We start from the raw sequence: 144,179 nt of genomic DNA on the forward strand, positions 1-144,179 counted from the left end.
GCTGTCAGGTTTTGACTAAATTAATGTGAAATAACTTGAACTTTGCTATAAAGTTCAACTTGACAAAATTGTGCGCAAACTTGGTTACAGTTCAGCAGAAGAAAACTGCACTACTAATTGGGACTTGTGCAGTGAGAGAAACAAAATGCATAAAATGGAGTTTTATGAACAAAATTTGTGAATTTAACTTGCTACAGTTTCAGAATGATACAATTCTGAGTTGCTAAATAATCATTTAGCATTTAGTGCTATTAATCCTTGCATAGTTTTAAACATTAGTGTCTTTGTAAACATTAGTGTCTTTGTAAACAATGGTCTCCAAGGTTGGTGGAAGGAGCAGGAGTGCTGTTCCAAAGGCTTGTTTGTTACCCAATCATTGGGAGGTGCTCATATTCAACCAATTCAGTAAAGACCATAGGATTATACACACATTTTACACTATAATCAATTGGATCAGTTGAGACTAAATACAGCAAAATTTTTAAGTGTTTATTTTCTAAACCATCATAACATGATTTGCGAAACGGTACCAAGAACATTGTTTCATCTGTGTCACCGTCTGCATGGAGTTTGCACATTCTCTGTGGCTGCACGGGTTTCCCCTAGATGCTCCAGTTTCCTCCCACAGTCCAATATTAGGTTAGGTTGATTGGCCATGCTAAATTAACCCTTAGTGTCAGGGAGATTAGCAGGGTAATTGTGTGGGGTTACAGGATTAGGGTCTGTGTGGGATTCTGGTTGGCAAAGACTAAATGGGCCAAAAGGCCTTCTTCTGTACTGTAGGGATTCTATTCTATGACAGAAGCTGTACACCATTCAGGATAGAACAGCCCATTTGATCAATACCTCATCCACCACCTTAAATGTTTACTCCTTCCACCAATGCACAGGGGCAACGATGTGCATCATTGACAAAATGCATTGCAGCAACTAGCCAAAGCTCCTTTGAGTTTCCTCCAAATCTGTGACCGCTACCATCTAAAAAGACAAAAATAGCAGGTGCGTGGAACACCACCAAGCCTTTTTAAGTCACCCACTATTTAGACTTAGAAATCTAATTGCTGATCCTTAACAATTTTTGGTTCAAAATCATGGAGCTACTTTTGGAACAACACTGCTTCCTTCAGGGAATGGAGAGGAACCCTGAAGGAGAAAACAGCTAACTCAGGAGTGGATAAATAGAAGGCAAGACTTGGGATCCTAATTTCCCTTGCCTTCAGGGAGTGGAGAGGAACGCAGACTTCCTTGGGAGCAGCTAAAATTTAAAGCCTTCAGGAGCTGTTTTTGAAAAAATGTCATCACAGGAAAACCACAAGTTGATGGCTGCGTAACAGCAATATTAGAAAATCGTTTTAAAAAAAGAGATAATCCTTATAGTTTGAGACACAAGCAGAAGCGGGAGGAGGAGGAACTGGAATTGAAAGCTATTTGATCTACATCCCAGAGTGTTGAAAGAAGTGGCTGCATAGGCAGTAGATGCATTGGTGATTATCTTGCAAAATTGGAGACGCCCTGAAACAATTTTGATATTCCAGCTGAGGCCTAACTAGCGTCAGGCCTAAATAGTGCAACATAATGTCCTTGCTTTGTACTCTATATCCCAGAACGCTATATGCTTTAACTGCTCTCTCCACCTGCCCTATCACCTTCAATAATCTATGCACATATGTGATTATGATCAAGACAGGTTAAGGGGTTTACAGATACTCAAGACATCAAAGGTTACGAGGATAGTGTAAGGAAAATGGCATTGAGGCAGATAATCAGCTATGATCCAATTGAAGAGCATGCTCAATGGGCTGAATGGCCTACTCCTGCTCCTATGTTTCTAGAACATTTTAAATAGTGGTACAAGATGTGTTAATGACTTGTGTGCATAGTTCTTTAAACATCTATTCATGATTCAAGTATTCATTATCCATGGGGGTCAGTTTAGCTCAATTGGTTGGAAAGCTGGTTAGTGATACCGAGCAATGCCAACAGCGTGGGTTCAATTCCTGTACTGGCTGAGGTTATTCATGAAGGCCCTGCCACCTCAACCTTGTCCCTTGCCTGAGGAGAGGTGATCCTCAGGTTAAAACACCAGCAGTCAGCTCTCACACCTCAAAGGGAAGAACATCTGCGACTATAACAACTTTTTTACATTTATTCATTATTCAATTAAAGTATTTCATCAAAACATTCTGCTTTGTCTTGCCATTTTACCAACAAACACAATAAAATGGAAAGACACAAACACATTGTGTGCCTATGAGTATTGAGATCACATGCCCAAGGGAATCTATACTAATTGTTTAATCAAATGGAAGGAATTAAAATTGTGGTCCCTGACAAATACATTGGATAACACTGCTTGGGAGGAACCAGAGAAAATGTCCTTCTCTCAGAATACACAAAGTCTCAGGCTGTGAAAAGCATACAGCTATGCTTTTTCTGAAAAAAACACCCACACAAACAGCAGTAAAAGCATCTCTGCAAGATTTTCACAGGCCTGTCATTAGGAACACTTGTTCCAGATCTGACCGAATTAGAAAATCAGCCACCATCTGTTTGCTAGTGATAATTAGATATGACTGAAAAGACAGATCGTCAGATGTTAACCTAGCTCATTAGAGCTCCCTTAAATATGGCCAGGGTCCCCAAGTACTTTTACCTATATTTCCAGAACTGCCATTCAACACCAACTAATTAATATCCTCAGACCAACAATAGTAAAAGCAAATGTAATTTTAGCATTGGCTCAACAGATTCAATAGGTTTGTGGGATTAGCAGTTTTAAAATGTTTACTCCAGTCATGTCTGTGCTGAACGACCCAGAATTGAACGTTAGTTGCACGTTGATCGGACTTCTTTTAACGAACATTCTCGATGTCAAAGCAACTGCAGAAGCAGACCCAAGAGCTGGATTCCCCATATTTCAGAATGATTAATGGGTATGGATTAGGATAAAAAGTGACATGTTATGAACAAATAAAGAACAGAAACATTTAAAATAAGCCTTTTAACCTTTAAGTAACCTTGTTTACAGTCATTTGTGGGACATGGGTGTTGCTGGTTGGTCAGCATATATTGCCCATCCCTAGGTGCCCTTGTTCAGAGGGTAGTTGAGAGTCAACCACATTGTCATGGCTCTGAAGTCACATGTAGGCCAGACTAGGTAAGGATGGCAGATTTCCTTCCCTAAAGGACACTAGTGAACCAGATGGGTTTTTCCAACAATCGACAACAGTTTCATGGTCATCAGTAGATTCTTAATTCCAGATATTATTTTACTGAATTCAAATTCCACTATTTGCCATGATGGGATTCGAACCCAGGCCCCCAGAACATTAGCTGAGTTTTCTGGATTAATAGTCGAATGACAATACCACTAAGCCACTGCTTCCCCATTGTCTAAGTTACCTTCTAAATTTAAATCAAATATGAATTTGAAGAAACAATTTACATACACTATGGGCTATGCAAGTACTTGTTTTTCCAATTCACATAGGAAAAACAGATGCTCAGCAACAACAAGTATGGAGTGTTTAACCAATGACAAATAGATAAGTTTTAAGGCATCTTTTAAAGTTGGAAGAAGGATAGTCATGTAGAAAGCAGGCACTCGATAGAATAGAAAGCTCATGGTTTAAGTATCAATGGTGAAAATAAATGCATAGAATGAAGTACTTTACAGCACTAGGGGAGATCACAGAGATCAGGTTAAGTCAAAATCATGGTGGTACTTACATCAAGTCTTAGATTTACACCATGCAATTATTTAAAATTAGAGACATTATAAAATTAACAATTTATAAAATTATAAATTGCTCCTCAGTGGCACAAAAGGCATAGCATATACACAGGATAAGAAGAAAACAGAGTTGAGTTATTGAAAGTAAAATCAAAACCATTTTCATCGCTTTGAGAACATGATATTGTTGTCACCCAGAATAAAAAATAAACCAAAAAACCAAAAAATAAACCAAAAAGACAGATGAATAAGCATCACTCCATAACCTTGAAAACTTCCAGGTAAGATCCGATGGCAATGGGAAATCCAAACATTTCAAATGCTTCATGCCATGTACTCTAGGCTTGCACAAAAAAAAAGCAATTAATACCAAAATCTCTGTGTGAAGCCAGTGAGGCCAAGGAACTTTTATCATAAAAGACAGACAAAAAAGTTTCTTTTCAAAGCAAATATACAACAGATAATGATTTATTCCAAAAGACAGTAATCTAAATAATCACCCATTATGAAAATCAATTGGAATCCAAAATTACCTTGATTCAAAACTAATTTCCTTACAATTAATTTATACATTTTCAATTCTAAATTGAAGTTTTTTTTTGGCAGAGTACTTTTCCCAGTAACAGATGTCTTTAACTCCACGTCCTTGACATATGATGATATTCACACAAAGGGATCAGATGATCGTCAATACTATTTCAGAGATCAGGCAATCATTTAGCACAATTTTCCCTTTTTTTAATGTTGGGTTTCCATTTTCCTAAATTTTACATAATATTCAAAGTTACCTGTCTCCTTACTGTTTTTTCAGTACTTAAGCAGAGTGACAATGCTCCGCAATGCATCAGTTCTGCTTTAATGTGAGTGATAACATCATTCTGTTAGTGCAATTCAACTAACAGATGTGCCAATTAGGGGGGAAAAGAGCTGTTCTTCAGAGACTAACTAAAAGTGGCACAATTTAAATCAAAGTAAGTTTACTTTTTTAAACATTCCAATATTTAACCAAAAGAAAGTGCAGTCCAACAGTGAAATACAACAGCGCTCTTAATCACGTTAGCAGAGATCAGAAGCCATGACCCATCATTAACGTAAAAATAAAATGTTTTAATATTTCAAAATGGATAAAATTTGCAGATTGAAAGAATCAAAGAGCTTAGCAAATTTATATGAACAAAGTACTGCATCACATATAATTAATGTATTTTATTCAATTTACTACACAACTTCTCAATACCGTGTAAAGGTGTAAATAAAAATACAGCATAATACAGACAGAAGTCACCCACGCATCAAAGACCAATAAAATCCCAAGCATATACTCAGTCAACACAACCGCATTAAAATAGACAAATAGAAAGGAGAAAGACTTGATGGCTGGAGATTAAATGTACCCTGAGAATGAGTTTGTAAAGCCACTTCTAAATAAATTTATATTTGCAGAATGTCTTTGGTAAACAGGGAATGAGACTCAGGTCAAACAATGAAGTAAAAGACTTTCTGCCCCATTGCTCTTCACAATTATAGATGGAACAAAAACAAACCATTTCTTTTAAGGCCACCTAATAAGCTTGCATCATTGCTAACACTGTTCATAGGTTGTATTCTATAACTTTCAAATACTGGGGAAGCAAGCAAAACAAAATGTAAAGATACTGTGTCAGTAATGCATTGGAAGCACCAAATACTGTACTCTCCATTTCAATCTTTCGAAGAGCCACATCGCTAACATGCAAAGCAGACTAAGGTAGGAGACTATAAGCATTTTAACATTGCAAAAAAATAAACACTGCTTAATATGAACAGAGCAAAAACTCAACATGCTTAATCATGTGGTCAGTTTTACAGTATTAACATGTTTCTTTAGGTTTTACAAACTAAATCAGTGCATAGAGCATTATTGTGGAGTCAACAACTTCATCTTTACACATTTGTGGTAAGAAAAGACATTAACATCAGCAAAAAATGAAAAAGCATTTTCAACAGATAGATAGGTCCCTCATGATTTGCAGTCCTATAATGGTTCATTATGAACTGCGAACATACACTTCTTAATGGATTTGCATGCAGTTTATCTGCCCTTCCATTTATGTACAGTGGCCAGACTGGACTAAAAAAGGCAAAATTATACACAATGATACACATTTTTGATACATATATGTTGCACTTTCACCATGCTTATAATAATCCACCTAATAGTGGTCCAGATTAGTCATTTCTTCACAACAGTTCTTTACTATCTCACCACAAGACATGATACACAAAGTTTAGATGGGCCTATACAATCATCATGGCAAAATGCTCCACATCCTTTGCACATGATCATGGCCTTTAATCTGCAAGAACATTTAAAAGTCATTTCATTGACACCACTGCTTTCAGCAAATGTCTGAGCAGGAACTGCAGAATTATGATTCCCAAAGTTTGCCTTCTGACTCAGTGACATCACACTTCCAGCAAGAGATGCTGGAAAGCTACCCATAGAGAGTTCGGAAACTGATGTGTTAGTGATATGACTGAATCCTGTAGTACTGAAGGAAAGTTTAGGAAGTTTGCCATATAACTGCTGCTGAATACTGAGCTGGGAATTGATGAGAGAATGTTCCGAAGAATGCTGAAATTGTAGACCAGTCTCTTTCATAACCTTTCCAATATTGCAGTCCATCTTAATTGGTCCAACATATAATTTGTCTTTGGAATCAAATGGAATGTATGCACCATCATTTATACCAATAATGTCTTGATTTTGGTTATTTCCCCGACATGCAGGGATATTTTCAGTTTTGATGACTTTAAAGCTTTCATGCAGTTTAGGAAGCCAATCCCTTCTTACATTTGGCATACCCTCCATTCCAATTAAATTCCTCTCTGGTGAAGTCTGAGAAATGGCTGGCACATGCTCAATAACAGAACCCTTTGACTGAATCTTAATTACTTCTGTTGCTCTACAGCTTCCATCATTTTGCACAACTACAGTGTTATGCAAATAACCATGGCTAACCTTTTGCCTCACTGGCATCCCACTGCAAGCCTTCGCTATTACTGAACCAAATATAGTGTTCTGAGTTTCCAGATTTTTACAAAAGGTTGGTGTGTTCGGAATGTAATAGCCAGACACAGTAGAGCTACTAATTTGCTTTAACGTTTCAGGCATGCTTCTCATTACAGGATTTTTCAAATTGGGATTCTGTGTGTTTCCAGAGGAAACATTCATTAGTTCTTTGCTACCATCTTCAAAACTGCAAGCAGCTGGTGTTATTTTGTGTGTTGCTGTCCCAGACTCTTCAACAGGCCTAGAAAGAATTGGCATTCTATTTAGCTGCTCTTGTAATACTGAATCTTCCCCTAGACTTTTACAATCTCTGTCCAAGACCATCTGCGATTGCACATAATGCTTACTGGATTGCAATACAGTTGATTTCATCTGCTCCAGACGTTTTTGAGACAGATCTCTGAAATCTCCTGACAATATTTTATGCAAATGATAATCGGCTAACTTGATTCCACTGTGTACACCACTGATTATACTTTTGAGATCCGTTGTTTGTGCAACATGATCAATAGTCGACTGACTGAAATTTCTTTCCTGCTTAGCTTGCGGGCTCTCGGAAGGAATTGGAGGTGGAACAAGCAACTTGGTTATTTCCAATTTTGTACCAGAATGAGACTGTGGCAAAACCTTCTCTAAAGGAAGGCTGCCCTGTAGTAACTGTGAGACCAAGGGGTTGTTGACTTCAACCGATGACAGTGGTCTATTAAAATTACCAATCCTTTTCGGCTCCTCAACACTTGGCCGTAGTGAAGAGTCAGTCTGATTTAAATTATACAAAGTTTCAGGCTTGTCGTTCTGACACTCATTTGGTCTTTCATCTTTTTGCAGCTGATTCTCCTCCGGCAACTGTAACTGTTTGTGTGGATCACCATTATCAGTCCCTTTGCAGGCATCAGGAATTTCCACAATTACACCACTTTTAGAACAAACAGGGGCTCTGTCATCTTTAAATATTCTTTCATTTGTGGGTCGTATACAACTTTCATTGGACAGCTGGCTACTTATTTCAACGTTACAATACAATCCATTCTTGTTCATGTCACTTCCACAGTTTTGTTTCCCTTTGCTGGTTAGCTGGTCAAAGGCATCCTCTAATACTGCAACATCAGATTCTGTCGACTGGCGTCCACCATCTGCCGCTGCCTGCTCTGGTTTGTTAAGATGTTCTTTCACACATTCTTCTGCGTCAACAGAAGCAGAACAGTCATGCTCCTTTTCAAGTCTCCCAGACTCCAGAGAAACTTTTTGTGCTAATGAATAGCTGGGATCTTTATTGGAACATGTTGATACTATTACAGATGTCAGTTGTTTCTCTGCAACATGTGGCTCATGTGACATATCCGGCAATATGCTAGTGTCTAGCTTATTATTTACTTTTACTTCAACACAATCACTCTCCTTTTCTTCATGTGACGGCAAAGTTAGAGAGCAAGTGACTTGATGGATAAACGGAGATCCGATTTCCTTAATGGTGCATCGATTTACCTCTTGCTCACATGGGTCAATTTCTGGAAATTCAATTGATAGCTGGGTTGACAAAACATCTGTAGTGCTTGCTTTAGTTTCAATGTCATTACTTGGTAATGAATCAGATGCTGCATTTTTCACCCCCACAACATGGACATCCGTAGTGTTGAAAACTACAGTATTCTTTGTTTCTGCAATGACGGTTCCAGCAAAACAATAGTTTTGAAGAGGTTCCTCATTGCAAGCTGTTTTATCTTGTGGACTAGGCGTCCGAGTTTGATCACAGGGTGAATTCACAGGATTGTCAGTCTCAGAAAGTGAAAGGATCACAGTTTCACATTTAAGATTTTTGCTAGATTCTGTACAGATATCATCATTGTCTGCTGGCAATTCCAGTGTTTCAGGGACTGCATCATCCTGAAAAATAGTTTCATCACTGTCAGTCTGCCCATCAGAAACCACGATGTCACTAAGTTGGGAAACAGTAACTTGGTTAGATTCTTGCACATCCAGCACCAACTCTGGTGATTTACTGCTAATTACAGTATAACTGGCATCACCACCCAATTCAGTTTGCTGGATGTCATCTGCTGTCATCAATTTATTTTGTGTTGTGTCAATTAGATTGCTTTCTACACATTCTTCGATTATAACACCTTGCTTAACACTAATTTCTCCATCGCTGGGTTTTTCTGGTTCATCTGTTGCGCAGGTTTGGAATAGCTGTGCTCTATACTGATGTTTTGCTGTAGTTTGTTCAACAACTTTTGTTTTTCCGTCGGCTGGTCCGGGGGAATCAGTGCCCCGTGGTCCACTACCACTACTACCCCTTCCCCCTCCTTCCACTGTAACATTGGCAGCTGCAGCTGCTGCAGCCTCCCTTTGTGCCCTGGCTTGCTGAGCACGGGCTTTGATATCTGCAAGTGTTCTGGCACCTGTCCTTTCTCGACTGACTGTCCCAACTGTAGTGACGATCCTGGGGCATATCTGGTAGGTTGGCTGCCCTTTGACAGCCCAAGGAGGTTTGATTCTTGAGAGTTGAATCTGGAAGCAAAATAATGCAAATTTATTTAGAATGCTTTTGCAAAACTGGTTCTACACAAAGAAAGCAACTAGTTATACCCTGCGCAACATTTTGGTAGAGACATAGATCCTTCTACAATTGCTAATAATTTCAAAACACTAATCTGATGAAACAAAAGGGAAAATTACACATTTAAATCTGAAACAAAAACAGAAAGGACTAAGACTACAGAACACATTGTTCAATCTGTAAAGAGAAAAGGCAGGTTATCAGTGTCTGACTTTCAGAACAGGAAGTCATTAACATGCAAACAAAATATATTTTATCACCAAACCTGAAATATTCCATACTTTTCCCTCATCTATTCGCACCATGCTGTTATGGTTTACCAATTGAATGTACATTCATAGAAAAATCAGGAATAAAAAGGAAAGCTTCTTGTTCTAAATAAATAAATCAACAGTACATTCTGGTTCCTGCAAAAAAGAGCTGAGGCGAGTGGTGTGCTTATGCAGTATCTCATCACATCCTTTGGATTTCCAAAGCACAACATTAAACTCCAATTAAGTCATCATGTTGGAAAACAAGAATTTCAATCCAAAGTTTCATTTCTTTTTAAAAGATAATACCATATGATGAGGAAGAAACGTTGGTCAAGACACCATGAGAAAACTTTCTGCAACATCGTGGAATCTTTTAGGTCTACTTGAATGTCAAAAATAACTGTTCAACATTGCTTGAAAAGAAAGCACTACGCTAGATCAGCCCAGAAGGTGGACTGAAGTCCACAATGGGACTTGAACCCATAACACCTGATTCAGACACAGGTATGCATCAATTGAGCAAAGCTGCTGTAATAGTCTCAGAGAAGACACGTAAATTTTAAGATCTTCAATTTACAAAGCAGAATATATTCCTCATAAAACCCTGTGTAATTATTAAAACCTATTATCAAAATATCTTTCCTTGCAAAAATGGGTTTTCAACCTGGAATCAGCAATTTGCCTGGAACCAAGCACTTTCAGCACAAGATCTCAAGAGTTCAGTAATGTTCAATATGAGCAAACTTACCAATATGTTAGTTCTATTGTAGAAAATATTTTCATTGGTATCCACGAATGCCAGTAATGTTTTCCATTGGATTGCTGACAGGATTTGGGATAAGACCCCAGGAGGGCATTAATAATTTCGGGGAACCCCCCGACATAAAGGGCTGAATTTGACCAACCCCAAGCTAGCATGTTTCCCACAATGGGGAAATAGGTGAGTACCTGTGCCTGAATCAGGTGTTATGGGTTCAAGTCCCATTGTGGACTTCAGTACACCTTCTGGGCTGATCTAGCATAGTGCTTTCTTTTCAAGCAATGTTGAACAGTTATTTTTGATATTCAAGTAGACCCAAAAGATTCCATGATGTGGGTGGGTGCTGCACACACCCAATCTCAACCTTACAATTCAGAGGGCAGGCAGATGCTGGAATTGGCAGCCCACTATCATATTATGGGTCAATTCAGCTCGTTATCAAGCTAAATGACCCTGATAATTCAGTGCCCACACCATAAATTTGTGGACGGAAGGGTGCGTGCTGGAAGTCTGTTTTTTTAAACTGAAATAGTCAAGGGAAGATGTTTGCTCTTCAATCATAGGGCGACCCCTCCACCCCCCAAAATCTCAAGACTGAATACCTACCTTCCTATCCACTCCCTCACTTAACTTCCTCCTCCTCCTTCATTGATTCAGTCTACACTTTCCACTGCCTTGCAAAAGCAGCCAGCATAATCAAGGACCCCCACGCACTTCAGACATACCTCTCCTTTCCCTCTGCCCTATGTAATCCATGAACATTACGTTTCTTCTGTATATCACCCAAGAAGCAATACTTTTCATGTACACCAATACACGTGACAACAATAAATAAAAATCAAACTACCCTCCCACCCAAATTCCTGTAGCCCTCTGAGCCAAGAACCTGAAATTGCTTGTTACATGGATCCTAGGCCTTGGGCTCCACTTCTAACTGACAATCCCAGTCTCCTTGAAGCTGCCAGCTAAGTGGATAGGCTGACAGCTCTACGGGGCAAGATATCAAGTCCCACTCGGCCCTCATTAATGAGCCCCACAGCACTTTTATTGCTCCGGTGTGACATGGAGCCAGTTGGTTCATGCTGTCCTGGCTTCTTGGTAGCTGGTGGGTTGGCTGGGGAGGGACATTGGATTACTTCCATCAAAAGAAAAATCAGAAAACACTTCCATGAGATTTAACTCATGTGCACTATGGCATATACATGATCAACTACATACCTTATAAATGCACATTTGTCAACCTACAGAGCCAATGACCGCCAATATCCAATCAATGGGCACAAATCCAACAATAATTCAAGACAAAAATTTACTTTATTTTAGGCAACAGAACCAGACTTTTTTGTTTTATAATGCATCTTTTCCATTTACACTTCCTGTATGGGGTCTGGATCAAGCAGTATTGCAAAGAAGAAACCTTTCAACTTAAGAGAATTGTCTGTTTTAAAATGAAAGCCGCCATAGGAATTTTTTGGCACAGAAAGAGGCCACCTGGCTCATCGTGCTTGTGCCAACCAGCCTCCTCCCACTTTCCAGATTTTGATCTGTAATCCTACAGGTTATGGTCCTTCAGGTGCAAATCCAGACACCTTTTAAATTCAAAGTGGTTTTCTGTCTCTACCACCCTTTCAGGCAATGAGTTTCAGAACCTTACCTCCTTCTGGCTACAACAAAAGCCTCATGGCCACTTTAATCCATGTACCAATCACTTCAAATATATGCCCCCTAGTTTGACGGAATGGAGACCCATTCACAGTATCTAAGTTCCTCACAGTTTTGAGCATCTCAATTAGATCTCCCCTCAGCCTTCTCCATTCTAAGCAAAACAGTCCAGCCTGTCCAAACTTTCCTTAAAAGCTGCAATTTTCCAGTTCTGGCAACATCCTCAAATCCTCTAGTGAAATTATATTGTTACTGCAATGAACTGCACATGGAGTACTCATGTTGTGCCCTGACAAATCTTTTACAGCTCCAGCATAACCTCCCTGCTTTTTTTATTCATTCTTTTGGCTAATAAATCAAAGGATTTCATATATTTTAACCACAGATTTGACCTGTCCTGCTATTTAACACCAATATCTTCTGCCTCCACATGATTACCTTTTTGGTCTTTTATGGGCTGTAATCTTTCCTTAGCTTCTTACTCAAAGTATTGAGGAAACATTTCTGAGTTCACCTTGATTTTGCTTGCCAATATTCTTTTCATGTCCTTTCTCTGCTTTCTCAATTTCCTTTCTGATTTCACCTCATAGTCCCCTCAGCTTTCTATAGCAAGGTGGAATTGAGCTTTTATTTGGCATGAAGTAGAAAGTGGGGAAAATATTTTTCTCAAGCCAGGTTTGGCTTGAATGGACCACCACATTTCCTTGACTAAACTTTAACTCCAGAAAAACAAAGCAACGCTGTAACTGTCCCAAATTACTTTGCATCTCATCTAAGAAAAGTAAAATTGAAACTAAAATGATTTTTGCAAGTAATGATTCAACGTTTTTAAAAACACACATACCCTAATAGGTGGCACCTTTGGCTCTTCTTTTGTAGGATGTTCTTTTTCTGTCCGAAAGCTATCAATTGCGGTCCGAAAGGACTGATGATCATCAAGACGTGGCTTCTTCTCAGGGCCAGAGGTGGAGGCACTATGTTCAGAGGACTTTCTCTTTTGGTCTTTGGACTCTCCGGAATTGTGCTCCAACTCACTTTTCAAAGCAGCGCTCCTTAGAGTTAAACAGGTGATCTGATCCTTAGAAATTCCAGCAGGTTGCACATCAGTCAATTCTAAACGTCCATCAGATGTGATATGTTCTTGAGATTGTACACCAACTGGTCTTTCTGCAAGCAGTATAGGTTTGGAGTTTAAGGCAGATTTATTTGGAAGAATTTCTTCTAGCTGTCCAGGTCTAGCTTCATTTTTAATTAAACTCAGCTGATCTTCATCTGCACAGCTAACAGCATGAAACACCTTGGCTTCATGATTTTGCTGTTTCTGGCTCCTCGTATCTTGAGAAGAGACTGTACATGAAACTGTTTTTTCACTTGGTTCAGGAAGTTCAATCTGTGTTTCTTTAATAAGACTCCGCTTCACTCTGCATTTGAGGTCCACCTTTGAACTTCTAGTACATTTCCTTACTCTTTCATCCTGCTTTTTAACCGGACTTTGCTGTTTGGATGGCCCTGCTAATACAGGTGAACTGGCTTCATTTTCTATTTCCACTTGTACGGATGTCTGATGTTCTGATTCTTCTTTTGACAAGCCCAGTCTGTCAACATAACCAAAATAAAGGTATTCAGATATATTGGATTGCATTGGAAAGCAATTTCTTACAGTGCTAAAAGTTCAGTTTTCCTTATTTAGATTTTATGTTGAGGTTGGATTCTACTAATCTGATTGAATTCCATCTGCAATCACTATCCTGAAGAAAGAATTTCTGCAGTTTAAGCCAATGTGTTAGCAAATATCCTGAGACATGTGGCAAAGATCCAATAGAAAAAGACATTTTAACAAAAATCATTTTAATCCATATTTGAAAGGCATGACTGCACTGAAAATTAGAAAGAAACAAATTTCAAATCAATAGGCTTTCGAAGAAGAATGCAGTTCACCACTGAACAAAATGGGTAGACAATGCACTTTTAATGCACAAATTGTCTTTGCAGAAATACTTATATTACTGGCAGAAGATTATACCATGGGTTTAGTACTAAATTTACTTAAGTAATGTGAGGCTGCATTAACATAGGCTTAATTCATAATTGGGATGACTAGTAACTGTTCTGACTCTGGATTGCGTAGGACAAACATAACAAAAGCCAGAGCCACCCACAGATACCAACCACCATGCTGAATATGGAGTGAAATGGTTTTATGTACTCACATCCCTGGCATCCCTTCCTAGGTGAGTGAACTTGTTTTGTTAGATAGATTTGTGTGAAATACAACACACATTCGGGGCAAGAAACAAATGTCGGTTTGGAACATGTTACAAATTTTGCAAAGCTACTGTCACAATATAAAAGGGAATTTGAATCAGGGGTTAGGATATCACAACTTACAAATTGAAGGGAACTGAAATACTTCGTGCTAAAAAGTACCAAGATTGAAAGTGTGATAAAATTCACTCATAATTGATGTTTAAAGAACAATGAAGAATGGTTCACAGGAAACCTTGCTTGACAAGATGGAAGATTATGTGTAGAAATTGGCAAATTTGCTGTGCAAAATTGACACATGAAATACGTAAAACAAGTAATTTTTCACAACTTAGCCAAATAATATACAATGATCCTTAATATGAATCTATTTTGCACAGCAAACCATAGCAAAATTTGACACACTAAACTTCAAAGTGAGATTCCATTCTGGGAGTGCAGCTAATGCAACAGCACCCAATTGTGCCCAATTAAGTGATTAGTTAGATTCTATGAAATCCTCATCACACGAAAGATAATATTACAGAAATATCTATGAAGGTACTGAAGAAAACATTACAAATCAGAATGTGACACTAGAATTATGCCACTTGGAAGATCATTTTTTTCAAGTAAATGGCTAGTCACTTCTAGGAGGGATAATCTACCTTTCTTCTTGGGTTGTCACTCTACATACCATCTATAATTCAGCCGCAACATTAATTCACAGAGAGGTGGGATGACTGGCATACCTGAAATCAAGGGAAGGTCAAGTTGTGTTCATCGTTCTTAATAGATAGATAGATCTAAGCAATAATGTCTCAATAATGGACTATAGATTGTTCTATGGCAGCTGCTCTGTTAAGTCCTGTTAAGCAGTTGTCATCTTACGATTTATGTAGCTGTTTAAAAAATAATGTTTTGGATAATTTGTGGGAATACTGATTAAACGCTGCAAGTACCCACAAGTAATAAAACACTTTTGTTAGCATTTTCAGACCCAAGAAAACATTGGAGCTTTAAAATGTCAACAAATCGCAGGTTGCATTCACAGGAGCTGATATTGCAACAAAATCGTGCATTTATACAGTATCTTCAAGGGCTTGTAAAATATTCCAAGGCACCTAACAAGAGTGATACAAACAAGTTGAAGGAAATATGCAAACAAATTTGTCAAATAAGCAAATAAACTTCAGGACGCTTAGAAGAACTTCATCGGAAAATGTTCCCATCATCTTTAAAATTGGTTCCTTGATAAACTCAAGAAGTTGTGGCCAACATTAAGTGGTGGCTATATGTCTACAGCCATCAGGATCAGACATCCAGAAAGTTTAGGTACAAGGTTCGTACTTTATATGGACAATCCTTGCCTATCATTTCATGTTTAAAATCACAAACTTCCTGTATAGACATTATATAGGTACAAAAATATTTATCTTGAATATCAATAGATATTTAGATGATCAAGTTTTTTGAACAGTATTCTAAACTTCACCCTCATTTCAGAGCATTTGAGAGAAACATACTCTTAGGCAACTAGAAACAAAATCTATTGGTTGGTTGAGGACTAAATGTAACAAAATTAAAACATGCTCATTTGCAATGGAACAGAATGGTTTTCAATATAGTTGCAAGTTTATTTCATTCTTTGATGGAATTTAGGCGCCCCGGGCAAGACCTGCAGTTGTTGGCTATTCAAATCATCTTTGAACTGAGTGGCCTGCTGTGCCATTTTGGAAGGCAGTTGACAATCAACCACATTGCTGTGGATCTGGAGTCACATGTAGGTCAGACCAGGTGAGGACAGCAGATTTTCTTCCCTCAAAGGCCTTAACGAATCAGATAGGTCATTTTTAAGACATTTGTCATTACTGAGACGAGCTTTCAATTCCAGGTTTCATTAATTGACAGCTGCTATGATGGAATCTGAACCTACGTTCCCCAAGCATTAATCTGGGTTTCTGGATTACTAGTCAAGTAACATTACCACTACGGCACCATCTCACTGCAAAGTATCTTGATGTGTATGGGGTGAAAAGATGGCACCAGAGAATCACTAGACGTAGAACTTAATTCTAGGTTTTCTCCAACAGTAACCAAAATAGCGAAGAATTGCTAATGCTCTAGTTATACTCCTTTTTGATTACCACTTAATTAATTTTCCTCTGTGGAGGATGTTTGATGTGAACTCAACCAAAATACAAAGCCAAGCAGAAGAACAACCATGTGAGCTTCAAGAAGAGCTTGCATTGATATAAAGCCTTTCACAATCTCAGGATGCCAAGCATCTTACAGGAAATGAAATACCTTTGAAGTGTTTCACAACCCAGCAATCAATGCACAGAAAGCACAAATTTCAATGAGATACTGACCTAATCATCAGTAGCGAATAGGCATGAGGGATACATTTTGGCCAGGATACCGCGAGAACTCACCTGCTCATTGCTACAAAGTGTCACAGGATCTTTTATGTTCACCTGAGGGGGAAACGTAGCCTCATTTTAAGGTCACAAATTGGCATTTTAGACATTGCAAGGGTCCTTTCTTTTTGCTGTGCATGGGATAGAACTATCAATTTCTAAAATTGATTGTTAGTAAATGGATTTCAGGAACTTAATTTTTCCTCTTCATGTACCTCAGCAAACTAACTAGATATGTTTAATCAGAAAGTTGCTTACTTCTGCCCATAATAATCTTCAAAAAAATTCTCTTTCCACAGCTCTACTTTCTTTTCTTTCTCCATTTCTTGACGTAGGCGAAGTTGCATTTCAGGTGTGAATTCACCTACATAACGTTAAAGGCACACAGACATTAAATAAATCAAATGCAAAACATTTCACATCTAAGACAGAAGTTGTAGCTGGGCAAAAAAAACTATCGATGGACGCTTATAGAAAACCTAACCATAAGCCATATATTTGCATCTGTTATTGTTAGATAATGGTTTGGGCAGGCAGGCAGGGGTTACAGAGAGAGAGAGAGAGAGAGAGAGAGAGAGAGAGGAAAAAAAAGGAGAGAGATGGAGTTATACAGTGTCACTGTGGTGATCTGAATTTGCTCTCCAGCTATCCCATCAGCCAGAGATAGGATAGAGCAAGATAAGTACAACTCTTAAAGCAGCACATCCCTGCATAATGCCTCTGAAATGAATGCTGGCCCATATTTAGACAAGAGACATGAGCGAGATTTGAACTGAAATTGTCTGTGCATTTCACTTGGAAACGTCAGTGAGCAAAAATGTAAAAGTTCAATCCTGCCTATAGTCTGAAGTTCAGTTCTGGACTTATTAAAAGTGGCCATGTTGTAAAAAGTTGTTTCAGAAAATAGCTTGCAAAAATGACAAAAACAAAAACAGAAAATGCTGGAAAATCTCAGCAGGTCTGACAGCATCTGCAGAGAAAGAATACAGCCAACATTTTGGGTCTGGATAATACTTCGGCAGGTCTAATAAAATACTAACATACTTCAGGTTTTGCCAAATGCTGTCAATAATACTTACCAACAATAGAGAGATTATAAAATTATAAACATTTAGATAATTTATTCAGTCACTCATGGTCAAAATCTCAATTTGAGTGCACGCCTTGTAAATGAGATAGCACAGTAATTTCTGGTCTCTTACATTACCTCTTCCTCCTGCCAATTTCCAATGTGTTCAACATTTGTGACATGAACAGCTATGAAAGACAACATAATTGAAGGCCAAGAATATGAGCAATACAATCGCAGATGCTTACATGACAGCAAAAGATGTAAGAAACACGATCTGACATGCACATGGAAGTAACGAAGTGAATGAATCTGTGCTGCAACTGACAGGAATATATGGTTCACATTTTGAAAAGGAAAATACTGTTATCATTTGGAATTGAGGGGCAGAACACTTATTATTTCAGAGAGTATTCTTCCACTCTGTTGGACAGAGATTTTGAGAAACTGAATTAATCCAATGTTGCTAAAAGGAAGGAAGGAAATTAGGATAAAACAGGCAAAAATGAAAAAAAGCCATTTCTTTGTCTTCAAAGATTTATCAAACTTACAGCACATATATGTAGAGCATTCAGCACGTCATACTACCAGTGTCAACTCAACAACTTGATCTTCTGGAAGAGCAGCTAAAACAAAGTTCCACCTTTGACAAAATTTGCCTAGAGTCGTGTAGTTAACCACATCTCAATGTGACCGTCAGAATTTGAATGTGTGAGAATATGGCTACTAGGCAGAATAATATGGCAGATGTGTTGGTTACATCCTGCAGTATTGGATATTGGCCAGAAGTGGGAGCACCCAAGCAGTACCATTTAACAATGAGATTGTCTACTCCTTATGTTGGATGAAAAGGAGCTTGCTTCAATATACTATTTATGTTATGCATTCCAAAGAAATGGTATATAATACATCAGAGAACAGCTTTTTAAAGGTCAGAACTCAGGTTGGCTGAAGGAACAACATCTGCAAAGGCCAAGTTTGATCATCTTGGGTCTGTGGGAAACCAGGTTGTATGAACCTATTGTGTAACTGTAATTATTATACTATTGGTGTCTAGAGCAATAAAACTTGCATTTGGGCAACAAGCATGAGGCTGAATCATGAGGCATTATTAACCGGGTTTAAAAGATTGACAAAACTTTAAAATGAGGTTATGGAGTCTGCTAAACAATCAAGGTGCAGCTTTTACCTTCTGCTAATCGCTCCTTCCACCCCTGAGCAGCAGAGGTGAAGAACTCATTATTTAGGGCTGAACTGCTGAGACGCATTATACCATCAGTACCAACCTAGAAGGGTAAAAGGAAACAAATTCCATTAAAATATAGTGCAAAAACTGGGGTACTTCCTCCAGGTACTTAAAATCTCACACTGAAATACAAGCTTTCAAAATCGACAAAAAAGGCTGCTCACTCTGGTTGTATATTTATTACTAGCTAACAGCCGCACAAAGAAGATGGATATTGCAAATTTCTTTAACAGTGATACATGTGCATTAAAGATCGAAACAGTCACAATCAATTGAAAGCCATCAAAATCAGTCCAAGCTTTTGGTCAACCATAACAAACTTGAATAAATGCATGTTTGTTGGTGCAAGAAAATTTCTTCCTCCCTTTCCATAGAAATGGTGCATAAAATTTAGATGTAGCTTTGAATTTTCAAACCACAACTTTCAGCTTCTTCCCCAAAAGTTCATGAACAAGTATGCATGGAACCTTCCAACACTGCTGGTTAATAAAATTTAGAAAATTTAATCAGTGATTAGTTAAGCTTAAATAAAAATCAACAAGGTTCCAGGTTTAAGTCCTGTTGGTGTAAACTACCTGAACTTAGCAAGGCTGGTGATAGGGTGTTAGTTTCTCCTTAGCAGTTTTGAAGAGCTGGGATTCTTACTTGTAATTAATATCCATCTACCCTCCAAAGTGTACGCACATGGGCGTCAAGTATGAACAGATCAGTTGTGAAAGCATTTTGAACTTGGGGGTAGTGGTGTGAGAGAAGCAGAGCACTTTACATGTACAAATCAGCACCTTACGTGAATAGATTTATTTAAAGTACAGAGGACGGAGCTCAAAAAAAAATGTAGAAATAAGCTCACAAATCTATCCATTGTGGAGCCCGCAACTAAGCTTGATCACAAGAGAAATAAACAGTGGTGAAAATTTGGGTAATTAAAATTAATCTATAGTTACGTTACCGTTCAACACGTGCCAATCTGACCAGGTAAGTAAATAGTTAAGTCTTCTACTAAAGCATCTGTGACACAGTGTAAACATCTGTTCAAGTAAACTGGGTAGTGTGCAGGGCTTCTCACAATTGCCCACTCCTTTCCATTGGCAGATTTTTTTTTGTCATTTGAAGGCTGCAGCTTAGCTACATCTCCCTATGTCTGTGTGTCATTCTTACAAATTTAAACAAATGACTGGGCATTCATGAGGAATAACTGGGCTTTCATTATGAGGAATATCCTAGTATTGTTAACACACAATGGTGTAGATTTAGAAAGCACTTCAACGAGTACTGTACGGTGCCAAAGGATCTAGAAAATGTGAAAGTAAATAATTGGTCTCCAAGAAAAGGGAGAATATTTATTCAAGTAACTAGCAGAACAGAAACCCCTTATGGAGGAGGGGAATAAAAACCTCTTTCACTTCAGATTTCACAATTAATACATCACATGAATTCTAAACTTAGGTTTTGCCACAGATCACAGTGCCACCCACTGGTCTGCGTATCATACACCACTTCATTCACCAACCATGTTATTCCGATTCATAGATAGAACTAGCCATCACCCACCATTTGAGACAAAAATTGACACTGGAATCGTGCATCGCTCAAATAAATTTACATTGAATATTACCCAATTAAATTTTCACAAATTCTATTAAGGGATTCTTGTTCAAGTTCAGGACTTTAAAAACTCTGAATATGCTCACCCAACATAAAGTACGAGTGTCAAGTTTACTCCTGCTGCATTCAATTAATTGTCAGCAGTGTCTTGTGGATACAAGATGAAAACAAAACATCCCCATATGTACGCTTAAGTTCCTCATTTTAAAATCAAGTGCAATGGTTGACTTTGTAATTACATAATGTGACCAATGTAACATAGCTGAACATAAAAAATTCTTATTCTGCTTCTTGCTATCAGATCTCCCTCCCCTCTTCTTAATGTGCTCAAAGTATTCATTAATTCTCTGGCAAAGAGCATGTAACTTGTTTCCAAACCTATTCCTAAGCAGTTCCAGCCAACTCCTAAAGACATACACAAAGCAATCCATAGTGACTTCCTCTAATGTTACTTCCTTTTTTTTCCCCTATAGAGAAATCCAACCTCACATGGCACAACTAAGATTGGCAATTCATCTGCTGAGAAATATCAAAGGCAGGAATCTGGCTTTTCCACTCCTAGGGACATCAAGACGTACAGCTGAACTGGATTAAATTTCTATTGTGCTCAATACCAAAACCACAAAAAGCAGATTATAAAACAGAACTTTTCAGAAGCAAAAATGAGAATCCTACGAAAAAAAAAATCACAATTGAGAAAATATTAGGCAGCCAGCTAAAAGACTCACATATAACATTAACATAGATTAAGGTTTCTGAAGAATGCTGAGCAGTCCACATCTGAAACAGCTCACATCTTTTATAACATGTTCCCACTTGACACCATCTGTCTACCATTCACTAAAAGAAACTGAAGATCTCATCAGAACACCACTTTTGCATTAGCCCTGCAGCACTTGCATTTTCATGATTCTCAAAATTAAACTGAAATATCAAAGCAAAATTATCATTAAACTTGAATGCAATGGCTTTTCAAACTCAGAATATGCCTCCAAAACACATTAAAATTGGGATAGGTTATACAAACTAAGCAGGTTTAAACTATCTGGCATGTTACTTTTTATTTGGTTACATCTACGCACAAGCGGAATTCTTCTGTTCAATCTCATTAAACACAAATGGACTATGAAGCTTACACCTTCGTTGAATTAGAGCACATAGCAGGCTATTCAATCATTCCTGCCTGTACCAAGCTTTCAAAGAACTATCCAGCTCGTGGTATTTCTCTATTCTTGCCCAATTGAGCAGCAGATTTCTTACTTTACTTGAACACAAATTATTTTTTCTGAAGAAAGAAAACACCTTGCAATGCACTGATCTGTACAGGATCCACCAGCTGGCAAGCTAGTTAACTTTATCTGGTATACCAACATATAACAAAGTCAGAATGAACAAAGACTAGTCACATTTTCAACCTGACCTCTACATGGAGAGCTACCCAATCAGAAACAGCTTTTTATATATTGAGGCACTTCCCAATGAGTAGATCTCTGGCAGCATGCAACAATTACAAGTAAAACTTGTCCCAGTAGCAAAGATCAACAGCCTGATCTTTCACATTCGTAACAAATCTGGCAAAAACATGGCTTGTGCTACATAAAAGTGGTAAAATTCCTGTGTAACTGTTCTAGAAGCAAGCATAACAATTTTATATTTGGTCCCATACTTCCATATTCAACCCCGTCTGGCTGCCATACAGAAAAACACGAACACATATTTCAAAGAATCAAATCCACACACAATGGTCAGAAATCAGTCTGCAGAGTGTTAACATAGTTTCAAACTTCCAATATCAAACAGGTGTAGTACAGCCATCTTGGCCACAGAAAGACCTCACACCTCTCCCGTTTGTTATTAAACGACAAATAAATGCAGTTAAATTCCTCACTGGACATGCAGCAAATACCAACATACAAATTAAAGGGCCTGCTCCACCATTCAATAGTATGGCTAATCTGATTATGACTTCAACTCCACATTTCTGTTTACCCCTGATAATTTGTGACTCCCTTAGGAGTTAAGAATGTCTCTTGCTGTGTCTTAAGAAGTTCAATGGCTCAGCCTCCACTGCTTGCTGAGGTCATGGATACTCAAAATATTTCACCTTGTCTCAATCTTAAATGAGACACACCTTAAAGCGAATCTTCAAATTCTCGTCTCTCCCACAAAAGAAACAACCTTTCATCATCCACTTTGTCAAGTCTGCTAAGGATCTTATATGTTTCAATAAAATCACCTCACTCTTCTAAATGCCAAAGGATTCAGGCTTAGTATGTCAATATTTCCACATAACTCTTAACTCATTAATATATTAGGTGCTCCTCAAGAAGGTATGATAAACAGAATAACAATATTTTGACTGCACTGTCCTGATTATTCAAATGGATATACATTTGATCAAAATACGATTGTTTCATTCTCCTGCTCAGTAATGAAAGACAGTGAGTACTGAATATATAGCCTCCAAATAAGTACAAGAACAACTTGTATTTAGATTGCACCTTTAATACGATAAAACATCCTAAGGCACTTCACAGGAGTGTAGGAAAGCAAAACTGGGCACCAAACCACAGTGCCATATTGGGCAGCATTCCAAAGCATGCTCAAAGAAATAGGTTTCGAGGGAGTGAAGAGCTGGAGAGGCAGAGGGGAGTTAATTCCAGAGTCTTGAGCTAGGCAGCTGATAGCACGGCCATCAATGGTGGATCAATTAAAATCAGGGATGCTCAAGAATTTGGATGAGCACAGGTATCCCAGAGGGTTGTAGGGCTGAACGAGATTTATAGTGACTCATGGTATCCTGTAAGGGTCAGTATCAAGAGTCCCAACCATGCATGGTATTACTAACAATTTAGATGCTGGGCTAGAAACTCATAGCTAAATTTGCTGTTAGCACAATTAGATGGAAGCCTGACATTGCAAAGACATATAGATTAACTGGGCAAAATTTTAACAAACTGATTTCAAGAGATTCAAATGTGAGGTCACACACTACAAACCCAAGGAGGATAGAAAAGGGTAGCTCATAAATGGTAAAACACCATCCTTTGTAAATGGAGGGCTAGAATATAAAAGGGGAGAAAGTTTTGCTGAAGTTGCACTAAGCCCTGGTTAGATTACAGCCGGCATACTCTGTACAGTTCTGGGCACAGAACATGACACAGGACATATGGGCCTTGGAAGGACTGCAGCATACGTTTACCGGAATGTTATCGCAGTTTCAAGGGTTAGATCATGAGAAAATGTTATATAAATTGAGAATAAGACAGTAAATACTATAACTATTCATAGCATTTCTGGAGAGAGAAACAGTTACCACTTCAAGTTAATGATCTTTCACCAGAATCATAAATTCAGGTGGTATTTCTAGCACATGGGAGGTCAAAAGAGGATTTGACTGAGGTTCAGATATGGAAAGAAAGTGAAAATATTGATAGGGTAGATGAAGATAATCTTTATCGGCTGAATGGGGAAGCAAGGACAAAGGAACAAACAGCAAAGCCAAACCATTCAGGAGAGAAGTTAGGAAATACTTAAGATCGTAAGAACATAAGAAATAGGGGCAGGAGTAGGCCGTCTAGCCCCTCGAGCCTGCCCCGCCATTCAATAAGATCATGGCTTATCTGAAGTGGCTCAGTTCCACTTTCCCGCTTTCTCCCCATAACCCTTAATCCCCTTGCCTACCAAAAACCTATCTACCTGCATCTTAAATATATTTAGCGAGGCAGCCTCCACCACTTCAACGGGCAGAGAATTCCAGAGATTCACCACCCTTTGAGTGAAGAAGTTCCTCCTCAACTCTGTTCTAAACTGTCCCCCCCCTTATCTTGAGGCTATGCCCTCTAGTCCTACTGTCCTGAGCGGGCAGAACCCCTCCACCTCTACCCTATCCATCCCCTTCATCATCTTATACGTCTCAATAAGATCCCCCCTCATCCTTCTAAACTCCAACGAGTACAAGCCCAGTCTATTCAGCCTCTCTTCATAATTCAACCCCCTCAACTCAACTTCAAAATGTGGCAGGAGCATGGATCTCATTCCCACAAAAAGATATAGATGCTACCTCAATTAATTTTAAATTGGAAATCAATTTTGCTTGCAAGAACATAAGGAATATGGAGCTACAGTGGATGAATAGAGTTAAGAAATAGATTAGCCATGGTATAATTCAATGGCTGAGCAGCTCTGAGGGGCTAAATGTCCTGCTCTAACTTCCAAGAACACCACAGGTTTCAGAGTTTCCACATTCACTACATGGTGGACATAAGCCTTCATGCAGTGGAAGTACTTGCACATAGGAGCTTGCTAAACAACAGCACCTCAAATTCAGAGTTATGTAACCAGGTTCTCTCATCACCAGTTGCTAATTAAAGTACTTATGTGGGTCTGTGGCAACAGTAGCACAGTGGTTAGCACTGCTGCTTCACAGCACCAGGGATCAGAGTTCAATTCCTGGCTTGGACCACCATGCAGAGTCTGCATATTCTCTCTGTCTGCATGGGTTTCCTCCAGTTTCCTCCCACAGTCCGAAAGACGTGTTGGTTAGGTGCCTTGGCCATGCTAAATTCTCCGTCAGTGTACCCGAACAGGTGGAGTGCGTTGACTAGGGCATTTTCACAGTAATTTCATTGCAATATTAATACAAGCCTACTTGTGACACTAATAAATAAAAATAAATACAGTGTCAATCAAATACCAACAAATGTGTTAGATTTCTTCCCTGCAAGTTTCCTCTTTTCCACTCGATCAACACTGGGAGAGATTTTTATTCCCAGCCATTGTGTGCTTTGTGTACTGAACCACAAGATAGAACTGTTTGAACATATATTCTATAGGTTTAACTTGTACTGAGTCTTTGTGATCAATGAAAAGCAAAACAAACCAAAATGCCTTCCACTTCTCAATGTCTCAAGGACAGTTTGTGGGGTGAAATGGTACCCATTAGGGAATTATGAAAATAGAACATGTAAATAGATGCCATGTGTACATTCTAATCAATATATTCAACAGCTCATCACATGCCATAATATTGCAGCAAGTATAATCTACGAGATTTGCAAGTAATTTTGCAAACACAGCGTTTTCAAAATAGTGTTACAGCATTGCTCAGATGTTTCAGATTAGAAAAAAAAGAGTTATTTCAATCAACTGGGTCAGATTTAGCAATACAGTTAAAAAGAACATCCAGAACAACAGTAAGTCTTAAACACTTGTGGCGAAATACTAACATCCCAATCAAATCTCAGTAAGTGGTGGGATACATGGCTATTGTTGCTCTGAACCTTTTGACATTAAGGTATTCGAGGAGTGCTGAAATTAAGTGTCAAAATCATGTATTTTAAACATCTAACCTCAAAATCATCAGAACGTAAGAACATAAGAACATTAGTAGGAGCAGGAGTAGGCCATCTAGCCCTTCGAGCCTGCCCCGCCATTCAATAAGATCATGGCTGATCTGAAGTAGCTCAGTTCCACTTTCCCGCTTTCTTCCCATAACCCTTAATCCCCTTGCCTACCAAAAACCTATCTACCCGCGTCTTAAATATATTTAGCGAGGTAGCCTCCACCACTTCAACGGGCAGAGAATTCCAGAGATTCACCACCCTGAGTGAAGAAGTTCCTCCTCAACTCCGTTCTAAACTGCTCCCCCCTTATCTTGAGGCTGTGCCCTCTAGTCCTGTCCTTTCTGAGCCGGAAGAATCTCTCTACCTCTACCCTATCCATCCCCTTCATTATCTTATATGTCTCTATAAGATCCCCCCTCATCCTTCTAAACTCCAACGAGTACAGACCCAGTCTATTCAGCCTCTCTTCATAGTCCAACCCCCTCATCTCCAATATCAGCCTAGTGAACCTCCTCTGCACTCCCTCCAAGGCCAAGATATCCTTGCGCAAGTGCGGCGACCAACGTAGAGAAAATGTAATAGAATTAGCAGTATTTTGTACACCAGTCAAAGCTAATGTACTCCTAAGCTAATTTCCATTAAAAAACATTAATAAATAAGCTCAGCGTGAGTAAATCTGTTTGGGCTCACAAATGTTGGTTCTTGCAGATAAAACATTTTAAAAAGAGCAAAAAATCCACAAAAAACCAAAAATGCTGAAAATGTTTCCATCAGCCAAACAGGTGCTGTCAAGGGAAAAAAGATAGTTTTCAGGTCAATCATTTGATGAAAGCCTTTGACCTGAAACATCAATTCTGTTTCTCCATCCCACATACAAAATAAAATTAAAGGTTACACCATGAGCAGCAGCAAGCGAGTCAGAATCAATACATTGGTTAGAGGCACTGAAGATGTCTCCAAATTAGCTATCATCCAGAATGAGGAAGAGTCAAACATTTCTAATTTATCTGCTTTTGTCTTTCCACTCATCGCAATTTGCCTTTAAATAAAAGCGTATTAAATAGCCATGTTAAACATGCATAGATAAATCCCTACCTGCCTGTCCACCTCTGGCAGGAGAAACAACAGCTGCTGCTGAAAATGCAGTGGCAAAGAAGTGAAAGTCCGTGAGTTGATCAAAGCACGTAGATTTGTATTGACGAGAATTGATCCAGGAGTTTCAACATCTATCTCTTCCCCTCTGTTTCGCTTCATCTGTCCTGCTTTCAGAATACAAAATCATGAAACTTCTCATTATAATCGATGAGGCAAAAAATCTTACTAAGACACAAACTGGCTGTGAGATTTTTAAAGTTTAGCTCCTGACAAAATTTGATTTGAACCCATTTCCTTTCATGACACCAACCCGCAGCAGGCAGTTTTCCTGGACAAAATGGACTGATGATCAGTTTCAGACATCCACCAATCTGATATGCAGCTCCAAGTGCCTTAGAATTAAAATAAAGCAAACTATGCAACCTACTTCCGTTCCATGGATTGATGCATCAATCCCCTATCAGGCTGCAGCACTGCGTCAAATCAGTAAGCTCTTAAAATTTTATCTAAATTGGTGAGTGGTGGACATCAGCATGTAGAAATAGAAAAGAATTAGATGTATAAGGAGTGAGTGTGTTTGATAATACAGTAAGTCCCTGTTATAAGTGGTTCAATGTTTTACGTCATCCCACTCGAATGTCAGTTAATGAGGCCTGCCTCACCAACAGCTAAGATTCAGGGAGGGAGGGGTAGCAAGGCGTGTGGTGGAGCCAGAGGGTCAGTGAGCAGGATTGGTGGTCACAGCAATGGTCGAAGAGTAGAAGCAGCAGCAAACAGGAGGATAAGTAGAAAGAGTCAGCATTTCTCTTTAATCTAATTTATTTTGTTTTGAATGTTACTTCATGTACAGATACAGGAAGTTAGCAAAGTATTTCAACTTAATTATTGTGAATATCTAGTCCATGATTCATGTGTTCTGGAATATAAACTTTAGTTAGGAATTTAAAAGTATTAATTGTAGATAACTGGGGAACCTGATTGAGAAACTGCTAAGCATATGCAATTCAAACAAGCTTGGAATGTTAAAAGTTAACCGATGTTGATCTTACACAGTCATGGATTGAGGTGCAAAAGCAATGAACAATGGGTGGTCTTCTACGGAAAAGGCAATCAAGAAAGTTCTTTAACAGATCCAGCAATTCTGAGAGTGGGTTGTAAAACACTATTAGCAATATATATTACTCATAGGGGTTACAGAATCAGAGCAGCGCAGATGATGATTCATTTACATTTTCGTTTGAGAGCATCGAAAAGCCATGGAGATGCAATAATGGGGTGACAGGTTCTTGCGTTCAGGTTGTCTGTGTTCATTGACGGAAGCAGAGAGCTCAGTTGAGGTTTCACAGAAAAAGCAGTGGGAAGATTTGTTATAGTTTGCAACTAGTTGAAGAACGTACAGTGGTTCTCACAAAGTCTTGTGGCAGAAAGAAATCAGCTAAAACAGTTGAGTTAAAGAGTTATACAGAAAACGTGGGAACAGACTCAGAGAAACAAAAACAGTCAATGGATATCCAAAACCAGGATAAGGAGTCGAAGGGTCCAAGTCATGAGGTCTTCAAAGGAAACTGAAGGATTTTTGAGCCAAAAGCTCATAGAATGATCCCCGTGTAATTGGTACTTGGGAGAATAGCTGGAATACTAAGGAGAATTAAGCAAATTCCAGAGGGCTGTGGCTTACCTTTGGCTTGGCTCCAGGGCAAGTGAATGAACCTTCAAGACTTTGTAACATGAGGGAGCTCTTGGCAATAGGGTGGGGGTAGGGATTTAAGTCGATCTGCATTTATCGCATAAGTCTTATAATAGTACTTATTTAAGAGAAATTAAACTATGTAATAAAGTTTGTGTCTAAAAAAGTGAAATGTTGTGGCATAATTCTGTCAATTAACTGGTAGTCCAGATTTCTTTAAATGTTAGCGCTCCCCAATAGGATTGGAAGAGTGTATAATTGTTTTCCCTAAAGAGAAAACTCTTAACTATAGCTTTTACATTGAATTGAGTGGGAAAATCAGATTGCTTACAGTTGTTGTGCTTAAAGTTGCACAGTCAAGGAATGTAACTACAACTTTAAGTGAGGGCTTATACTAGTCAGTTGCAGCAGAACAGTTAGGAACAAAATAAATGCCAATTCTCAAAAACATAGTTCAAAGAGGATATCCTTAAGAAGCAAGGACAGAATCCATTTGATTGGAATTGAGAAGCAAGAGAAAAGTATGGTCACACTACTGGCAGTATTCTCTAAGCCTCGAAGTAGTAAGAGATGGAGAAACAAAGCAGGGAAATCATGGATGTATAAAAATAGAGTGGTGAAATCGGGGATTTGAAATCTGGAAGAATTATCCAAAACATGGATTGGGATTGACCACATCTCGTCGTATACTTCCTGTGAAAATTCTCTAGTGCAAGACCATAAAGGTAGACCTTAGCAAGGGATAACAAAAAGGAAAAGGGAGGAATTTCTGAAATGCGTTCAACAGAAGTTCCTTAAATCAGTTTGTTCTTAGTCTAACTGAACTATATTGCTGGATCTGGTGGGAAGTGAGATGGGACAAGTGTCTGTGGGGGACAGTGATCATTACATTTAAAACTAGTAATGAAAAGCAAGGAAAAGTTGAAAGAAAAATGACTAAATTGGAAGAGGGTTAATTTTGGTGGGATGAGGGGGGGGACCGAACCATGGTAAAATACAAACGGAGACTTACAGGAAAAACTGTAAAATAACAATGATCTATAAAGGAAGACATTCTTCAAGCACAAGGCAGATACATAATGTAACAGAAAAGAAAGGAAGGGGAGGTCAAGGTGCATGCCAAGATTCGAGTGAGTATTTTAATCAGTGTTTATAGAGGAACAGCTGTTGATAAATCGTGATGTTATAGATAAATGGATTGGATGATGAAAATTGATAGGTGCAAAATATTAGAAAGGCTGGTTATGCTTTGAGTGGATAAATAGATCAGCCTGGATGGTTTGCATTCAAGTTGTTCATGGGAGTGGGGAATGGGGAGTGGAAAGGCTTACCATGATTTTACAAATTTTTTGAAATATGGGGGAGGTGCCAGAAGAGTGAAATGAGGCAAAAGTGACACTCAAGAAAACGTGCAAGGACATACCAGTAATTACAGGCTGATCAGTTTAAGATCAGTGATGGATAAGGTTTTAGAAACTAGGTGATTCAAGTTAACAGAAAGTCAAAAGGATTTGTAAAAGGCAGACCCTGCTTGACTAATCTAATTGATTTTTTGATGAAGCAACAGAGAAGGTTGATGATGGGAATGTGATGGATGTTATCTGTATGGATTTTAAGAAAGATTTTGACGAAGTACCGCATTAAAAGGCTGGCAAACAAATCTGAAGCTCATGAAACAACATGGCTAGTGTCAACTTCAATAAATATTTGGCTTATGGACAGAAGACAGGAAGCCACAGTAAATGATTGCTTTTCAGGCTGGAGAATGGTAGACACTGATGTTCACATGGGTCAGTGTGAGTACCATAGCTTTTTTGTTGTATCTAAATTACTTGGATGCTGAAGCGGAATTCAGAGTCAAATTTCAAACTGCGTCTACACTGCAAATCATGGAGTGGCAGCAAAATGATACCAATCAACTCAAACAGCACATAGGATACTCACATACAATGGGCAGATGAGGGTAGATAGACTTTACTGCACTTTGGCAGAAGGAACAGGGTGAGGCAAAATAAGCTTAATAGCACTATCTGAAGAGTGTGGAAGGGCGGAGGAACTAGGGTTCATGTGCATATCCCTTTGCATTGTGCACAGCTTGAACTCCCTGGCTGACTAAAGATAAAGATTAAAAATGTTACGCAAAACAAGCTCAGGAACCTGATGTTTATCACATTGCAGAGAACTAATCTGTGTATAAAAAGTACAGGGCAGAACTGAAATTAGAAAGAACAACAAGGGTTAGTTTAAGAATAAACTAGCAGATGTCATCAAAGAACATACAACACTTCTATGAGACATCCATATAGTAGTGCGTGCAGATTTGGTCCCCTTACCTCCAAGTGGATGTTATTGCTTTACAGGAGTGCAACGAAGATTCACCAGACTTGTTCTGGGGATGACAGGACTAACTTGAGAAGAGATGAGAATCAAGTGAAAAAAGAAATAAGGAAATCAAAGAGAGGACATGAAAAAATACTGGTAGGCAAGATTAAAGAAAACCCAAAGATGTTTTACCAGTGGATAAAGAGCAAAAGGATAGTTGAGGAAAAAGTGGGGCTATCAGAGATGAAGGGAAATTGTGTGAAGATGCAGAGGATATGGGAAGATGCTTAAATGATTACTTTAGTCTCTGTATTCACTAAGTAAAGGGATAATGCAGACATAGCAATCCAAGAGGAGCAGTGTGAAATGGAGGAGTTGGAATACTTAGAAGCAGATAAGTTGCCAGGACCAGATGGAATTGTTCCCCTAGGATGTTGAAAGAGTTCAGGGAGGAAATAGCAGATGCTGTGTCTAGTGAAGATTGGAAAATAATGTTCATAGGGAAGGTGCTATAGGCCTGGAGGAATGCAAATGTGGTTCCATTATTTAAGAAGAGTATGACAAAAATGCCAAATAATTATAGACTGGTTAATCTTACATCAGTAGTGGGCAAATTGTTAGAATAATCTAAAGAGATCAGATAAACAGTCACTTACAATGGCAAGGACGAGTCAGGGATAGTCAGCATAGTTTTAAGGGAAGGTCGTGCCGTACAAATTTAATTGAACTCTGAGGCAGTGACAAGAAGGATTGAGGAAGACAGTATAATGATTATTTGTCTTCATGGATTTTAGTAAAGCATTTGACAAGGTCTCATGTGGCAGACACGTCAAAAAAGTAAAAGCTGATAGGATGCAGGATAATAAGGCAAGTTGGATCCAAAATGACTTAGTAACAGGAAACAAACGGCAATGGTCGACGGCTGCCTTTACTTATCAAAAGTTGCTTCAAGTGGTGTTCCGCAGGGCTCAGTGTTGGAACCCCTGCTGTTTGTTTTATATATCAGTGATTTGGACTTGAATGTGGGGGGCATGATTGGGAAATTTACAGATGACAAAAATTGGCTGTGTAGTGGATAGTGTAGAGGATAGCTCTAAGCTCCAAAATGATGTAGATGTGTTGATGGAGTGGGCAGGAAAGTGGCAGATGGAGTTCAGCTGTGATAAGTGTGAGGTAATGCACTTAGGGAGGTCAAACAATACAAGGGAATATGCTCAGAGGGTAGATGAAGTGGGAGATGTTGGTGTGCAAGTGTGCAGATTCTGACAGGTAGCAGTACAGGTAGATAACATTGTAAAGGTGGCATATGGAATACTCTCCTTCATTGGCAAAGTGTAGAATACAGAAGTAGGGATGTAATGGTGGAACTGTATAAGATACTGTTGCAGGCACAACTGGAGAGTTGCATGCAGTTCTGATCACCACATTATATGAAGGATGCAATTATTCTGGAAAGACAGCAGAGAAGATAAACTAGAATACTGCCAGGGTAAGAGAACTGAAGCTGTGAGAAGAGATTGACGAGGTTGGGGTTGTTTTCCTTCAAACAGAGAACGCTGAGGGGTGATATCATGGATTTCAGAGTAGTTTTGATAAGGCTGATTGACAGGGACAAAGTCATGTGCTTAATGGGAGGAGCTAAGCTTGCAGGCAGGAAATAGTTTGTTTCATTTTTAAAAATAGAGCAGTTAGAACATAGAACAGTACAGCACAGGATAAGCCCTTCGGCCCTCGATGTTGTGCCAAGCTATGCCCGAACCCAAGATCAAGCTATCCCACTTCCCATCATTCTGGTGTACTCCATATGCCTATCCAATAACCGCTTGCAAGTTCCTAAAGTGTCCAACTCCACGATCACAGCAGGCAGTTCCACACCCCAACCACTCTGAGTAAAGAATCTACCTCAGACATCCCTCCTACATCTCCCACCATGAACCTTATAGTTACATCCCCTAGCAACAGCTACATCTACCCGAGGAAATAGTCTCTGAACATCCACCTATCTATCCCTCTCATCATCTTATAAACCTCTCAAGTCATTTCTCATCCTCCTCCACTCTAAAGAGAAAAGCCCTAGCTCCCTCAACCTTTCCTCGTAAGACCTACCCTCCAAACAAGGCAACATTCTGGTAAATCTCCTCTGCACTCTCTCCAATGCTTCACAACCTTCTTATAGGGAGGTGACCAGAAATGCACACAATATCCCAAATGTGATCTCATCAAGGTTCTGTATGGTTGTAGCATAACCCCACGACTCAAACTCAAACCTCCTGTTAATAAACGCTAACACACTATAAGCCTTCTTCATGGCTCCATCTACTTGACAGGCAACCTTCAGAGATCTGTGGGTATGAACCCCAAGATCTCTGTTCCTCCACATTCCTCAGGACCCTGCCTTTGACCCTGTAATCCACATTCAACTTTGTCCTACCAAAGTGAATCACTTCATACTTATCAGGGTTAAACACCATCTGCATCCTATCAATGTCTCTTTGCAGCCGACAACAGCCCTTCACCTCGCCCACTACTCCACCAATCTTGGTGTCATCAGCAAATTTACTGACCCACCCTTCAGCCCCCTCCTCCAAGTCATTAATAAAAATCACAAATAGCTGAGGACCCAGCACTGACCCCTGTGGTACACCACTGGTTACTTGTCTCCACTCTGAAAATTTTCCATCCACCACCACCCTCTGTCTTTATGAGATAGCCAGTTACTTATCCAATCAGCCAAATTTCCTTCTATCCCACACCTCCTTACTTCATGAGCCGACCATGGGGAATCTTATCAAGTGCCATACTAAAATCCATGTATACGACATCAACTGCTCTACCTTTGTAGACACACTTGGTTACCTCCTCAAAGAATTCAATTAAAATTTGTGAGGCAGGACTTGCCCCTCACAAAACCATGCTGGCTATCCCAGAAGATTAAGCTGTATCTTTCCAAATGGTCATAAATCATATCCCTAAAGACCTTTTCCATTAACTTACCACTGTAATAAGGCTAACTGGCCTATAATTACCAGGGTCATTCCTATTTCCTTTCTTGAAGAGAGGAACAACATTTGCCACTCTCCAGTCCTCTCGCACTATCCCCGTGGACACTGAGGGCCCAAAGATCAAAGCTAAAGGCTCCGTAATCTCAGCCCTTGCCTCCCAAAGTATCCTAGGATGTATCCCATCTGGCCCAGGGGACTTAGCAACCGTCAGGTTTTTGCTGACTAGGTTGCCAGAAGAAATAGATGCCTCTGCCTCTCTCTCTCTCTCCAGAGATATTCTGAAAGATCTAGGAGTGTTAACTTAAGGCAAGCAAGCATGCCTGTGTTTTGCTAACTAATTTTGAAGAGCTTCAGGGATTGTTGCAAATTCTGAATTAATTCTTTAATTCCATTTATTCATTCCATAGGAGGACTGATGCCTGAATTGGGACTCAAGATACGTTAACAACTAAGAATTTTATCTTGTCACGTTTCTGTATTATTCAAGGTTAACCTAATTCATTTGTTAGAATTAAGCTGTTATTCATGAAGTTTTTGATAAAAGCTTTCCAGTGTGTCAGCAGAACTGCATCTGGAGTGAAACATCTCATCCATGCTAATACCAAAACAGAATATTGTCGACTTCTTTTAAGGATCTAGTCTGGCTTCATGATATATCTTGGGATTTCTAATCTGATCTCTTAGTATCAGTCAAGAGAAGATTCTCCTGGCATCTTATCCAATCAAGTACCTAAAGAATTTTTTTTAATGTTTTAATGCAATTCCTTCTCAAAGTTCTTAGAAGAGGTCCAGCCTATTCAATCACTCCTCAAAGTTAAGCCAGGCATCAGTTAAGTGAACCGTCACTCTACTGTCTAAGACAAAGGCTATCCTTCTTCTGACCAAAACATTACCCAGTACTTTAGATGTAGTGTCAATAAAGCCCCATGCAATTGCAGGAAGACTCGCTTACTATTACAAACCCTTTGCAATAAAAGGAAACCATACAATCTTTCCGAAGTGCTTGCTGAGTATTCATTAACTTTGCAATTCATGCACTCGACATTCAAATCCCTCCAAACACCAACACTTATCAGTCTATCATTTAAAAACTCGATCTATTTTTTCTTTTGAAGTAGATACCTTCACATGTCAGTGCATTATATTTCATCTGCCAAATTTTTGCCCACACAGGTTGTCTGCAGCCTCTCTGCATCCTCCTCACAGCTCTCTTTCCCACCTTTAATACTTCAGCAAACTTGTTCATACATCAGTCTGCTGGATCCATGACATTGATATAGCTTGCAAATAGCTGAGACCCAAGCATAGAATCCCTGCAGTAACCAATTAGTAAACCCCATTTATCAAACCACTTGCAAAATTGGGGTAATCTCCAGTACAACACCTCCAAATGCTTTTTGTAAATTCAAATACATTACATACACTGGTTCCCATTTTCCACACGATTAATCACAATCTCAAACTGGAACAAACTTGTCAGACACTATTTACCTTTCACAATGTGACTGACAGAGCTAACACCAGACCATGATTTAAACATCTGCCTAATGGCAGATTCCAGCATTTTCCACATTACTGATGCCAGGCTCACTGACCTATGGTTCCCTCTTTATTCCCCATTATAATTTCTCCTGTCTCTGCCTCAAAGGAACCTAGTAGTGAATCTCGAAAAATGTATAAACATTTGCAATGTTTTATGTCTTTAGTTTACTCTCAGATCCTATTTTCTCTTGAACAAAAATTTGCTAATCCTCACTGAAGTTGAAGTCTTCAATTCTAAGGTTTACTCCCCTTTTTGGCACCACAATTCTCCTCTTTTAATGTAATACTGTGTTCAAATCACCTAGTTAGCTAATAGTTCACGGAAACAGAATCCAGGAGGCCATTCAGCCCATCGAGTCTGCACCAATTGTCTCGCCCAGGCCCACCACCCTGCCCTATCCCCGTAACCCCACAAATTTAGCATGGCTAATCCAACTAACCTATACATCTTTGGACTGTGGGAGGAAACAGAGCACCTGGAGGAAACCCACGCAGGCACAGGGAAGACGTACAAACTCCACACAGTGACCCAAGGCTGGAATTGAACTTGGGTCCCTGGCACTGTGAGGCAGCAGTGCTAACTAGAATGCCACCATGTCACCCCTAGTCTTCAGTTAGACCACTTCATCCTTTGTTTCCTTTCAGGGATTGTTGCAAATTCTGAATTAATTCTTTAAATTTTTGCCAAACCTATCACAGCTTTCAGTCTAGTTTTCCTGTCCATCATAGCCATTTTGCCCCTAGCGCCTTTGTCATTTCACTTGTTCAGTTTTAAGACCCAAGTTTGTCCTTGGCTAAATCACTCAAACTCATAATAAACTACGTTATAATCACCATTATCCACAGCCTCCTTTACTACATTAATTAATCTTGTTCAATTGCATAATATTAGATCTAAAGTGGACCACTTCCGAGTAAACTAACTTGAACATATTCTCATAAACTCATCCACTGCGTTATTACTGCAAAGCTGTCTTTGCAGACTTTAAGGAGTTGCTGTGTTGTCCTTGTTACATGCACTTCTGATTTCTTGACTTATACTCTGCCCACCACGATGGCCCATCTGGCAGTCTACAAACTACTTCCACCATTGTTTGCTGCCCTCAAATTCACTGGCTAACTCTAATTAATTCTACATCTTAATTTTCTGAAAATCCTTTATTTCTACTGTCTTTAGAATATATCTTACTGGGGCAACCTCTCCTCCATTTTGTCCATCTCTTATAGAATTGAAAATAGGTTATTTATTTTCCTAACCTTGGCCACTCCAACTGTGTCTCTGTAATGGTTATTAAATCAAAGTAGTTCATTTCTAACATTAAAACAAAATATTGTGAATGCTAGAAATTAGAAATGTAAACAGAAAATACTGGCAATGCACAGCATCCATGGCCTATGACCTTGTGTCATTAGTCTGAAATACTAAATTCTTTTCAAGTGACAGATGACTCCCGATCTGTTGAATGTTTTCAGCATCTTTTTAAGATTTGTTTTGCAACATCTGCATTGTTTTGTATTTGCACAGACCTCAGAACGTGTTAATTCATGAGCACCAAGAATCCAGGAAACTATAATTTACCTGACTAATACACGGATTAATCACTGCATGGAGTAAACAATTAAACATCTTTAAAATTAATTTTACAGTGCAGCTTAGTCTATAGACTCTCGATACATACAGAAATAATAAACAATCCTAATTTTTTGTACTTAAAATTTATCTCATACATTGCTGCATACTCTCATAGGCTAATTTCATATTTAACTGATTAGTTGCACATTTAATGGAACTTAGCATTTTAAATTCTTCAGACATTTATCGCTAATCAAAAACTAAAATAGGTACATCACCCCAAAAATACAATAAAACTACTTTTGTTTTTACCAGCGTTTGACCTTCTCAGGGTTCTGAAATGCTGTCCAGGTTTCCGGCTCAGGTTAGGCCTGCATTGGAGTTTATTCATTTCTGTTCTGTTATATTGTGCGCTGCCTGAAGTCACTGTGCAGGAACTACCACTAGATGCACTGCTTGATTCACCATCTGTGTGCTTGGCTGTAAATGCTAAAAAAAATTTTTTTACTTAATGGCTTTGTCGATGAAAAACCGTTATAAAGATTATACAAAAGGAAACCATGATCTTAATCCTATGTAGTTTTTTGATTTTAGATCTGAACAAGATTGAAGAAAATAATTATCAGGTGTGAACTTTCGCAAATGTTCTATCCTGTAATCTACATGCCATTAAACCCCTCCCAAAGCAAATCCTTGATTAAATATGAGCAAATATAGCAACCTGATTATTAATGTGCTGAACATTTCCTGATAAGCATTGCACTCCTTAAATATAACTTTCAAATGATTTGAATATATCACCAAAAAAAAAGCTGTAAATGAAGCACTTATTTTTAAAAAGCTCAACATCTAAATTTGGATGTATGTACACAAAAGCTGACAGTCAAATTATAAAGGCACCATTTACATCAAACTTCAAGGGACATCAAGTAATTCTCGAAAGGAAAGTACACCCCTTGAATAAAGAAATAATGCAATTATATAGTATATCCATTAGTTTTTGCAAGAAGGCACTTTGTGTACTTTGCCAAATCAGCAAATGGTCAATTTGTTTATGGAACCTGGAATTACAAAAGAAAAATGTAAGAAATGTACTGAACCAAAGACAATTGTGGCTCCTCAGTTTAAAAAAACTATTCTCTAACCCTCAACAGTAACCAGTACTGTAATGGGAAAGAAGAAACCAAGTTTAACTGTGTTAACAGTATCTCAATTTTAGTAGAGGAGGAAAGCCAGTCAGCTCCTCCATTCCCTGACCAAATCACAGTAACCTACAATTTATCATATGATTCCAGAGTCTTTTTCTTTCATTATCCCAAATTGAAAGTTTCTTACTTTGAGTGAAGAACTTTTTTTCCTATTCTTTCAGATGTGAGCTTTGTTGGCAAGGCCAAGATTTGTTGTTCATCCGAAATTACCCTCAAGAAGGAGATTAGCACCTCAATGCCATAAGGCAGTTCCAGGATTTTGATCCAGCAATAGTGAAGGAAAGGCTGGATAGATCTAAGTCAGGATGATGAGAGGCTTGGATGAGAACTTGCAAGTGGTGGTGCTCCTATGCACCTGCTTTCCTTGTCCTTCAATGTGGTGGAGTTTGCAGGCTGGAAAGTGCTTTTGAAGCAACCCTGGGCAGTTGCTGCAGTGCAAATTTAGATGTGCTGATGGTCAGTGGAGTGAATGTTTGAAGGTGGATGGAGCACCGGTCAAACAGGCTTCTTCCAGGATAGCGTTAAGCTTCTTGAGCTGCACTCTTCCAGACAAGTGGAAAGTATTCCATCACATTCCTAACTTAAGGCTTGTAGGAGCTGTACAGACTCTGAATTAAGAGATAAGTTACTTGCCATAGAACAGACATGAGAATATAACCTTTAGTTTCAGCAAAAAGATAATGGAAGTATCTGGTTTGAGATTCTGGTAAATGTACTTAGTGACTGCATTTCAATGGGTGGCCTGTGTATAAAGGTCAGAGTTCAAAGTAGGGAAACAAACAATGAGTGGCCTCTTTATGGAGAGATGTCTCCATAAAGGGATTTAAATTATTCATGTAAATTTTCCCAGATGTGGAAGGTGGGTAAGCAGGTCTTAAAGTATCAATTTCATTTTAAGATCAAAGGACATGTCGGGGAATGGAAGATAATTATTTGAATCTCTATCTGGGGCTGATGTGCACATAGCCTTGAGGATACATTGCAGGAAAATCTTTTTTGGTCAGGTTTTATCTACATGCTTTTTCTTGAAACAAATAGTCATTTGGAGTCTAGAAGTAGCTTTGAGCAGCAGATAGAGAAATCTGCCAGGAGTTTTGGACCAGAAGCAGAGAGCTATCACACACGAGTGTTATCTGGTGAGAGTCACTAAGCAAGATTTCAATGAGGCCCCTTCTTAGTTAGAACATTCTCAATCGTCAGGTGCTTAAGCACAGTTAGAGAGGCATTTAGCCAGATAGCAGCAAAAGGATCCCAAGAAATCTTTGTCCTCAAAAGCAAAGGAGGACCCTGTGGAGATTGTTGGAATTGTGGCACACCTTGGTTTTATCCCAGGAGAAACAAAGGAACTCTAAAGATCCTGTAAAAGTCTATGGGACTCAGGTAGAAATAAAACTGGAACAGGAAGTGTCCCATTGAGATTTTCAGGCTTAAAAAAAAGTGTTAATGAAATACTGTTACGTTTGTAGCAGTTGCTTTGTTTAATTGTACAGTGAAGTATTTTAGTGGAAAATTAGAAACCTTGTGTTGTAATTCCTTCAGTTAACTGGGAGACTGAATTCCTTTCTAAATGTTGCTGGTCTCCGCAGGGATCATAATACAATTCACTGGTGAACGGTGTCCCCACATTAGATTTTACCTCAATGGCATTTTAGATTTTTCACTTCCTCTAAGTTCCCCTCCATCAAAGTTAAACAAGTTATTTTCCTTTTCCTCAATAACTCAGTGCTTGGACATGAGCCTTATTTCTCCTCTCCTGTGACTGGGTCAGCCCTATATTTCAATGACCAAGACTTCACACACAGTTGGGGGTGGGGGAATTGTTCCATAGGGAGTCAGGGAAGATCAGTACAATTGTTACCCAGAAGCTGGAAGTGGCTTTAATTCTTCTAATCTTTCCAGGTAACTATTGTAGTAAGATGTTCAGAACTATCCCAAATAATTTCCAGTGCAGGGCAACTGCCCAAAGGAAGTCTGAACATCCTGGGCAATTGCTTGTGCAATCCTTCCCTAGCAGCTTCCAGGTAAGCATTTGCCAGCACATCTTTGAGATACCCCCAAGATACAAGTTATGGTCCTGAGTCTGGCCAGAGAACTGCTTAGCTACGTGATTCTGCTACACCATTAACATAGCCAACACAAAGATGGGTATTGAATCTACTTACACAAAAGAAATAGGGATAGAAGAAACAGTATATAAAAACCATTTCAAATACTTTGTTTAATTTCACATATATAAACAAAATTTTTAGAGCAATGGAAAGAAAAATCATCCACCCAAATGATCAGTATAGGGTTCACATAGGAAAGTATGTTTTAAGAAACAAAGATTATGCCAAAAGCAAACAAATATCCAACATTAAATGCAGGATACTTAGATTAGAACATGTGTTCTTAATAGACAGTGGCATTCTAATTGCATGTTGAATGCCCCTAGTTTTCACTGCTAAACACAATCATATATGCATTAGGTTGACTCAGCATAGTAATGATAGGGCAGAGGTAGGTTATGGCTCACACAAATCTGAGTTTGAGAGAAATGAAACAAGGTATAACCAAAGCTGTTCTGGAAAGGTGCGATACATCTTTTAATAACTGACATCAGTGGATGGATGCGGGCAAATCAGGCAGACAGGGTTAGCTCCCACAATCTGACAATGATGTGTCAAGTCAAAAAATGGCAAGACTCAATTACTTAGAAGTCCTTCCAGAAGTTTGAATATTGGCCAGTCTAGAACCCGCTATTCAACAGGGACAGAATTTACAGTGCAAATGATTTGCTGCGACATGAGGCCTTTGGTCACTGTTCGTCCATTGTAAAATAGACCTTGAGACTTTCATTCCTGGCTACACCAGATAAGTAAATGGACTTTGGACAAATAATTCAGAGAACTTGCTCAAATTGCGTCATGGCAGTTTGAAAATCTAAAATACAGTTTAAAAAAAATGTGTGATCAGTAGAAGTGACTGTGCAGTGTCCAATTATCACTAATGCCCTTTAGGGAAGGGAATCTGTTATTCTTATCTGGTCTAACCAAAAGATATCTCTAGTCCAATATCAAGATGGTGACTCAAATGCAGCTTGAAGCTCCTTAGCAAACAATTCGGCTGTATTAATCCATTATGCAGTGGTTCAAGACAAGCAGGCAACCATCCCTGAGGCAGTTTGGGACAGACAATAAAATGCAACAATGCCCAATCTTGAGAAGCTTTAAAGACAGACACTGGCTTCATTGGAGACAGTTCATATTAATTAGCACATGACAATTATTTCCTGTTGAAGATAAATATGTAATAGCATTTCAGTTAAGAGGAATAAAAATAAGATAAATGTTCATGTTATACACAATCATTAAACATACTGAACAATTCCAGGCCTGATAAAATATTGGCATTTGTGCCCTCAGTTACCTATGCCCCAAAGCTTCGGAATACTCTACTAAATAAAGATATTAAATTTCAGTTCAATCTCAAAATCTGGCAGAATTCAAGACCAATGATCACTTAGCATGCAATCCCTGATTATGATCATAACTGCATCAATATGCAAATCTAATTTAGCAAAACAGCACTCCTGAGGAGTCTGAGTTTCCAGTTTCTTGGCTCTGACCATTTCCTTATCACCACAAATGGCCTGAGGCAAAACGTTTCTTCCTTGGAGGTTCAACCAGTCTTAATCCCAACAGCATCCTCTTTCGTATGGCTAAACTTCCTCTCCCCTTGAAAATTTCTGCCTCATCAAAATAACACTGCAGATGGAAAACTAAGGATCCTGAGAACACCGGACTGTTTGTGGGTTGTGTGCATCATGGCATGGCCAGGATTTATTATCCATCTTCAATCACTCTTTTGAGCCTCTAAAGGTGACTGGCTGTCAAAATCATCCTTCTTTGTGCTAGGTTGACACCAGCCAATGGAGTCCTCCCTACCCAACACTGCCACCCTCTTACCCTGACTGACTTGAATTTAATAAGACTCACTGATGCTACATCCATCAAAAACTGCAATGATGTTAGGGTCAGTTACTCTCACGTCACCTTTGTGGAACATCTGAAATGTTCCTTGTTCCCTGAACTGCAAAAATCTCATCAATCTTCCATCTAATTTTTTGCCCTTTGACTTCACATGGTTCACCTCAAACATGTCCTTTCCTCAATTTCTTCGTCTCTATTACTGGGAATAGTCAACCATTATCCACCGATAGCCAGCTCATCTTCTGCCATTTCCACTAACTCCATCATGATGCCGCCATGGAACACTTCAGAATGCCAGGTGGAAAGAGGGTGGGGGGATGGTAAACAATGTTTCCACCACAACACCCTTACACACCCCACAACACACAACAGCACCTCTCCGTCCTGTTGCACCTTCCCATGCAAAAGCAGGAGATGTAACATCTATCCTATTATCACCTCCCTTCTCGCCATCCTTTTAAGCATAACAAATGTACTTTCAGTTCAGTGTACAATATTTACTGCCAATGATGCAATCTCCTACATGCTCAAGAAATCAAATGAGGGTTGGATGACACTTTTGTCAACACATTTACATTACAAGTATTTTTACAAATTTCCAGTCACCTGTTATTTTATTTTTCCACCCCATTCACCACAAGCTCAGCCTCCGCCACTGTCCAAATGAGGCTCAACACAAGTTCAAGGAACAATACCCCACTTTTAGTTTAGGCACTTGACAGCCTTCCGACTCAACAGGGAGTTCAACAATTTCAGATCAGGAGATCACAGAGACCAACAATTTCAAGCAGTACGGTGGCACTGCTGCCTCAAAGCCAGGTTCAATGGGCCAAATGGCATCCTCTTGCACTGTAGGGATTTTACGGTTCTATCATAACCTCTGTCCCATTTTGTTTCAGACAACAGCTGATGGCAATAATTCTGCTTTTAACATTTATATCCTTGTAGATGCATTTGTCATTTTGTCACTTTTTCCATTACAATTTGCTTTTACCTTGCGCCACTATCCCTTATCACTCAATCTCTAACTTCCTTCCAGTTCTGACAAGAAGTCATCAGTCTGCTATCTGACCCGCTGAGAATTTCCTGCATGTTCTGTTTTTAACGTCCAAGGAATCACATTGCAGCAAATTCATGCTGAAGAATTAAAACATTGTACCTGGAACTCCGGTTCATGTTTTCTCCCCAAAAGTAATTGTTTGGATAATCTACTGCATGAATTACTTCAAATCACCTATGGCCTGAATTAAGTGGATCAACTGATCGTCTGAGACAAGACAATATCTGGGGTGCAGGTGTGATAAAGTTGCTATGGCGAAGCTGTATTTAATCTGCTGTGCCTCCAAAGTTACAGAGATCTGGGAATAAATCTAAATAGGCATATTCTCTGCATCCATTCGAGCACTGTAGGCCATTGACAGGCTAAAAACAAAGGGTTGCTCGTTTCAATTATCAGTTGCCTGAAAATCCTTAGACAGCAGTTAATAAAGCATACAGTATCCTAGGCCTATTCACAGGAGCACAGATCATAAAAGTGAGGAGGTCATGTTGAATTTGTGTAAGTCTCCAGTTTGGTCCGAGTTTGAGTATCGTATCCAGTTCTGCACGCTGCATTATAGGATGGATGTGAAAGCGTGAGAGGAAGTGCAGTAAAGATTCATGAGATTGATTCCAGGGATAAGAAGCTTCAGTTACCAAAACAGGTTGGAATAGTCAGAACCATACTCCTGAAAGAAAAGAAGGTGGAGGAGATTTGACAACCACTCAAACTGAGGAGTCTGGACAGGGGATTTAGGGAGTAATTAGTGAAAGGATCAAGAACAAGAGGCATAAATTCAAAGTAATTACTAAAAGAAGCAAAGCAACATGAGGAGAAAAGCTTTTGGACTTAAACTTATCTGTAAAGGAAGAATGTGCAGAGTCGCCGGAGAAAGTGGGAAATAATGCTGGGCGAGTTGTTCATTCAGAAAGCTGGTGCAAATACAATAGACCAAATAACCTGCTTCCGCATCATAATAATTCTGCGATTCCTGAATGAAAGCAAATTACTGCAGATGCTGGAATCTGAAACCAAAAGCAAAAATGCTAGAAAATCTCAGCAGGTCTTCTTCAAAATTTAGTTCAGCTCTTTTCTCTCCTTACAGATGCTGTCAGACATGCTGAGATTTTTCAGGTGTTTTCTCTTTTCGTCTGCGATTCCTGAACTTAGGGCGAGGTTTGCCACCAAGGTCAGAAAAACAGGAAATCTAATTTTTAAAATATACTTCTGACCACTTACATATGATGGATGTGAATATTTCCATCTGGCTCACAAAGGTAGATACATGAATAGATCAAGGAAAGAGAGAGAATGTCAACATGCAGAATAAACACCGAAGCACCAAATTTACACTGGCACATTAGGTGACAGCACAGTTTAAATGTATAAACTTAGCAATGCTGTAAAAAAGCTCATCAATTAGAATTACGTAAACTAATTCTGAAAAGTGAGTCATGTACAAGATTGCCCAGAACGTTTAATTTCAGTATGCATTTATTACCACAAAGGGAAAGATGATCGGGGTTCAACAGTTGGCAGTGTAGAGTCCAGAACAGCCAAAACAGCAAGTCCGTAACAGGAGCAACTGAAATCACTCCTGTGGACAGCTACAGGTTCTAATCATCATCACAATAACTCATGTACAAGACAAGTGCTTATCTTCAACAAGTAACTTGAGTTTTCAGTTGCACATGCAAGCAATTTAGCATACAAAAGTTAACAACTTAAAAAAATTGTATCACTAATCCTGTTAAAGACATGCTACATCCAACTTGGGACCAAGTCAGAAGGGAAGGTCATATCTTCCTCCTCCCGAATGTTAGCTGAATGGTGATGATGACGACATGTACAAATAAGAAAGGATTTTGATCGTGATCATCACACATGACCTAATCAATTCAGTTAATAGCCTGCTGTCAGGAACACCCAGAGCAATCAGAAAATTTCCCAATAGAATGGCTTACACCTATGAAATTGTACACCAGTCTAAGTCAACATCTTTAGACAGGGGTTGGAATTTGGAAGTGAATTAATTGAAAAGTAAAATGTACTGCAGGTTTTCTAGACAACAGGAAATTGCCTTTTCTGAGATAAGAAAAATTGATATTCATTTAAGGAAACTGAGTGACTTCATCATAGAATCATACAAAAACTACAGCACAAACAGGCCCTTTGACCCACAAGCTGCACTGATCTTATCTCTACCCACTAGGCTTACCAATAACCCTCAATCCTATTAAGTGCCATGTACTCATCCAGAAGTCTCTTAAAAGACCCTAACGAATTTGCCTCCACCACCACCGACAGCAGCCGATTCCACTCACCCACCACCCTCTGAGTCAAAGATTTACCCCTGACATCTCCTCTGTACTTCCCAACACCTTAAACGTGTATCCTCTTGTGGCAGTAAACTTTTAATCAGAACTGCAAATTTTGAAGGGTCACAGCTCCAATCAGAAATACTTATACACCACAAATCCTTAGATTTTTGACAAACCAGCAAACTTGGGAGTGATCTTGTTTCTTTTCCATCTTTTAGTAGTGGTTTGTATTTATCATTTTTATTGCCATTTCCAAGTTTGCAGATTGGCCATAGAATGATTCACTCTTCAAACAGACCTCTGAATTAGAATTTTGCAGCCTTAATAATTGTCAAGGAGTGTAAAATTTCTGAAACACTTCAAATTATTGGGGAAGGAAGTAGTGCAGTGATAATGTTAGCAATCCAGCAACCTGGGGACAAAAACAGAAAATTCTGGAAAATCTCAGCAGACTTTACAACATCTGTGGGGAGGGAATAGAGCAAACGTTTTGAGTCTAGGTGACTCTTCATCAGAGGGGAAACAGAAACAGATTTATATCATGAGGATGGGGGCACACGGGATAGAGTGGGAGAAAGGTAATGTAAATGAGGATACAGAAGGCTGAAATGGTGCTATCCCTCTGTCCCCATTTCCCCATTCCTCCACCCTCAAAGTATGAATCTCTGCTGATTCTCTTTGTTCAGTTCTGACGAACGGTCATCTAGACTCGAAACGTTGGCTCTATTTTCTCCCCACAGATGCTGAGGCCTGCTGAGATTTTTCAGCATTTTCTGTTTTCGTTTCAGCATCTGCAGTATTTTGGTTTTATCTTAATACTCTGGGAACATGGGTCAGAATTAGACATAGTTCACACAATTCTAATTGATGTGTTTTTTTTCACGAGTCTGGAAATAAAAGATAATAAATCGGTAACAGTAACAATTGTAATAAAAACCCATTTGGTTCACTAATATTCTTCAGAAAAGGAAATCTGCGATCTCTGACCTATACGTGATTCCAGGTCCATAGCCAAGTGGTTAACTTGCCTTCTGAAATGGTCCAGCAAGACACGGAGTTGCACTGAGGTGCTACAAAGTCTTACAAGGAAAGAAAACAGACCATTGATGCTGGATACTCGGCACCAGAAATCACAGCAAACACTGCAAAGTCCTCCTTATTAATATCTGGCCTCTTTTAAGGGGGAGTCAAGGACTAGTTGAAGAACAGCCTGATAGACAATATGCCATTATTAACATCACCATCCCTGGGTATGTCCTGTCCCACTGATACCAGAGGTTGCTGGACCACAGTATACAGTTGCGATGAAGTTGATCTGGGAGACCCAACATTGACTCTAGATCACACAAAGTCTTATAGATCAGGCCAAACATGGGCAAGGAAGCTCATGGTCACCATCTACAATCCTTCTTCCCTCAGCTTAAGAATCAGTATCCTCCATGATGATCACCAATTGGAAGAAGAACTGAGCAAGCGGACAGAATGAACTGTGGGTGAGGGACTTCAATGCCCATCACCAACAGTGGCTTGGTAAGAGCCCTAAAAGACTTGGCTGCCAAGCTGCGTCAGCACCAAGTGGAAAAATTCCACTTGATCTCATCCTCATCAATCTACCTCTCAGAGGTATCTGTCTGTGCCACTGCGCAGTCCTTGCGGGGACAGAGTCCCATCGCATTGAGGATATGCTTCATGTCGTGTGGCACACCATCACACTAAATGGGATAAATTTCAAACAATCTAGAACCTGAAAACCAGGCATCCATGAGGTGCGGTGGTCATCAGAGTTTCATGCAACCACAATTGGTAATTTCACGACACAGCATATTCCCCCACTCTATAATTACCATCAGACCAGGAGACCAATTCTGGTTCACTGACGAGTGCAGGAGGACATGCCGGAAGCAGCACAAGATGTCAACCTGGTGAAATTGCAACACAGAACTATTTCCATCCCAAACAGCAGAAGCAACAGGCAATGGACAGAGTTAAGCCAATGTCGATGATTAAACAACTAACAGGATGATGATTGGAAAGCCTTGCACATCATATAGTCATAGAAAAAGCCCTTTGGCTCACCACGTCTGCACCGTTCAAAAGCAACCATCCATTTTCTGGTGAGTCAGTGTGCACCCAAGTGGGAGCATCCCAGTCTGCTCTACTCCAAAGAAATTAACGCCAGTCTAACCAATCTCTCCATGTAAAGTCTTGAGCCCAGGCAACATCCTGGTATGTCTCCTCTGCACCCTTTCCAGTGTTATCACAACCCTCCTATAAAGGTGGATTCCAGATCCGCACCTAATATCCTCACTATGGCATAACCAACATCTCATTTAGTTGCAGCATAACCTCTCTGTCTTTAAACTTTACGCCTCAGCTAACAAAGTATACCATTTTTCCTTCTTAACCACTTTATCCACCAAATTATTGCTACCTGAAGGTACTGGGGTACATGCACAGCAGGATCTCTCTGATCCTCAGTGCTTCCCAGGCTCCTGTTGTTCATCATTTAGTCCCTTGTCTTGCCCAAGTGCATACTTATTCAGATTGAATTCCATTTGCTTCTGATCAGTCGATCTGACCAGCTCATCTATATTTTTTCGTAATGTTGAAACATCTTCCTCACTATTTACCACCTACCAGTTTTTGTATCATCCACGAACTTACTGATCAATTCTCCCAAACAGTCAAGTCCAAATCATTTATATAAACCACAAACAGCAAGGGCCCCACACTGATCTCTGCAGGAGCCCACTGGACACAGGCTTCCTGTCAGAAAAAAAATCCCTCAATCACCCCCCTCTAATTCCTGTTACTCAGCCAATTTGCCAAATTTCCTCAGATCCAATGGACTCTTACCTTCATCAGTCTCCCATGTGGGACCTTGTCAAAAGTCTACATCACATGCACTGCCCTCATCTACACATCTGATCACCTCTTCAAAAAATTCGATCAAGGTGGTCAGGAATGACCTCCTTTTAACAAAGCCATACTGTTTTTGATTAATCCCAGCCTTTCTAATTGCAGATTAATTGTCTCAAAATTGCTTCCAATAGTAGCTGCATAACTAAGGTTAGACTGACTGGCCTGGTTAATCCCCACCTACCTTCTTGAATAATTGTCCTACATTGTCTGTCCTCTAGCACTTCTCCTGTGATGTGGAGATGCCAGCGTTGGACTGGGATAAAGACAGTAAGAAGTCTCACAACACCACATTAAAGTCCAACAGGTTTATTTGGTAGTAAACACCACTAGCTGTCGGGGCTCTGTCGCTTTGTCAGGTGACCTGAAGGGGCAGAGCCCCCAAAGCTAGTGGCGTTTGCTAACAAATAAACCCGCTGGACTTTAACCTGGTGTTGTCAGACTTCTTACTGGGCTTCTCCTGTGGCCACAGAGGAATTTAAAATAATTGCTAGGGCTGCTGCCATTTCCTCCCTTGATGTGGACATGCCGGCGTTGGACTGGGGTAAACACAGTGAAAAGTCTGACAACAACAGGTTTAAGTCCAACCGATTTATTTGATAGTAAACTCACTAGCTTTCGGGTTTGTCCCTTTGTCAGGTAAATGGAGAGTTCTGGCCTCAGAAAGAGCATATAAAGCACAGACGGTTTACAGATTATTGATGAGAATGCAAATCTTTACACCTAACCTGCTGTTCAAGTCCTAAAGTGGCTGATAATGTGAGTGGAAGGAGCACTGATGACAGGTTAAAGAGATGTGTATTGTCTCCAGACAGTGCAGTAAGTCATGTTTTGCAAACCCAGGCAAGTCATGAGGGTTACAGATAGTGCAACATGAACCCACAATCTCTGTTGAGACCGTCCTCATGTGATTGATACCTTCGGGTAAGCATTCTCCAAGGCGGCCTTCACGACACACGATAGCGCAGAGTCGCTGAGCAGAGACTGATAGCCAAGTTCCGCACATGAGGACGGTCTCAACAGGGATCTTGGGTTCATTACGCACTATCTGTAACCACCGTGACTTGCCGCGGTTTGCAAAACATGGCTTACTGCACTGTCCGGAGACAATACACATCTCTAACCTGTGACAGGGTTCTGAAAGAAATGGCAGAGGTGATAGTGGATGCCTTGGTGGTTATTTTCCAGACGTCGCTGGATTCAGGGGAAGTGCCGGAAGATTGGAAAACGGCTAATGTTACGCCGTTGTTTAAGAAGGGTGCCAGGCAAAAGGCAAGGAATTATAGGCCGGTTAGTTTAACGTCTGTTGTAGGAAAAATGTTAGAATCCGTCATCAAGGAGGAAATAGCGAGGCATCTTGAGGGGAATTGCTTGATAGAGCAGACGCAGCACGGTTTCGTTAAAGGGAAGTCGTGTCTGACAAATTTACTGGAGTTCTATGAGGATGTGTCTAGGGCGGTGGATAAAGGAGAGCCGGTGGATGTGGTCTTTCTTGATTTTCAGAAGGCGTTTGACAAGGTACCTCACAAGAGGTTATTGCAGAAGGTCAGAGGACATGGAGTTGGGGGTAGGGAGGTCTTGCTGCGGCTGTACAGGGCATTGGTGAGGCCGCAGCTGGAGTACTGTGTGCAGTTTTGGGTGCCGTACTTACGCAAGGATATTTTGGCCTTGGAGAGAGTGCAGAGGAGGTTTACTAGGCTGATGCCGGAGTTGAGGGGGTTGAGCTATGAGGAGAGGCTGAATAAACTAGGCTTGTTCTCGTTAGAGTTTAGAAGAATGAGGGGAGATCTCATTGAGACATATAAGATGATGAATGGGATGGATAGGATAGAGGTGTAGAGACTCTTCCCGCTCAGAAAGGACAGTAGGACTAGGGGGCACAGCCTCAAGATAAAGGGGGTGCGGTTTAGAACGGAGTTGAGGAAGAACTTCTTCACTCAAAGGGTGGTGAATCTCTGGAATTCTCTGCCCGTTGAAGTGGTGGAGGCTACCTCGCTAAATATTTTTAAGACACGGATTGATGGGTTTTTGATGAGAGGGGATTAAGGGTTATGGGGAGAGGGCGGGAATGTGGAACTGAGCCACGACAGATCAGCCATGATCTTACTGAATGGCGGGGCAGGCTCGAAGGGCTAGATGGCCTACTCCTGCTTCTATTTCTTATGTTCTTATGATCAGTGCTCCTTCCACTCACATTGTCGGCCACTTTAGGACTTGAACAGCAGGTTAGGTGTAAAGATTCGCATTCTAATCAGTAATCTGTAAACTGTCTGTGCTTTATATGCTCTGTCTGAGGCCAGAACTCTCTATTCACCTGACAAAGGGACAAACCCGAAAGCTAGTGAGTTTACTATCAAATAAATCTGTTGGACTTAACCCTGGTGTTGTCAGACTTTTCACTGTATTTCCTCCCTTGCCAGAGTTTCAATTCTCCAACCAAAGGACTAAGGCCCAACATCATGTGAGCATTTTCTATGCTAAACTTGAGGTGGGCGTCTGTTTATAAAGGAGGTTGGTTTGGTTGAAACAGTGCATTTATTTATTAACGTTTATACACTATCATTTTTTTTTCTTGCTTGTAATTGGTAAAAGTTGTTGCTAATTTTCTATGTGTCAATTATATTCTTCATTAAACTTGGTTTGATAAAAGCTCCCTAGTGGGTCATTTAAATCAGTCTGCAATGAAACATCTTATGCTTAACTGCGCCAAATTCAAAGTGCAAAGCTTATGGTCCAAGCTGACCTCAAAACACTTTGGCATTTCTGACCCTGATTATAACAATTCTTGGAACCCAATTAGGGTACAGTTGACTTTCAGTCTCAAATGCCTGTGCTGATGCAATGTCTGTAGCTGTAGTTGTTTACTCAGTTAAATGTCCTGTTGTTTATATAATTACATTTCACATTATTTTGTTTTTTAATATTGTTCCAATTCAAACACCTACTCTATTTCCTTTTTAATTAATGTTAGAAAGTACCCGCTTAACAGTTACAGTTGACAAAGCACTCCATGTTCCAATAACGCTCTGCTTGTAAACAAATTATGCCAATTCCACCCACCTCCCCCACCCCCCAATCTTTTCTGGACCATTTGCTTCAGATTACCCAAAATACTTGTATTCAATTATAAACTCCAGCTCGTTAGTTAAAACGCTATAGCTCCTGATATTTGTTCTTGTAGCACTGGTTCCTCACCACTATTTCCATGCTCCATTTTTGCTCGCTTCATTCTGAAACTTAACACCTTTTCAATGGAAACTTGCCATGCAAAAAGGCTTCAAAGAAGCTACAAAAATAAGGATTACATAGGGAGAGGATGCAGATTCAAACTAAGCTTCCCACATTTTACCTGAAGCAGACTCCACATGTTCTCCATTTACTTTCAGTGGTGTCAATACAACCCTTGGAATGGATTTGCTCATCATAACTGGAACTCCAATCTTCTTTTTTGGCTGCTGTTTCACAGGCTGTTAAGTAAGACAGAGAGTTTAGGTACAAACTTGTTAAGTTCAGGAAATAGTTTGATTTACAATTATACCTTTCACAATTTCAATGTAACAATGCTACAAAGGCAACCAAGTCATTTTTAAACATGTTTACAGTTGTAAAGTTGGAAAACACTGACACCAGTTTACACAAGCCAAAATCCACAAACAGCAATGTAATAAATGAACAGATAAAGCATTATGATGCTGTTAAGGGATGAATGCTAACCAGGACACTGGAAGCTTTTTTTGGAATAGCACTACAGGTTTTGTTACATTAAGAGTACATGAGGCCTTGATTTAACATTTTATTCAGCACTTCCTCATTATCGCATGAATAAGTCAGCTATGTTGTAGACGCAAGCGCTCTGGTATAGGTTTTGAACCCACTATCTTTTGGCCTCAGAGGCAACATGCAACCACCGAGTGAAGTAAGCCACAGCTCTACAGTAATGTCATATCTCCAAGCTGCATTCGTTCTGTAGCTTGCACATGGATGGTAGCGCAAGTTTGAGTCAAGGGTAGAGTGGCAGATGTGCTTCCACAGTTAGTCATTTCACTATATTAGGCCAGGCAGGAAGTAATTCCAGATCTATTGTTTACATTAAATGTAATGTTGATCCTACGGTGACTTAATTGACTTTAACAGTAGTATGCAAATTCAAAACTTGATTCAAGTATTTGTGCATCCAGATTTTACTGCATTTTCCAGATCAAAGTTCTGATTAAAAAGGAGGAAAACAAGCCTAATAAGAACATGACTAAATGAATACATTTTGCTGTTGCATCAATCCAACAAAAAGCATTAATAATTTCTCACTGCACACAAAGGATGGATGTCCAATCAGTCAAGGATCACGTGCAACCCAAGACCTGGCTATTTAAGTACAAAGCCCACAAAACTTCCACCTGTGCAAAATTACATTTCATGTTTGCTGGTTTTGTCAGATTTAAATTTGAGCGCGGAGAGACTTGCACAAGGCTTTATTTCAGAATAAGTGCTTATGCTATAATAGTGATTAAATATTACTGAAGGTACAGTGGTTAGCAATGTGCCTCATAGCACCAGGGATCAGGGTTCAATTCCTCGCTTAGATCTGCGCGAGTTTCCACCGAGTGCTCCGGTTTCCTCCCATAGTATGAAAGGCATGCAGGTTAGGTACGCGTTGGCCATGCTAAATTCTCCCTCAATGTACCTCAACAGGCACTGAAGTGTGGCAGCTAGGAGATTTTCACACTGACTTCATTGCAGTACTAATGTAAGCCTATTTGTGACACTAATAAATAAACTTCAATGAGTGCACATGCAAGGTAACTTTGGTAGGAATAATGGTAGGAAGGATTATTACTTACATGGCAAAAAACTGCAGCAGGCGACGGTGCAGAGGGACCTCGGGGTCCTTGTGCATGAGTCGCAAAAACCCAGCTTGCTGGTGCAGCAGGTGGTCAGGAAGGCTAATGGGATGCTGGCCTTCATAGCGAGGGGGATTGAATATAAAAGTAGGGAGGTCTTGCTGCAGCTGTATAGGGCATTGGTAAGGCCGCAGCTGGAGTACTGTGTGCAGTTTTGGGCGCCGTACTTATGCAAGGATATTTTGGCCTTGGAGGGAGTGCAGAGGAGGTTTACTAGGCTGATGCCGGAGTTGAGGGGGTTGAGCTATGAGGAGAGGCTGAATAAATTAGGCTTGTACTCGTTAGAGTTTAGAAGAATGAGGGGAGATCTCATTGAGACATATAAGATGATGAATGGGATGGATAGGATAGAGGTGGAGAGGCTCTTCCCGCTCAGAAAGGACAGGAGGACTAGGGGGCACAGCCTCAAGATAAAGGGGGTGCGGTTTAGAACCGAGTTGAGGAAGAACTTCTTCACTCAAAGGGTGGTGAATCTCTGGAATTCTCTGCCCGTTGAAGTGGTGGAGGCTACCTCGCTAAATATTTTTAAGACGCGGGTTGATGGGTTTTTGATAAGAGAGGGGATTAAGGGTTATGGGGAGAGGGCGGGAATGTGGAACTGAGCCACGACAGATCAGCCATGATCTTATTGAATGGCGGGGCAGGCTTGAAGGGCTAGATGGCCTACTCCTGCTCCTATTTCTTATGTTCTTATGTAACAAAACCATAGATTGAAACATTTTAGCCTGACTCCCAAGGCTATGTAATATGCAGCTATGTGGCCCACAAAGATGCCTGCTTGGACATCATGAATTAAGCAATCATTTTTTGGATCAACAGTTAACAGCCTCATCGCTGGTCTCATTTATAGCTGTCTTGATAACAAAACAATGCAACTGCAAATGCTCAATTTATACCATCAATTTGTGATGCGAACAAAATATGACTGCCCAGGATTCTTACGAGATGATCTCCTTCATCTAGGAGATAAAGGGGAACTGAAATGTGAATAGATTTTTATTTTCTGCAGCAACGGATTGGAAGTATGCTGCTTTAGCAGTGCAGTTTTAACAGTTGAAAATTATTTTGGGTATTCGACAAGCAAAGAGATTTATTTCAAAATGAGATTCTGGAAGGCCCATGTGCTTTTCATATAAGCGAAAGGGGCAGTTAAGTTTATTCTGGAACAAAAACAAGATGGCGCTGAAAATATGCAACAAGTCTGGTATCATCTGTGGAGAGAGAAATATTCATGTTTCAGATCTGAACTCGGAACAATAGAAACACAATACTTTTTGAGCAAGTGAGGAGTCAGAGGATGGAAAAAAAGATCAAAAGCAAAGGGCTGTGATAGGCTGGAGAGTAAAGGAAATTAAAATGACAAAAGGGAAGTAATCATGGAATAAGAGACACATCAAAAGGGAGTGTGAATCATAATCACTGTCACCTAAAAGCAAAAAAGGGAAAGACAAAACAAAGTAAAGAAGAAATCAACAGGAGGGTACAAGTTGTGATCTCAAATTGTTGAGATCAACATGGAGTCTCGAAGACTAAGTGTCCATTCAAAAAGGTGAGGTGCTGTACCCTCAACTTGCATTGGACTTCACATGGAACACTGCAGACAGCAAAGGCAGGAGTGGGATGAAGGATGAAAATGGCAGGCAACTGAAAGTCAGGAATGCTACTGACAACTGAATGAGAATGCAAAGCAGTCACCCAGTTTGCCTCATCTTCCCAATGTAGAGATCACATTGTGAATAGCAATAGCAACATTATACACTAAATTGAAAGTAGACAAGTGCTGCTTGATTTGGGAGTGTTTGGGGCTCTGAACAATGGAAAGGAAGGAGATAAAACTGCAGTTGTGGCATCATCTACAGTTGCAAGGAAAGATGCTGTGGGAAGGAAAGGGGAAATGTTATGCAAAGGAGGGGATCAGAGTATCATGGTTGGAACAGTCCCTTTGGAATGCTGAAAAGGGAGGGCAGGAAAATGTGTGTTTGGCGGTGACAGAAATGGCAGGCGGTAATCCTTTAAATGTAGGGCTGTTGGGGCAGAAAGTGAGGAACATTAATGTGGTTTGTGGAAAGGAAAAAGGGAGAGCAGAAGTGTATTAAATTGAACAAATCTGGAACAAAGCATGTTCCACTGTTGGTACTTTCAAGATCATGAGTTGAAGTGAAGATATCATTTTGTAGTTTGAATTAAAATGTTGAGATGCATTTTCTACTGAAATTGATAGAAGCCATTTTAATAAAAGCTAAGCCAGCACATTTGGAAACCAACCAGCTGAGTTAAATAGACAGCCTTAATTGCAAGATAATTAAAGAATAAATAATTCATTAATATATTAGAAGGTCTGTAATTTGGAATAAATGGTTACAGCTTCTTCAATTCTAAACATATTAACGCTTGATTAACACGGACTCAATGCTGTGAAAAAAGGATTTGTGCTTCTTGGTCCACAGAATAAAGAGGTATGACAAATGTAAATCTTGACTAGGAGGAGGACTGAATAGGGCCTTGCCTAAAAGGACCTCACCTCTAAAACACAGGCAGCTATGTTGATGTTCAAACCTACTCCCAGAAGAGAGATAGTTTGAGAAGAAGCATTGTCTAAAAGCTGATGGTGTGTGTCATTACCTTAAAACCAATGGATAATTCTTATTTAATCTTGACAAATTTACTGGAGTTCTATGAGGATGTGTCTAGGGCGGTGGATAGAGGAGAGCCGGTGGATGTGGTCTTTCTAGATTTTCAGAAGGCGTTTGACAAAGTGCCTCACAAGAGGTTATTGCAGAAGGTCGAGGGACATGGAGTTGGGGGTAGGGTGTTAGCGTGGATAGAGGATTGGTTGTCAAATAGGAGGCAGAGAGTGGGGGTCAACGGGTGCTATTCGGATTGGCGGATGGTGACTAGTGGGGTGCCCCAGGGGTCGGTGCTGGGGCCTCAGCTTTTTACCATTTATATAGATGATCCAGAGGAGGGAACCGAGTGTAGAGTGTCGAAATTTGCTGATGACACCAAGATTGGGGGAACGGCAAATTGTGCTGAGGGTGTGGAGAGTCTACAGAAGGATCTAGATAGGCTGGGCGAATGGGCCAGAAAATGGCAAATGGAATTTAATATTGGCAAGTGTGAAGTGGTCCACTTTGGTAGGAAAAATGGTAGGAAGGACTATTACTTACGGGGCGAAAAACTGCAGCAGGCGACGGTGCAGAGGGACCTCGGGGTCCTTGTGCATGAGTCGCAAAAACCCAGCTTGCAGGTGCAGCAGGTGGTCAGGAAGGCGAATGGGATGCTGGCCTTCATAGCGAGGGGGATTGAATATAAAAGTAGGAAGGTCTTGCTGCAGCTGTATAGGGCATTGGTGAGGCCGCAGCTGGAGTACTGTGTGCAGTTTTGGGCGCCACACCTGCGCAAAGATATTTTGGCCTTGGAGGGAGTGCAGAGGAGGTTTACTAGGCTGATACCGGAGTTGAGAGGGTTGAGCTATGAGGAGAGGCTGAATAAACTGGGCTTGTACTCATTAGAGTTTAGAAGAATGAGGGGAGATCTCATTGAGACGTATAAGATGATGAATGGGATGGATAGGATAGAGGTGGAAAGACTCTTCCCGCTCAAAAAAGACAGTAGGACTAGAGGGCACAGCCTCAAGATAAAAGGGGGGCGGTTTAGAATGGAGTTGAGGAGGAACTTCTTCACTCAAAGGGTGGTGAATCTCTGGAATTCTCTGCCCGTTGAAGTGGTGGAGGCTGCCTCGCTAAATATTTTTAAGACGCGGGTTGATGGGTTTTTGATAGGAGAGGGGATTAAGGGTTATGGGGAGAGGGCGGGAAAGTGGAACTGAGCAGCGACAGATCAGCCATGATCTTATTGAATGGCGGGGCAGGCTCGAAGGGCTGGATGGCCTACTCCTGCTCCTATTTCTTATGTTCTTATGTACAAGTTATAGACAAATTGACTGTTTTCCAAAAATTGGCTACAGTGGGCTTTCAAGTTGGATGGTATTTAAAAAGGGTCTAGAGAAGCCATTTTGGATAAGGATGGGCAGAGACAGAGAGAAAGAAAGGCAGAGAGAAATATGAAGAGAGATGTAAAGAGAAAGATGAGGGTAGCAAGGGACACGTGTTTGAGAGGTAGGAGTAGGTGGGAAGAGAATGATGTGCACAGCAAGTATTGAGAGCCATCTTCAATGTTTTTGGAGTTGTCACTTCATGACTTGGTCTGAGAAAGGTGGTGAGAAGCCTGTTCAAATGTTCAAGTTAAGCTTTCACCTCTTGCTGTTAATTACTGCTGATTGCTAGTGTGGCCTTACCAGCACCTTATACAGCTGCAACATAATCTCGCTGATTTTAAACTCCATCCCTCTAGCAATGAAGGACAAAATTCCAAGTGCCTTCTTAATTACCTGCTGCATCTGCAAACCAACTCCTTGCAATTCTTGCACAAGGACACCCAGGTCCCTCTGCACAGCAGCATGTTGCAATTTTTTACCATTTAAATAATAGTCCATTTTGCTGTTATTCCTACCAAACTGGATAACCTCACATTTATCAACATTGTACTCCACCTGCCAGACCCTTGCTCACTCACTTAGACTATCTACATCCTTTGCAGACTTTGTGTCCTCTGCACACTTTGTTCTGCCACCCGCTAATTTTGACACACTACACTTGGTCCCCAACTCCAAATCATCTATGTAAATCATCAACAATTCCGGTCCCAACACTGATCCTTGAGGCACACCACTAGTCACTGATTGCCAACCAGAAAAACACCCATTTACCCCCACTCTTTGCTTTCTGTTAGTTAACCAATCTTCTATCCATGCTAATACATTACTCATAGAACTGTGCAGCTTTATCTTATGTAGCAGTCTTTGGTGTGGCACCTTGTCAAATGCCTTTTGGAAATCTAGACACACCACATCCACAGGTTCCCACTGCACATGTAATGTTCTCAAATAATTCCACCAAATTAATCAAACATGACCTTCCCTTCATGACCCATGCTGCATCTGACCAATGGGATAATTTATGTCCAGATGTCTCGCTATTTCTTCGTTGATGACAGATTCAAGCATTTTCCCTACTGCAGAAGTTAAGCTAACTGGCCTATAGTTAGCTGCCTTTTGTCTACCTCCTCTTTTAAACAATGGCATCACATTTGCTGTTTTTCAATCTGCAGGAACCACCCCCGAGTCCAACGAAATTTGGTAAATTACCACTACTGCATTTGCTATTTTTCCCACCGTCTCTTTTGGTACCATGTAGCTGGGAAGAGGTTGAACAAAGGAAGAAAAAGTAAGCCAAAATGAGAAGAAATTAGTTCAGTTCGACAGGAACTAGCTGTAACAATACACTGACCAGTTTAGACTCGTGTAAGAATTTTAGGAAGGAGATAAAAGTCAGCTGTTTAGTTTTAGGGACTATAATGTTAGAGACCATGGAGTGAAGTTCTCCAGAGTGGGATATGCGTTTCCAGACTTGAAAGTCAAACTGCACTCAAACTCACCTGCATCTTTCATTTTTAATGAAACAATGTGTCATCAACCATTCTATGCTGAAATCCACTTAATTTGAACAACCAAAATACAAACTGCTTTGCAACCCTGCTCAAGGACATGAAGAAAATTGATTCTCCCAAAGATTTAAGATAATGGAAGTGAGGGTGCAAGAAAATAAGAATGGGCGTGGAATGTTTTCTCAAATTATACAATAACTAAAATTCCAGATGTACCTTATCATGGTCAACATAGCTCCCTCATCCAAAAACACAACTGGACATTTCCTTCTCATTTATCTTTGGCTTTACATAAAATGGCAAGTTGTAAAAATAAGTTTCAGGATGTGGGGTTTCACTCGCAATGGCAGAATTTACTATATAGCCTGAAAAGGGTGATGCTACAACAGAATTTACATTACTGAATCAGATACTTTACCCACTGTCCTATGCCAGTGCACATTCTTCACATTATTAACTGCACTTCAAGGATATTCAGTGTTCAGTATTAAGTGAGCTGGTAACAAACTAGGAAGAACTGACTCAGCTTCAAATGAAAAAGCTGTTGGTCGTTCAGCCATTAACTATTGGATTAAATCTAGTAGCTAATTGGATGAACACCTGCAGGCCAAACAGAACAGTTTCAAACTTTACATTCTTATGACAGATGCATACCAATATTGATACAAACACAGTAAAGAATTTTATAAAAGTCTTGTTCCTTTTACAATTCTGACAGCCTGCACAGTTTTGCAGGGGGTGAGCGTGCATACAAGTGGCTCTTGCAGATAGCCAAACATGATGGGCTACATAGCTTCCTTCTATGTTGTAACTGTTCTATGCTTTAGTTAATTTGCAATAAGGAGCCCAAACAAGTACAATTGTGTGCTAATTATGACAATATATCAAATTAAGATTAAACCAATTAAAACAAAAAAAATTGCCATAGAACATTCAGAAAAATGAATTAATACAGGGCATCATTTTGCCCTACTGCTAATGCTTTGTGAAATATCTTCAGAATATCTAAATGCAGTGTTATATTAGGAAAATCTTGATTGTTCAACAGCTAATGTGTGCACAATCTACAAGCATATATTTCTGATTCAACTCTCCCAACACACATCTTGATTTTAATGTGCAAATTGCTTCACTAGGACATTTCAAACAAATCAGATTTGCACAGGAATAAATTAGAGAATCAAAGTTAGCTTACAATTAATTGACATTTCTTATCCATTCTGCAAACAGTTTCCGTATCAGCAAAGGCATAATGTTTGTGACTAGGAAAAGCTGACATCTCAAACTAATACCAATGAACCCATCAGTCACCCTATTCCGATTAGTTTCATCATACAACGCAACGCTAGATCTAAATATGAAATTCCTTAACTATCTACACTGTGAAAGCATCTTCAACCACACAAGCTGCAGCAGTGCAAGGCAGTACATCACGTCCTCAAGGCAAACGACGGATGAGCAATAAGTAGCCTTTTCAGCAATGCTCACAAGCAGAGAATGAATTAGTCTTTTTCAAAAAACTATTCTATTGTAACATGAAAACATTGTAAATGGATATAGCACAACTGCTCCAGAATACTTCAGTATAACAGCCATCCAATGTTGATGGGTGAAATCTGACTTCATGATTCTTTCATACAAAATAAAAATTAAATTAAACATGTTAAGTGTATAACATCTATAGTCAGATGGTAATCCAGTTGAGGAGCCTGCACGTTAAATAGCAAAGAATTAAATCACTCCTTTGGACAAAACATTCAAGAAGGCGTCTTAAGTTGTGGGGTTCTGCATCTGGAAAAACAAATCCATGTAATTATTAGATACAAAAGCACAGTCCAACTCTTCAGTAGCCCTTTCAGATCCAGTGCAGCTATGCAACTTGCTAATACTGCTAAGTGCTGCTAAGCAACACGGCTCTGGGGAGGAAACCAGAAAGCCTTACAAGCAATCAAGGCTCAGCGCCAGCTTACATTTCAATTTTTAAGCAGTCATTCGCCAATAGGTTTTCCACTGATGTACATCAGTTACTATTGCCTTAAAGTATTTAGGCAAAACTCCACGTCCTTAACAGTTTCTAAAATTGATAGGTTGTGAATTGTTCCTGCTGCAGTACAAATTTATCAAAAAGGACCTCACTTACCTGCTGGGTTGCTTTGTGACTGTTCTGCTTGCCAGGAGACACCTGTTTGCCTTGAATATCAGTGGAACATGACGCATTTGAGGAACTCTCATCAGACACCGGTGACGCTAATTATGGAGTGAAGGAAAGTGTTTAGATTGCTCCCCCCTTCTCTTGTTCGTCACACACACTGCTTCATCAATACTGGCAATTAGCATTCACAGATGCAACTAAATCGCAAAGACAATTTGTTCAATATGGTTTTAAAATCTATTTCAGTTTTCCTTTTTTTTATAAAAGCATTAAAAAAAAATCAATTGCAAATTATAAAAATGCTTAAAATTCACCAAATTGCATTCTGCAAACCCAGGACACCTCCAAAAACATAACGCGTTTCATGCCTTGAATATCTGAATTCCCCTTTAAGACTTTAGTGCAATCATTCTCCAGCACAAGTTTAGAAAAGTGGGCAAATCTATAGCTTAAATGATAAAGCCAGTTCACAGCCCTGCTGCCCAGTAGCCTCGTACCTTCCTCTGCTTTAGATAGTTAGCCAATTCTCTTAAAAGGCACAATGGCTCCCACCTCAACTCCCTCTGGCAAAGTTTTCATGTTCTAACAACCTCATTATAAAATAATTTCTTCTGATGACTTCCCTCAATCCCTTTGTGGCAATTTTTCAACTGATGGTTCCTCCTGGATTTCATAAGCAGATAATCCTATCTAAATTTATTCAATAATTGGCACATGATCATTACTGCTTTGGTTTTTATGGTTTTAAGCAAACCGTCACATACCATCATTTTCTTCGCCTGTAGTACTGGTTTCATTAGAGTCACAGCTCTCCAAGTCAGGTCCATCATCATAACTTTCACCATCGCCAATGGGCATGTTTTTGGGCCATAACAGTGCATCTTTCTAAATTAATAAAAATTTTAAAAATAAATTCTCTGAAGAATAAACATAATTAAGCTACAAATGATTGACGATGGAAATGAGTATAATGCTGCATGAAAAAAAGAATTGTTACCTTCAGTATTTTGTGTTAACTAAAAAAGCAAATTAACTATTTTGAATAGCAGAGGAGAATATTTGAAATAAAACTATCCTTGTAATAATGGAAGGAATATGTGCTTTTAAAATATGTGCAAATAAAAGCCGAAAGTTGATCTTCACAGTAACATGAAAACATTATTCCATCCATATTTCCTTCCAGTTCTGAGTTATCAGATTCAGACAAAAGCAATTCCCTCCATACAAATTTTGCACCTTGCTTCAGAAATGCTGCCAAACTGAGAATTTGTAATTTTCTTTTTATAGAGCAAATGAAAATTTGCGAAAGAAAACCCAGAATGGTCATTTAATTAACTGACATTTAATGGGTGGATACGGACAGGATGTTTCCCCTTATGGGGGAGGCTAGAACCAAGGAGCACAATTTAAAAATCAGGGATCTGCCATTTAAAATGTTTTTTCTCTAAGGATAGTCTGTGGAATTGTCTTCCCAGATAATAGTGGGGGCAGGGTCACTGAATATCTAAGATTCCTGATTGATAAGCAAGTCAAAAAATATGTGGGGTAGGCAGGTAAGTAAAGCCGAGGCCACAATTAGATCCGCCAAATGGCTTAACAGGCTCAAGGGGCCAAATGACCTACTTCTGTTCCTAAGTTGTACGTTCTTACAAAGGTACAGGCAGGGAGTAGGCTGACTGTCTACATCCTCTTTCAGAGAAGGTGTTGGGGGGTGGTGAGAATAAGAGGAGAAACTATATCAGCAACAAAAAGGAAGTGCTACATTGAGGACTTGCACCTTTTAGAAGTTGCACGGGATGCTCCAGGCAGTGTATCTTTCTGAAAGCACGTTAAAGTGTATCACTTGTCAGACACATTATTTTAACCAAATTGATAAGTTTGCTTCCCTGAAACCAAGTTTGGAATCCACTATGATTTGAAACGGTAAGTTACATATAATTCAGCACAAATCTATGAATAAAAATATTTTAATTACAAAAATAATCACCATTATAATTACAAGGAATACTGAATCTTATTCATACAAGCAATATCAAGTACTCTTCCTTGGGCGAACAACATTCTCAGGTACAAACACAAAAGCAAAATACTGTAGATGCTGGAAATCTGAAATAAAAACAGAAATTGCCAAAAGCACTCAGCAGGTTGTCTGTGGGGAGAGAGAGAGAGAGAGGTTTTTTTTTAGGGTTGATGACTTTTCATCACAGTTTCAGCTGCTGGATACAAGAAGAAACCTAAATATAACTGTTCAAAGCAGGCAGAAAACACATTTCCAATTCACCACAAAAGCAATGCAGACATTAACCGGAAAGCTGTGAAGCAATTACAGATGATCAGTCTATCTAGGAAACAAGATTCAAACGACAAAAGGAGATAATAAAAGGGTAACAAACAGGAAGAATTCTACCACTTAAATGTTCAATTTTCAAACACAAAACAATTAAAATTATTTTTAAAGAATGGTTACTTCACAGAAGTGTTTTGTCAGCAATTTCCTTTTAAATTCATTATATGTTGGAGTTGTCTGCGATATTACCTTGTCATTCTGAAACTCGAGGAAGTAATATTCAACTTTATTATTTGGAAAAATGAACAACCAATAAATTGAAGGATATAAAAGCAAAGGGAAGACTCAGAAGGATTCCTTTAAGGCCCACCTTAAATTAAATCTCTTTGCCCAATCTTGAGATCACCTTTCCCAAATAGTTCTAATGGCTCTGGATTTCTTCACTTCTGATTACACCAAATTTAGGGCATTTTTCTATATTAAATGTGCTATAAATATGCAAGTTGTTCTCATTAGGTGTTTTCATTATCGTTATCAGGGAGGGTTTAACATTTATAGAGAGACACTAACTAATATTACAGCTTTTTCACTAAAGCAGAAAAAGGGTGACGTGATGGTTACCTTCAAGTTGATGAAATGTTCTATTGGGAGTGGGCTGAGGTGAGAATAGGAAAAAGTCCTGATACAAGTACTAATGAAATGAGAGTCCAGTGAGTCTTTTAAAGTGGGGTTACTTTCTAGAAAATAAATTACAAAATAGAAAAATATGAGGTGCGAGGGCGTGGGATAAACTCGATGCCCTAACGAAAGCAACACTGGCTCAGATCAGATAGGCCAAATGGCCTGTGTGTTAACATCAAGATTTCAAAAGATCGAGTGATTATATTACAAAGCAAGAACACACCTAGATGGACAATAAAAAGGAACAAAATGTGGATTAGGAGAAGTCCCAGTTTGCAGTCCCAAAATGCAAGTTTTCAGGATTCAGAAGCAAAAATTCCAATACTAAATAGCATTCAAACACAGGCCATGTTCACTCGAGTCAAGAAATTAGAACCCTTAAGGGTGCAAATGGTGTCAGGGCAAATATCACCGTGCCTCAAGTAAAGAAATGGACAAATGGAGTACAGCAGGTAAAAAATCTGAACACTGAGGAGGGAAAAACAGGTTGCAAAACATTGAAGTTAAACATAATTGGACAGCATTCACACCTTCTAAATTCTTACACCAGATCTATTGATAATAGAAAGTTACACTAGCTGCAGTGCACCTGAAAACATCATGATGCTGAAGTACACTGGAAAAACTAACATGCTGCCTTTGAAAATTCAATTAAGATTGACAAGTTAAATGACAGTTCAGGGTAAGGAAACCCATCTTACGGTATTCATCCGACAGTCATCTGCCAGTTGTTGCAGTACCAAAACAATTCAAGTATTTGCATTTACACTCCTCTATTCGCAATGCCATTGTACATGGTTCTTTGTATTAAAATTTTCCCCATAATAAAGGAAAGTATTATAAATTGACATTTTTGTATATTACTTTAGCACCTGTTTTCTAGATAGCAATGCCAAATTTCTGTCATATTTTCTCATAACTTGGTGATCATATACTGACTTTCCAAAGGGAAGCGTTGTACCTTAGAGGTTATCATTTGACAAAACATGAGCAGGGGGTGGAGGTGAGCAACAGGGGCTTGCACCTCACCAGTGTTGAACAGGAACAATACCAGATGCCATTACCGAAAAGTGAAAAAACTGAGAAGCTGTTTTGCTAAACCATATAATGTAGAAGAGTAGAAACTGTACTGATTCCCTACACAAGCAGAGAACTGAAATGTTAGTTCACAATCTCAAAATTTTTTCATTATTGGAACCTTTTACATTGACAAGTGGATCAGGGGATCTGTGTAATTTATAGACCTTGTGCATAGAATGTAATGTAATTATTTCCACTATGCCCACTGATTAATGATTAAGGCGGTACTCGCTTTTTCACAGATCAACAGATGAACATTGGCCTTAACATACACAGACTGACAAGAATATTACAAATCAGCAGTGGGATTGGAGGCAAAAACAGAGAAACTGCCTGATTGTCATAAAACCCATTTAATTTGTTTACCTTCAGGGAAGGAAAGCCATCCTTACCTGACTTGAACCTACATCACACCCAGACACGCAGCAATGTGACTGGCTCTTTGTTGCCTTCTGAAATGGTCAAATAAGCCACTATAAATTGCTACAGAAAAGTAGCATCCCAAACAGCTCTCTGGATTTACCCAATCATGTGGACTACAGAGGTACTTCAAGGGAAATTAGCTAATTAGGAATGGGCAATAAATGCTGGCCTTGCCAGCAACTTTTACATCCCACGAACAAATTAGAATTTGCCATGGCAGCACTTTTGAGGTCACAACCTCAACAGATTACTGGCCAGATCTATAACCAATAGGTTATTTGGCTTCTGGGGTGTTACAGCATTAACAAATAAAACAGAGTTAGAAACGTTCCCATCAGCAATTCCAATCCCTACCCAATAATGGGCATGAAAGAGCACACAGCTTCTGTATTTACAGCAAATTTTGTCTCACTAAATTTAAAATGTAAAGGATCATAATGTAAAACCATGTTACATTTTCTCTTAAATAATTAGATTTCAAATATTGAATAAAATACACAGGGAGTAGCTGGCAGATACAAGATTTGCACGAGGGTATGTAGTGTCAAGTTGTTGCAGCAAAGCTTAAATTTTAATAATGCATTGCAAGCCAACTATTATCTTCACTATTGCAAGCCATTTTTGATTCGTAGAAAATATATGCCAGTTGTTACTATTGTAAATACCACTGAATTATCACTGTCTTTTAGGTTAAAGAACTGAATTGTGAAGTTAACGAACGTATATATGAACTAGGACAAATAGGCCATTCAGCCCTTCAATTTTGCTCCACCACCATTCAATAAGATCATGACAATCTGATTAAGCCTCAACTCCACTTTCCTACCATCCCTGGACGCTTTGGCTCCTTGTTAATCAAAAATCTACCTCTGCCTTCAAAATATTCAGTGACCTTCCCTCCACTGCTCTCAGAGTTCCACAGACTCATGACCCTCCAGAGAAAAAAATTATCATCTCCATCTTAAATGGAAGACCCCTTATTTTTAAGCTGTGCCTCCTGATTCTAGTCTCTCCCAAAAGAGAAAGCATCCTTTCAGCATTCACTCTGTGAAGATCCTTAGGATCTGATAATGTTTCAATAAGATCACTTTTCATTCTCCTAAACTCCAATGGATATGGGCCCAGCCTATCCAACCATTCCTCAGAAGATTCCCCCCACCATCCCAGGAATCAGCCAACTGAACCTTCTCTGAACTGTTTTCAATACAATTACCTTTCTTAAATAAGAAATCCAAACATTACATACCACTGTATTTGTGGACTCACCAATGCCCTGCAGAACTGCAGCAAAATATCCATACTTTCATATTCTGTTCCCCATGCAACAACATTCCATTTGTTTTCATCATCATTTACTTTACTTACATACTAACTTTGTCATTCAAGTACCAGGACACCCAGATCTCCCTGTACTGTGCAATCTTTCTCCATTTAATTAATATACTGTTTTTTTCCTACCGAAGTGGACAAATTCACATTATCCCACTTAATACTCGAGATGCCATTTTTCTCCTTTCACTTAACTCATCTATATCTTTTTGCAGGCTCCCTAAGTCCCCTTCACAAGTTATTTTCACCATTGTGCCATCAGCAAATTTAGCAACCAGACATTCGGTTCCTTCATCCAAATCATTGATACAGATGACAATTAGTTGAGACTCCAGCTCTCATCCCTGTGACATGCCACTCATTACATGTTGCCAATGTGAAGATGACCCATTTGTGCCTACTTGCAGTTTCCGGTTAAGCCTAACCAGTTTTCTTTCTATGCTAATATGTTAATTCCTTACACCAGAAGTTATTTTGCATGGTAACCTTTGATGTAGCACCTTGTCAAATGCCTTCTGGAAATCCAAGTGCACCACACTCACACTTCCCTATAGCCAATGCATTCTAATTAACTCCTGCCTCCCCTCTCCTCAACCCCACCAAAACTTGAATGGCTTCTTGTACCACAGTGCCTTCATTAGTTCACTCATCCACACTAGCCCCACAAGCTATAGGAAACACTAATATGTTGGACTACTGCAAAAGTTGAGGCTCCTTCACCTCTGTATTCTTGATCACCTTACCTACCTCACTCACAGTCACAACCCTCCTTCAATCACATCACACATTAAAATGTCAGGAATCAGCCTCGTGAGCCTTCTCTGAAATGCCACTAATACAAATAAATTCATCCTTAAGAAACCACATCTGTATACAATAGTCCAGGTGCAATCTCACCAAAACCCTGTACTGCTGGAGCAGGACTCCCCAGTTTTTATACCCAACCCCCTCACAATAAATGACAACAATCCATTTGCCTGATTAACATATTCACAAACTAATCATTTGAAATTCATGTTCAAGGGCATTCAGATAACACTGCATTGTAACATTCTGTGGACACTCTTCATTTAAATAACATTCTGCTTTCTGTTATTCCTGACCAAGTGGACAACCTCATTTCCACATTACATTCCATTTGCCAATTTTATGCCTTCTCACTTAACCCATTAATATCCCTTTGCAGATTATTTGTATCCTCCTCACAATTTACTTTCCTATCTGTCTTTGTGTCATTAGCAAATTCTGCTACAACACAGAATGCTCCTGTACAACACAGGATGTTTCTTCATCCAAATAATTAACAAATTGCGATTGGTTGAGGTCCCAGCATGGATCTCTGCAGCATTCCATGAGCTACAGTTTGCCAACCTGAAAATGACCCATTTATCCAAATTCACTGTTTCCTGTTAGGTAGCCAACCCTCTCTTGTGCAATGACCTTTTATGTGGCACCTATCAAACAACTTAATCCAAGTACACTAAATCAATTATTTCCCAATCTTGAGCCTTCTTGTTACATCCTCAAAATACTCAAATTTGTCAAACACAATTTTCTGTCACATAACCATGTTGATTTTGATTCGTTGCATTAAATTTTCTAAATGTCTGATCACTACCTCTTTAATAATGAATGGATTCTATATTTTCCCAACGACAGATGTTACGTTAACTTTTGTTTCCCGCTTTCAGTCACCCTCTTTCTTCTGAATAATGGTACGTTGATGGTTTTCCTTCCCACTGATATTTTTCCAAAATCTAGGCAATTTTGAAAGATTATAATCATCTCTGCAGCCACTTCCTTTTAAGGCCCAAAGGATGCAGGTCTTTAGATACAGGAGACTTGTCTTTATTCCCATTAATTTTCAGAACACAAAAATGTCACGACACACACTAAGTCGGATACAAGTGGCAAAACAAAACATATCCTTTCCCTACTAGTATTATAAAGTGAAGGATAGTTGTTAAAATCATTACACAACAAAAAACACAATCAAAACTTGGTTTTCAGCAAGGAAATATTTCCACAATACAGGAGGGAGGAAGAAAACTAAGACTGGAAGTCTACCTGTGCTGCTCTGTCATACTCCACCATTTGACTCAGTGATCTCAGAATATGGTACTTTATTGAGAAAACTAGCACGTATTCCAAGAACTCATTCTATTCTTCGTTGGGTGCCTAATACTATTAATTGATAATGATTGATTCTCATTTTAAAAACCGAAATCAAACAAACCATTTAAGATAGATAACTGAAATGGGGGAGAGAGGAGAGAAACAAGTTCTCTTCGCTTCTGTAGTGACGTATCAACTTATTTCACAATCAATTGGTCATGACATTGCCAACCCACTTAGATGGGCTGCCAGTATGTACATCGGATACACAACACGAACAGACCATGCCGGTGTTTATGCTGTACCCGAGCCTCCTATCATTCTTCCTCATCTAAATCTACCATTCTGTCCATCTATTCCCTTGGCCTTCAAATGCGCATTTAGCTTCCCTTTAAAAATATCTGTACTATTTGCTTCAACCGCTCCATGGCAGTGAGTTCCACATCCTTACCACTCTTTGGGTAAAGAAGTTTCTTTCAAATTCAGTATTGGATTTCTTGGTAACTCGCTTATATTGATGGCCTTTCGTCATTATGGACTCCAGAAAAGAAAACAATCTCACCAAATTCATCCTGTCAAAACATTTCAATTTTCAAGAACTACTAAGTCACCTCTTGGGCTTTATATACATACATACACACACACACACACACACACACACACACACTCCCACCCCCCAAGAGAGAAGAGACTCAGCTTGTCATCCTTTGCTGATGTGTATACCTAAGCTTTTCTGGTATCATGTATGTAAACCTATAATGCATCCTCTCTTGTGCCTCTATCTTCTTTATAATGTGGCAAATCAAACTGCATGTAGTCCAACTGAAGTTAGGTACAGGTTCAACATTACTTTTCCACATTCAAATCCATCCTGCTGGAAATCCAGATTTTATGGCCTTGCTAACCGGAGATCCCTTTGTTCCTCTACCCCACTCAGATTTACACCTCCCATGCAACATATGACCTCCCTATCCTTCCAACCAAAATGTTCCGCCTCAATTATTGGTCATGAATTTAAGAACATAAGAACATAAGAAATAGGAGCAGGAGTAGGCCATCTAGCCCTTCGAGCCTGCCCCGCCATTCAATAAGATCATGGCTGATCTGTTGTGGCTCAGTTCCACTTTCCCGCCCTCTCCCCATAACCCTTAATCCCCTCTCTTATCAAGAACCCATCAACCCGCTTCTTAAAAATATTTAGCAAGGCAGCCTCCACCAATTCAACGGGCAGAGAATTCCAGAGATTCACCACCCTTTGAGTGAAGAAGTTCCTCCTCAACTCCGTTCTAAACCGCCTCCCCTTTATCTTGAGGCTGTGCCCCCTAGTCCTACTGTCTTTTTTGAGCGGGAAGAGTCTCTCCACCTCTATCCTATCCATCCCATTCATCATCTTATACGTCTCAATGAGATCTCCCCTCATTCTTCTAAACTCTAACGAGTACAAGCCTAGTTTATTCAGCCTCTCCTCATAGCTCAACCCCCTCAACTCCGGTATCAGCCTAGTAAACCTCCTCTGCACTCCCTCCAGGGCCAAAATATCCTTGCGCAGGTGCGGCGCCCAAAACTGCACACAGTACTCCAGCTGCGGCCTCACCAATGCCCTATACAGCTGCAGCAAGACCTCCCTACTTTTATATTCAATCCCCCTCGCTATGAAGGCCAGCATCCCATTCGCCTTCCTGACCACCTGCTGCACCTGCAAGCTGGGTTTTTGCGACTCATGCACAAGGACCCCGAGGTCCCTCTGCACCGTCGCCTGCTGCAGTTTTTCGCCCCGTAAGTAATAGTCCTTCCTACCATTCTTCCTACCAAAGTGGACCACCTCACACTTACCAACATTAAATTCCATTTGCCATTTCCTGGCCCATTCGCCCAGCCTATCTAGATCCTTCTGCAGACTCTCCACACCCTCCGCACAATTTGCCTTTCCCCCAATCTTGGTGTCATCAGCAAATTTCGACACCCTGCACTCGGTTCCCTCCTCCAGATCATCTATATAAATGGTAAACAGCTGAGGCCCCAGCACCGACCCCTGGGGCACCCCACTAGTCACCAACCGCCAATCCGAATAGCACCCATTGACCCCCACTCTCTGCCTCCTATTTGACAACCAATCCTCTATCCACTCTAACACCCTACCCCCAACTCCATGTCCCCTGACCTTCTGCAATAACCTCTTGTGAGGTACCTTGTCAAACGCCTTCTGAAAATCTAGAAAGACCACATCCACCGGCTCTCCTCTATCCACTGCCCTAGACACATCCTCATAGAACTCCAGTAAATTTGTCAGACTTTCTCCACTCTGCAAATTTATTAATGTCCTCCTATAATTTGCGCAGTCCTCATCAATATAGGTAACTCCTGCTTACTTTGGTGTCATCCATAAATTTACAAATTTTTTTTAATCCAAAGTCCAAATTGTTAAATTATGAAAAGCCGTAATCCTTGAGACATTACATCCACCCACGGCTTCCAGTCTAGAAGCTAACTAGCAACTCATTTATTAGTCTATTGTGGGGTGTCTTATCCAAGGCCTTTTGAAAATTCAAATAAATCACATCTACTGCAAATATCCAACTCATTGATTTGGTTTTTTTAACAAAATTATTTACAGTTTATCATGTGGGTTAAGTTAAATGTGTCACAGAAACTGATTAGTCGCAATCAAAATATGCATTAGCCACAGATTCGATGGAATACCATATTCCCTTCAACAAGCCACGTAAAAAGCCAACTTATTGCTTGATAGTTGCAGCTCAAAGTAGTGATCAGTGATTAATTCAAATGATTCCTGTCCAAATACTCAACCTTCTACAGATGTGATAAACATGACTTCAGCATGCCTACTTCACTATCCATTTTGTTGCTGAGCCAATGCTCTTGACAAGACAATGCTCTTCCTGAAATAATCTTTGCTGAACCAATGGTTGTTTCCTTGCATTTCATGTGTAGTTTCTAGCATTCGGCACATCTAAAGAACTTGCTATTATAAATGGTAACTATGAACACTATCTCTACACTGCAGTCAATGACTCATCCTTTTAAAATGTCTTTCTTTCAAAGTAGACATTTTTCCAAAAAGAGGTCTTCCTTCTGTTCCTTCTTTACATCTAAGGCATATTCCACTGATTAAATAGCTTATCCATTATAAGAACATAAGAAATAGGAGCAGAAGTAGGCCATCTAGCCCTTCAAGCCTGCCCCGCCATTCAATAAGATCACGGCTGATCTGTCGTGGCTCAGTTCCACATTCCCGCCCTCTCCCCATAACCCTTAATCCCCTCTCTTATCAAAAACCCATCAACCCGCGTCTTATTTAGCCTTCTCAATGGACTAGCTGAATCTTAGGGTCCATGGTCTCCTCCATGGACTGAATATGGCTTCTTCAAATGTGTCACAGTTTCAGGTTTCTAGCAACTAATAGTACCAGTTATGACCATGATGGTGCCAACTTTACCTCTCTGCAAATCAATCTGGGTCTATTTGTTTCAACTTCAAACAATTTCTCAACTCTACCAAACTTGAAGCTGCCCTTTTGCAAACTTTTTCCCCTCATCCACTTTTAATAACGCTCTAATAAAACTAAGATGCTGCACCCATTTATGCAAAGATGTTTCAAGGACTGATTCTTACTTCTAAACAGAACAAAAGACACAGTTTGACATCTAACAGCTGACCCCTTTCTTACTTCCGACTTCCAACATATCTCCCCATCATGTATTTTTTTCTGTCCTTACTGATATTACCCTCATTCGGTCTAAGCTTCAAGTACCCCATTGCAAAAAGCCTTCCTCTTTGGTGTTCAAAGCAACATCTATGGCAGTTTTTGCACCCCAACTCCTTAATTCCTAGGATGTAAAGCTCTTAAAGTTCTGGGACTTCTTACCACCTTCAATGCTTCCTTATTTCATGCTTTTAAAATCTACGCTTAAAATTACTTAATCACCTCTTGTCTTCCATTTTGTTGCCAAGGTTCTCGGACATTCATCTTTTTCAACAGGACCTTAAATAAAGCAGAAGCACAAAGAGTTGCAGCACCATTTCCAGATCTCTACATCAGAAAAGGCCCTTCAATTCATCACATCTGCGCCAGCCAAAACAACCACCTAATCATTCAAATCCTATTTTCCAGCACTTGGCCCATCACCTTTTATGCATTGGCATTGTAAGCACACAAAAATATTTGTTACATGTTATGAGGGTCTCTGCCTCCACCACCCTTTCAGGCAGTAAGTTCCAGACTCCCATCATTGTGTGTGAAAAAGTATTCTCTCAGATCCCCTCTAAACCTCCTACCTTAAATCTATCCCCCAGGTCACTGATCCCTCCTCTAAGGGAGGAGTTGCTTTCTGTGTATGTCCCTCAATTTTATATACTTCATGCCCTCCATGTAAGAGTTCTCTGCTCTCAGGAAAATACCCAGTTTATCGGTCTAAAAAAAGTGAGAACATGCAGTATGCAAATTTTATTCTTATTTTATTCAAATTTTATTCAAATTTTATTTAACTGAAAGAATCTAACAAACAATAGTACTTACATTGTTATTGCCTAAATCACAACTGACACTGATACTCCAAGTTAAATCAGGTGCTTTAAACCTGGTTTTAAAATCCATAATTTGACACCAAACCACAAGCTCTTTTATCCAAACCAGTCTGAATCAGTTCTGTTTAAATGGACATTAGCTGCAGCATACTAACGTGTCTGAAAAAATATAACATAAGCTTGCAGACAGAAGTTAATGAAACAAGTACAGAAAATATTCAATGCCTTAGGAACGATGCAAGTCTTCTATAAAGCTTTATGGTTTTCATGTGAGAGAAAGGTATGGATGTTAGGTGGAAAATGCAAGAGCATTCAGAGTATTGTGCATGCAAATACTATATCTGCCTCAGAATGGAGTCTTTCAAAATGTCAACCTGCATCAAATTTTCTTCAGGAACAAAAGAGCCTGAAGATCAGTGGGAGTAGGAGGGACACACCGAAAAATATCTTTCTGCAGCTGTGCAGTAATATGATACTGTGTGGAATAAGTGCTTGGAGGCCACAGCCTCTTCCAAAAAGTTCTTGCAGCCACATCATTTTAATTTCCAGGCCACACAATCATTGCTAAAGAACAAATAACATGATCAAAATGTATTAGTGAACATGATTTCAATTTAAGGTTGGATTATACACACCACCTCATATCATTTTGTGTTCTGTACGTCTTCAACAGACAAATTCCTAATATAAAGTCATGGTAAAGAAAACCAGCAATATTTCTCAAACTATCAGTGCCCTCAGGGCAACTTATCACTAGGTATTCCTGCTGAGTGGACCCGAGAGTCGGGGGAGGGTACAGTTGGTGAATGAATTTATTTGTGCAGGACAAAAAAAAGTATACACTTTATTCTAAAAGTAGCTCCCCTACAACAACTGTTCCCTTGAAATAACATTGAAATTTAAGCCTTTCAATTTAATAAGACAGTTTTCTTCTAAAATAGAAGTACTGTAAATAAGACAGTAGATGTGTCTAATCTGCAGTCTGTGGGCTACAAGTGACCCTAGAATCGCAATAGACCCTGAAGCCCCAGTAACTGAGTCCGTGCTTGTTTATTACTTATTGATTTCTCCAGTTTTGATTTTGAGTCTGGAGCTTTGGGAATTGAGGTTGTTGATTCTATTGCCACATTTCAAGCTAAATCCTAAATTGGAAGATTTGTGAATATTTGCAACTGAATATATATATACACAAACAAATTAAAAGTGACTGCGCCTTTATTTCTTCATACGGACACCAGGGACCATGGTATCCACCTGTGGTGCTCACAAATGCTAAGCTTGGAAATCCCTAGAGTGATTGCAACAAAATGGTACAATAGTTCTTACCTTCAATGTATAAAGACCCATCCGCCCTGGAAGTCTGTAAAACATTCCATCATCTGCACGAGAATTAGTGTGAAGCATAGCATTCAGACATGCCAAGGGAGAAGTTCCACTACATAAAATAGATTAAAAAGCACATTTTATGCAAATACCTCATAACGTTAAGATTGGCACACTGGCACATATTCTGCTCCAACTGGCTAGTTTCCCTATCATTTTTAAAAACTGTAAAAGATGCCAAAAACAGGAAATTAAATGACACTTTGATTTTTATAATCAAGCCAACACTACAACTGGATTCAAAATCGTTTGCAATTGTTAAGTCTTTTGATTTCCACGAATCCACATAATTTTGCTTCAGACATCAGCCTGAAATATTAAGGATTGAAGAATTTCACAATTGTCCGTTGATAAATAGGACAAGTACAGCACATGGGTTACATCCATCTGGAATTATTTAACTACCTAAAAAACATTGTCCAAAATGTTTCCATCACTGTTTCCAGATATAGACTTGTCTGCTGATAAAGTCATACAATAGATTTGCTCAAAACGAAGCTGCCTTAAAATTGAACTCAATTATTCTGCTGCATATTTTTGCAGGCTTGGATTTTCAATCTTCCCGTCAGTGCAACTAAAATATACTCAGATTCATAACTGCCATGCAAAGTTTTGTTCCAACTCCAATAACACTGCAGGTGATTGAGGATGAATTGAATTACCTTGATTAGTTTTAGATTATGGAATATTAAACCTACCTTAAACTTTTTAATCAGCTATCCTTTAGCAGATGGTACAGGTTGAAAACTAGCTGGGGTTCATTAATCATTTCCCACCTTTCTCCAGAGGAAGATGGAACATTCTTAGTCTAGTTAAGAGAGGGCAATATCCATTGAAATGCCAGAAATTGGATTGGCGCTTTTGACTTAGAGGTAGTAAGGAAGATCACAAATCTCGGAGAAAAACATCAGACTGGTGGAACAGCAATAATCTGAGGTTAAGGAATGTGGCAGTATGTAATTAACATTGGATTTGACCATATTTTTCTACTAATTGAGGAACCTCACATTGCCAATGAACATCCATTCCCCTTAGGGAATAGAATCAGAAATCATTTCAGAGTTATTTTATTTAATTCATCATTTTTCACACAAATATACTGAAAATATGTTCTGCTGCATCCAATTTAAACATAATTAACGGCTGTGAAACTAACTCATGGATTGACATAAGCCTACAGCATAGCACCAGCAAACAATTCAGAATTTAATCCAAAATGTAATATGACAATTCAAGTCATAGCATTATCAGGTGACACCACAGCTCATTGGTCATTTCTGACACCCAACTCAACGAATTCCGACAAATAGAAATCCAGAAACCATGGACTATGGCTTGTTTTACAGAACACGAAGCATCAGTGTACAGTTGTTCAGTCTGCAAAATGCACAAATGTTGCAGTACTAATTGTCAATAAGTATTTACATATGGCAACAAGGTCATCCAATAACTGGCAACATTTATATATAGCGATTTCAACACTGAGCTGCCTGAAAAGTTCAACTTTTATCAGGCTTGCAAAAGGATGTATTCAAAACTATTTCTGTACCCACAATGGATATTATTACTCATTTAGTAAACTAAACAGGCATAACACTGTTTTGTTTAAATACCTGAACCTTCAATTTCAGCATGGATCTGTTTCAGTAATGTCCAAATTATGTTTCTAAAGCAGAGACCATTTAAAATTAAGACACAGCTGTTTCATTTGATAATACAAATAATTAATCTATTTCTCAACAATGACTCTTGCTAACAGCATTTTCCTATTAACTCATCAACCTCTGCAATGCAACTTTCATTAAAATTCTGCTCCAAAAATGAGAATCAGGCATATAGCAAATCTATACATACGGGCAGTTAGGAAATGTTGATGTCTCTGCCAGGATTTGTCTAATATGCTAAACTGAGAAAGATTGCGTGCGCATGCTTGATCCCAAATCCAAATGCTGAACTCCATCCATCATCACAAATGAAACTGAACAACCAATTTCCAACATGAGCAGCAGTTACTGGGATACAATTTATACCCCACAAATCACAAGCTCAGCATTAAACTGGTTAAGAGTTTGAGCCCACAATAACTGCCTAATGCTTAACGCCCTCCGAAGTGCTCTAGCAACAACTGAGTTGCAAAAACAATTGCTGCAAAACAAAATAAGTTACCTTTAACATGGACTCAACAACAAGCAGAACAAAATTATCCTCACCAACACCTATAGGTGGGTGCTCAATTTAATCAATTAGCTTTTCCACAAGCTAGTCATGTAAATTAACGTAATCATTTTCAACATCTGTATCTTTTATCCAACATCCCAGAATGTGATAGAATGCTTAACATTCTACCTGGGTGGATACAATAGCATCAACAACAATCAATAAGCTCAATATCATCCAGGGTCAATTAGCCTGTTTCACCAGCAACACAGTCAATGAACTTTGCAACGTATATCAACAGAGAGAGGTTTATCTTTAAGATGCACTATAACAAATCAAAATCTTACATCTACAGCAGACCCAAGCCATGTGACCTCAAATACTGAGACAGAAACAAACAACAAATGATACAAATGCACTTCTAATGCCACAAATCATCCCGACTTGCTCTTAATCTTTGATCATGTTCACTAAGTTACAAACTAGGAATTTGCTTCCTGACACCATCTTGGGAGTACTACCACTTTCGCAGGCTACCTTGCCAGCGTGGACCATATCCAAAGAACAAACATCACACATCAGCTAAGTAAAAAAAACAGAGGAGGAGATTCTTGTACTGCAGACTATTGAATGGGTTTAGTGATGCTGTAGTAATTATGTTCTTCCCATCAGCCCCACCATTTCTTTTGTAAATTGTTCTGATTTTCACAATATTTTTTTTTAAATACTAAAATCTCACCATGATGAGCTAATGCCAATCCTGGTTCTACCAAGATTTTCCATGGTCAGAATAGTTTCATTTTATTTTTTGTGAACAGAAATCTTAGCTACCAATTCAATATTAGATCTGTCACTTATCTCTACACTACAAATTTGTGCTCATTAAAAATTTGTAATGCAGGTTTCTTGCCTGTGTCTTGGTGCATTGTGATCTAGTATTGAACCTACAAAATGCAAGTTCAACTTTTATCCCCAGTTTGTGAGAAAGACTTCAGAGTGCAATAGTTTATAAATGTACAAACAGGACAACAGCGGGACTGATAGAAAATTAACACCTAAATAACAATGCCACACTCCCACTAATGAAATAAGAGCATGCCAACATTTACCATGTGCCCCACTTCAAGAATAGCTACATGGATGAAATACTGGAAGGATTTGTGTCATCACACTACCATATGGGCAGATAGCCATAGGCACAAAAGAGAATGAGACAAAAGAGAAAAAAAAAATTGTGAGTGCACGAGAACACCGTTTCATATCAGATCTGCATGGCAACACCCCCAACAATACAACTCTGCATTGCAGCAACAGATTTTATACTAAACCCAATGGAATCCATAATCAGAGTCAATTTTGCTTCCAACAAAGCCAAGCTGACCCATGACAAACTACAGGAGTTTAAAGGATTAAGCACAAGTTTCCTGATTTTGTAGCCAAGAGTTGAAGGCTCGGTTACCAAAAAGTGCTGCCTGAAAAGGAGGAAGAAAGAACATGCGCAGGAAATAAGATTCGAGCTACGTGCGCTGAAAATAAATTCAACTAATTTCTCCTTGATAAGAATAAACTCAGGATATGCTGTATTAGAAGTCAGAAATTCAAAAAGCATTCCCTGTCAGCCAAGGCTGCTACCAATTTTGCACAAGGTTAATGTTAAAGGGGCATTTTCTGGTATATTTTCAGTCCATGAGATAGGCAGAAACAAAAAAAGATAGCTGTAGAGTAATATTCCTTACTCCTTTCCACAATGAGAAAAATCAATTAATACTTGCAGAGTCACTGAGAAAAAGAGCAAAATTGAACAAATTCCTTAAATTGCTTGTACATTAGCTTTGAAGGGGAACTGAAAGTGCTCATAATACCTGGATCTTGTCAACAACTAAGAGAAACCCAAATGTAAGCTGAGATTTGTTTGTTATGAACACAGAAAAAAACTGGGTGGTTGCAGATTCAGCAAATTTAAATTCAGGTTGCCACAGTGCACAAATGTCACATACTTTGGGACCAGCAACACAACACAATCCATCTTTAGAGGGTAATGTTGAAACAACACCAGAAAGACATAACACCACCACAAATTCTACAAGCAAGATTAAAAGACAGTGAACAGCAAATGCAAGCAGATCTAGTTCACAATTTACTGCTTTTACAATTATATTAACTTATAGCCAAAATAACAAGTTTCGCTGACCATTAAAAACTATTATATTTTGATAAGCACATGAAAATATTCTGTACTGGCAAAAAAGCTTCAAACTCAAGTAGCAGTAATAATACCATACATTTTGTCAACTGAATTCGCTCAAAAACTGAGTCTATTCCACTCCTTATAAAGCTTACTACTGCAGCCGTCTGTTTAAACGTTCAGAGCTCTGGGGCCCATCTAACTTGTGTCAAACTATATAACACATTATTATTTGTACAATAAGCAACGATGAGCCCAAACATAATTTTCAGCCATTGAGCTGGAAAGTATTTCCTTCACTTCTTTTTAAACCAAGGAAATTCAAATGGGTAAAGAATGGGCATTCCTGTAGAACATACTTCACACTGATGTACAAATAGATCGACTGTTCTGTAGAATTTCACCGAAGAATAAAGAGCAGCTTTCAAGCCATCAATTCTCATCAAGCATGTTGAATAACTAAAATGTAATTGAGCAACAGTACCTGTTTAAACATCAAGCATTTCCCCCACTATCAAAATAAACTTTGAATAACATACAACACTCTCTATTCACCTGCTTTACTGCTACTCTTGTTATTAGGTCCTGCTCATCACACCGTTCTCTCTTCATTTCTAGTGTTCGCACCCATTTTTTCATCTCTCCATGACCTTGAACCTCCCCAGCTCTCATCTCCACCAGTCCTTCCAACTTTCAAGTTATCAGCGCTCCTCGCTCCTTTCCTTCCCCCGCCCTGTCCCTAATATATTCTTTTTTGTATCTCGGTCAAATTTTGCTAATCTCCTGCCAAGTACTTTTGGACGTTCTACTATGTTAAACACTAAATAAATACAAGTTGTTGTTCTATTGTTCTGTCTTCTACAGCTTCAAGCACTCATTTGTCTTTTATTGCGAGAGGTTGTGGCAATAAACACGTTTTGTGATTTTGTTTCTGAAATACTTGGTGGGGGGTACTAAAAGCCAATGCTGAGGATACCCATTGTTCTACAGCTCATGGGCAGGGGAAGAATTTGGGCCACATACTGCATATCTTTTGTGGTGAACACAGGGCGAGTTGGCATCAATCCTTTAAAACAAACATGATTTTTGCCACGTTTCATGATCTGTGTCGTCAGGTAACTCAGGTCAATTCAGGAGCTACAAGTTTTTAAGCAGAAAGGACAAGAATTGTCCTGAAAATAGGAGTTTCCTCAATCCAGATTTTGATTCTCTTTTCTCCTGTCCACTTAGTTTCCCATTTGCAGCTCATTAAAGGAGACACCACCAGGTGGCACACTTGGCAGCAAGTTCCTCCCATGCACAGAGGCCAACTAATCCCCATTACGAGACCAGTGAGCCCTTGCAACATTTCCTCTGCATTCCTCATGCTCAGGTGACATCCTGAAGTTGAGAGCACAGTATCTGCTTCAAAAGCAGATTAATTGTTCTGACGCCAATGAAACTGATTTTGTATGATCATGGTTACCAGACTAGAGGAATTGGCTTCAGTGAAGATGTGAAGTTTGTTCATCTGTCTGCCCACTTGACTGAAGGTCTTGCAGAGACGTCACTGCTGAAATTTCTCCAGTGTGTAGACATGCCTTTGGCAGGTAATCCAAGTCTCACTGCAATATATAAAAGGTAGTGACAAGTGTCGTAGACTGAAGCCTTAGTCTTATGGAGATCTTGACAGTCAAAGCAGTGATTCTGTGCTGGGTCTCTTCTTCAATGCTTTGATGGTGACCTTGCTGAGTTCAAACCTAAATCATAACTTTTCTGCAAGCTAGTTACTAATGGATTCTGTGAGTAGGCCGAGGTAGAAAGTGAAAAGATTTGGCACAATCACGCTTGACACCCATCCAGATACAAAAGGCCTCCAACTCCAATCCACTGTCAAAGACAGTTGCTGCCTCGAGTTTCAGGAGACTAAACTTTGTTGGAATATCCAAGTGTCTGTAGGATTTATTGAAATGCTTTGTTGCTGAGGGAGTCAAATGCCTTTGACAGATCAATAAAGGCCATGTACCATTCTGTGCGATATTCCAGACATTTTTCTTGTATTCATCAAGCTTCAAAGATTAGTAATTCCACTGGAATGCTGGAGACACTAGAAGGATGTCTTTGAGACAGGTACCAGGCAGTTCAGAAGAATGTGTGCAAGAATCTTCCCCAGTGGACAAAAGGGATACTCCTCAATAGTTTGCACAAATTGATTCGTCACTCTTCTTGAAAAATGAAACAGTAATGGCACTGCAGGAGTTGGGAGGTAGTACCTCCTCTTGCTAATGTTATTGTCAAACATCAAAGACAGTGTTGCTGACTACTAGCATTACAGATCTCTATGCCAATGTTACCCAGACTATATGACTAGTTAGTCTTCTGTATATCAGACAGTAGTTTGCAATGCATCCAAATCTGACCACTCAAGCTGCAGAGAAATTTTGCTTGGATTTTCTTTCTGATACAAGTGTCTCGCACTTCTGAAGGTTATGTAATGTTCCTTTCAACAGTCTCAGATGGTTGCATCATCTTTGAGTCTTGGCATCCTTAGCTCGTAGTGAGCAACCTTTTGTTTTTGGTCCAATGATGGTCTTGGCGGCCTGGAAGCAATTGCACATGCCATGCTGGTCTACACAGCATTGGATTTCATAGGCCTTCCCTAGCCATCACACATTCTTAATGATGGGCATCAATGCCAGTTTCAGATTTAAGTAGCAAATATTCTTCTTGTTTCTGCTGTGATACAAGGTGATATTAACAGTAACGAAGGCTTGAAGTATCTGACTGAAAATTTTGCATATTTCTTGATCATTCTAGTCAAACAAGTATGGCACCTGTAAGATTCAAACTTGATGATCTGGGTGCATGGCTTTTGGGTCACAGATTTGGTCTCTTCCCAAAGCCCTTCATCATTGGTGTCACTGGAATCTGAGAGAGTAAGACAGGAACAAAGTTGCGCCTGTTCTCTTGTTTTAAATATCCCAGAGAATGTGGATGTTAAATCATCTCATGGAGTTGAGAATTTTCGGTATGTAGGTGTCTGACATTGTGCAGCATATCAGTCTGTGTCCAGCAGTTGTTTGCATCCCACAAAGCTTGGGTGATACACACATTCTTCCTATCGCAGGCATAGTGCAAGGACAGCAAGATCCTACAGATGTATTTAAGTTCAGTGTACAATAAGCAAAGAAGTTCAGTTAAAGTTATATCACTATGACAATAAGGGAAGTATATCCATTAGATGAAAAATGGAGAGGTTTTCACATCAGGTCAGTGAAGGTTTGCGCTGGGGGGCGGGGTGGGGGTGGGAAACAAAACACATTGGTGGGTATAGTAGCTTTATGATTATAGTATTTAACCAGCAATGCAGAGGTCATCCCACCATACAACTTACAAAACAGAATTCAATAAATGACGATAAAAGCTGTCAAGATATTTGTAAAAACCCAACGAGTTCACTCCTGCCCTTAGTGAAACCAGCCACTCGGTACATTATGCCAGTGCTATACTGTAATCATCGATTCAATGCTTTCAGAACAACCAAGCATGGGAAACAAATATTGGCTCAGTGGTGTTACTCATATTCCAAGAGCAAATTCACAAAGAAAAGGATAAAGCAGACAATGGGCGATTTGGAGGGAGAGAAATGGAAAATAAATCTCACAATTGAAGGTTAAATTATCAATGGGGTATAAATTGCTCCTGATGTTATCCTCCAAAACTTAACACGCTCAACATTAAATTCCTTTCTGCTATTCTAAGAGGCGTTAACGCACTTAGAATAAACAGGACTCGCTCACCTGTCAAAACTACTGAAAAGCAAGTGTATAGAAGATTTATGTAATAACTGCACACTGATTTGCAAGGAGAAGATAATTTAATATCGCAACTCGGAACTAAAACATTCACTGTTGTTGATTAAATTAGTTCAAAGTGTGAAAATCTAAACTTTAAAAATCAAACATTTCACATTTAGCAAATATTTAGCTTCTGCCAAGTGATGTCTAATAAATTAGAAAGCAATAATTCAAATTCTGTCATTCTGACAATGTTAAAGCACACAGGCAAAACATGAACAGTTTATAAATCAAGCATTTCTGAATTAATACCAATCATTTGTCGATCATTGTTTTATACACAACTTATGGCATATGTATTTAAATAAACATCATTTTACCTTCTTTGTGTGACATATCTCTTAAAGGCAGTTTGTGTAGCTTTGTGAACAGCAACAGGAACTACCACTATGGGATTACAACTGTACTTTCAGCAATAGGTTGAAGCAATGCCAAATATATGCATACATCAGAGTCGTACTTCAAACAGTGATTTCTCAGTACAATTAATTTTCCCATTACAACTCTCATCTAACATCTGAAATAGAAAACATGCTCTTGCGTGTCACTGCAATGGAATTGGGAAATCTGAGCCTACAATGGTAGCAGTGCTGCAAAGAGATTAAAAGGTAAATGACAAACTGTCTTCTGGTAAAGAAAGAATTTGCAATTACATCGTAGCTCGTCACATCTCCCAAAAATCACAAAATAACTATTTTTAGAAGCCCAGTTACTGTTGTGTAATTTAACACAGCAGTTTTGTGCACAGTAATATTTCTCAAACAGCACTGTTGACCTGTTGTTATAGGCTATGTTGTAGACTGGAAGCCTCAAATGCTCCACTGACTTTAAAAAGGCCTTCAAACTTTTGCTCCGTTATTAAAATCAAAAAAATCCAAGGTCTGCAGCAAATTGTGCCCCTTCAAATCAATATAATTCAGCTATAGAAAATCACAGAGTCGGAATTTTACAGCAGGGAAACAGATCCTTCAACGCAACTTGCCCATGCCACTTTTTTTTTTAAACCCCCCCCTAGCTAGTCCCAATTGCCTACATTTGGCCCATGTCCCTCGATACCCATCTTACCCATGTAACTGTTTAAATGCTTTTTAAGGATAAAATTGTACCCGCCTCTATTACTACTTTTGGCAACCCGTTCCAGAGACTCGCCACCCTCTGGACCCTTTTGTTTCTCTCCCCTCTTACCTTAAACCTATGCCCTTTAGTTTTAGACTACCCTACCTTTGGGAAAAGATATTGACTATTTAGCTGATCTATGCCCCTCATTATTTTACAGACCTCTATAAGATCATCCCTCAACCTTCTACGCTCCAGAGAAAAAAATCCCAGTCTATCCAGCCTCTCCTTATAACTATCCTGATAGTATCCTAGTAAATCTTTCTAATTTAATAATATCCTTTCTATAATAGGGTGACCAGAACTGTACACAGTATTCCAAGTGTGGCCTTACCAATGTCTTGTACATCTTCAACAAGACATCCCAACTCCTGCATTCAATGTTCTAACCAATGAAACCAAGCATGCTGAATGCCTTCATCACCACTCTGTCCTCCTGTGACTGCACATTGTAAAATGTAAAATCCCCAAGTCGTTTGTTATTTTACCATTAAAACTGGACGAGACCAGAGGAGAGGAAAAGATTCCAAACACATTCACATGATGGCAATGTGATTGGCAGCTGTTAGATGTAGATGGATGGAACGGATTTTCACTGCTCTACCTTGATTTGTTTTTCCTCAATTGTCTACCTCTCATACCCCCTCCCCTAGACATCTCAAGTGGCCTGCCTCTTGCCCTAACTCAACTATTACTGCCCTTCCCATGAGAATTCCTTTGCCTTAAACTCAGGTGTGTTTTCCCTTGCTTTGACCATCACTGCGCACACTCGCAGTTTTAATCAATAGCGTACTCGACTGTCTTGTCTCTTCATGGTACTTCACTATCAACCACACTCCTTGGCATCAGGTTACAAAAGATCTGCTTAACAATAAAAAGAAAAATCAAACTCTTGGAGATCAACCTACTCCACATCTTTCCTACCAGTTGGCATCTTATAGGCTACATCGTGGAACGCGATTGCACCTTTTTTTGTTCCTCAGTTCTCATCAAATCGATTCTGTCATTGACCCCACTGGGACATCCTCTTTTTCTCTTCTTAAATCAAAACTGCCATCCTCCCCAACTTCCCTTGCTTATTTCTCTTCAGTACCTAATACCAAGGAATAAAGATATTCCTGTGATTCTTTGAGCTAGGCTTCCGTTATAGTCATATCATTATACTTCCGCATAGCTAGCTGTATCTGGAACTTATTTGCTACACTCCACACATTCACATACATACACAGTAGCCCAAATTTAGACAAGATCACTCTCTCTCTTACTCTGGCTGCACCTAATTATTTACTATTTCCTACTCTTGTGCCATCTGCCTTCCCAGTATTGTGCATCTTGACATTATCTCCTGGTTCTCACAACACTGCCAACTTGGTAGAAATCACCCCAGAGAAATTGGTCCTGGCTCTGCTTATGAGCAACCTGCCTAGCTGTGCAGGTCCCGCCTTCTTCCACAGATGGTCCTAATTGTGACAAAGAATGTTCCTTGCTCCTGCACCATCTTTCCAGCCCTGCAGTCATCTGCTTTCTCTCCTATTAACTTATTAACAAGTGATAATAGAATTATCCAATGATTACTACTTTTGAGCTTCTACCTGCTACTTTCCTACCTACCTCCCTCCCTAAATTTTAACTGCAGAACTACATCCCTCTTCCTGCCTATGTAATTGATATCGATGCAAATTATGACTGCTAGCGTTCACTATACTGATCCCCTTAATGATCATCTCCATTGCTCTTCTGGTCTTCTTTATGCTCTCATACAGCTGAGCCAACTGTGATGCCACGGATGATTCTGCCTCCATTCCCAGATTAAACATTACTTTCATCACTATGGTTGGAGAGAAAGATGCACTTGGGAATCATGCCCGTTTCTTCCCGACTACCAGGTGATCAACTATTCCGCCTCGACATACTCTCAAACTGCAAGGTGACCACACATCTATAAACATGCCATCATGAAGCTCTCAACTTCACAGATACATTGCAGTGATGCCAGCTGCTGCTCAAGCTCACAAAACTGGAGCTGATGACACGTTGAGCCCCTGGGCAGGAAGACACAGGACACAGGAAGCGGCCTTGAATTCCCACACAGCACAGGATGCACACTCTAGGCTGAAGCAGCCCTACCATTGCTACTATCAATAAGCCTCACTGTTACTAACAAACATTAAAAAAAACCTCAAGCCATTCACTTTCCTTCTGTTGATGTCTTTACATACAAGAAAGATAACTGAATGCTTTAATTCTATTTATTTAATGTTTTAAATCTCCCAGCTGCTTAGACTCAATCCCTAACTTTGGAGAAAGCAAAAAAGCAGCAATACACATAAGCCAATCACGTAACACCTTTCCTGAAATATCACTGTCTGATTTCCCCACTACCCCTACAATTTTTCTCTCAAATTTAAGGGTTCCCAAGTTCTAAGTCAAGGGCAATAACAAATCTAACAGAATCAACCCACCTTCCTTCAAGTCTTTTTCAGGGCCTCATCTTTTGGCATGAGGGGGCCCAAAACTGGATACAGTATTCTTGATGTGGCTGAACCAAGGCCTTATCCAAGAATTGTGCCTTTATATTTAATTGTCCTGGTATACTTCCCCCCAAATCTGACTTAAGCAACAGCTTCACAAATTACTTATGGTTTCCTGAGTTATAACAACTGGGCCCTTCTTCCATTTTGGTGCTTTGAGTGAGCAACCCTGCATGGGATATAGGGCTGTTATTTATATAATGCCTTTAACATAATAAAACATCCCAAAGCACTCCATAAAGTATTCTAAAACAAGTATGACACTGAACCACATATGATATTAGGTCAGACAATGGATTGTCTTAAGGGAGGAAGGACGGCAGGGCAGAGAAGTGTAGAGACAGTTGGGCTGAGGCAACTGAAGTTGCAACTACTAATGGCGGTGCAATGAAATCGTGACTGTTCCGGAGGCCAGAATTAGAGTGTTGTAGGCTGAACGAAACTTGAGGGAAACTTGGAGATGAGGCCGTGAAAAGTTTGAAGACAAGAATGTTAACTTTTCAATCAAGGTGCTGCCTTATCAAAAACCAAATGCAAGTTAGCATGCACAGTGGCAACAGATGAACAGGACTGTGCAAATTAAGACATGAACAGTTAAGACACAAACAGCTGAATTTTGGGTGACCTCAAGAATACAGAGTACAATGTTTGAGTTAAGTCAACAAAGTTAGATTTACAGAGATGGAAATAGGTAGTCCTAGTGACATTGTGAATACAGCATTGGAAGCTCATCTTGGGAGTCAAATGTGACAAAGATTGTAAACAGACTGGTTTCATCTAAGGGTACTGGGAGGGAAAGGGATGAAATCAGTAGTTACGGAATGGAGTTGAAAGCAGGGACCAAAAACAAAGATTTGAAATTAATTGAAGGAAATTTCTGTTCACTCAATATTAAGATCTCAAAAGCAATCTGATAATTTAGCAACAGTAGAGTCGATGACAGAGGTGATAGTGAGATATGGGTTGATTGTCTTTCATATATATGTTCAAAAAATGTCTACACTGCACCAAATTGTGTTTTCTTGCACTTTAAAGCAGGGCTAGAATAAAGATTTGATGTTGAATTTATTTGGAAAGCCTAATGAAGCTTCAAATTTACATGGTAGAAAGGTTGAAATGTACATAGTGACCAATTTTTCTCATTTAAATATTTAGAAAACAAATGTTGACACAACCAAATACTAATTATCTCTAATAATTGGTATAATTATTCTAAAAACCCAAAGTATTTGTATAATAAGCTGCACTAAAATTTCAGAGTGAGAGAGAAGCTATAGTAATTGCATTTTAATTTTTAACCAAATTGCAAAGTGCTAGACAAAAGAAAAATCAAAACCATTACAAGATACAAACTGAATCTGTTTCTACTAGGTATGGAAACTAAGTCCCAAGAGGCCTCAGGACTTTTTGTGCATACACAGACTAGGAAGCACATGTACAATCCAGTGTTTTAAAGTTCCTTGGGCTGTGGACAGGCCCAATGTGTCTGTACGAAGAAAAACTACTCTCTTTACTCAGAGTAGTAAGAGCATGGAATGCCCTGCCTGCAACAATAGTGGATTCACCAACATTAAGGGCATTTAAATGGTCACTGGATAAACATATGGATGATATTGGAATAGTGTAGGTTAGATGGGCTTTAGATTGGTTTCACAGGTCGGCGCAACATCAAGGGCCAAAGGGCCTATACTATCTGCTCTATGAATGCAGAAACCCCAGTTGTGCAACCAGGAATGGAGTGCCACAAATCAAACAAAGTGCCAGGTGGGGAACAAGAGCAGATCCTAGTTTAAGAAGAACATTAAGGAATCTGGGAAACAGAGTCCAAAGCAGAAAAACAGCTACAGGTTACAAGGGCTCAAGAGAAACTCAGAAGACTGAAAGCACCAACAGGAGTTTGGTGATTCTGTGTTGTGAGCCATTGACATGAAGGTACATCTTTGGAATAGTAGCATTTTGCTCGCCACAGCTAAAGAGGTCCAGCTATGCTCATGAATTGCTCTGGGAGTGCAAACTCTGGAACCCAAGGGAATGGAGTCTCAGGTGAGAAAAGTGCAATGCTACAAGGTGGGCTGGAATTGAAACCATTTAAGCTGAAGTGACTTTGGACAGAATTGCGTAGCATGATCTTTGAAGGTGAAGACTGGAATCGCGCAAGAGGGATTAAATGAGATTAGTTGGCTCACAGCATTACTAACATCTGGGTGGGTTGTTGAGAAATCCGTGGAACGTGTCTTGGTCAATTTCGCCACTTATCAGCAATGTCACGTGTTCAACAGTTTGCCTCTTAATTCACACACACTTCATATTAACGCTGAATGTTAGAGTACAAGATAGATCAGTTTACAATATCTATCTTGATCTGCTATACAATCCTAGACCAGATCCCCCAAGTTGTTCATAGGATCTGCTTAGGGACCAATATGTTTTGTTTAGAGTAGACAAAGTTTGAAATTCAAGACACTTGCTATTAGAAGAAAATTTCAAGATTCCCCTCAGATTTACAATACAAGGTCAGAATGATAAAACTATTTAGAATATCTACCCTTAACTCTAACATACAGGGTAAGTATGAGGAGCATGTTAAATTATCAAGCCAACTATGGTCAAACACACCACATCTCACAATAGCAGATGTGGCTAAAAACAGAATCCATGAATTTTTCAACAACCCTTCCAACATCATTAACACTGAGTCTATCATTTATCAAATGAAGGATTCCATTCTTCACATTTGAAGATCAAATCTTGGAATTCACAAAATGTCACCCCAATTCAGGCAACTTCAATGATGTCCCACACAGGGTTTCAATCTCATCTCCCAGCATTTCGTTCCCCTAGATTCCTGAGTTTAAACTTGAATACCAAGTCTAGCACAACTTCATCTCTGCAGCTCTGACAAACAGAACATTACTGCTCCAAAGGACTACCTTTGTCCCAGCAGCACTGATTCACCAACATTTGGCTGCTTTCCTGGATCTTCAGAGCTTCTCTCAAACCTACTTCATTTAAAAGCTTGCCCTTTCCCCACATGAAGCCTTTGTTCTCTGCTCCCCACTCTTCCTCTAAATTAAATGGCATCTGTTTTCAGTCCTGTTTCAGGCCCTTATCTGGGACATCCTTTTGGGAGCTCTCCCTATCCTGTGGCCCTTGCCCACTGCCTGGGGCACTTCGGGCAATGGCATTCCACAGCCGGTCACTGGGTTTTCACATTGTCTCTCTTATGCACAAATGCATTGGGCCAGTCACTGGCCCCAAGAACTTAAAGACGCACATTTGCTGAACTGCACATGCACAACTGGGGTATGTGCAGGATGTTCAAATTTAAGGGAACTATGCCTCCATGCTCAACATTAAGATAAATCTGTGTTAAGATTTAGTAACGCTTATTTTTGTTTGTCTAAAAGCCATGAAATCTTGCTGTTTTATTCTCTGAGCAAGTGTCTTAAATATCAAACGTTGCCCACTTGAAACAAAGTTACTGATGCCAAACATGTGGGTCTGGCCCACAATCAGAACAAAAATCCTTTCTTGCAGAACGTATTACAATAAAGACTTCCACACAAAAAAATTACAGGATTTCCCAAATTCTTGCACTACCAACAACTCGCATTTATGTAGCGCCTCTAATCGTGAGCACGTCATGGTGCTGTATAGAGGTGAAAGTGATACAGAAGTAAAGTGTATTAACAACAGTGAAAAGGGTTGGTTTTGATGAGCCTTCCTTTTGAAGGGAAGTCTCAAATTAATATGTTCCCTGTCTTATCTGTTTCAGAGTATTTTACACTAAGTCAACACAGCTAATGTAAAACAGTATTCTTTTACGGATATAGAAATAAAAAGAGTTTAAAATTCATGCAAAGAACTACGGTAACGTGAAAATAACTGACAGGAATGCACAATAGCAGCAACTTCCATGCATTTGATGGGTTCACCAATAGTTGTGAATTTGAAGATAAAGACAACGGATTAGTAACCCAACACTTTTCTGAAGCAAAAGAAAAAAGGGAAAACATAGAATACCAAAAGGCACACAAAACATTAAAAATGCAACAAATAATAGCAGGACATTCAGGCTTTGAATCATTCGACCAAATCATACTGTATTAGCTAATCACTTTTTATTCACTCAAGGGATGTGAGTTTTGCAAGCTAGGCCAGCATTTATTACCCATCCCCAATTTGCCTCGAGAAGATGGCAGTGAACTGCTTATTTGAACTACTGCAGGCCATGCAGCGTAGGTACACTCAGTGCTATTAGGAAAGGAGTTCCAGCTTTTTATTCCAGTGACAGTGAAGAAATGGCAATATATTCCAGGTGAGATGATACTGTGCCTTTAAGAAATGTATTTATATCATGTTTCTTGTGACGAATACGTTCAAATTGAGCTCTTGTTTTATACAGTACCGATTTGTCTGCAAAACAGGAAGCTCATGATCAATTTCAGTTAGGGATGTGTTTGTTTTAATCTGAGTTAATGCACTTCTGCTCATTTTTTTTTTCACCTGAGATTTCAGAGTAGGGTTTTGTTTAGGTTGATTGACAATATCATGTGTTTAAAGGGAGGAGCTAATCTTACAGGGAAAAGCAGGCAATTTCTGCCAGGTTCTGAAAGCAGCAACAGTGTCTTTGTCTCAGGCCTGCTAGATAAAATAGATTTCTCTGTCTCCACAGGGGTGTTCTGGAAGCTCCTGGACTAGCAGCCCAAGTACAAGCATGTAAGCCTGTGTGTTACTAATTCATTTTGAAGAGGAGTTTAAATCTATAAAGGAATATTGCTTGAATTAGAACTAATTGAGACAGGTTAGCATTAACAATTGTCTCTGGTCATGTTTAAATATTTCTAAAATTAAGCTAATTGTATTACTAAAGTTTGTTTTGATAGAAGTTGCCAAGTATGTCAATAGAAATCAGATCTGGAGTGAAGTACAATTTATACTCTCACACATCAAACATAGAAAAATTATTGGGGCCTAGTTGAGCTTCACAACATACTTTGGGGTCCTTAATCTGGTACTCTAACACAAGTCAGGATGGTGAATAGCTTGGAAGGAAGTTTTCAGGTGGTATCTACATCCCTTGTCCTTCCAGATGGCAGTAGTTGTGGACTGGAAGGTCGAAGGTCTTGAGTTCCTGTAGTGTATCATATAGATGGTACAGACTGATGCTATCGTCATTAGTGGAGCAAGTGAATGTTTGTGAAGGGAGTGTCAACCAAACTGGCTGCTCAGTCCTGGATGGCATCAAGCTCTGAGTGTTGTTGGAGCAGCACACATACAGGCAAGTGGAGAGTATTCCATGTTGCTCCTGACTTGCGTCTTGTACATTGTGGACATGCTTTTGGGAGTCAGCAGGGGAGAGACTCACCACAGAATTCTACCTTTGACCTACTCTCAGCCATATGTCTATATGGCTAGATCAGTTCAGTTTCTGGTTATTTGTAACCCCCAGGATGTGGATTGTGAGGGATTCAACAATGATAAAGATCTTGAATGTCAGAATCATTAGATCGTGTCTTCTCGTAGAATCCCTACAATGTAGGAGGCCGTTCAGCCCATCGCGTCTTCACCAACTCTCTGAAGGAACATTTTACCCAGGCCCACTCCATGCATTTCCCCTGCACATTTACCATGCTAATCTACCCAACCTGCACATCTTTAAGACTGGAGAAAGGAAACCAAAGCACCTTGAGTAAACCCACATAGACACGGTAAGAACATGTAAATTCCATACAGACAGTCACCCAGGCTGGAATCAAATCCAGCTCCATGACGCAGTGCTAACCACCATGTCTTGATGGAAATGGTCATTGTCTGGCACAAACATTACTCTACCTCAACCTCATCTTTCCATCTTATCCACATAATCCCTTTAATTTCCAAAGCTCAACCTGTACTTTGCATATAATCAACAACTAAGCAGCCACTCTCAATATGTTCTTGTCCACTGATCTACGATAGATGGAATGCTGTACAATCAAAACCAAGGGATCCACTATCCTCTTAAAGCTACCTCTTAAAACTCTTGAAGTCCATTAGGTCCAGGCTATTTGTCAACTTTTAGACTGGAGAAATTAATGGGACTATTTATTTACGCAAGTAGCATCCCCACTAACTGATGGCAGTGCATTGAAAGAAAAGCTAAATAGTAAACACAAAACAGTATTACATAAGCCATGAGCATTAGTACGGTTGCCCATCATGAATAAAAATACATTTTTTTCTTGATATGATGAGAAATTGATGGAAAAGAATAAATGAACTACAGACTCAGCAAATCAGTAAAGCAACCAGCATTTTACGCAGCTTATTGTTTAGTCCACTGAACACACAGACAAAACAGATCAAACATTGTAAGTGGGCTGTTCATCAAGTTTGTAAGTAAAGAGAGCATGGAACACTGCACAAATTTGACCAATAAGTCAATTGTCACTTTAAACTGTTATCTAACCTGTCTTAAATCCATCATACAAGTTATTTGTCACATTAGTTGTAAATCTAAAATACTAAGATTGCATGTTTATTTTTTTGGGGAGTGTTTCTATTACAATTGGATATTTCAGTATGAATCAATTTCACGTCATTGCATATATGGCCCCAAATTATCAGGGAGCACCATCCTGACTCCAGGGCAAAATGAAGCAAGACTCTTAAAAGGAGAGAGCATCATCTATTTCAGAGTTAGTCTATGCAAGTTGAGTATTGGGTTGAAACGATTTTGGCTTCAAAGCAGCACTAAACTGGGAGAATGCACTGATTATTCAACAAGATCTGTGGAAATCAAAACCTTATTTCCTTTATTTGAGTTACCATTCAGGAGGAAGTGGACGCTGGGTGATTAAAAGCAACGTGCTTTCAATGAGGACTAGGAAATCCTCTCGCAACATACAAGAAATCGTTTAACTGTTCTCAGTGGTTTGACCTAAATGGATTCCACATCTGCCTGTTTTTGCCCCAGAAAGAATAAATTTGAAATGTGCAAGCTTCATTCATCATATCTACAGATTAAAATTTTTACAATGCCCTTGATTTACGAAGTAGTGACTATAAACTTCAAATATCTAATATTTATTTCATACCATAAATTCAATTAATCTCACCTTTATAAACAAATAACATGACATAAAAAGGGCTTCCACTTTTAGGGTTAAATATAAAATAAAGTAACTCTTGTGCCCAACTGCTCAGTGAATTTTTTTAATTTCCAGTGCTTGAAAATATGCAACACTATATAATCCAGGACCAATAAATCTAATGTTTACTTCAAGCCCATATGAATGAATTGAATGCATCCAATACACACACACTATGTACACTGAAATGCTGTTGAAGCATTTTTCCTCGAATAGGGGAGTATTTGCTTTTGTAAGGGTGTCAGTCAGTACAATAAGCTGGCATGATAATGGAATGCATTAAATTGCACCAAGAATGCAATGATTTAAGGAAGCAGAATCACAAATCACTATTGTGCAGCAGCAGTTGCTAGAAGGACAATCATAATCATCTGCTACCAAAGCATTCCTAGCAGTGCGAAGAATTACAAATTACCATAATGTTCTAAACAGAAATTTACTCTTGTATTTTGACATGTTACATAAATACAAAATTGTATTTATCAGCATATTTTTGGCTTAACTGGTGCTTACCTTCTACAGCCATTGCATCAAAAACATGGACATGAAAAAGAAAAAACAATGATTAGTGTTATCCAACATATATTATCAAAATGAAACATACTATAGGAAAAATGTTTTGTAACTTTTATTTTATTAAATACAATTGAAATTAAATTGGAATTTACCAGAAACTGAATAAAACTGTTTAAATAAGGACCTTGTGATAAACATTGTAAAATTATTCTTCTTATATGAATGAATCTTAAAATATTTGGTTTAATTTCTTTGGTTTCTAACTGTATTAAAATCAACATCAGTAAGATAGCAACCAAGAAATGACTAAGTAGAGATACTGAGCTCAGCAGCGCAAGGGGCTCATAGAAAATCACATTTAGGGATTAAAATTTTTTTGTTAACTGTCAGGATGAATTTGCAGAATGTCAAACTTAAATCACTAACAACACATTAACTACACAGAACACCACTGATGTGAGTTTCACGCACAGAGCTGTACAACACAATTCTCAAAACCCCAAGAAGTTGTTCCAGAATCCCATATTATGAAATAGAATTGGACTTCCTCACCATAAACTGGAGGCCTTGAGAAGAAATTTCCATTTACCTTACTTGTCTACACAACAAACCTCTTTGCAAGTCAGTAACTAATTGGGCATTAACATTTTGATACTTGAAGAGCATGTTTTAAACACTATATCAATCCAAGTATTTGTTTCTTCTTTGTTTTCTTCCCATCGAGATACAAATAAAGCAATTGCTTGCTAAAATGGAAGTGAGTCTGGCAGTAATTGGCTGCAAATATGGGGCATCTGAATATTAATGGCCATTTAAATGAGGCATATGGGAGAAATAGACAATACTTAATATGAACTGTGTTTTGACTGTCTCCTTGGAACAAAAATCAAACATTGACTGAAACAATTGATAATCTTAAGCCTTTTTCTTTCTTCCAACTGAATAAGCAAGTCTTCAACGTCCATTAAAAATCAGAGTACACAGCCTAACAGTTCTAGTTACAAAGACTACTGAATGTCCATTCGATAAACTGCGGTTCAAATTTCAACCATGACTGACATTTGAGCCAAGGCTTGAATGGGTTTTATTAGATATTGATCTGGCCGTTGGATGTAGCCTTTGTCTTCATCTTTCCAACATCCTCCTTGCTGAGCCTTACATATACTCCTACTCATCCAAAACTCCAACAAAATAGATTCTTGTATCGTTCCCCACAATCTTTGCCTTTAATGATCTCCAAAAGATCACTGCATGATTAAATTCTCATTTACAAATCTCTAAGGCCTTGTTCCAGTCTACTTCTGTGACTGTCTCCAGCTTCATGTCACAATCTGTGTGCCACTGTTGTACAGCCTTTTAGCCCTGCCTTATAGTTTTTGTTACAGTTTTAAAAACAAACTGACAAGTAATGACATTTCTACTGCTCAACATAGCCTTCTTTGATAATGTACCTTGAGAAGCTTACTAAGTCCCATTTTCTAAAAATAATTTTATAGGATGTGGTCATCATTAGCTAGGTCAGCATTTATTGTCCTTAAGAAAGTGGTGAACGGCCTTCTTGAACAGCTGTTGTCCACATGTTGGATATGGACCTCGAGCTGTTAGGAAGGGAGTTTAAGGATTTTGATCCAGCAACAGTGAGGAATGCCAGGATATTTCCAAATCAGGATGTTATGTGAGGGGAACTTCCAGATGGTGGTATTCCCATGCATCTGCTGCCATTGTCATTCTAGATTGTAGTGCTCATGGATGTGGAAGTTACAATCTAAGGGGCCTTTAGGAGTTCCTGCAGTTCATCTTGTAGATGGCACACATCGCAGGAATTGTACCACTGCGCTTGGCCGATGGAGAAGTGAATGTTTGTGGATGGACTGCCAATCAAGTGGACTACTTTGTCCTGGATGGCATTGAGCTTCTTCAGCATTGTTGGGAGCTACACACTCATTCAGGCAAGTTCCCCAGCACATTGTTGACCTGTGCCTTGTAAATGTTGGACAGGCTTTGGTGAGTCAATATTTTAGCTACTGACTCTGATTTCCATGGAGAATACATACAAAAGCAGGCTCAAGCATCAGTGCCAATAATGGCCACAAGAAAGGAAAACAAAAAGACTTTAAAAGTTATAACTTTAGGATTCAAATTTAAAATAAAACAATCCTCAAGCAGATTCCCATCTATTACTGTAGGTTACAAGAGGAGACTAGGTCAGATAGGACTCTTCCCTGCTTTCAAATTCAGCATTTATATTTAACAAAACCCATTGACATTCTCCTAGCAAATCCATTCACCACAACTGACCTCATTTCTTTGAGTCCTTCAGTCTCTATAACGTGTAGAATCTGTTTGGGGGTCATTGGAGCATCTGAGTAATTTTCCAACACCTGTGGACAGATATGTACTGAAATCCAAGTCAACCATTACCTGACAGCACAAAAAGGTTGAAAAGAAAAAGATCATGTGCAGCAATATACGTGATGCATGTTCTTTAATCCACAGGACTTTAAAGCAATTAGTCAAACTGCAAACTATGGCCACATTAATATTTAAGATACGGTTTATAGGAAGACCCTTGTAAATTGACACTTTTTGAAAAGATGAAGACAGAATAGAATAATCTATAGTGCATTGTGCATTTTAATGGACTAACATCATCTTAGTCATAACAAAACCAGCTTTTTAAATTAAAAACAGGTCTTCCCCCATAGGGATAAAGGGCTCAGTTTATCACCTGTCCTCTAATTGAAGATAAATTCACTACCACAGATATACTGAAAGATACTTTTACTTATCCCCTCGCGATAACAGCAACACGCACAGAATACAGTCTCTGATAGAACAAACAGTGGCAATGCTCTGGTACTTCAACCAAATGACCGTTCTTCACCAGAAGCCAAGCTAACAAATGGCGCTAGGCTATTTTCTAAAAAAGCCTTAAAACTTAGCATAATCCTGACTATTACACGCACAAACTTTACAGCTATGGTCACAAGACAATGAAATTCCTTTCTAGTCCAGAGATGCTGAAACTATAATTTATGTACAAACGCATGCATCCATGCAATATTATTGTTTAGAACCGGAAGCGTCCTAATCTGTTTGGGACTGTACTACACTGCATGACACTCAGACAATAAGAAATCCAAAGTTTCATTTAGATAAAATTAAAACAATGCAACTTGGTGCAACTTCTGCAGATGTTTAAGCACAGATCAGGGTTCAAAATAACTAGCATGCTGACTTCCTAAACATGAAGAGTCTTGCCAAGATTTCTAGCTGAAGTTTTGATAAGGTAAATGCTCCTCACCAAAATACTTAGCCATGTGCCATTATTTTGCATCCAGAATCGAAGTCTGGTGCCATAGAAAACAACAGTGCAAACTAACAATTCACAAGCGCTGCAAATCATTCCAAAAACAGTAACACTGAATGAACATGATTAAATTCTATGTGCATATTGTTTAGCCTAACTGATGATCACAGTGACTGAAGATATGTAAAATCTTCAGATATGTGGGGACAGAAATAACTGACTTGTCAGTTCTCTCTATAAAGCATGTAATAGTATTGGTTCAGACTTCTGGATGGTGGGAGTGAAACTGTCAGGAAAAATTGAGGATTTTACAGTTTCCACAACAGTGCCAAAAACTGTCAAGTTACTTGGACAGAATTTTGAGGGCTTCAATTTTGTAATTCGAATGCTGCATAAGCAAAGCGTGGGTTTTGATTAAAAGTCTCCAGTTAAGTGTTAATCTGTCCTTGCTCTTTCAAACAGTTGTTTTGTATATCCAGCATTTCCCTTTTTCTAAGGTTTACCTCCCTTCCCCACAAATATATATTCATTAATATTGCAGCCTGATACAACACAAAAAACCACTCCATTTCAGAAAATATATTTGCAATGTACTGCAAGACTGTTACTGGAAAACACCCAGTCCCAATTGCACCACAGCATAAATAACCCTAACTGAATGCTTCATAAGGAGTATTTAATGTAAAGTACACAATTTTCATGATGTGAGCTGCGCAGTCAGGGGAGGCCCCAAATGTAAGTGAGGTACTTCCCCACAGAAATAGGGGAAAAAAATTACATGCACATATCACTCGCTCATTTGAACAAGGCAAAAACAAAAATCCATCACAAAACAACATGCACACTAAGACATGGACTAAATTGAGCAGATCTGTTCAGAATCAAAAAGCAGGTTGGAAGGGTTAATTATCTTTTCTGGTTTGCAACCTTCTCAGTTGTACGAGACAGTCTATATTTCATTTGCACCATTGTAAAGAAGCATCTGGCAATATTTCATCATGATTCCAATGCAAATTTAACCTAATGTAGTGCTTCATCCAGCAGGGCTGAAGTTGTAAACTCTCAGGGTATCTTAAGCAAACCCAGAACATGAATTTATAATTGTATCACTTGAAATAAGCATCACTTTTTCTCTTTCAAAGCACGATTTTAGAAAAATTACATTTCAGCTCATAAAGAATCAAAAAACCAAAATTTGCTAAGAGGCAGTGAACCACGGAACTCAGAATCTTAAATAATCTGTACTCACTACCCAAAATATTCATGGCCCTAGAGTCCTTCCAACAAAAAAGCTAATCTTTAACATTGTGCTGCACACTGATTTTGGGAGCTGTAATGTCAGTAGTTAATTACCAAGTCTACAGATCAGAAAACACTGTTTAAGATGACAAGCTGCCAAATTTATTTAAATAATAGTCTGTTGGAAGGAAGTCAGGTAGAGATTATTCAAGTAGTTACAGTACTCTAGTCAGTTACACTAGTGTAGATTCATTGTTTGATTATAAACAAATTTCAAAATGGCATATAGAAGCAGTTACTTTATCTGTATCAAAATGAAGTGTTCAGATTTGAACCACCAAAACTTCAAACATTCACGAAAATGTCCTGAATCCAGTTGAGCTCATTTCCTATGTATCCCCAATCACTTATCTCGAAGATTTCCCTGGCACTGCTTGCTACAAGTTAAAAGATATGCTATTTTAAGGAGGACAGGAAAATTATACTATGTAATACTTAGTTTAATATTCTAAAGCAAAAATGCAACTTAGTGTTATGGTCACATTAGGATCAATTTTAGCAACTCTTGCACCTTTCTGAATTAATTTGAAGTGAACTCCTTTATACAATTAGAGTTCAGATCAGTTTTTAAATATGACACATATAATACTACATATATCTCAGCAGATTTCTTATCATTTTGCTTGTGCCAAATTGAAAGAAAAACTGTTGAGTAATTTTCCAAGAGGCTGCTCATCGCAGGTTACATATGAAATGAAATGGTCAATTATAAATTTGAGCAGAGAATCTTCATGTCTTGCAAAGTAATCTAAATGTCTACCATAACTGATTTTGTGTTCACACAGGAGTCTAAAGGCAATAATTTTGCATGTACACAAACAATTGCAAGGATTATGCCATTATTCAAATTTGGAGGAAAGTTCTGAAGTATTTTTGCAGATATTGGGTGAAGAAAGATGTAAACAAGATATATATTTTGAAGTTCACCACTCTAAAAAGCTACATACAAATGAGATGGACAGTAAATTGTTAGAAAAGATTTATGTAATTATCGTATTTATTAATCTGCTACAGAAGAGAATACTAGAGAAAAAAAATCAAAGTATTGGACTTTATTGTTTGGTATCTTATAAATGTATTCCCTTTATTCTTTGGGAATATGCATCTTCTACTGACTCCTTTTTTACTCCGTGACAATAAACTACTGATTTGCTCACTAATAAACATGGTTTTGTGCTTTTAGAAATAAATTCCACACTAAAATGTAGGCATACTGGCAAGATGGTCAGGGGAGGAGGTGGGAGGGCAGGAGTTGGTGGTATATATTCTAGCTTGCTGTTTCAGAACATGCAATAAGTAAATTCCCTTCTGAGCAATGAGTCTTAGAAAAATCAAAACTAAACATTACAATGGTCAGAGAAAGACTGCAATTGTGGTTTCAAAAATTAAAATGTCAAATCAGTAATGCTGTACCCCCAGACAAAAGGTTTTACAGTAAGTTGACAAATCCAGACCTATAGACAACCACCTATAGTTCATCTCATGACACACAAAGCTCTAAATTTAAACAAAAGTAAAATCGTACCCATATGCTTCCTAGTTAAGCTATATCCAAATTGCAATCCTGCTCCTTCACCCACCCTTGCCCAATAATAGACTTTACATCTAAAGACCAGCATAGGAAGGTTATCAAGCACATATAACCTGTACAAAAAAAAACTGAACACAATAGTGCTCAGATACAATAGCATCATGTTAATTCAAATACAGACAACTCAAGATCATTGGAATCTGTTAGTCATGAAAATATCAAAATTAAGACATGCTCAGCTGATAAAACCTAGATATTAGCTGAAATTTGGGAGGCAGAGAATATTTGTTTTAATGTTTCCCCATTAACTCATAAACATTACCCACATCTCAATGATGCTATAATGGACATGGCAAGAACAAGTTCGGCATTTGGGAGAATTCAGTAAGCCTGACTTCAACTTGAAGTTCATAAAGACCTAGGAGCAAATCGCCTTGATTTCGAACTGCTGTAGTTTAGATCACGTTTATATTGCTCTAAACCAGTTCTCTTATACCAATTATATATAAATTACTGATTTTGTAGTAGGGAGCTTAGTTTTTGTACACTAAACTCATTAAATGAGCACAAGGGCATTGTTCTTAATTGAGCCAAATTACAGAAGTATTAAATGTAAAATGTTGGCAAAGTGAATGCTAAATGCTACAAGAGATTTCTTCACAGGGGCTCTGCCCAAAGGCAAGTCCTTGGCTCATGGTCGGCTAATGCTTCATCCTCGGTCATTTTCCACAGTTTTTGTCAGCGATGGTTCAGAATTGCCTTCTACATCCAGGGCACGGCAAGAACGCCTTGAAGTCCCAAGTCTACCTCAGCCAAAATGGCAATCAAACCCATACTGTTGACACAATTCTGAACCACACGCGAGCCATCTAGTCAACTGAGCTAACCGGCCCCATTACAGAGGTAAGAAAAGTATTGACTACAGTCATCTACAGTGGTTTATTTCAATGGCCATGGGTTCATGTTAAGCAGCAGCATCAGGTGTGTACCAACAGGAATCTGGCTGTATAACCCATTAAGTCTGAACCTGACATCGGAGCATACTAAATCCAACCAATGTTCCTCCAGGAAAACATCTCAGTTTAGGTTCTACAACAGTTCAACTCCATTTTGGCTTAAAGTCCCCAAGTGAGCATCTAGAGTACTTTTATAAATTTAGTACAAATATTTTTAATTAGTTTGAGAATATAAGTAATTTGCTCTTTCCAAACAGGCCATTCTGATTTGCAGATGGGCACAATATATTGTAAAATTCTAATCTTTTGGCTACACCTCACGGCTTCAGGTACAGTGTAATTGCAGCCTTATACAAATTTAACAAACTACTGAAAACTATTTTGGAACATTAAGGAGAATATCCTAGTGCCAATTTTGTTGATATAAAGTACTTTATCAGGAATATTGCTTCAGCAATATTTATCAGGAATATTGCTTTAAAAATCTGGCATACAAATTCTGATTTCAGATCGAATCAGCATCCAGTTCTGGCCATGACACTTTAGCAAAGATGTGAAGATATTAGACAAAATGTAGAAAAGATTCATGTGACTCATGCTAGGAATGAAGAATTTCAGTAAAATTGATAGACTGGAGAAATTGTAATGGTTTTCCTTGGTGAACAGGGGAAATTTGATAGCGGTACTCAAGATCACATGGGGTCTGTACACAGTAGAAGGGGAACTGACCCACTGTTGGAAGGATCAAGAATGCGGGGGCACAGACTTAAAGTAATTGGCATAAGACGCAACGGAGACATGAGGAGCAACTTTTTCACAGATCAAGTGGTTAAGATCTGGAATGTGTTGCCTGGTGGAGGCAAGTTCAATTAAGGCATTCAAGAGAGAATTGGATTATTTGAAAGGAAAGAAAGTGCAGGGTTACAGAGAGAATGAAAGAGGACAGAACTAGGTGAATTTCTCATGCAGAAAGCTGGCACAGACATGACAAGCCAAATGGCCTCCTTCTGTGCTGTAACAATTCTGCGATTCTGTCAGAGTCTGGGATTCAGCATGGGCTTTTCACTGAACTTGACACCCTTCTCATTTATAGTGTAGACCATATGAGTAATGCAGATATATAGTCATCCAGCACACTCAAAAAGTACTATTTGTCAGCGCTAACTTGCATTGGGTAACCAGTCTCAAAAGCATTAGTTAAAGTGACAAATTCTGAAACATAGTTATTTTAGTCAGCATTAACACTAGTACAACTATTAGAATGGGAAAGTTTTCAGCAATCCACAGTGCCATGTATTTTCTTTAGTAAGTACTGCTTTAAGTCTGCTTTCACAGGTGGAAAAAGCAATAGTCAATTTCTGCATTTACTTCAGACATTGCAAAAGTGCCACTAACGCTGAAACTGTCTAAGCATCTCATTCAGTTTGGATAAAACTGGAAGGACAACTGAGCCCTGGGAATGACAGAATAGGATACACGGCCAATTTCTTGTGTCAGATTGCAGAATTATGAGGTAAAGTTAAGAAAACTTGGACTCCAGGCTTGAAAGCAGGCGAGCGTAAATGGAGCCAATGAGTTATGTACTACACTCCTGACTGAAATAATAGGTTAATCCAGAGCACTACTGTAGTTAAATTAGGGCAGCAGGACAAGGTAAGGCAAATAATTTGCACAAAGCAGGTCCAGAAAGGACATCAGAAAGTATTTCTTCACACAAAATGATTAGCAGTGGGAATGATTTTCCAGCTAGAGTAATGAGACCAAAATCTTGAAGTCCAGTCAAGTAGTCAGATGCTGACTGGAGGTAAACAAGTTTTTTTTTAAAAAATAGGATGAACTACTTTGGCCAAAATCTCCCTCATTTGTGTTTATTTTCAACAGTTATTCAGGTTTGACTAATTATGACATTTGGATTTGAAGACATTTAAAACGTCAAAACTGAAGAGAACAGGACATAAGTCTCTATAGCAGATCATCTCAAACATTTGTTGAATTAAACTTGCTCTCACTTTTGTCTTTTTTTTATATCTGGCAAATCTAAAATTGAAAGTGGATAACAATGCAGCATGAGAAATTGAATAACTGGAACCAGAATGAAAAAGGCAAGCAACTGTATGTCTCCTTAATCAGAGTGAAAGATTGTGAAACAAACAGCACAAGAATCAAGGAGGGAGTGCAAACTAGACTGGGTGAATGTCAAATCAGAGTCAGAAAGAGAAATTAAAAAGAGGGAAAGTAGTTTGATTTGAGAGAAGAGTGGCAAAAAGGAATGGTATTAAAAAAAGTTATATTTAGAAAATCAACAATTAAGATGAGATGGAATGAGACTCCACACTTACATTAGCTAATTTTCCTGAGTGCCCAAGAATCTATTTTGGAGTAATTAACACTTATCACAACATGAAGAGTGTAATTCGACTGAAATGAATTAGACCCAATTTTCTGCAGGAAATTTAATTTCTATCCACCACAAAAATATGGCAGCTTAATACTATTCATGTCTGTGGTAAGTCAGACAGCAGACTGACATTGTGAAACTAACAGCCAAACGGAACTCAGACAGCAACTTCATCATATTCAGTTTTAATCTGCGTGTCTCCTCCCCACCCCAATGTTGCCATACCATTTGTGCATCAATAATGGCAAGTGCCATAAGCCTGTTACCTTGGCAGCAAATTCTGGCTCAATAAGTTTATGTAAAATAAAAAAAGCTATAGTGTTGATTTTTCTAATTATAGTCGGTCTCAAGTACCAAAAATATACCTCAAGTTTCAAATTCTGATTCTGGAAAACGTACAGCAATAATTTCAGAAGCAACAGCAAAATTATTTTTAATGATAGCAGTAATTTGTATGTAGTGCCTGATTTTAAACATCAACCTAAAGAAGTTTACTACGTAAATAAACTGCCCACTCAAAATCTAACTGTGACACTTAACCCACTATTTAACCCACTTTTTGGAGGAGTTTGAATAGCTTTTTAAAAAAAACATAAACACTTCATTGCTTCCAAGTTGAAATTATTGTCTGCCACCACGTTGGATGCTGGTGTTGCTACTCGTAACAACCGGTTACCATTACTATCCCCAGGAAATAAATTTGACGATTGGTCACTGGACACCCACTCCCACGTAAAGCAGTTTTAGTATCTGAAAAGAAAGGGATACCATTGCAGGCATGAGACAAATAAAGCAAAAACTAGTGTTTGGGGTAAAGATGGATTGCCTGATGCTCTGTCCTTATAACTGTCCTGGAGGAAGGAAAAAGATGAGACAACTAGGAATTCATAAGGATACAACAGAAAAACTCCAAGCACGTTAGCTTCAGTGTAGCTTAAATTAAAACACAGAATTTTAGTTCAGACATATGGCTTTCCCCTTGGAGCACATTTTTATGGATTGTGGGATTCTCCTTTAAAGCACCATGATGAAAGTAATTATGGACACTGCGTCAAATGGGAAAGTGAATAACTTTAAAGTTTATTTATTAATGTCACAAGTTGGCTTACTGCAATGAAATTACTAAGAAAATCCTCTCATTGCCACACTCAGGGCACCTAGTTGAGTACACTGAGGGAGAATTGAGCATGATCAATTCACCTAACCAGCACATCTTTCGGACAGTGGGAAGGAACTGGAGCACTGGGAGGAAACCCACGCTGACACGGGAAAAACGTGCAGATTCTGCAGACAGCGACCCAAGCTGGGAATTGAACCTGGGTCCCTGGCACTGTGAGGCAGCAGAGCTAACCAGTGTGCCGCCCCCTTTACCTTCCCTGTAAGGCGTATTATGGAATAGGTTCTTGATGCTTCCAAAAGTATCATAATTCAATTAAATATTAAACATATTGACAAATATTCTTTCATGTGTTACAAGGGTACTCACTAGATTGTTAGTTCTATGGTGGTCATTATGAGGCAGTAACCTACGAGAAATTTTGAATGTAAATATGATACTTTGGTTGCAGCATTAAATAGTCCATGATGGTAGCCATTGTTGGTTCAACACAGAAAAACTGTTCCTTGAAATCAATGCTATACAAAGGTAAGGGAAATGAAAAGCTTTAAAGCAACCATTTAAATCCCAAAAGATTGAGTTACTGCCCGATTCCAATGAAGCATTTTCTAGAAAACATACAGCATTGTGGGATGTCTTCCTTCAATGACTCTATAAGCATAAGCTTACTGCAACCTAATCCACACCAAATGATTCATACCTAAGATTTAACAACCGTGTTGCTTAAAAGTTTTGCACCAAGAATTTACATGAATAGGAAATTCTATCACTTAATGCCTATAAATGTACAATTAATGCAAAACCAATAAACTCCAAGTTATTCAAACTGGTATTCAAAATAATGATTGTGTAGATGGTATGGCACAGTACATGAATATCTATTTGTAAGTAATGCTACTGACAATGTGTAATGTACAAGGCGCGATGACAACATAATGTGGTTAAAGAAAACATGCCATACAATCTTTTCACATGGACTTTGATGCTCAACACCCACAATTTAACTACAACTCCGAATGTATTTTGAAGATTATTTTAACCGCCTATAATAGTAATCAATTAAAAAATGATGGGGGCGGGGAGGGGTTGTAAACAGCAGCAATGCTTCACAACCAACCGAAGGCTTAATTCCACAACTTTCAAGCATGTCTGAGGATCACGCTCAAGTCTCGGACGTAGCCCAACTAGTAACATTACACAGCGTGTAATTCATTTATGGGCAGGAACCCTGGTCTGCATAGCTATGGGCTGGCTTTCGACACTACAAAGCAAACTACAAGAAAAATAAACTCACTGACTACAATAATACATCACATATTAAATTTCACCACATATGCCAGAAAGAATAAAGGGGGAGGAGGACAGTTTACTAGCTTCCCCCACCCCCCGCTTCCTGCCCCCCCCCCCAAAAAAAATGACTTTTACTGTAGAAACAAACATCCGACAACAGCGAAAAAAAATGCACACAACATGGATAATTGAGGTTCACCATGTCTGTGTGTAGCATTTACATGATGCGCATTCAAATGCTGGCATGTTCGTTTGTAGGAATGCATTTAAAACACATCACATATTTTGTATATTACCTCCCCAAAACTTTAACCCCTGGTAAAAAAGGCGGGGACCAGGGAAGGAAGGAGAGAGACATTTGAAAAATAAAGCATGATTAGCAGGGAGATGCGTTGGTGGGTAACACACAAAACAGGACAAAACCACTTACATATATATATATATATATATACACAAAATACGCACATACACACATACAGAATAAACATGTGCTGGGTGAGTTTTGATTGCTACATTATTATTGTTAGAGGAGCCAAGCTCCCGCCCCCCATCGGGTCATGAACCCATTTCAAATGGCTCTGAATGAAGGGAAGGGGGGGGTGAATGAAGAAGAAAAAAAAATCTCCTCTCCCAAACGGCTCAGTTTTAGTTACCATGCGGGCAGCCTCAGCCCACGTGCGGTCCTTCTTCTTCTTCTGCTTGTCTTTCATTTTTTTCCCCTCTTCTTCTTTTATATTTTCCTCTCCCTCTCTTTAGGCGTCTTCTCTCTTGTGTGTGTTTTTTTTCCTCTCTCTCGCTGGTCCAAATTTTTAAACACAACAACGCACACACAAAAAAAAACCAGGATCTCTTTCTTGATGGTTTCCACACAATCTCTGTGGGTGGGTGGGTGTGGGTGTGTGTAGAGAAGGCGGCTGGGTGCAGTTGGATGGTATCTTGGCTGAGCTGGGCTGGGCCTGCTCTCTCTCCTCACTCCTTCCCTCCTCACTCTGCAGCTCCCGGGGCTTCTAGGCGACGCAAACGGCCATCATGAAAACAGGGCCAAAGGGCAACTGACGTCAATAGCCGCAGCAACCGCTCTTTTTTTCTCTCCCTCCTCCTCCTCCTCGCCGCTTTTTTTAAAAAAAATTATATATTTATCTCTCGCTCTTCAACATTCAGCGGAGGGTGGCCTGTTTATGACTTTGCGCGAGGCGCGGACTGCACCGAATATGTGTGTGTGTGTGTATATATGTGAAGTGGTGGGGGAAGGGGGGCGCTCCTTATACAACAACCGCTCTGAGGAGCGAAGGGGGAGGGGTAGAGAGGACGTCGACTTGGGTTCCCCTCCCCCACTCCTCGGGTGCGCAATGCGCCCTGGGTTTTGTAGTCCTCGACGTCCCAGCGCTTCCCTCGCTGAAGATGGCCGACTCCCGGCGGCGTGGACTACGACTCCCGGCTCCCTCTGCGCACCCCTCGCGCGCGCGCGCTCTCTCTCTCTCGTACATACACCCGCCACCTAGCTGCTGTCGCTGACACTGCGGGGCAACGTTCGCTGCTCCGCAACATACTTGTGTAGAACCCTGACGATGTTTCTGCTTAACAATAAGCGGGGTGGGTGGGAGACACATTCACAAGAATTCAATGCTGAGCTTACACACACATATATTAATCTCGCCCCAAATGTATATTTTGTCAACCTTTAAAGCATGCTGTCTGTGCACTGCTGAAAGATGTACATGTACCCTTTCCCCTTTCAGAGTCTATGAAATTCTGATTAAGATCAGAAATCCTACAGTACAGAAATAGGCCATTCGGCCCATCGAGTCTGCACCCACCACAATCCCACCCAGGCTCTACCCCCATGTCCGTACATATTTTACCCACTAATCCATGCATCTACAGTCAATTTAGCATGGCCAACCAACCTAACCTACACATCTTTGGACTGTGGGAAGAAACTGAAGCACCCGGAGGAAACACATGCAGACGCAGGGAAAATGTGCAAACTCCACACAGACAGTGAGCCAAGCCAGGGAATTGAACCCAGGTCCCTAGAGCTATGAAGCAGTAGTGCTAACTACTGTGCTACCGTGCCGTCCTTCTAACCATAAAATAATAACTTGCCAGATAAGTTCATCTGTCGAATTAAAAGGAGAAACAAACTGTGCAAACCACAAAGTTGGTCAATTAAACATGGTTGGTTTAAAAAGCAATTATCTAAAAAAGGATTTTTAAATTCTGTTTGAGAAGGTGGGCTGTCGCACTGTGGAATGTAACATTTCTATTTTTAATATTCAGGGTCAGCATCAAGCGTTCCCTTGTCAGTAAAAGCACGCCCACATCCACTTCTTAACTATATGCTCCATATATACCTTGCTTCAATAATCTGATTCAGAGATACAATTTCTCAGACCATCTGGGTTCAAAAGAAGTTCCATCTGCAATGTTAATAAGGAGCATTTACAAAGTACTTAAATAAACAAAATATTGTTTGATTAACTTTTTTTTAATTTGTCTTATGTTGTGAGTTAAGTGGGGAGTTTTGGAGCAGAATCACGGAATAGTTACAGTTCAGATTGCAGGAGGCGACCGTACCGATCCCTGAGTCAGTATGAGCTATTTGAAGGGGCAATTCACTTAATGCTATGCATCCACTTTATCCCCATAGCTTAGCTCATTCTTCCCTTTTAGACAATGTTCCAATTCCCTCTCAAATGCCTCCAATTAACCTGTCTCCACCATACCCTCAAGTCAGTGCATTTCAGATCCTGAATAAAGTTTAAAGTTTATCTATTAGTGTCACAAGTAGGCTTACATTGAATGGCGGGGCAGGCTCGAAGGGCTGGGTGGCCTACTCCTGCTCCTGTTTCTTATGTTCTTATGTTCTTACATTAACACTGCAATGAAGTTACTGTCAAAGTCCCCTAATCGTCACACTCCAGCACCTGTTCGGGTACACTGAGAGGGAATTTAACATGGCCAATGCACCTAACCAGCACATCGTTTGTCCTGTGTGAGGAAATTGGAGCACCCAGAGGAAACCCACACAGACACAGGAAGAATGTGCTGACTCCACATAGACAATGACCCAAGCTGGGAATCAAACCCAGGTCCTGGCGCTGTGAGTCAGCAGTGCTAACCACCGTGCCATCCCGTACTGACTATGTGAAAAAGCTTTTCATAATTTCCCTGTTAGTTAATTGGCCAATTACCTTAAATCTGTACCTTCTGGCTCTCAATCCTTCCACCAATGAGAACAGTTTTTCCCTATCCTGTCCAAACCCTTCAGATTTTAAATATCTCTATCTCTGCTCAATCTTTTTTCATGATGTGGAGTTGCCAGCATTGGACTGGGGTAAGCACAATAAGAAGTCTCATAAATAAACCTGTTGGACTTTAACCTGGTGTTGTGAGAGTTTTTACTATGTCAACCTTTTCTTCTCCATGGAAAACAGACCCAACTTCTCCCATCTGTCCGCGTAACTGAAGTTCCTCATCCTTGGCACAATTCTTGTGATTCATTTCTACGCTCTCTCCAATGTCTTCATATCTAATATTCAAGTTGAAGTCAAACCAGTGCTTTCTATGTTTAACATAACTTCCTTGCTTTTGTACTCTTTGCCCCATTAATAAAGCCTAGAATACTTTATATTTATTAACTACTCTCTCTTCCTGTCCTGCCACCTTTGATGATAATACACATATATGTATATATATATTATATGTACACACCCAGATTTCTCTGCTCCTGCATCCCCTTTAGAATTGTACCCTTTATTTAGCAGATTGTCTCTCTGCATTCTTTCTACCAAGATGAATCACTTCACACTTCTCTGCATTTAATTGCATCAGCGGCTTGTCTGAACATCCCACCAAGCTGTCTGTGTCCTTTAGAAGCTCTACACTATCTTCCTCATAGTTGACAGCTTCCAGTTTTCAGATTGTACACCAATGTCCAAGCCATTTACCTACATCAGGGAGAGCAGGGTTCCAAACACTGACTCCTGGGGTAATTTACTATAAACCTTTCTCCAGTCCACAAAACATCCAAAAACCTGTTTCCTATCACTCAGCCAATTTTGTACTCATGTTGCTTCTGCCCTTCTGTCCCATGAGCTCAAACTTTTCCCCTGAATCTATTGTGCGGCACTTTATCGAATGTCATTTGGAAGTTCACATACACCACATCAACAGTATTGCCAAGATCAATCCTCTCTGTTATCTCCTGGAAAAACTCAAGTAAGTTAGATAAACACAATTTGTCCTTGTCAAATCCACGCTGGCTTTCTTTAATTAATCTGTATTTGCCTCAGGTAACTATTAATTTCATCCCAAAGTATCATTTCTAGAAGTTTCCCCACCATTGACTGGCCTGTAGTTTCTGGATTTATCCTCGCATCCTTTTTCGAACCAGGGTGTAACGTTTGCAGTTCTCCAGTCCTCTGGCACCACCCTTAAGGCTAAGGAAGATTGGAAAATTATGGCCTCTGAAATTTCCGTTCTCGTTTTCCTCAGTACCCTGGGATGGGTGGCAGGGTGCCACAGTGGTTAGGGACCCAGGTTCAATTCCCGACTTAGGTCACTATCTGTGTGGAGTTTGCGCATTCTCCCCGTGTCTGTGTGGGTTTCTGCCAGGCTCTCCAGTTTCCTCCCAAGTCCAAAGATGTGTGAGCTAGATATATTGGCCATGCTAAATTGCCCCTTTATGTCAGGTAGACTAGCTAGGGTAAATGCATGGGGTTATAACATTGGGATCTGGGTGGATCAGTACAGTCCCGAATGGCCTCCTTCTGCACTGTGGGATTCTATGATTCTATGATCTCATCTGGTCTTTTGCCTTATTGACTATAAGTAGAGACAGTCTATCCAATATCTCCTCAATTTGAAATCCTTCAAGTGTCTGAATGACCTTCTCTTTCACCATGACCCGTGCTGTATCATCTTCCTTGGTAAAGACAAATCCAAACATTCATTTAATAGTTCAGCAGTGTCCCATGCCTCAAATGTAAATCCCTTTTTTGGTCCCAGTCAGCCCCCCAGGCTGTTTGAACACCCTTTTATGAGGAATATTTGCATAAGAAACTTTGGATTCCTTTTTATATCAGCTGCCGGTCTCTTCTCATACTCTCTCTTCTCTTATTTATTTTTTCAATTCCCCTCTGAACCTTTTAACATTCAGCCTGATTCTCAGCCATATTATCCATCTGATAACTGTGATAACCACACCTTTTCTTCTTAATCTTAGTTTCTTGTCTCTTTTGTTATCCAGGGAACACTATATTTGTTTGCCCTGCTTTTCCCCTTCATGGGAACATATCATGACCATACACAAACTATATCTCCTTTAAATTCAATTCGTTGTAGATTTTCTTTCCAAGTTTTGATTCCAATTTATCTTGGTCAGATCCATTCTCACCCCACTGTATTTGACTTTTCCTAAGTTAACTATTCTTACTCTGGATCATTCCTTGTCCCTTTCCACAGCCAATACAGACCTTATGATATGATGATCATTGACTCCTAAATGCTCCCCTACTACCTTTTGATCCACTTGGCCACCTTATTCCCACAAACCAAGTCTAGCAGTGTCTCCTTTTTGGTTGGGTTATAAACATATTGCTGTGAAAAAAATCTCCTAAACATACTCTGGAACTCTTGCCCATCTCTCCTCTTTACATTCGTTATGAACAAAGAACAAAGAACAGTACAGCACAGGAACAGGCCCTTCGGTTCCCCCAGTCTGTGCTGACACAGATGCTTCTCTAAGCTAATATTTTCTTGCCTCTATGTGGTCCAGATCACTCTATTTCCTGACAATTTATGTATCTATTTTGATGCCTCTTGAAAGTTGTTACTGAATCTGCTTCCACCACCTCCCCTGGCAGCACATTCCAGGCATTCACCACCCTCTGTGTGAGAAACTTGCCCCTTACATCTCTTTTAAACCTCCCCCCCTCAATTTCAACCTATGCCTCCAAGTAATTGACCCTTCAACCCCGGGAAAAATACTCTGAATATCCATTCCATCCAAGCCTGTCATAAACACGTAAACCTCTATCCGGTTCCCCTTCATCCTCTGATGCCCCGATGAAAACAATCCAAGTTTGTTCAACCTTTCTACATAGTCCATTTCCTCCAACCCAGGCAAAATCCTGGTAATTCCTTTCTGCACCCTTTCCACTGCATCAAGATCCTTTCAGTCGTGCGGCGACCAGAATTGTACACAATACTGCAAATGCAGCCTAACCAAAGTCTGATGCAGCAGCAATATGATTTTCCAATTCAGTGCCCCAACTGATGAAGGCCAGCATGCCGTACACCTTCCTGACCACCTTGTCCACCTGAGTTGCCATAATAGGGTAGGTGGTAAGTGCCACGCAAACCAAATCCCAAGGGAAACTTAGCAAGCTATTACAACTCTTTTTGTATTTTGCCACAAGAAGTTATGGGCATTGAAACTAGGAGACAAAAAATTCAGTAACACTTTTGGAGATTTTAAATATTAAACTAAAACATTTATTGACAAAAGAAAATAAAACAAAGACACAAGATTACATTTGCACAGTTAAAATTAGTCTTACAGAATGCCATCCAAAATTATTTCCTATTTGGTTAAGACTCACAAATAAACACCCGTTTAGATAACAATCCCTTATAGATGTTTAATCGATTAAAAAAGTCCAGTAATATTACCATGAGGCACCCCCTCCCTCCGTCCCCTGCACTGACCCCATTGCTGTAGAGGAGATATATCGCAGGGCTTCTCTCTCACTCACATGCTGCTGTGGAAATTCCAAAAAAAGTTTAGGTAAAAACCTACTTCTGGGGAAAAAAATGCTTTTTTGGGTTGGTTGGAAACCCAACTTGCTTCTTCACAGTTCTGTCCTGCACAGAGCCCACTCCAGGAGATCTTCCAAAGCCATTTCCAAGCTTTCTCTCTTCCTCCCATCTCTCTCGTTAAATACTTTTTTCTGCCACTTTCTTTTCCTTCTTTGAAATTTACCTTTCCCAGAATATAATTTGTTTTTATGTTTCCCTAGTGCCCTTACTTTGAGAAAAAATAAAATTGAATAACCTCACCTCATTTACTTATGACCTTTTCAAAACTGTAAACCATTTTTACTTCCACTTAAAATTTAATAACTGAACACATTAATAAACCTTCTTTATTTCTGATGTAAATTTCTACCTGTGTCATTTTTTATGTATGTCTTATTTGCTGTCTTATTTGTTTAGAGAAAATTCAACTTGGCTATATTTACTTGAAGTGCCTGCTTTTCACACCTAGACACTTCAATGTACTCAACCCTGCAGGTAGCCAGCCCAGTTTAATTAAATTAGTCACACTTAGACACAAGCATGTTTCACAATAAATTCTGAATATATTGAAGTAAAAAAAACCTCTTGCTTCACACACTCCTGTTATCCCAGTGTATATTTGATTGAAGTCCCCCCATTCTAACTACTTGGTAATTCTCACACTTTTCTGTAATTTCCTTGCCAATTTGTTATTCTATGTCTTTCCTACTAATTAGTTGTCTATACACTCCACAGAGCAGCATTATTGCATCTTTTTAGTTCCTTAGTTCTAGCCAATTAACAATATTCCAGAATACCAATATCATGGTATTCATCTTCAATATTAACTCTTAGTTCCCATGCTCTGCCAAGTTACTTCAAAGCCCTCTGCAATCAGACTAACTATTTACCCCGGAAAGAAATTGATACTGGTTCTGTTTAGGTGCAACCTGTCTGGCTTCTACAGATCCCATTTCCCTCAGAGCTGGTCCCAATGTTCTCAGAATATGAAACCAACCTCCTACCCTAAATCTTCATCCATAGATTGATCTGCTTTATTCTCCTATTCCTATACTCACTTGCATGAAGCACTGGGGGGTAATCAAAAGATTACTACTTTGAGGTCCTGATTGCTAATTTCCTACCTGGACCCCTAATATCTGCCTGCAAGACCTCAGTTCTCTTTCTGCCTATGTCACTTGTATCAGTATGGATCATGACTCTGTCTGTTCATCCTCCCCTCTTAGGGTGCTCTGCTGCTCTTCAGTGATACCTTTGACCTTAGCACCAAGGAAGAAACACCATCCTGGATTCATCTTTGCAGCTGCAGAAATGCCTATCTGTTTTCTTAAGCATTAAATCTTCTATCATCACGTGCTTCCAGACATCTTTGTAACCCCCTGTACAGCTGAGAAGGCCATGGTGCTATGGAGTTATTTGGCTGCACTCACCAGATTAAATATCACTTGCATCAGCGTTCAGAACTGAAAACTGGTTGTACAGTGAAATGCGCTCAGGTGACTCCTGCATTACCTGCCTCTTTCTCCTTGGCTATCTAATGATCACCCAGTCTCTCTCTCCCTGCACACACTGAAGCTTTGTATTAATCACATCTATGAGTATGCTATCCACAAAGCTCTAAATCTCATGGACCCATTGCAATGATACCAGTTGCTATTCAAGCTGCATTATCCAGATTTTGAGCTATTGCAACCAGTGACACACCCTGCACAAATGGCCACCCAAGATACAAGATGTGAATGCAGAGGTTAGAGCTGTCCGACTATTTCTCTATTTTTTAGATATTGAACTGTGCTACAACTAATAAGCATTACTGTTACCGATAAAGCTTATTACAAAAATATAAGAACTAACCAGCTGCTCATTCTATTCTGTCGGCATCACTTCAATATAGGAAAACTGAATGCTTTATTTAACCGTTAATTTTTTTAAAACATTACCTGAGCATAAAGTATAATTAGTATATTTAAAATAAATATGGGTGAAATAAAATTCTAATTGTGCTGTTAATTTTTTAAAATGTCTGTGGACTTTAGACAATGAGGAAATCTTACTTTTAAACTAAAGATGTGAAGTTGCCAGTGTTGGACTGGGGTGGGCAGAGTAAGTAGTCTCACAATACCAGGTTAAAGTCCAATAGGTTTATTTGGTAGCACGAACTTTTAGAGCGCTGCTCCTTCATCAGGTGAGCTGACTTTAACCTGGTGTTTTAAAGTAAAGTTAGTTTTTTCAGTCAGTTAAAAAATAATATATGAAACATGCAAATGGCCATGTAAAGTTAGAAGAAAATGCTTCAAAGTTGATTGACAACTGTGAAAGTTTAAGCAGCCCTTACGTAACTGTTTAATTTTGCTTTCATCCCGATTGGAATTTGGGCAGTGCTTATAGTTTCCTCTGAAAATTGTAAATTCGCATTCATCTGAGAATTCAGATTTTTCCTGTAATCTTTAAGATGCTGTATATAGACAAAAATAAATACAAGGAAACATTGCAGTTGGGTTGTTTTATTTCATGCTCATCAATTCTGTCAGTTAAATGCTCCATACTCTGTGGTCTGATAAAACTATTTGGCCAAACAGTAATTAACACATACCTGGTAACTATGAGAATAATCTGAATGCATCATCTTCTCATGATAATTCTCCCTTACAGCAGTAAGCAACACTATAAAGCAACAGGAGACTCAATGAATATAGGAGTCATTTGAGCAGCACACCTGAAAAACAGAAAAGAGGCAGCAATGGAAAACAGCAGATAACAAACCAAAAGCTAAGAAAACCAAATAATCATGATGCTTGCTTAATATTCTCATCCACTGTCACCTAGTGGTATTATCGCTACACTATTAGCCCAGAAACTCAACTAATGTTCTGCGGACCCAAATTTAAATGCCACCATGGCAGATGGTGAAATTTGAATTCAATACAAAAAAATTCTGGAATTAAGAATCTACTGATGACTATGAAACAATTGTCGATCATCAGAAAAACCCATCTAGTTCACTAATGTCCTTTAGGGAAGGAAATCTGCTATCCATATCTCGTCTGGCCTACATGTGACTGAGAGCCACAGCATTGTGGTTGATTCTCAACTGTCCTTGGGCAACTAGGGATGGGCAATAAACGCTGGCCAGCCAGTGATGTCCTTGTCGTTGATGAATCAAGTCATTTTCCACCTTGGGTTTTTTGTTGATCTGAAAGCCCTGAAACTAGTGCCTTGCATTTGTGAAATTTCTCAGCAGTGAACCTGAAAACATGAATGTTCACACTTCTTTACAAAAACTTTTGTTTCAAAAAGTATCCAGAACCTTTCTCAGAAAGCTTACACAAAAATCTTAAAGTATCAAGGCTAAGCCAGAGAATTGGCAAGTCATGAAATTTGTACTAAATTCAGAATTGTCAGTGATTCACTGGACAGACTGAGAAAATCTATCCAGTTTGTCAAAGTACATTGCTTCAGTATTCTAACTCTCCTATGCTAGAATCACAACACCAGGTTAAAGTCCAACAGGTTTATTTGGTAGCACAAGCTTTCGGAGTGCTGCTCCTTCACCAGGTGATACAGACACAGCCCCTCTACTCACCTGATGAAGAGGCAGTGCTCAGAATGCTCATGCTACCAAATAAACCTGTTGGACTTTAACCTAGTGTTGTGAGACTTTTTACTGCGCCCACCGCAGTCCAATACCAGTATCTCCATATCTATGATGGAATGGTGGATTGATTTGGAGATTCCTAAATCTGTCACATGACAAAACATTTAAGATATGTGTGATGTTGGCAATATATTGCAATCTTTGGTTTGCACAGCAGAAAGTTTACTGTTCATTTTCCTTTTTCATCGGACAACAGATTAAATGTTTGTGTAAATCTTTGACTACCCATTTTTCCTTAGCTTTTGGTCTTCATTTTAGCATTATCTACAAATCTGATGAGTTTACAATTGGTTGCAGCATTTAGATTTAACACACAGATTAAAATAACAGTCTGACTAGCAAAATAAAAGAAAACATCATATCTCCTCTTATCTGTATGCCACTGTTTTGACTGTTCAACATCTTATTAGATTTGTTGATTGCTGTTTTGTTCTATATGGGCAATTTCACATTCAACACAGCAAGAGTCCAATGCCTCTTTCAGTTACATCCTTAGCTATTTGTTGCAACGTTGGGTAGAGTAATTGTAGATTAGTGTTTGTAAAATGTTCAGGAGAAAGCATTGCATTGTCTTTTTAAAAGATGGTGCTTTTTCTGTGCTTAGAGAGTTTAAAAAATGCATGTATGGAGCCCCAAATTGAAACATTTGTATTGTAAGGCCAAGCAGTAGTTCTTAACAAGACATCAGGGTTTTGAATTTAGCCAATCAATCTGAATTAGGCATTTAGATACCAAGAAACTATTAAATTTAAAATATTGATATGTCATCACAGACATAAAAGAAGAGGGCAGTGGGACAAAAAGGAGAGAGCAACTACCACCTGGTACAGCTCACAACTCTCAGCTCAAAGCACTGTTTAGACAGCAAAGGTACCAAAGAAAAAAGAAGGAAGAAGAAAAGTTCCAGACAAAAGAATTAATAGGGGAGGTCCAGAATATTCCAGATGACACAAAATCTATAATTTCGAGAGTGACTAAAATTCTACTTTTTGTTAATGAGTGGGAATTGTATTTATTTGAACAGCATTCTATTAGAATCTTCTTTTTTTGGGAATAGTTAATTGTCAGGAGGGATTTATTTGGTTTGTTAATAGTTTAGTTAATGTGTTCACTGTTCGTTAAATAAATTAGAGTGAGTGTCAGGGATTTATTTTGTATTTAACTTTTAGAAGTTGCTGAAGAGCAGGTCACACCACTTCACACACACCTTTTACAGATTATAAGATGAGGTATTCCTCTTTAGGTGTTTTGGTGTTAGATCTCAGAGGGGGGAAATCAACCTCCACTTTATGACATGTTTAAATATAATTCATGGAATATGCATGTTGTCTATTTTTTTTCTTCATCTATGTATCACCTTTACATTTCATAGATAATCATAGAATCACTACAGTGCAGAAGGAGGTCATTTCGTCCATAGAGCTACACTGACAAACATCCCACCTAGGCCCTATCCATATAACCTCATGTATTTATCCTGCTGATCTCCCAACACTAAGGAGCAATTATCATGGCCAATCAACCTAACCCACACATCTTTGGGCTGCGGGAGGAAACCACAGCACTTAGAGGAGACCCACACAGACACGGGGAGAATGTGCAAACTCCACACTGACAGTCACCTGAGGCCGGAATTGAACCTGGGTCCCTGGTTCTGTGAGGCAGCAGTACTAACCACTGTGCCAACCATTGTGTCACTTACAAATTAAACTTCAAATACCATCATTCTGTTTACTTACATATCCAATCAGTTCTGAAGTTTCTGACCTGCCTTCTCAAATCTGCTTCTCCTTCAAGTTCGATACCATCTGCAGATTTGATCACTTTGCACTGAGTTGCAATTCTCTGGATGGTATCCAGCTTCTTGAGTATTTTTCTGGTTGTACCAGCCATGTTTTCCATCACACATCTGATTTGAGTTTTGTAAATGATGGTGGAGCATTGAGATGGTGAAAATGAACCACTCATTCCAAAATACCAATCCTCTGACCTTCTCTCTGCAATGTAACTAGTTGAGTTAAGATTCTGGCCTATAATCAACCCCAAGTTGATGATGATGGCTGACTTGGCAATAGTTAAAGATCGGGAAAAGGTTGTTGGGCTTTCCATCACAAGAGATGGCCACTGTCCAGTACTTAAATCATGCAAAGTTACCGACAACTTAACAGCTCAACCTTAAATGTTACCCAAGTCCTACTTTTAGTTGACTGCTCATTATTAGAGCAATGTGAATGGAGCAGAACACAATGGACTTATCAATGAACAAGATGAGTGCAACGCTAATTTTTTAAAATTAATTCGTGGGACGTGAGTGTTACTGGCTGGCCAGCATTTATTGCCCATCCCTAATTGCCTGAGGGCAGTTGAGAGTCAACCACATTGCTGTGGGTCTGGAGTCACATATAGGCCAGACCAGGTAAGGACAGTAGATTTTCTTCCCTTAAGGATGATAGTGAACCAGATGGGTTGTTCCGACAATCAACAGTGGTTTCTTGATCATCGGGAGATTCTTAATTCCAGATATTTTTTACTGAATTCAAATTCCACCATCTGCTGTGGTGGGATTTGAACACGGGTCCTCAGAACATTAGCTGAGTCTCCAGATTAACAGTCTAGCGATAATATCATTAGGCCATCGCCTTACCCTAATGATTTATTCAAGATCTGCAACAGAAATACCCAGATAGATTTGGCAGAGTGGGCAGTTTAAGAGGAGACACCATTCTTCACCTGATAATGCGGTTCCCTAGATTTATGACTCAGGTGTGTAATAATGTTTGTATTTAGGTTGATTAATTCAACTACCATTGCTACTTTTCTAATTTTGACAAATTATTTCACAAACCGTTTGAGAAATTTATTTTAAATCTGTGACCACATGCAAGAGGATCTATAGGGAAAACCAAACATAATGCATCTGCTGTCAGAAACCAGGCCTTGAAAACCATAGTAACCAAACTTTCTTTGTCAGCTTCTCGGTCAATAAAATTAGACCTGCAATTAATACCCCTGGAAATCTAATGACTAAAAGCCTGACTTCAAGTAATAAGAGCTTTCCATTAGCGTATACCATTTGAAATCTATGTAGGAACATGTTGCTATAGTAACCAAGGTATTGGTTAAAAGTGCAAGTTATGTGCTATTGTACTGCCATGGCAGAAAGATTTATCAGGGTCAGCTATGTTTGACAGGCCATATGACCCTGAACCCCTTGTTAATCACTTACTGGCCATTGCCTCTTGCAGGTATTGACTGAATTGAAGTGTAACTCACAAGCATTGTATATTGGGAATGGTAGAGCCTAGAGCCTTTCATTATTGCTGCACATGAACAAGATTAGATAATGCAAGAATTAGTAAATAGTAAAATCAGGCTATCAGAAAAAATAAGTAGAGCCTACTCTTTCTGTTCTACTTTTGTGTGTTCCCATTTTTTTAAATCCTTTGGTGGTGCGGAACTCGAGTATTGCTGAAAAAGTACATTTTGTCAAAGCTTTTGGTCTTTCTTTTCTTTGGGCTGGATCTAACTGCCCTCATCACCATGGGCACAAATCACCTTATGGCTGCTAAATCTCGCAGGCAGTCAAAATTAGAATTGTGCCAGTGTGACCTCAGTTTGAGATTTCTCCTCCCCCGCCCCGCAGGTTTTAAAGGCATGCGCCATCAGGGGCATGGAGGTGCCAGGAGAGACAAGGATGAACATTTCCCCGGCACCTTGGCAATGACAAGGTGGCACATGAAGAGGGTAATGGCATGGGGGCTCTTGCAGGGGGTCACCTCCATTGGGAGGTTCCCTTATATGTGGTGGAGTGAGGGGGAGAGCACCAGGCAGTTCGGGTGATGGTCGTGAAGGTGAAGGAGAAGAGTGACTGCGATACTACTGTAGTGGTAGTGGGGGGTGGGAGTAGGGTGGAGTGGGGTGGGTGGAGTGACCCCTGATATTTGTATGGTGGTGGGCTGGGGAGGTGGGGAGAGTGCCCCCAATACTTCCATGGTTTGGGATCCTCTGGGTCCATGAGGGTGTTGGGGGAACTATATTTTAAATGCAAATTGGAATGCCCTTTAAAGATGGCGTCCTGATCTCCATGGAGAGGCCTTGCCGCCTCTATCAGGCTCTGTCCCACCAGAGTGATGTGTAAAGCATGCACCCAGATTTTCTGTGCACTGTGCCAGGAAGTCTGGTCTGAAAACTCAGTTGTGTTTCTGGAGAGGACCTGACGCTGACAGATTTTGGAAAAATTACGCCCTTTGTATATATTCAGAACCTTTCTCTAATCATTGAGTTTCAGCAAATCAGTTAGCCTAAATTGTGCAGATACTAACAACTAAGGCTAATAAACTAACAAGTGCAACTATAGAAAATTAATGCACTAACTATAACTTGAAGAATTTTAAAAGCCGCACTAGATAAGAATTGCATATAAAGGGGAAATCCTTTAACCTAACAAGGCAGAGCCAGGAATGGATGGCTGGCGGGAAGTAGCCAACAGACATTAAGCCAATGACTTGTAATTTTCCAAGGTCAGCTTGCTTAAATAATTTGTGCGAACTCCCATTACAATTGTTGTGAGTGCAATAAGGGTTATGACATTCCCACTAGCAATCCAGGAACACAGTCATCTAAAGATAAATAGTTGCATCCAACAACAATGGTTCAAAATGGAATTTAAGTATTTGTCCACCTTTGCTCAGACTGTGGGGGGGAGAATTAAGTTTGAAATGCGAGCAAAATGAACAGAAAATCAATATAAAGTTATGAAATAAATTCTATAGGTAAACAAAAATGTTATAACCTCTTGTTTTATGTTGGCAAAACTGTCACACTTATTGCATAAAATATTGAGAAGGGTTTGCTATACCAAGGCATCCATCACAAAGAATACCAATTTATCATGTCTATTAGCAGTTTGTCACCAGGCTCAAATTACCTGCAGGATATGAGAACAGAAGTCGAAAACTTCATGTGATATGGTATGATAAGGTAACAAACAGCCTTCTGTGTGTCAAAGAGGCTGTCACACAGGACGGCATGCAGATTGGACACATGTCTGCCATAAATGCTCCTTCAACTTACATTTCAAGATTATCTTCCAACTTGAATGACAACACATCACAAAGTTGGGGGGAATGGGTTCCAAATGGCAAAAGAGAATCACAGGGATCCCTTACAGGGATCTACCTGCTAGACATCATGGCCTAAAATTCAAAAACCTTGGGGCAGAGGCCACAGGGGTGAATGAATTGGCCAGAGGCAAAGGTAATTTTGACTTCAGGCATCAATTTCACTGGGCCGAAAAGTTCCGTATTGGGTATCACCTTGAGGTCCAGAGAAGAACAACAGAAGATTGCAGGGCTTTATTGGTCACCTGAAGCGGGAATGACTGAGAAGCGAGCATCCCAGAAGTGGTGAAGGAGGATAATCAGAAGAGAGAAATGGTGACCAAGGTCGGCAAGTGTGGGTGGCAGACAACGGCAATCTGGAAGGGTGAGTTTGATTGGGATCAGGAAGGTAGCAAAGGTGATTCTTTAGTTTACAACCACAATACAAATGGTGTTAAAAGTTTTTAAAGGAGTTGGGAGAAATAATAGCTATCAATGGCTTGAATATGGAAATGCTTCATATTGAGTAAGGTAAGTTTTAAAATCTTGATGTCTGCTGTGGCCTGCAGCAGCTCTTTTAAGCTATGTTTGACTGTATATCAATTATGTTTTGCTGAATGTAATAGGTCTGGCATTGGCCATATTCAGGGCATAGGAACACCATCATCTGCAAGCTCCCCTCATGACGTGAAAATATATCTCTGTGCCTTCGCTGTTGGGGCGTCAAAATCCTGGAACTCCCTTCCTAACAGCATTGTGGGTGCACCTACATGGACTCCAGTGGTCCAAGAAGGCAGTTCACCATCATCTTATCCGCTTATGGGACACTAACCCTTTCAAACCCACTGTGACTATACTGTGCCTTTAAGGAATGCATTTCTGTCATGTTTCTTGTGAAGGGAATGTTTTTAACTTCAGCTCTGATTATGGTGCTGCTTTGTCTGCCCCTAAGAATGCGGAGGAATACTTGCTCCTAGTTATTGGGATGTTTGTTTTAACCTGAGTTAATGCAGTTTTGTTTTTTTTTGGATTGTCCCCTGGTGAAAGGGTTAATAGTCACACAAGTTTGAAAATCACATAAGCTACTATGAAATAAAGATCTTCTCATAAAAGTTTTCACAGATAAGCACCAAGGCCATTAGTCTGAGAAAATCCATTAAATCAGATATGTGCAACTGAAAAAAGCGAGTGATATACAGACACAGGCTTAAGTTGAGACAATGATAACTTGTAACATTGATGGATTAAGTCTTGACAATGATTGGATATTATCATTAAGCAAGCTAAGATGATTGTGATAGGTTTTAATATCTGAATGATGTAATCTTAATCACCAACTCTGAATGGAAAGAGATAACTCCTAAAATATGATTGGTATTTGCTAATTACTTTTAATCAAATTTGAAACTATAATTGCTTGTGTATTTCTGAATTCTGCACTCTGACTAGTTACAGCCCATGATCTGTGACGTTCTAGGGTCCTCCCTGTATAGCTTGATTAAAACAGGTCTTTAAAATAACTCTATTACTTGGTCTGGTTACTTGAAGGGTAGAGTTGTGTTCAATTTTAAAAAAGGCGAACATCAACGCTCACAACACCTTGGATTTCAGAGTAGGGTTTTATTAGCGTGATTGCTAAAGGCAATCTTCTCTCTCTCTGATAATTGAAGTCTGGGACTAGAAAATAGATACCTCTCTCCAGGGTGTCAAAAGACTTGCAGACTGGCAACCCAAATAAATGTGTATGTTTTGCTAACTCATTCTACAGAGAAATTTAATGCTATGAGGAATATTGCTTAAATTGGAACTAATAGAGATAACTAGCAGTTAAGAATTGTATCCTGTCGTGCTTAAGTATTTCAACTGGTAAAAGTTACACTAATAGGGTGACATGGTGGCACAGCATTTAGCACTGCTGCCTTACAGTGCCAGTGATCCTGGTTCAATTCTCCCCTCAGGTGACTGTTCATGTGAAGTTCACCCTGTGTCTGCCTGGGTTTCCTCTGGGTGCTCTGGTTTCTTCTCACAGTCCAAAGATGTGTGGGTTAGGTTGATTGGCTATGCAAAATTGACTCTTTGTGTCAGGGGGATTCGCAGCATAAAGATATGGGGTTACGGTGATACGGTCTGGGTGGGAATGTTGTCGAATGGCCACCTTCTGCACTGTAGGGAGTCTATGAATTCTTTTTGTTATAGTTAAAACTGTATTGTTAAATAAAATTTCTTTTAATAAAAGCTTCCCAGTGGATCAGAGTGAAACACCTTCGGCTCACACTAATATCAAAATCAAAAATAGTTGGGGTTTAGTTTAACTTTAAAATACACCTCAGTTTTTGATCTGAACGCCAAAAAATTGAAATAGTACAAACTAACAAATAAGCAATTTGAAGTATAGTTGGAATAAATGGGCTGGATTTCCAATTTTAAGAGTCAACTGTACTCCACAGACTACAGTTCAGACCCTGTGCCTACAATCAACTCTTTATGCGATAATACACTATGGACCTCAGGGAAGTATTAGGTGAGCTATTCATCCGTGTTCCAACTGGGGACCTTCAGTGGGCAATTAATGCCCACGTTTTTATTTTTTCATGGGATGTGAGGGTTGCTGGCTAGACCTGCATTTATTGTCCATCATAGATTGCCTTTGAGAGGGTGATGGTGAGTTGCTTTCTTGAACTGCTCTAGGCCATGCAGTGTAGTTACATCCACAGTGCTGTTCTGGGGGGATTTCTAGGATATTGACCCAGCGACAGTTAAGAATAAATTAAAACATGTTACATTAATGTGTCACTACATTAGAATCATAGAATCCCTACGGTGCAGAAAGAGGCCATTCAACCCATCGAGTCTGCACCAACCACAATCCCACCCAGGCCCTATCCCTACATATTTAACAAGTAATCCCTCTAACCTATGCTTCCCGGGACACTAAGGGGCAATTTAGAATGGCCAATCAACCTAGCCCACACATCTTTGGACTGTGGGAGGAAACCGAAGCACCTGGAGGAAACCCACATGGGCACAGGTAGAATGTGCAAACTCCACACAGACAGTGACCCGAGCCATGAATTGAACCCAGGTCTTTGGAGCTGTGAAACAGCAGTGCTAACCACTGTGCTACCGTGCCGCCCGCGAATTGGGGCCAGTGCTTAGAACTGCTGCTTCACAGCTCCAGGGACCTGGGTTCGATTCCCGGCTCGGGTCACTGTCTGTGTGGAGTGTGCATGTTCTCCTCATGCCTGCGTGGGTTTCCTCCAGGTGATCTGATTTCCTACCACAGTCCAAAGATGTGTGGGTTAGGTTGATTGGCAATGCTAAAATTGCCCTTAGTGTCCTGGGATGCGTAGCTTAGAGGGATTGGTGGGTAAATGTATAGGGATGTGGGGCTAGGGTCTGGGTGGGATTGTGGTCAGTGCAGACTTGATGGGCCGAAGGGCCTCTTTCTGCACTGTAGTGTTCTATGATTCTATATACATTAAAGGACTATTTCTTGAAAAATTAATGCAAGGTGAGCTGTTCATTTGGAGGTCCAGTATTTACCCTGAGGTGTAGGGGTTGTACCCTTAGTATGTAATCTAGCTCAAAAAGTTGTCTTTGAAGTTTACGTCACAGTTAAGATAAACTGTAACTTCTGTCGATGTGTTAGGATCCTATTCACTGAAGTTTAGAAGAGCGAAAGGGGATCTCATGGAAATTTATAAAATTTTAATAGGGTTAAATGGGGTAGATTCAGAAAGAATGTTCCCGATTGTGGGAGAGTCCAGAACTAGGGGTCATAGTTGGAGGATAAGGGGTAAACCTTTTAGAAATGAGGTGAGGAGAAATTTCTTCACCCAGAGGGTGGTGAATGTGTGGAATTCACTACCACAGAAAGTAGTTGAGGCCAAAATGTTGTCTGATTTCAAGAAGAAATTAGATATATTTCTAGGGGCTAAAGGAATCAAGAGATATGGGAGGAAGAGGGGATCAGGATATTGAACTCGATGATTGAAATGAATGGTAGAGCAGGCTCGAAGGGCCAAGTGGCCTACACCTGCTTATACTGTCTATGTTTCTGAGAGACAAACTTGTCGGTGAGCTGGCTGTCAAGGAAAAAGATAGGGAGACCCTTTCTTTAAATTTTCATTAGAGAATCTCAATATGCGCTCTCTCTAGAAACAGCTGCTCCCAGGCTATCACAAAGCATGTAACTGAATCTGAACAGATGCCCAGGGGCATACAGGCACGGGTGTTGTCTTCCTCCACAACTTACAAGGATGCCAGGGAAAGCTCTCTGTCCCTGAACGTTGTCCAGCTGACTGCCCATGCAGCCCTTGAGCTTTTATGTGCCGTGGTTGATGGTACGAGACAGGGTTGCTCTCAATTTCAGTGACATCTCGATCATGGAACTCAACCTTTAAAGGAACTCGCTGTAGATTCAAAGAGTTTTTTTTTAATTCGGGGAGAAGTTAGTTCACTGATTACTCTAACACCTGTTCTTTTGGGTGGCAAGGTCACGTGATTTAGATTCTAATTTTAAGCAGTGCTCAGGAGGTCAATGTCTGTTAGCTATAAGATCAGTCACTATGCAACAACTCCACTGATTTTAGGTCTTCAAATCTTACCACTAATTAAAACTAGCATGCTGTTGAAGGAGAAAATTATATCACGATGTTCCACTCCTGAGTTAAAAATAAAGAAATGTCACACTGCAACTATTTGCCCGCTCTTCTAAAAACTTAATAACATCTATAATATTCTGGAATCCATGTTATAATTCAGGTCAGAAACTCCAAAGTATTTTGTGGATCATAAGTTTTGTAATTTGAATTTGGCTGGAGTGAGCATGAGAACTTCACTTCAGATATGGTTCAACTGACTCACTAGGGAGCTTCTATCAAACAAAGTTTATTTAAGAATATAGTTGACATGTATTGAAAGAAAATTAGCAATAACTTCTACCAATTACAAACATAAAAGAAAAATCAACCATGAACTTCTATAACCTTTAATAAATATATGAAATGTTCCAATCAAACAAACTTCCTGTAGAAAATCCTTGCCCCAGGTTTAGCACAGAAAATACGAATGCTCATGTGATGCTGGAACTTGGTTCTTTGTTTGGATGTTGCAGCTCTCTTGATGGTCACACAGACAATATTGAAGTCAGAACAGTTTCCCAAAACACCAAACAAAGAGAGAGAGAGACTCTAGATATTAGTTAGCAAAATCTGAAACAGCAGAATTTTTACTCAAGGAGGCAAGACTTCCAGCTAGCCAGCAGCATTTCCAACACCAAGGAGATAGAGAGAAACATTGCTTTTTAGTCTGATGTTCACCCCCTTCTAAACTAAAACTGCAGCCAACAGCCAAACTGAAAATGAAACCTTGAATTCACTAGGAAGAAACAAAAGCTGTCCATAACACATGACCTGCCAACCAGTCTTCTAACAATGTAGGGCCATAAAACAAATCCCAGAAAGTATCTGAAGCCCAGAATAAACATAAACAAGACTCCATTTAAACCATTGAAGAAGCAATAAAAAGAATTTGAGCAGACAGCCCAGCAACAATGAAACCAAAAGGCTCATCAATCCTGAATGTTATGCAATAATGCTATTTGTCGTCCAGTGGAAAAAAGTATCGATTAGTGGAATTCATGGAAAAACTAAAAATATTCCATTGTGTGAGGTAAATTTAAAGAGCACTTGAAAGCAGGCGAGGTGATTGTAAGGATCATAGAGAAATTGCCCATTGCAGACATTCAATTTATCTGAGGGAATTATATAGCTGGGTCACAAATATTAGTGATGCCAACTGTAGTCAAATACCTGCAGCGATGCAGCCAGCAGAAAGAACAGCCTGGATTGTTTCCAAATTGTGTAGTAACAAGATCACAGACTCTCAAGTTGAAACAGGAGGAGAAGGAGTCTAAGAGACTGGGGCAATAATGCTGAAAGTTCAGTTAGTTGAAACTGTTTTAGAAAAGATTGTCCAGAAGGAGAAAGTTGAAGAGAATGAGGCTGAAGTGTTCAGTTCAGTAAAATTGGTAGCGTTATGACAGAAAGATCCATGAACAAAGCAGATGTGCCAGGCAGTTTATTCCAAAACAGAGGCAGAATGTATCCCAAAGTGTTATTATCTTAAAAATAAAGTATTAATGAGGAAATGGAGATCTCCAGCAGATGAAAAGTGGGCAATAGTAAATCAGATAGCAATACCATCTGGATACAGAAAGGGAATACTGAATGTAGCTCATGAAGTTCCATTAGCTGCTCATTTAGGAATCAAGAAAACTTCAGGCTAAAATGCAACGGCATTTCTATGGTTTGAGATAAAGATGTAGTCACACATGTGAGGTGATAGGGAAACTTCAAACGGTAATTAGACCTGCACCTTTTATTCTGATCCCAGCATTTGAGAAATCCTTTACTTGGCCCCGAATTGATTGTATAGGACTCTCCCTAAGGCAAAAAGCAGAAATCAGAATTTCCTGACGATCAGAAATTTGTCTACTAGATTCTTGGAAGCAACATCTTTAATAAATATCACAGCAAAGAAGATTGTACAAGAGTTGAGCAAATTCTTTATAAGATATGCTTTACCAGAGAAAACACAGTAGGATCAAGGTTCGAATTCCAGCTGTTGAAGGAAGTCACAAACAGCCTAGGGATGAGGCAGTGTAAGTTGTTAGCTTATCATTCTGAATCACAAGGTGCTGGAGAGAGATGGCATCAAACTCTAAGGACTATGATGAGGGTATATAGTCAAGATTACCCATAGGACTGGGATCAAAACATCCCATTCTTGTTATTTGCTATTGGGGTTTCCCCTAACGATGCAACAGAGTTTAGTCAGTTCAAATTAGTCTATGGTCATGAAGTGAGTGGACCACTCAAACTAATTCAGGAAAAATTAGTGTCAAAGTCCAGAAACTACATTCCTGGATTATATGACAAAATTCAGAGAAAGGTTGAGAAGACCAAGTGAGTTAATGAAGAAACTTTTAAAGATATCACAGCAGGTGATGAATGCAGTTGCAGATAACAAGGCTTGTAGTTTTGTTGCTCGGGGAAGGATATTAGTCTCGTTGCCAGTGTCAAGGAACCATTAAAGTCAAGGTTTAGTGGACCTTACTTTAGTGGATTGAAAAGAATCTGAATGAAGTAAAGGCAATCATAAAATTCCCAGTGTCTGCAACAAAACAGGACATTTTGATGTTTCTCAGTATGAATGGGTTTTACCTAAAGTTTTTACCAAATTTCAGCAGCGTAATTGCTCCATTGACTGAAAAAAAAGAACAAGAAATGTCAGTGGACATTGGATTGTCACAATGCACTCGACAGTTTAAAAATTGCGTGGACGACAATGCCAGTTTTAGCAGCATCTAATTACTCCGAGCAGTTTAAATTGACTATTGGGTGCAAGTGGGTGGTGGTGCTATGTTTCCACAAGAATATGAAGCAGGAATTGAAAACCTGGTGGGATACTTTCCATGGAAGCTGAATACAACAGAAAAAATATGCAACCATCAAAAAAAGAAATGTTAGGTCTGGCGTCAGCATTGCAGCATTTTGGAGTTCTTGATGCAAGCAATTCTTCAGAAACAATTAGTTTTTTCACTAACTCACTAGGTCTTCTCAACCTTTCTCTTAATGTTGTCATATAATCCAGGAGTGTATTTTCTGGACTTTGACTTACTAATTTTTCCAGAGCACAATCCTTTGAAATTTTGAGAAAAGTTTTGAAACTGAAAATACCAGACTGTTCAAATGGGGTTTATTATTACAATTGCTTAATTTACAAATTATGCATTTGACTGGCAGATAAGTTGATTTATTAGTGTCACACATAGGCTTACATATACAATGCAATGAAGTTACCATGAAAATCCCCTAATCGCCAAACTCTGGGGCCCATTTGGGTACACTGAGGGAGAATTTAGCGTGGCCAATGCACCTGACCAGCACGGCTTTTGGACTGTGGGAGGAAACCTCTGATGTGGAGATGCACCTCACTGTACCACAACCTCACTGTACCACAAGCCCACGAATAACCTCACGATGCTCCACTTCTCCAGCTTCCACCCTAAACACATTAAAGAAGCCATCCCCTACAGACAAGCTCTCCGTTTACGCAGGATCTGCTCAGATGAGGAGAATTGCAACAGACACCTCCAGACACTGAAAGATGCCCTCAAAAGAACAGGATATGGCGCTCAACTCATAGATCGACAGTTCCAAAGCACCACAGCCAAAAACTGCACTGATCTCCTCAGAAGAGAAACACAGGACGCAGTAGACAGAGTACCCTTCGTCATCCAGTACTTCCCCGGAACGGAGAAGCTACGACATCTTCTCCGGAGTCTTCAACATGTTATTGATGAAGACGATCATCTCGCCAAGGCCATCTCCACACCCCACTTCTTGCCTTCAAACAACTGCACAACCTCAAACAGACCATTGTCCACAGCAGACTACCCAGCCTTCAGGAGAACAGTGACCACGACACTACACAACCCTGTCACAGCAACCTCTGCAAGACATGCCGGATCATCGATGTCATCATCTCACATGAGAACACCATCCACCAGGTACACAGTACATACTCTTGCAACTCAGCCAACGTTGTCTACCTGATATGCTGCAGGAAAGGATGTTCCGAGACATGGTACATTGGGGAACTATGCAAGCGCTACGACAACGGATGAACGAACACCGTTTGACAATCATCAGGCAAGATTGTTCTCTTCCTGTTGGTGAACACCTCAGCGGCCATGGGCATTCAGTCTCTGATCTTCAGGTAAACGTTCTCCAAGGCAGCCTTCACAACACACGACAGTGCAGAGTCGCTGAGCAAAGACTGATAGCCAAGTTCCACACGCCTGAGGATGGCCTCAACTGGGATCTTGGGTTCATGTCACACTATTTGTAACCCCCGTGACTTGCAACATCTCACTTACTGTCCTGTCTGGAGACAATACGCATCTCTTTAATCTATGCTTAATGCTATCTCCACTCATGTTGTCTGCACCTTTAAGACTTGATTAGCTGTAAAGACTCGCATTCTAATCAGTATTCTGTAAACTGAGTGTGTGCCTTTATATGCCCGGTTTGTGATCAGAACTCCCCACTCACCTGACGAAAGGACGAAGCCCCAAAAGCTCGTGGTGTTTGCTACCACATAAACCTGTTGTACTTTAACCTAGTGTCGTGAGACTTCTTACGGAGGAAACCCCTCACAGACGCGTGGAAAATGTGCAGACTCCGCATAGACAGTGATCCAAGCCAGGAATCAAACCCAGGTCCCTGAGGCAGCAATGCTAACTACTGTGCCGCCATACTGCCCGGTAGATAAAATCTAATTGCCAATGCGTTGTCAAGGCTTAAAAGTTCAAAGAAGATTGGACATTTGAAATGTGGGAAATGGATTGGAATGAACTGTATTGATACAAGAGACTTGCTTATTGTGTGATGTTAATGCATTAATCTTATTGTGTAATAGATTAGTGTGTATAGATAAGTATTATAAGTAATAAGAAATGGGTTGAGAAAATCAAACTGTCTTTTTGAATTATGACGCTTCATTTTTCCATAAGGATAGAACCGTGATGAAAAATAACATATTTTTAATATTCTTCCAATATCACTGTGATATACTGTGAAACAGGCCTGTGTGTGTGGGTGTGATTAATTTAATTAGATTGGTGACAGTTAGACTGCAAGGTTAAAAACATCAGAAAAGGGTTAGTTGTGGAAGCAAGTATTTTGAGGTGGAGATGAGCAGGACTAAGCTGGAAAACCAGGGAGCAGCAAGAATGGAAATTTGCATGAGGAAGATAAGGGCGATGACTCGAAGTTCATGCTTGCATTTCAAAAGGTAAATGTGCATTTGCTAAAGATTGTAAATACAAAAGCATTAAGCTTACTTTTTACTCAAAAGTAATAACCAAAAAAAAGAAAGATCTTTATGCTCTGGGAATTTCCAAAAGGGATGTAAAAACAACAGATTTAAAGAGGAATGGGGTAAACATATTTAAAGAAAGATTGAAGGCTGTATAATAGGTGTGCTATTAGATCCAAAGAACGTACGGGCGGAAATAGATCTGTGATGAAAACAGATTGTAGCCACCCTTAAGGATCCTGTAGCAACAGTGGATGTTTGTGGTAATTTTTACTAGAAATTCTATCAAGAAAATCTATGAGGACTTTGCCAAATAGCATATTTCGCTTGGGGTTAACGATTCAGAAATCTTTTGGGAAATCTTTGCCAACCTACTGTTAATCATGTAAATGTAATCTTGCGTATTTAAGTTTTTTTAAAATAATAGTTTAAAATTAACATTTACAATCTTCAAGAGTGGCTTAAATTATCAGCTTCTGCTGACTGAATCTTGCAGATTTCTTCTCATTATAAAATAAAAATTGTTGTGATAGCTTGTCTTAAGTTTCTTGTTGGAAATTGGGCAGTTCAGCAATTACCACCTGTCATATCTTAACAGTGTTGATATAATAAAAGATATGGATCAGGTCATCCACAGACACAGCTTACTAATAATTAGATGGATAAGTGCAGATAGAAGTGTCAAGCCCCTATTAATTCCGATATTCAAATACTGGTGGAATTTTTTAAAAGTTGTATGTTAGGAATTCAGTACAGCTTGATTCCTGTCTCAGCACACAATGCTTAAGATAAAGGGGCAAGATAGGAAACTGAAGAAAGCAGCTCTGTCCATCCCAAGGTCTCAAACCCCTGGCCACTCATATGCTGAAATAAGTACAATAATAGTAATTGATGTTATGGGTCAGGTTTTGTGCTCAACACTAACAAATACTAGTTGTTTATTAACCTTGCCCATTTTGCTTTCTATGAGCTTTTACTGGAAGATCCTGTCAGCTAACTAGCAAAGTTGTTACTGTGAAAATCTCATAGTCACCACACTCAGGCGTCTGTTCAGGTACGCTGAGGGAGAATTTAGCATCTCCAATACACCTAACGAGCATGTCTTTTGGGCTGTGGGAGGAAACCGAAGCACCTGAAGGAATCCCATGCAGACATGGGGAGAATGTGCAGACTCTGCACACACAGTGATTGAAGCCAGAAGTCAAAGCTGGGTCCCTGGCACTGTGAGGCAGCAGTGCTAATCACTGTGCCACCGTGCCACCCTAAATGTAAAAATGTACAGCGAATCTCACTTCGTAACCATGTAAACAACACAAATGATTGTGTATCTCTTTAGCCAATCAAATTGAAAAATTGTTCATAGGAAGCCAGGAGTCTAAACCAGGAATAGAATATTAAATATTATGTAAATTCAAGTACAGAAAGCAAAGTGAAGAGAGGGAATCTAAGTTTGGGTTAGGAGAAAAAATGAAGAAAAAGAAAAAGGAAAAGAAAATACATTTAAACTGTTTCTATAAAAAAACACAATTACACAATGGGTGGCACAGTGGTTAGCACTGCTGCCTCACAGTACCAGGAGCCCAGGTTCAATTCCCGGCTTGGATCATTGTCTGTGTGGTGTTTTTCACATTCTCCCTGTGTCTGCGTGGGTTTCCTCCGGGTGCTCTGGTTTCCTCCCACAGTCTGAAAGACGGGCTGGTGACATGCATTGACTGAATAGGCGCAGGACTGTGGCGACTAGGGGAATTTCACTGGAGTGTCAACGTAAGCCTTACTTGTGACTAATAAATAAACTTTAACTTTTAGCTTTAACTTTTTAAAATCTGAAGGAATGAAAATCCACATCAAAAACAGAGAGGTTGTTTGTCAATAATTAAGATTTATCACTTCATTAAAAGGGCTACTTATATTGGAATGGTCAATAATTTAATGGTTTTTTTCCTGGTGAGTTTATTGCACATCAAATAGCACATTATTAAGCATCAATTTACACATTAAATACAGTTACTTCACACCGCCTAAGCTGTTTCACAGTTGAGTGTCTTGGTGAGATACCATTATTTCAGTTTCTGAAGGAACAATACATTCTTGGGCAGCAATGTCTTGATTTACGCATTTAGCTGTGCACAAGTGGTCATTCCAAAATTGCTATTTAACTTTCACATTAATAATGATAAGCAATCAGATTAATTGTATCAATGTATGCTCAGTGTATTGTTTTTGGAATGCTCTATCTATTGCTTCTCGGCTTTTTGGCCAAGATCAAGTGTTGTATCAATATGCTGTACTTGGTTGAACACAGTAAAAAGTCTGACAACACCAGGTTTAAGTCCAACTGACTTATTTGATAGTAAACTCACAAGCTTTTGGGGTTAGTCCCTTCGTCAGGTGAATGGAGAGTTCTGGCCTCTGACAGAGCATATAAAGCACAGACAGTTCAAGTCTTAAAGACTTGAACAGCAGGTTAGGTGTAAAGATTCGCATTCTAATCAGTAATCTGTAAACTGTCTGTGCTTCATATGCTCTGTCTGAGGCCAGAACTCTCCATTCACCTGACGAAGGGACTAACCCCGAAAGCTAGTAAGTTTACTTTCAAATAAATCGGTTGGACTTAAACCTGGTGTTGTCAGACTTTTTACTGTGTTTACCCCAGTCCAACGCTGGCATATCCACATCATGAGTACTTGGTTGAAGTCATTAGGTTACATTTTAGCTTCATTTGAAGCTATTTTTAAAAGCAGCATCTCAGCCTTTTCGCTAAGATGCAAATGAGATCACGCCTTGGAGGAGGAGCTACACCTACTCCAATCAGCTTGGATCATGGGCGGCATGGTAGCAGTTAGCATTGCTGCCTCACAGCTCCAGGGACCTGGGTTCAATTCCTGACTTGGGTCACTGTCTGTGTGGAGTTTGCACATTCTCTTCGTGTCTGTGCAGGTTTCCTCCAGGTGCTCCGGTTTTCCTCCCATGGTCCAAAGATGTGCGGGTTAGGTTGATTGGCCATGCTTAAATTGCCCCTTAGTGTCCCGAGTTGTGTAGGTTAGAAGGATTAGTGGGTAAAATATGTAGGGATAAGGGGGTAGAGCCTGGGTGGGATTGTGGTCGGTACAGATTTGATGGGCTGAATGGCCTCTTTCTGTACTGTAGGGTTTCTATGATTTCTACACAGATCAAGCCCAAGACAGGAGGTGAGAGCCCTGTCTTGTCAGCTTGGAGTGGAAATGTCTCAACTTGTTGAGACTCTGAATTGGACTTAATTTGATTGAACTGGAATAAAAACAAAAAAAAGGGCTGTTGGTGCTCGGTCACTGGTTATATTCAAAGTGGAGATGGCTAGGTTTTTGAATATGAACTGAATCATGGGATATGGGAGAGTGTCGGAAGGAGGGCAGAGGCAAATGACCAATCATGATCTTATTGAATGACAGAGCAGGCTGGAATGGACAAATAGCCCACTCTTGTTTTTATTTCCCAGAAAATTCTATATAAACAAAATATATAACAGTATCAAAGTTAGAATTCCAAAGATAATGGCTGGGAACTGCATTGCCATTCCTTCACTGTCACTGGGTCAAAATCCTGGAGCACCTTCTCCAGCAGCTCTAGGGGTGTTATTCATGCCTGATGGATGACATATTTCAAGAAAGTGGCTCACTGCCACCTTCTCAAAGAAAATTTGGGATGGGCATTAAATGCTGGCTTTATCAATATCACCCACATTCCAAGAATGAAAGAGAAAAATACAGTATCCCACATTCCATTGATTTATAATTAATTTGTTTCAATTTAGGGAGGAATGCCGGACACCAGGAAAACTCTCTACTCTTTGAATAGTGCCTTAGCAGGTTTATCTTCCAATTAATAAGACGTAGTCTGATGTCTCATTCTGGCCAAAAAACAGAACATTGAAACAAGCATAGGCCGTTTTGTCCATAAAGTCTGATCAAACATTTTGTTACACTGGCTCTCTGCTATTTCTTCTTAACCCTTAATATTCTTGGTTCTCACTTAATTAATTTTGCGTCTACAATATTTCTGGCTAATTCAACACTCATATTACCCATCTGTGAAGAAAATTTCCTGGATTTTCTTTAAACTATTTGTCAATTTTGAGGGTGCATCCCTCCGTCAGTACTGAATAGGAATGTCAACCTTCTGAGCCAGAGACATCTTGCTCTCAAATGAGTCAAGCTGGCATTCTTCAACATAGTGGATTCTTAAACAGATGTCAAGCTGCAAGTGCTTGTAATTATTTTGTTCAGTCTGGGATCAGGGACCTATTTTTAGCATGTGGTGTTGCTTTGCTTAAACGGCTGATTATTTCCTTAGGGGAGTTAGTTGTATTTGTGCCAAATAGTTTATGGTTCGTCTGCAAATGCTGCAGCTATGGTGGCACAATACAACTTTGACTTTAATAGTTGGATTCCAGGATATTATAATCTCCTCTTTTTGTGATTTCTATGAAAAGAACCAAGAAAAGCAATCAATCTAGCAAAAAAAAGCCTCACTTTCAACACGTCTGGATAACATGATATAAATCCATGCCTAAACATAATTTCTGAGGACAAACCAGTCTGATTAAACTCCAGTTAATGAATGGATTAATAGGACTCAGAATGAATGAAACTTCTTGGCTTACTTCCCTACTGGTATGGATACAAATACAAATATTGACTGAGAAAAGTCATACGATATATTGAGCTCCATCCCTCTAACCAACAATGTATAATTTATAACTATAAACTCTCCCCTGAAATAATGTCCTAAGGGAGCTGAATGATCAAGAATAAAATTATAAAATAAGACTCTTGAAACTTTTCCCAACTCCTCAACTGAAACACATATCTGTATAAAGCCAGGGTCTCCAAGGATTTGTTTTTATGGGCTGCATGGGTATTTATGATCCTCAGAGGCCACATCAAGTTGCTGATACCAACAGATTCTGATTTGGGATTTATCCAGGCATGGTGCAATGTTGCTAAAACAGCCCTTTGTATCAAGCCCACAAAATTCCACTCTGACATAAATTTTTTTTAAAAGTAAGTTCTGTTTTTATAACACGCTTTGTTTCCTCAGAATATCCAAAGACAATTAATTACATTTGAAGTGTAGTTGTGTAAGACAAACTCATCAGCCATTTTGCACACAGCAATGTCCCGAAAACAGTAATAAAACCTTTCACACTTTCTTGAATGAATAGACAGTTTAACGCTGTCTTAACAATGCACCATTCACACACACACACACACCCCCACCTCCCCCCCCCACTACTGCCTTTTACTGTGACCAGTTCTGGAATCAGGAGTGTGTATGAACATATGTGGGAATTTTCTTTTGTTTTTAAAAATCTGTGCGTTACTTTTACTGATATCAGATAAAAAGATTCATAAATCCAGAAATACAAAGGGACAATCCCTGTACAGTATTCTGATTTTAATTGATTTTTTTTTGTCTATCTTAATGTTTCGCACATGAGCCATGGTACATTATTTGTAACTTGTTTTGTATCAGTGAAAGATGATAATGCACAAGAAAAGTCTGCAGTACAGTATAAAATGCAACATACTGCTTAAATAAATGCAATGAACAACTAAAAATATATTCCTGTCTTTGGTTATAAAGCATTACAAGTATGTACTTGATCATTTAAGGTCAAAGTTAATGTGCAGAAAGATCTTCTCACACATTGATAGAAACATGTCCTCTTTCTATTGGCTGTGTATACACAAGTCAACAACGAAACACACACATTTCCTTTCTGTGGCCTCTTCTTCCCAACTGAAATAGTACTGTTGAAATTTATAGTAGAAAAGTGCTTTAAAGTTGCCCTGCTAAACCAACAGGAAGCAGATGCACTGTGAGTGAACTGTAAGGTTGTAGTGGCCAGCTTGCTGAGTTGAAAGGCTCAGTGCATACCAAGGTCACCTAAGAGTCAACATTGATGCACAGAAACCAATATCACTGTTTGTTGAGCAGGAAAGCTGTGATGGTAGATGGCAGGCTTAAGCAGAAGGAAAAAAAATCAGAACATATCTTGTTTAAGTGCAGTTTCCACTATTGTTACCAGCATTTGCTATGATCCCAAAAGCTTACCAAAGACTCTTAAAATACAGCAGTCACCTTGCTTCACAGAGGATCACAGAATATTAGAATGTGAATATGGCAAGCTTTGTAAATGTGCTTATGACATTTGTTCTCATGTTTGAAAACTGAATTATCTACTTTTTAGCACTTTGAAACACAATTCAGAAGTAAAAGATTTAAGCTAAACAAATAAATATTTCTATAATTGAAATATCAGCTCCATTGTAAAAGAGCATTATAATTTTACAGCCTGGATTATCTGCAGGGAATCTACTCATTTCCAGCAGCTCCAGTGTGATGCACTGAAAAAAATGGAGCAGGGAGGTCAGCACCAAATCTAAATCGAACTTTCAAAGTTTTCTTCCCTCCTTTATTCCACAGCGAGAATGATAATCACCTGGCTTAGCATGACTCTTGTTAAGTCCATATTAACTGTATTCTGTTCTATGCCTGTGGTGGGCATTAACTGAGGATTCACTTGTGCGCCTACAAATATGAACAGGCTTAGATTGTGGTCGGTGGGTTTGGAGGTACATGTTTCTGATGTGCTTTTCCTGCGAATAAATGTGCCTGGTGGGATAACTCCCTAACAATGCTGTGGGTGTGCCGACACTGGATGGACTGAAGCAGTAGGCTGTTCACCATCCCCTTCTCAAGGGCAACTGGGGATAGGCAACAAATACAGGCCTATTTTCCATTTACGTGTAGCCACCTGGTGATATCATCCACAAGCAAGTTTTTAACAATCCGATGAGCATCACTTCAATATCCGCTTACGATAAGTTTACAAACACACACATTTCGTGCATATATTACATGAAATAAGAAAAATACAATTGTTTTCATTCGTTGAACATTTTAAGAACATACTATCCCACAATTTTGAACATAGCTGGTTAATCTTAACAAAAAGCACATTGAGTCATAGAATGGATACAACACAGAACTAGGCCAACTGACCTGTCTGAGCTGCAATCTTTGTCTCTCCAGGTTATCACCTGATTCCATTGCACCTTATTCTTTTCAGGGGGAAGTTTTTAATCAACAAAGACATTTTACTGAATCATGTCAGATAAAACAGAATGATAAGTTGGCAAATAAATCTAACAATTATTATAAATTTATGCAATGTTATTAAAATGCCAGCTGGCTGAGCTGAGTCACGATATGAATATGTATGACAGTTGGTGACTAATCGGATTTTATGTGCAATTGCCTGCATTTTTGAATTTAATCGCTGAATTTCCATATTTAGCTCATTGTAAAAGCAGAGAAGAGAATAATTCTATCAAATCAATGACCCTATAGTATATTTCCCTGGTGACATTCCAAGACTTACCACTGTGTAAGAAGAGGACAAAGTGTGATGTTCAAAGCTTATCATAAGTGGATAATGATGAGTACCAGAGATGCTCATTCGATTTTTTTTAGAACAGAATAGAATCAAATACCTACAGTGCAGAAGGAGGCCACTCGGCCCATCAAGTCTGTACTGACCCAGGCCCCATCCCTGCAACCCCACATAGTATACCCTGCTAATCCCATTGACACTAAAGGACAATTCAGCATGGCCAATCAATCTAACCCACATATCTTTGGACTGTGGAAGGCAACTGGAGCAGCCGCAGGAAACCCACGCAGACACGGGGAGAACATGCAAACTCCACACAGACAGTGACCCAAGACTGGAATTGAACCTGAGTTCCTGGCGCAGTGAGGTAGCATTGCTAACCACTGTGTCACCGTGCCACCCAATTTCTCCCTTTTGAATATATTCCCTCAGGCAACAATTTTTCTTTCTTAACTGCTCAACCTTTTCCCTTTGTTCTGTCTAATTTATTTACCTTACTCCTGGCTTTTCTTCATTTTTAGCGTATCACGGTGACAGAACAGCCCAGCAAGAGAAATGACGACTTAACTTTGTGTCTTTCTCGGTCCCAGAGGACGTTAGATCAAATGCCTTTGCATTGCAGAAATAGGCTGCGACACATAAGCAAACACTTGGTCATTTGGGTAATTATTACATGTGACACTGTAACGATTCTATGCACACTCTTGAAGAGTTCTGTAAATTTTTCATCATACAAGATTGCCCTGGGGCTTGTTTGCTCTGTTTCCAAAACTATGGGTTGACAGTTGGTAGTTGAGACTGAGAAAACATGATCAACTGCTTGCTTCTGAATAATGAATGTAACTGCTATTACTTTCTCTGTGACCCTGCTGCCCTCATGAGGCTGGAAGCAGACTGCCATTTATATTTTCCTACTTGGGATTCAAAGCACTGAAATGAAACAGCAATTACATTATCCAGCTAACCATGTTCACTCGGCGCTTTCTCCAACTAATTGACTACTTCAGACTTCATAATTCTAAGGAATCAGATGTAAATGACAGTTTAACAATCTGGATTATCTGGCAACACTGTTTGATTGCATCAAGGCCTTTCAGAAAATGCTAACTGAATATGTTAAATCAAACAAACTTCCTTACTCCTACTTTGATTGAAGCTTACCAAAAGGAAATTATTGTCTCAGTCAGTGTCACATTACTTGGAGTTAAATTAGTAGAAGCTTCCTCTACTGGTTGGTTATCAGCGCTTCTTTGTTTTAATAAACCCTCAATGATAAGTTCCCTCGAATGATGAGGGAGCTTGGTGAACTATCTCCCCATTGATGCACAATCATAGAATTGCTGCATGCAGAAGGAGGCCATTCAGCCCATTGAGTCTTACTGACCACAGTCCCACCCAGGCCTTATCCCCATAACCCACATATTTACTCTGCTAATCCCCCGACACTAGGGTTAATTTAGTGTGGCCAGTCTACCTAACCCCCACACCTTTGGATTGTGGGAGGAAACCGGAACACCTGGAGAAAACAGTCCAAAAATGTGGGGGTTTGGTTGATTGGCCATACTAAGAGATTGCCCCTTAGTGTCTAGGAATGCGTAGGTTAGAGGGATTAGTGGGCATAATATATAGGGACATGGGGGTAGGACCTGGGTGGGATTGTGTTCGGTGCAGACTCGACGGGCCGAAGAGCCTCTTTCTGCACTGTAGGGTTCTATGATTCTATGAAAACCCAGGCAGACATGGGTGTGATCCAATTTCTATTTATTTTTATTCATTCATGGGATGTGGGCATTAGGCCAGCATTTGTTGCCCATCCTTAATTGCAAACTCCACACAGATAGTATTTTGTCACTGTAGCTGAGAGATATATGCCACTGTTTTGATCTAATCCATAAGGTAAGATAGGTTGGATTTGGACAAGATGTCCATTTTACACCCCGCTGGATTTTATTTTCCATTGAAGTCAATAGAGCACAAATCAGGTAAAATGTACATCCAACCCAAAGATCTTCCCTAAGGGTAAAAATTGGGATTATGATTTTCCGGACTATTGAGTTGTGCTGCTGAGGTAATTTTCCATGTTGCACAATGATATGACTCATTAAGTATGCTATCATGCAGCTCTGTACAAATGGTAGCATGTTTGCCAAACACTTTGTCTTTAACATTAAATTGAGTATTACAGCTTTATAATGGTTTCCAAAATAAGCAATTTGTTTTATTCACATGTTGGACTGATTCCACACATGCATTAACAAATAGATTTACTGACTGGAGCATTTCAATAAGAGAATTTGCCATGGGAGTGATTTTCTGGCTCCAACACGTGTTTCTTGGGCAAAAGTGAATACAAGTAAGGTTGACAGAGTCACCCTGTGGAAGTAAGTGAAGCTCCATCATCTGCTGTACTGGAGAGAATTCCCAATTTTTGGTCTTAACACAAATGGCACAGGAATTTCTTAGTCATAGAAATAAAGACTAAGGGAAACTGTATAACGTAACTTGAGTTTCATCCGCTGTGGGCTCTGATATTCCATACAGTGCAAGGCTCTTTCTCACAGTCCTTCTAGCTCCTTTCGCTGAGATTACCCTTTCACCTTACAACATTACAGAATGAACATAATTTTTCCCATTTTCTCACCAGCATACTTACTATGACCCAGACAAATTAGAGTAATTACTATCCAATTCATGAATTTATACATTTTCAGAATATTTTATTCACCTGCTCTATTGGTGTCTTGCAATCCATATGTTCTATCAACAACTGGATCAATTCATTTCTCTTTAATGGGTAATTTTAACCCCATTTTCCTAGCTACAGCATTCAGTTGCTCTATTAGGGTCATTAAAGCTTCGCCATTCAAATTTTACTGTTTAACCCACATTGGGAACCAAAAGTTGTCTTTTGGTGTCTTCATCCTAGCTATGCCTGTAATACTACATTCTGCACTCCCTCCTTTCCTTATGTATGAATGATATGCTTTGTCGGTATAGTGCGCAACAGATAATACTTTTCACTGTATTCCAATACATGTGACAATAATGAATCCAATCAAATCAATCAAAATGTTCTCCGTGGAAGGGAAAAGAAATTTGCTGTGCTAAGTTACTCACAATTTTTTTTGAAGTTCATTCCATCGTCTGGGTTTTTCTCTTTTTGCATCCATTCGGCTCTTATGTATCAGATTTAGCTTGTCTCAACGTTGACTCTGGTCAAATTCAAATATATCCTGGATGAGCCCCCAGTTTCCGTTATGGACAAGATTTAAACAGTCCTGATTTCTCCTCTCATCACTAGCCCATAAACATGATTTTCTTCCCCCTTTATAAATAGTGGCATATTTTTCAATACTTTGCTTGTGGTGTGATCCAATTTCTATTTATTTTTATTCATTCATGGGATGTGGGCATTAGGCCAGCATTTGTTGCCCATCCTTAATTGCTCTTGAGAAGATGGTAGTGAGCTGCCATCCTGAGCTGCTGCAGTCCATGTGGAATAAATACCACAGTGCTTTGGGAGAGGGAGTTCCAAGATTTTGACCCAGTAACAGTGAAGGAGTGGAGATATATTTTGAAGTCAGGGTGGTTAGTGACTTGGAGGGGAACCTCCTAGTGATGGTGTTCCCATCTTTCTACTGTCCTTACCCTTCTAGATAATAGTGGTCATGGGCTTGAAAGTTGTTGTCTAAGTAGTAATCCCACAGCAAACTCATGATAGGATGAACTCAGAAGGATAGTTTATTTGCACACATTCAAAACGCAGGAAGGGTGTCACAATAGAGCACATGGTGCACACATACAATAAAAGAGGTTTGAGAAAATAAATATTAACAGGACAAAGTCGACAGAAAAAAGAATGATTGTTTCACATGGATCCAGAGTCGAGAATCAAAGTTTTCCTTCACAGAGGTCAATGGGTTGGATCCCAATGCTGTATAATTCACCTTTCTAGTGGAATCGACTTCATACAATGAGATAGGCGTGCAGTGATAGACCATTCTTATTGGTGAAAGTACTCAAGTTCCAGCAGAAGCAGTATAGATGGGACCAGGTATTCAATCTGAGCAGGGCTCCTTTTTGAGGCTGCTCACCTGAGATGGTAAATGGCAGACCAAATTTGCAGTACAAGGCAATATAACTGGTTCCACCAGCTAGCGATTCACATTGCTTGACTCCCTTCTCTCCACCATGTCATTAACAAAGGGTGTGCGTCTCCTGTCTGGGTCCCCAAGATGGCTAAATGTTAGAATCATTAAGACTTGAAAGGATGGCTGTCGGGTTCTTTGTCCTAACAGATGGATAGATTTGCCTTGCTGGTTAGGAAATATAGATGGTTTTTGTGTGGTTTTCTCTGAATTTGGTCTGTGTTGTCTGCATTTAGTTTCTTTTCAGAGATAATGAGGTGCAATTTTACGTGATGTAACTTAATGTGGATCAAGCAATAAAATTTGCATGGTGAAGCTTCAGTGGGCCTTACTACACAGCAAGTGAATGCTGTAGCTAGGAAATTACCCAGTAAAGAATAACAGGATCTTTCTCCCGTTTTTTAAAACTTTAGAGTGTAAGGATGTTTATATTTATTTGATAAAAAATATACAGGGAGAGGTCTCAGTCCCATTAATTTGATATGCTAAGAAAGAATAGCTAGTGAGAGATACAAATTAAAACTATGATGTTATAATTTTGTTAAGTGCTTTTTAATGAAATGCTGAGGTTAGACTCAGAATTCTTGAAGTAAACTTCATGACGATTGTTTGAATGTAATTCATTACTTGAGTGTTTTTGCATTTATAAAAAATATAGACCCTACATTTTCTCTTTATTTCAACTGAACAATATGTCAGCTTATTATGTCTAAAGTTGATAAATATACTAAATGTTACTCAGTTTATTTCTTTC

The 144,179-nt window shown here is 39.4% G+C and overlaps 1 protein-coding gene across 4 annotated transcripts; it reads right to left on the bottom strand.

Annotated features, from left to right (window-relative positions):
* Positions 1-4,924: 4,924 nt before the first annotated feature.
* asxl1 (ASXL transcriptional regulator 1) lies at positions 4,925-107,610 on the bottom strand. 4 transcript variants are annotated; one of them, XM_080204821.1, is made up of 13 exons: positions 107,056-107,610; positions 96,800-96,882; positions 94,499-94,501; positions 74,971-75,079; positions 61,949-62,069; positions 61,173-61,279; positions 51,979-52,096; positions 37,484-37,660; positions 27,046-27,212; positions 18,944-19,040; positions 16,944-17,049; positions 12,866-13,616; positions 4,925-9,296 (listed from the first exon to the last, which is right to left on the bottom strand). In XM_080204821.1, the coding sequence occupies exons 1-13, from the start codon at positions 107,110-107,112 to the stop codon at positions 5,970-5,972; spliced, it is 5,223 nt and encodes a 1,740-aa protein (XP_080060947.1). In that variant the 5' UTR covers positions 107,113-107,610; the 3' UTR covers positions 4,925-5,969. The 4 variants fall into 4 exon arrangements, with proteins under 4 accessions (XP_080060947.1, XP_080060945.1, XP_080060944.1 ...); XM_080204819.1 differs by lacking the exons at positions 74,971-75,079; positions 94,499-94,501; positions 96,800-96,882; XM_080204818.1 differs by lacking the exons at positions 94,499-94,501; positions 96,800-96,882; positions 107,056-107,610 and having other exon boundaries at positions 27,046-27,209; positions 74,971-75,075.
* Between the last annotated feature and the right edge of the window lie 36,569 nt (positions 107,611-144,179).

This window comes from Carcharhinus amblyrhynchos, chromosome 16 (genome assembly GCF_965287045.1).
Source record: "Carcharhinus amblyrhynchos chromosome 16, sCarAmb.v2.hapA, whole genome shotgun sequence".
Taxonomy (NCBI): domain Eukaryota; kingdom Metazoa; phylum Chordata; class Chondrichthyes; order Carcharhiniformes; family Carcharhinidae; genus Carcharhinus; species Carcharhinus amblyrhynchos.

Excerpts from the sequence above, each read along its gene's own strand:
- asxl1 (XM_080204821.1), bottom strand. The coding sequence starts at position 107,112 with ATGAAAGACAAGCAGAAGAAGAAGAAGGACCGCACGTGGGCTGAGGCT. Across the intron at positions 37,661-51,978 it reads ACATGTGGAGTCTGCTTCAG|CATTTACAGCCAAGCACACA; the intron begins GTAAAATGTGGG and ends AATTTTTTTTAG. Across the intron at positions 9,297-12,865 it reads CAAAGGTGCCACCTATTAGG|ATTCAACTCTCAAGAATCAA; the intron begins GTATGTGTGTTT and ends TTTTGCTTCCAG.